The sequence below is a fragment of the Hyla sarda genome, chromosome 2 (genome assembly GCF_029499605.1).
Source record: "Hyla sarda isolate aHylSar1 chromosome 2, aHylSar1.hap1, whole genome shotgun sequence".
NCBI lineage: Eukaryota > Metazoa > Chordata > Amphibia > Anura > Hylidae > Hyla > Hyla sarda.
The window spans coordinates 349,513,906-349,658,084 of record NC_079190.1 but is presented as its reverse complement, the minus strand read 5'-3'; the positions used below and the strand labels follow the sequence as shown (position 1 = coordinate 349,658,084).

Here is a 144,179-nt window from a genome sequence, read left to right as displayed (position 1 = left end):
TTTTTCATAACATTTTGGAATTTTTCACCAAGAAATGATGCAAGTATCGACAAAAATTTACCAGTAACAAAGTAGAATAAGTCACGAAAAAGCATTCTCGGAATCTAATTAATATGTTAAAGCATCCCAGATTAATTAATGCTTAACCCCTTAAGGACGGACCCATTTTTTACCAGGCTCTTTGTTTTTTAAATTTGAGATGTATCACTTTAAATGGTAATAACTTTAGAATGCTTTTTCTGAGCGGAGCTATTCTGAGATCGTTTTTTCGTGACATATTGTACTTTATATAAGTGGTGCATTTTTGTTGACACATGCAGCATTTTTTGTGAAAAACTGGAAAATTTCTTGCATTTTTTTTTAACGGTGTACACTGTGCGGTAAATGTGATGTTATGTGTCAGTACGATTATGGCAATACCCATTTTATATAGCTTTCTATGTTCTTTTTCCTTTTCTGGGCAAAATTCTTTTTCTGACTTTCATTTTCCAACAGCCATAACTTTTTTATTTTTCATCCAACGCCATTGAGTAAGGGCTTATTTTTTGCAGGATGAGCTGTACTTTTTATTGGTATAATTTTTGTGATACATGCTACCTTTTGGTCTTATTTATTCCTCTATTTGTACCAAAATTGGTGAATTTTTGTCTTTTTTTTTTTTTTTGGCGTTCACCATGCAGGATAACTTACATTATAGTTTTAGTGTCAAACAAACCAATTTTATTGAGTTAGGCAATAAGGTAGCAATACCAAAGTAAAGCAAAAGTATCGGGACACAGCCCGAATCAACAATAAGGCAAAATCAAATAAATAAAAGGTAAAAAGGAAAATAAACAAATCCATGGGTCAGACATGTATGGACGTAAACGGGCAGCAAGTTAACAAAACAGTAGGTGTGTTGTCAGTGATTACGTTAGGGATAAGGTATGGCGAATCTCCGGACAATAGGATGATGACATCCAACTTACATTATAGTTTTATAGTACATAGTCATTACGGATGTGGCAATACCTATTGTGTATATGATTCGTGTTATTGATATTTTTTGGTGATAATACAGGGCTTTTATTGGGAAAGGGGCCTTTTTTTTTTTTCCACACTTCATACTTTTATTGAAGAAATTAATATTTTTTTTTCTACACTTTTTACAGGTTATACTATGCTGCAATACATTTGTACTGCAGCACAGTATGACCCAATCAGCTGCACACTGTACAGCCTGTGCGATCAAGCCTATGGCTGGATCTCACAGGCTTCTGTAGCAGGCAGACAGGAGGTCATGATCTGACCTCCTGCTGCCTTAGCAACCAACGGCAACCCGTGATCTCATCGCGGCACCCCCATTGGTGACCAGGGGGAGTGTGCTCCCTGTCAACATCATAGATGCGTGATCAGGATTGATCACAGCATCTATGGGGTTAAGGGTACGTTCACACGAGCGGATCCCCAGCACGTATTACTGAAGGACTGCTGTATGCTGCCTTTACAGGTGCCTGCTCAGAGCGGCAATACGCGGCTACGAGCAAACACACTGCGATGTGCGAGTCGCCACACGCATGCGCAGTATGTGTGCAAGTACACCATGCATGCGTGGCAACTCGCACATCACAGAAGTTTGTCTGCTTGTAGTGGCGTGTTGCCTCTCAGAGCAGGCACATCTAAAGGCACCCTGTAGGGGTCCTTCAGTGGCAGATCTGCAGCATAAAATATGCTGTGGATCCGCTCATCTGAACATACCCTTATGCTGCCAGGACTGGCACGATCACGGCCCCGGCAGCTGCGGCTGAACTCCGGCTGTGATTGACAGCCAGGTCCCGCCACCGATTTCGTGCGCTGCCCGCGGCAATGCCAGAGGTCGCTAGGTCGTATGCATACGTCCCAGCGCGCAAACATGTCGGATGCTGGGACTTATACATACGTCCTATAGCGGGAAGGGGTTAAAGTGACAGAGGTCAGATTTGCAAAAAAATGGCTGTGTCCTTAAGGTCAAAATGGGCTCCGTCCTTAAGGGGTTAAAGGGATTTTTCCTTCCATGAACACAAGTTATTCTAAAGGGGTAACTATCAGATCCCAAAGGGTACGATTGCTGGGACCATCTGCAATTTTAAAAACAGTGAACCCAGTCTCCCTTGAGAACAGAGAGATCGTCACACGTTTCTACCGCTGCATCACTTATTCTCTATGGTATGGGACCTGTCGAATATAACTGAGAACAGCATTTGGCTCTAGAGTGGCTTTGCAAAGGTTGAAAAGGGTTCCCTGTTTGTAAGATTGTAGGGAGTTCCAGCAGTCAGACCATCTGTGATCACATAGTTATCCCATATTCTGAGGATAAAACAAGACATTGAGATTTTTTCCTGGACCATTGCTAATGTTTATATCTATGTTTATATCTTAGTTAGGTCCAATAATCCCATGGACTATGAAAGAAGTGGCAGTGCTCATGTGTGACTGCAGCTTCATTCGGTCATACTCTCTTCCCCCAATCCCCCACAGCCCTCAGTCTGATATTATCTGGTCCCAATTGTCACCTCTTCTTCCTGCTTTAGAGACAAACTGTCTCAACAGGAACTGTCAATTACTGACTGAGGCGATATTCTATAGGAACAAAAAAAACTGTAGCGCTCCTCATAGGTCAGTACACATATACAAAGGAAGGTATAACAGTATGTGCAACCCTTTGCATCGAACTTTTTTGTTGTTGTGCAGAAGCCACAACAACTACAATAGCCTTGCTATATATATTTATTTATATTGATCCTCGTGTGGTGCTGCTTCCAGAAGGAATGGCTCGATCCTTCAAGGTATAGAACATGTAGTCTGATCAAAAGAAAAAAATCTGGATTGTCAGCGAAAACCACTATGAAGTCAATGTTAATTCATTTTTAGCTTTCCTTTTTTTAATTGCTATTATCATAACACGTTTCTAGGCTAAACGTAACCTTTTTCCTCAGATGAAATATAGGTTATCATTTCTGAAAAATACAGAATAAATACAAATCATAGTGCTCATACAGCACCTCCAAAGAAAATGTATAAAAAAGGAAAAGCCTCTTGTACATTATATATCAAATTCATGTAACACATACAATACATTAGAGCAAAAAAACATTAAAATATCGGTAAATACATTTCCATATAAAATGCTTCTAGTAAACTAAGTATTGCATGTTCGGCATCTGCCATAAAAACGCTTAACAACCAAACCAATACAAATATAGCTGACATGTTTGCCAGCCATTATTACACAATTATTTACATGGCAGACACCATACGTGCAATATTTAGTTTACTGGAAGCAGTTTATATTAAAATGTATTTTAAAAATATTTTTATGTTTTTTAATGCCCATTTCCTGTATTATATGTGTTACATAAACTTGATATTTATTTTCCTTTTTTTTTTTAAATGTATTTTCTTTGGGGGTGCTGTATGAGTACCATGATTTGCATTTATTTTGAAAGCCAGTGGAGTGCTAATGGTCTTTTTTGAATCTCCATACACCAGAAGTGGTACCTTTCTCTAAGAGGAAAACTTATCCTGTATTTTTTCTTTTTTAAGAAATTATAAGCTTAATTTTTTTTTCTGAAGAAAAGGCTATTTTTGGCCTAGAAATGCGTTATGGTGAGACTTCAAAGTGGTTTGTGCCAACAATCCAGATTTCTTTTTATTCACTGAGAAAGTAGTAGTAAGATAGTGAAGGAGGCACTCATCCATCAAAGTGCAAAATTTGTTTATTCTTCGCATAGTTTTAAAATCGCAGCTTGGCCGGACACAGTCTGCTAGGTATCACCTAGCAGAGCCTAGGTAATACCTAATAATGATTACCTAGGCTTTGCTGGTGGAGTCTGTGTCCGACCAAGCTGCGATTTTTAAACTACATGAAGAATAAACAAATTTTGCACTTTGATGGGTGAGTGTCTCCTTCACTATCTTACTACTATCTTTGCCGAACTGTACTTATGGGGATGAGAACTGCCTGTTGTGCATCTAAATGTCTTTTGCCATACCTGGAAAGCCGTGAAGGGGTGCTACCGAGATGTAGGTTGTGCCGACTCTTTTACCTGCCTGCATGTTCTAGTTACTGCAGAAAAGACTTGTCTTAAAAGCAGGAAGATGCAGTGATAACTTGGGACCAAGAGCTGCGGGGGATCAAGGTGGGTGAGCATCCCCAGTAATTATGTCACATAAAAGTAAGCTAAAATGTATCTTTTATTTAGTTACCTATAAAGAGGAAGAAAAATCCCCTCCTAAACAGAGATGCCAATGAAAACTACAAAGCAAACCATTATGCGGAAGAATGCTTCCTATGAAATAATATAGCACTGATCAAGCAGATAACAGAGTACTTATAAACAGTAACATGAGTATCTAACCTGATAGCTAACTAGCCCTGGGCCCAGTGGCTCAGGAGGGGGCTGAGAAAAGGACAACTGGAGGAAGGCCATCTCCTGGGGAGACATCTATACCAGGAGCCTAGTGAGAGGATAAGTCGTATCTACTTCTTATCCCTCTCCTGATGTACTTAATAGAGGAAAACACATTGTGGGAGAAATAGGGATATCTGCACATCTGAACCATATGTATCTGACATTTAAATAGCTTTCTCTGTTTGCTCTGGCTTGTTGGCAGTTTGTTGTCATACAGTATATGATTTTCTGAGTTTATTATCTGTGATACCCCAGAGCTAGCCTGCCAGTATCTATAGATACTAATCACTAATACAGTAGCTATCTACTATTTCTATGCTATAGAGGGCATTAGTTGTCTGGTATCTTTATTATTCATTATTTATGATACTGCATGTGCTGTTGTGTAAGAACCTACAGGGCTTCTGGATATATGCTTTGTCTTAAAGGGGTACTCCGGAACTTAGACATTTCATCCCATATCCAAAGGATAGGGGATAAGATGCTGATCGCGGAGGTCCCATCACTGGGGACCCCCGTGATCTTGAATGCCGCACCCCGTTAAAATCAGTCCCCGGAGCGTGTTCGCTCCGGGTCTGATTACTGTCAATCACGGGGCCGTCACGCCTCTCATAGACTTTCATTGAGGGGCGGGGCAGGATGTCACACGGGAGCGGAGTCGTGACGTCACGCTCTTTCGCTCGCGTGGTCGGGATCCGAAACCTCCAGCGTTGCCGGAAGCTGTTGAGATGGGTGCTGCAGCCAAGATCCCAGGGGACCTCAGCAGCGAGACCCCCGCGATCTGACATCTTATCCCCTATCCTTTGGATTTTTCCACCTTGGCTTAGCACCTAGACTAGTACGGAGTGTAGGACAATATATTTTCCCACTACCCCCTCCCTTCAGTTGTCCCTACCTAAGCCACTGGGCAGAGGGCTAGTTAATTTAGGTTAGATAGTTAGTTCATTAGGTTAGATACTCATGCTACTGTTTATTAACCCCTTAACGACGCAGGACGTATATTGACGTCCTGCGCCGGCTCCCGCGATATGAAGCGGGATCAACGGCCGGGACCCGCGGCTAATACCACACATCGCCGATTGCGGCGATGTGCGGTATTAACCCTTTAGAAGCGGCGGTCAAAGCTGACCGCTGCTTCTAAAGTGAAAGTGACCCGGCTGTTCAGTCGGGCTGTTCGGGACTGCCGCGGTGAAATTGCGGCGTCCCGAACAGCTGACAGGACACCGGGAGGGCCCTTACCTGCCTCCTCGGTGTCCGATCGGCGAATGACTGCTCCGTGCCTGAGATCCAGGCAGGAGCAGTCAAGCGCCGATAACACTGATCACAGGCGTGTTAATACACGCCTGTGATCTGTGTAAAGATCAGTGTGTGCAGTGTTATAGGTCCCTATGGGACCTATAACACTGCAAAAAAATTTAAAAAAAAAAGTGTTAATAAAGGTCATTTAACCCCTTCCCTAATAAAAGTTTGAATCACCCCCCTTTTCCCATAAAAAAAATAAAACAGTGTAAAAAAAAAAAAAAAAATAAACATATGTGGTATCGTCGCGTGCGTAAATGTCCGAACTATAAAAATATATCATTAATTAAACCGTACGGTCAATGGCGTACGCGCAAAAAAATTCCAACGTCAAAAAAAGTGCATTTTTGGTCACTTTTTATACCATTAAAAAAGGAATAAAAAGTGATCAAAATGTCCGATCAAAACAAAAATCATACCGATAAAAACTTCAGATCACGGCGCAAAAATGAGTCCTCATACCGCCATCTACGTGGGAAAAAAAAAAAGTTATAGGGGTCAGAAGATGACATTTTTAAACGTATAAATTTTCCTGCATGTAGTTATGATTTTTTCCAGAAGTGCGACAAAATCAAACCTATATAAGTAGGGTATCATTTTAACCGTATGGACCTACAGAATAATGCTAAGGTGTAATTTTTACCGAAATATGCACTGCGTAGAAACGGAAGCCCCCAAAAGTTACAAAATGGCGTTTTTTCTTCGATTTTGTCGCACAATGATTTTTTTTTCCATTTCGCCGTGCATTGTTGGGTAAAATGACTAATGTCACTGCAAAGTAGAATTGGCGACGCAAAAAATAAGCCATAATATGGATTTTTAGGTGGAAAATTGAAAGGGTTATGATTTTTAAAAGGTAAGGAGGAAAAAACGAAAGTGCAAAAACGGAAAAACCCTGAGTCCTTAAGGGGTTAAAAAGTACCTGTCACCAAATAAACTGTTCTAAACTAACTCAGGCTATGTTCCCTAACTACTCCTAACACCCCTCCAAACCTTTAAAAAATGTCAGAGCTTTAAAAAGCTCTGTATCTTACCTTTCTTCTTGCTCACATAGTGCAATCTCCCAGCAGGAGAAAGTGGGTGTTTCCCAGCAGGCATGAAATCACTGAAGCCTGCTGGGGGACCACTTCCACCCTCACATCATTGCAGCATTGTGATGAATAGAAGACTTCAGGCTTTGTGCATGTTTCAGTCTGTGTTACTATCAGTCAGACTCCCCTGCAGCTTTCAGTCTGTGCAGCTTTCTGTGAGAATCTGTGGAGCTTTCACTTTCTGTGCAGCTGTCAATCAAGCTCAGTACAGAGAAACAATTCCTTAGTTTGGACTCCTGCCAGGCCGGGAGAACACTGAACTCACTGTATTAGTTGTAGCAGGGAACAGAACAGTGCTACCCAGTGGCCGTTTTTTTATATCACATTTTAAACATATTTATGTTGATAATTTTAAAAGCAAGTGAATGAGAAAGTGTCTGCTAACTACACAAGTAACACTATATTAAAAGTTTTATTTTGTGACCGGTACTCTTTAAGTTTATACGTACTGTATTATCTGCTTGATCAGCCATATACAGTCATGGCCATATATGTTGGCACCCATGAAATTTTTCAAGAAAATTAAGTATTTCTCAAAGAAAAGGATTGCAGTAACACATGTTTTGCTATACACGTGTTTATTCCCTTTGTGTGTATTGGAACTAAACCAAAAAAGAGAGGGAAAAAATGAAAATTGGACATAATGTCACACCAAACTCCAAAAATGGTCTGGACAAAATTATTGGCACCCTTTACTATATATTTGGTTGCACACCCTTTGGAAAAAATAACTAAAATCAGTCGCTTCCTATAACATCAATAAGCTTCTTACACCTCTCAGCCGGAATGCTGGACCACTCTTCCTTAGCAAACTGCTCCAGGTCTCTCTTATTGGAAGGCGCCTTTTCCCAACAGCAATTTTAAGATCTCTCCACAGGTTTTCAATGGGATTTAGATCTGGACTCATTGCTGGCTACTTCAGAACTCTCCAGCGTTTTGTTGCCATCCATTTCTGAGTGCTTTTTGACATATTTTTGGGGTCATTTGTCCTGCTGGAAGACCCAAGATATCGGACGCAAACCCAGCTTTCTGACACTGGGCTGTACAGTGCGACCCAAAATCCGTTGGTAATCCTCAGATTTCATGATGCCTTGCACATATTGAAGGCACCCAGTGCCGGATTCAGCAAAACAACCCCAAAACATAATTGAACCTCCACCATATTTCACTGTAGGTACTGTGTTCTTTTCTGTGTAGGCCTCATTTTGTTTTTGGTAAACAGTAGAATGATATGCTTTACCAAAAAGCTCTATCTTGGTCTCATTTGTCCACAAGATGTTTTCCCAGAAGGATTTTGGCTTACTTAAGTTCAGTTTGGCAAAATGTAGTCTTGCTTTTTTATGTCTCTGTGTCAGCAGTAGGGTCCTCCTGGGTCTTCTGCCATAGCGTTTCATTTCATTTAAATGTCGACGGATAGTTCGCGCTGACACTGATGCTCCCTGAGCCTGCAGGACACTTTGAATATCTTTGAAATTGTTTGGGGCTGCTTATCCACAATCCGGACTATCCTGCGTTGACACCTTTCATCAATTTTATTCTCTTCTGTCCATGCCCAGGGAGATTATCTACAGTGCCATGGGTTGCAAACTTCTTGATAATGTTGCTCACTGTGGACAAAGACAAATCTAGATCTCTGAAGATGGACTTGTAACCTTGAGATTGCTGATATTTTTCCACAATTGGTTCTCAAGTCCTCAGACAGTTCTCTTCCCTTTCTGTTCTCCATGCTTAGTGTGGCACACAGACACACAGTGCAAAGACTAAGTGAACTTCTCTCCTTTTTATCTGTTTCAGGTGTGAGTTTTATATTGCCCACACCTGTTACTTTCCCCAGGTGAGTTTAATGGAGCATCGCATGCTTGAAACAATCTTATTTTTCCACAATTTTGAAAGGGTGGCAATAATTCTATCCACACCATTTTGGAGTTTGGTGTGACATTTTCTTAATTTTCTAGAAAAATTTCCGGGGTGTCAACATTTACGGCCATGACTGTATTATCTTTCTAGAAGTGTTCTTCCTTTGTTTTGTAATTTTTGTTGGCATCTCTGTTTGGGAAGTGATTTTTCTTCCTTTTTATGGCAAACTAAGTAAAAGTTTAATTTCAAGTTAATTTCAATATACAATGCATTCAGAAAGTGTAAAGACCCTTTCACTTCTTTCACATTTTGTTATAGGATAATGAACCATTGCAAAATGGCTTCTTGAACATGACAATGAGTTGACTGTACTCCACTGGCCTCCACAGTCACCAGATCTCTATCCAATAGAGCACCTTTGGGATGGGGAGGAACTGGAGATTTGCATCATGACTGTACACAGCTGACAAATATGCAGTAACAAGGCTGAAACCTAACAAAATGTAAAAATAAAAAGTCAATGGGGGAGATTTATCAAAGGATTTAGACTGGTTTTTCTTGTCTAAATTTATCGCACAGAAAGTCGCAGTCTAAATATGTGCGACTCTTGCTCTAGAGGATTTTTAGAACATGATGCATTCTAGTCTATTTTAGACTGAAATGCATTGAAAAATGCATTGGTGCTGAATTTATCAAAAGCGACTTTTCAGCGACAAGTCGCATAGGCTGAAAGTACGCCGAAATGTCAGACCATGTTGGAGCATGTTTAAATATAGACTAAACCATAGATCATGCAGTCTGTGCACAGAATTTATCAAGAGCTGTGCGCCATTTGATAAATGAGGTGCACAATAGACCAGACTAACCCTCTGTAGTTTGGTCTATATTGATGCGGGACATAGATAACTTTGATAAATATCCCCCAAAGGGTCTGAATATTTTATGTCTCTGAACAACCCCTCTAAGGCAGTTTTCTGGCTCATGCAAATCGAACTAGGCTAGGTTCTCAGTGTAGAATTCCCGAGCAAAATTCAGCTTTGAAATTCCACTCAGAAATTCGGGTGCAGCTGTCATTGCTGTCTATGGGATTCCACTGCACAGTGCACAAAATGGAATATCCACCACAGAAATTCATCCACCAAAAGAATGATTTTGGTCATTCTTTCAGCAGAATACACCATGGAATATATTGCCATCTATGAGGACTGCAATGTCCGTACGGTTCTAGGTTCGACAGATTCAGTCAGCGCTGCCGCCCTGATTCCATAATATGAACCCAGCCTTAAGGTCTAGTTATACCCAGCAAATTCATTTCAGAGACTTTTGTGGCTGAAAAACTGTTTCATGCACATGCATAGGATTTTACAAACCCCAAAAACTTCAGAAATTTTCCTGGGAGAAATGTCCCATTCATTATCCATCATTCATGTGTATGGAAGGGATTTCTGACAGAAATGTCTGCAATGAATCTAGGTGAACATACCCTAAGGTCTTTTTTTATACGGCCAGTGTGTCCGTCAGTATGTTTATCATTATTTGTAAACCGAAAACTATAAGACTATGGGGGAGATTTATCAAAACCTGTGCAGAGGAAAATTTTCCCAGTTGCCCATAGCAACCAATCAGATCGCTTCTTTCATTTCTAACAAGGCCTCTGCAAAATAAAAGAGGCAATCTGATTGGCTTCTATGATCAACTGGGAACATTTTCCTCTGCACAGATGCAAAGTAGGAGGAGTAAAAATGGGGGGTATTTTGAGAGCGCTACTGTCAGATGGCGATAGTCAAAGTCAAGAAACGGTATGAGCCAGCACTTATGCAGGACTAACTTTTATTGAAAAAAGAAGTAAAAACAGGACAACGCGTTTCAGCGCTCGCTGGCGCCTTCCTCAGGTCCACAATCATAAATTTGTGTAGTCCTAGCCGGAGTTCCTGCGACGAGCCCGCCCGCAGGAACTCCGGCTAGGACTACACAAATTTATGATTGTGGACCTGAGAAAGGCGCCAGCGAGCACTGAAACGCGTTGTCCTGTTTTTACTTCTTGACTTCTTTTTTCAATAAAAGTTAGTCCTGCATAAGTGCTGGCTCATACCGTTTCTTGACTTTGACTATCACTATCTGACAGTAGCGCTCTCAAAATACCCCCCATTTTTACTCCTCCTACTTTGCATTCTTGTCCGTCCCCCTCGGGAAGACGGAATAATAAGGGGTGAGAGCAGCAGACTGTCGCCATTCCTTCTCACCACCATTGTGTACAATCGATTCAAGGTCAGTACGCCACCTTGGGTGTTGGTGGCGGGTATTTTTATTTTCACTTTTCCAAAAAATACCACACAGGGAGCGCTCCATTGTTTTTTCTCCTGCTTTCCACCTCTGCACAGATAAATCTCCCCATATGGTTATACCTCAAAATTTCTGTGCAAAATTCCAAAGGGATTCTGGTCCAGCAGATTCTTATTGTATTCGATGGGATTCTGCTGCGCTGTGCACAAAGAAACATCTGGTGTGGAAATTCAGATTCCTTTTTTGGACTCAGCACAGAACGCATAGCCGTCCATGTTTCGACGGTGCACGCAATCTGTGGAATGCCTGCACAGAGCTTTTCTGTGCAGACATTCCGAGGTATGAACAAAGCCTAAGACTGAGTTCACATGGCAGAATTTCTGCACTGAATTCTGCATGTAAAAAGTCCCGGGTGGCTGAAGTCCCGGGGGTTGAAGTCAATTGGCTATAAATTCATGTAGAATTCTGTGCAGAAATTCTGCTGTGTAAACCCGGCACCTCTTCCTTATTATAGTTTTGGCTTACAAATACTGATGCAAAAAAGTGCCATGTGTGTTTCAATACACTTGGAGAAACAGGATACTTTGTCTGTCAGATAAACTTCACAAAAGAACAAATCCCCCCGCCCCTATATTTCCAAGTTTGTTCCACTGTGCCCAAGAGTATTTGAGCTACCATCATATAGTCTCATTAATTCTAATTCTAAGAGCTGCTCTGTACCACTGAGGATATAAATCATCTATACAAGGCATCTGTGTGTCACAGTTTATTCTCTCCTCTAGCATATGTGTTTTCAAGCACAAACATTACCTAAACACAGAGAACTTCAGTCTTATTAAAGTTTCACTTACATACAAATCAACTAGTATAAAAACTATAATCTGAAATGAAAAAGAAAATCCACAAGTGACAATAATATACTCAGCAGTAAACAGAAGACAAGGGAACAAAAAATGTCATACCAGTGAGTGTCTTGTCTGCTCAAACCACTTTCTGGAGAAGAATCTTGATAGTTTTAAGATTACAAGAGAATTTTCATACAATACAATTTTCCGAATATCAGAAGTGTCCAAATCCAGTGTGTAAGTAAGAGTGTGTATACTCACGTACTTTTCTATTTTACAATAGCAGCTTCCCACTTCTGCTTTGTACAGTCCACTCCTGTCTTCCTGTCGTCATGAAAAATCATTGAATTTGTTTTTTATTCAAATGTTTTTTGTTATCTATTAACTGTTTTAGTACTCATGCCATGTAACAAAGAAAGTTACAAAAAACTAATCCCCAGCTCCACTTGTTGGAATACCCTGGATCTATAAAACCATTCCTTTTATTTCATGTATTTAATTAATTTTGTTCTTTATTAATGTATTGACAAAAACGGTATATATATAGAGAACTGCAAAATACCAGAGCAGATTAGGGCCTCGATTATAAGGAGTGTTAGTTGTAAAGCCCTTCATCCATAGGTATCTTAAAAGAAAAGCAGAGGCGCTCCATGTGGAGTGTTGCTGGTAATCCAATGGAAAGGGGGGGGGGGGGGTAGGCAACCGCTTACCAATACAGGTTGTGTACCCACATGCACAACAATGGAGAGCGTTTATATGGGAAGAAGATATCCTGTCTGCAGCCTTCCTGATGTGAACGTATACCAAGGAGAAGAACTTCAGAGAGGTTCAGGAACACACCGGCGCTAACCAGAATGATGACAACGGGACCTGGGATCGTCTGAAAAGGAGTACTATCAGACAGGAGAGAGCCCAGGAGTACTATCAGACAGGAGAGAGCACAGAGGAGTGCTATCAGACAGGAGAGAGCACAGAGGAGTGCTATCAGACAGGAGAGAGCACAGAGGAGTGCTATCAGACAGGAGAGAGCACAGAGGAGTGCTATGAGACAGGAGAGAGCACAGAGGAGTACTATCAGACAGGAGAGAGCACAGAGGAGTGCTATCAGACAGGAGAGAGCACAGAGGAGTCCTATCAGACAAGAGAGAGCACAGAGGAGTACTACCAGACAGGGGAGAGCACAGAGGAGTGCTATCACACAGGAGAGAGCACAGAGGAGTCCTATCAGACAGGAGAGAGTACAGAGGAGTACTACCATACAGGAGAGAGCACAGAGGAGTACTACCATACAGGAGAGAGCACAGAGGAGTACTACCATACAGGAGAGAGCACAGAGGAGTACTATCTGACAGGGGAGAGCACAGAGGAGTGCTATTAACACAGGAGAGAGCACAGATGAGTCCTATCAGACAGGAGAGAGCACAGAGGTGTACTACCAGACAGGGGAGAGCACAGAGGAGTGCTATCAGACATGAAAGAGCACAGAGGAGTGCTATCAGACATGAAAGAGCACAGAGGAGTGCTATCAGACAGGAGAGAGCACAGAGGAGTGCTATCAGACTGGAGAGAGCACAGGGGAGTCCTGTCAGACATGAGAGGGCACAGAGGAGTACTACCAGACAGGAGAGCGCACAGAGAAGTCCTATCAGACAGGAGAGAGCACAGAGGAGTCCTATCAGACAAAAGAGAGCACAGAGGAGTACTACCAGACAAAAGAGAGCACAGAGGAGTACTACCACACAGGAGAGAGCTCAGAGGAGTACTGTCTGACAGGGGAGAACACAGAGGAGTTCTATCACACAGGAGAGAGCACAGAGGAGTCCTATCAGACAGGAGAGAGTACAGAGGAGTACTACCAGACAGGAGAGAGTACAGAGGAGTACTACCAGACAGGAGAGAGCACGGAGGTGTACTACCAGACAGGAGAGAGCACGGAGGAGTCCTATCAGATAGGAGAGAGTACAGAGGAGTACTACCAGACAGGAGAGAGCACAAAGAAGTACTACCAGACAGGAGAGAGCACGGAGGAGTCCTATAAGACAGGAGAGAGCACAGAGGTATACTACAGACAGGAGAGAGCACAGAGGAGTCCCATCAGACAGGAGAGAGCACAGAGGAGTCCTATCAGACAGGAGAGAGCACAGAGGAGTCCTATCAGACAGGAGAGAGCACAGAGGTATACTACAGACAGGAGAGAGCACAGAGGAGTCCCATCAGACAGGAGAGAGCACAGAGGACTCCTATCAGACAGGAGAGAGCACAGAAGAGTACTACCAGACCGGAGAGAGCACAGAGGAGTACTATCAGACAGGAGAGAGCACTGAGAAGTACTACCAGACAGGGGAGAACACAGAGGAGTACTATCAGACAGGAGAGAGCACAGAGGAGTGCTAGCCCACCCTCACTTACTGGACTTTGTCCATGCATGTGCTTCAGCTTGGACAAAGCCATGATTTTATAAACCATTATTTCTATAAAACGACGATTACATTTTCTTATAAAGTATATTAGAAAGATTAATGTTTTGCCAAGATGTACAACATATAAAAGGTGTTTGTATCTGACAGTGCCCATTTAACTATGCCTATGTAAAATAATAGTAGTACCTTTCAGTCCCTTCATGATAGCTGTATGCAGTTTATGCAGTCATTTAAATAGTGTCATACAGTGTGTAAATACAACAACCATACATTGCCTCTAGAAATACCACTGTACAGTTCTGTAATCATACAATAGTAAACATATAATAGCATCAGCCATAATTACTGCAAAATACAGCCTCCCATATCAGTATCCATACAATATCATCCATAGTGCACATATGTATCCTCTATACCAGCGGTACTCAACTGGCGGACCGCGGTCCAGATCCGGAACGCAGCCGCCAGTCATCCGGACCTCTGGCCGGTCCAGGGAACCGCTGTTCTGGCATTCATATGTATCGGTGTCTTTAAGACACCGATACAAATGACTAGCTGAGTGCTGCCGGAGCGAGGGAACACTGTGCTCCCTGCCCGGCCAGCGCTTCTACTATGATGCAGGCGGCGCGATTAGCGCTGCCTGCATCATCTGCTCTGGCCAGGCCTGACAAGAAGAGGCCAGAGCAGTGGACCTGAGAAGCATCAGGACCGGGCCGTCCGCGGGGCCAGCCATATGCGCCCAGCGCCATAAAAGTGAAGGTAAGGATGCAGGGGTCGGGTGGTGGTGGTGTTAGGGCAGAGGGTTGGGGGGGTGGTGGTGTTAGGGCAGAAGGGAATAAATGGGTCTGTGGGTTAAAAGTGAAAATATGATTGATGCAGGGGTTTTGGGGGGGTGTTGGAGTTAGGGTTAGAAGGTGATAAAGGGGTCTGGGGAAGGGGGGGCAGAAAAGGGAAAATAAGAATGATTCATGGGTCTTGGGGGGTGGGGAGAGTGTTAGGGCAGAAGGTGATAAAGGGGTATGGGGCATAAATGTTAAAATAGGAATTATGCAGGGGTCTTGGGGGGTGTTAGGGCAGAAGGGGATGAAGGGGGTTTGAGGGGGACATAAAAGTGAAAATAATGATGCATAGGGTCTTGGGTGGGGTGTTAGGGCAGAAGGGGATAAACGGGTCTGGGGGCAGAAAAGTGTAAAGAAAAATTATGCAGGGGTCTTGGGAGTGATGGGTATTAGGGCAGAAGTGAACAGAGGGGTCTGGTGGGCGGGCAGAAAAGTTTGGAGAATGATGCAGAGGTATTGGTGGGTGGGGAGTGTTAGGACAGAAGGGGACAGAGGGGTTGGGGGGATGGGTTGGAAGGATGATGCAGGGATCTTGGGGGGCAGAGGAGTCTAGAGAAGGACTTAGGGGTCAGAGGAGTCTGGATGAGGACTTAGGGGTCAGGGGGGCAGAGGTGTCTGGATGAGAACTTAGGGGTCAGGGGGGCAGAGGAGTCTGGAAGAGGACCTATGGGTCTGGGGGGACTTAAGGCCCATCCACATTGAGGACATTCCTCTGGCGGAAATCTGCTTGCACTAGAGTCCTAATGTTTTCAGTGGTTTTCTGCTGCTCTGTGCATACTGTGGAATCGCCACAGTGGAATTCCCCCAGCAGAATGGACGTAAACCCCAAGAACAAACATGTTCGTTCTTTGGGTGGACGTCCATTCTGCTGGGGGAATTTCACCAGATTGCATTGTCATCTAGAGATGGTGCCCATGTGTGAAGTCCTACCGCCAATGGCTTCAGCAGTGCCTGCAGCAAGCGGACATTCCGCCAACTAAATGTCCACAGTGTGGAGAAGCCCTTAGGGGTCTGCAGGAGGAGGGGAAAATAGGTCTGGGGGGAGTACAGGGTTGAGATTCTGACAAACAGAGGAAACAGTGTCTGGCAGTATTATTTTAGGGGTCATGGTGTCTGGCATAATTATAATGATTATTGTTGTTATACAGAGGATGAGGATCTACTAACAAAGTAACAAATTATGTGCAGGCGTCAGAGACTCTTCAGAGAAGATGGAGCTGAAAGAAGATAAAGACCAGAGGAAGAAGAAAAAAGGAAAGACAACAGAGAAGACTTCTCCTGTGAGTCATAATACAATTGGGTATTCTCCTGACTGTCCCATCAGAGCTGGAGTCACTGGTAATTTCTGCAGTGATGATGGGTGACACTGTACCCCAATCTGTGTTACAAAACTACAACTCCCATAATGCCTGAAACTTTGCAGGCATGATGGAAGTTGTAGCTTTGCATCAGCTGGAGAGCCACTTAAACCGAGGAGATTTTAGAGTATGCAGTATATTAATTTTAAGGATTTCTGCAACACCCACCGTAAAAGAAATGGGCTGCATAGTCTAATATGTGCGGGCCTATTTTTGCTCCCAGTCCAACCCTGGAAGTAAGTGTATTACAGGAATTTCCCAACCTTTATCTCTACAGTTGTTTCAAAACTACAGCTCCCATCATGCTCTTCTATCTGCATGGTAGTTTTGCAACAGCTGGAGAGTTCATATTGGGGGTGTGGGGGGGGGGCACCTTATTCATTGTTTTAAGGGACACAGAGGTAAAATTTGCTTCAGGGCAAGTAGCAATATAATATTTGGGGGCCCAGCATGTGGTAGTTTTATACTAAGGGGTACAGTGTGAGGCAGAATTATAATCAGGGGCACAATTTGTGGCAGTATTATACTCAGGGGCACAGTGTGTGGCAGTATTATACCAGGGGCACAGTGTGTGGCAGTATTATACCAGGGGCACAGCGTGTGGCAGTATGATACTCAGGGGTGTGGTATGTGGCAGTATTATACCCATGGGCACTGTGTGTGGCAGTATTATACTCAGGGGCACAGTGTGTGGCAGTATGATACTCAGGGGTGTGGTGTGTGGCAGTATTATACCCAGGGGCACTGTGTGTGGCAGTATTATACCAAGGGGCACAGTGTGTGGCAGTATTATACCCAGGGGCACAGTGTGTGGCAGTATTATACCCAGGGGCACAGTGTGTGGCAGTATTATACCAGGGGCACAGTGTGTGGCAGTATTATACCAGGGGCACAGTGTGTGGCAGTATTATACCCAGGGGCACGGTGTGTGGCAGTATTATACTCAGGGGCACGGTGTGTGGCAGTATTATACTCGGGCATGGTGTGTGGCAGTATTATACCCAGGGGCAGTGTGTGTGGCAGTATTATACTAAGGGGTGTGGTGTGTGGCAGTATTATACCCAGGGGCACAGTGTGGCAGTATTATACTTAGGGGTGTGGTGCGTGGCAGTATTATACCCAGGGGCACAGTGTGTGGCAGTATTATACTCAGGGGTGCGGTGTGTGGCAGTATTATACCCAGGGGCATGGTGTGTGGCAGTATTATACTCGGGCATGGTGTGTGGAAGTATTATACTCAGGGGCACGGTGTATGGAAGTATCATACTCAGGGACAGGTGTGTGGCAGTATTATATCAGGGGCATAGTGTTTGACAGCATTCTATTTATGTATACAGTATGTGGCAGTATTATATTCAGGCGCATAGTGTGCAACAGTATTATCCCAGGGGCACAGTGTGTGGCAGTTATATATTTAGTTGCACAGTGTGTGGCAGTATTATACCAGGGGCACAGTGTGTGGCAGTTATATATTTAGTTGCACAGTGTGTGGCAGTATTATACCAGGGGCACAGTGTGTGGCAGTTGGAGAACGGTTATGACTTATTAAGTACTAATTATGTTCTACAACAGGCAGCGCCTATTTCTGGCATGGCACTGTGGCAGCTAGGTGTGAACCAGGTCTTAGGGTTTAGCTCAGACCTTCACCGGATGGCAGACTAGGAAAAGCGGACCCTCACTAAAAATAGTTGAGTACCCCTGCTCTATACATACAGTATAACTGCTATAGTGCCTATTTGTAGGCATCTATTGAGCCCATAAGAAGCACTCTCTTTGCAAAGAGGACTATAAAACTATGTATGTGGGTGCATGCTAAAGATAATGTGGAGATAACCAACCGCAGAGCTTCCTATAAAACAGGACAATATTATCTGTACCATGAAGATAAGTAAGCACAGGAAACATGTTAGTTTTCAGCACAAGACAATATTTCTACCATTGTCTTTTTTTGATAAAGGGTAAATGGAAAAGGGAAAAACTTTGTAGCTTTGGATTAGGACTGTACCATTTATCACAAAATAATAATCGAATCGCCCGCAAAATTCGGCAATTATTATTTAGCATTTGAATTTAGGCGGCTGCTCTGCGTGCATGTGTAATATGGTGCTGTGGCGCGGGGGGAAACAAAAAAATAAAAAAAAACTGATGCTTCCCTAGTCCCGGTCCCCTGTAGGTCTGCCGTACATACCGTTCTCCTTTATGCAGTCCTAGTGTTTTCTCACGGCATTGCCATGTATCAGGCCAGTAATTGGTTAAGAAGGAGGGTCCTGTAAGTGCAACCAGCTGCTTATCTCTGAAGAAGGAAGCATAGAAGACACTGGGACCGCATGGAGAAAAATGGGATCTACAGTAGACTGGCGGGGGATCGGTGCTAGATATGAATCAGGTTTTTTTATGTTTCCCCTGCGCCCACCATCATATTAAAGGGGACAGACATAAAATGGGGGAACAGAAATGAAATATGTGAGCTTGATATGAAATGGGGTCATGTGAAATGGGGGGACTGACAAGAAATTGAGGACGTAAATGAAATGGGGGGAAGAGGGACATAAAATGGGGAAATGTTACCATTTGTTTATTGTATTGCAATCACATATTGAAATCGCAAAATTTACCTTCATAATCACAATCGCACATTTTTCAAAAATCATGCAGCCCTACTTTGGATGCAGCTTTTTCTTTTTAGTTGTGGAAGTAAATTAGGATAAGAGAGGTAAAGCAAACCTTTACAGCGCTCAAGTGACCAGCGACTCCACCTCACTAGGACGTGGAGTCACAGACAAATATGTAAATTGAGCCGTGGGGCCTCGCCCCTTCAGCGCAATTAACTGAATATAGAAGAGGATCTCCTGGTGGGGAAATATCTCAGGACCCACTCGACTTATTATAGTAAGTGGCCTGTTCACGTACACTATAACCCAGTGCATTTTCCTTTAAAAGTAAGCAGCAATGTGGCACCGTCTCAGACATCAGAAAGGTGCAAGAAGCATGGCTGGCTGAATGTGAGTAGCTTCAAAGGTTATAAAAAAAACATGACTAGCTGTTGTTTTTGGAAACAAGTAGAAGAGACCCTGCAGGAATACAAAAAGAGTTGGTGCTGAGTGGCCCTCACCGATGCATGGCATTACCCATTTCACAGACTAGGACTGAATAATAAAACCTATATTTAGATACAGAAAAAGTGTTTCGAAAGACGGAAACCTTTCTTCATCAGGCAGGATGGACCATTCATCTTTCAAAATACATTGCCCAATACCTAAATAAACAATTGGTCTGTGAAACAGTTAATACCACACTCTGTGAATGACATCAAGCATCCTGCAGTGCCTCTTTACTTGTTTCCACTCCATCTCTGGATATTGGTCGTGGATGCAGGCTGCTGCCCTTGACAAAGATATAACTATATGTGCTTTAGCGTTGTGCCCCAACTTTTTTTTTTCACTTTTTTCGTATCTTAGTACATTACAGCCTTAAAGGGGTAGTCCAGTGGTGAAAAAGGTATCCCCTATTCTAAGGATAGGGGATAAGTTTGAGATCACAGGGGGTCCGACCGCTGGGGCCCCCTGCAATCTCTCTGTATGGGGGCCAGGCTCTCTGGCCAGATAGCGGGTGTCGACCTCCGCACGAAGCGGCGGCTGACAGCCCCCTCAATACATTTCTATGGCAGAGCCGGAGATTGCCGAAGGCAGCGCTTCGGCTCTGCCATAGAGTTGTATTGAGGGGGCGTGTTGGCCGACGCTTCGTGCGGAGGTCGACACGCCCCCTTCCCGTGGGCTGTCGGGGTTCCGTACTGGAGATCGCAGGGGGCCCCAGCGGTCGGACCCCCCACGATCTGCAACTTATCCCTATCCTTAGGATAGGGGATAAGTTGTTCACCACTGGGTCACCACTGGACTACTCCTTTAAGTTCAATGTTTTGTTAATCTGAATTTTATGTGATGGATCAGAACACATTGTCTAAGTTGGTGAAGAGAAATGAGAAAAATATATAAATAAAACTATTGTTTTGGCATGTGCATATGTACTTACCCCCTTTGTTAGGAAGCTCATAAAAAGCTCTGGTGCAACCAATTACCTTCTGTAGTCACATAATTAGTGAAATGATGTCCACCTCTGTGCAATCGAAGTGTCACATGATCTGTCATTACATATACACATCTTTTTTGAAAGGCCCCAGAGGCTGCAACACCTAAGCAAGAGGCATCAGTAACCAAACACTTCCATGAAGACCAAGGAACGCTCCAAACAAGTAAGGGACAATGTTGTTGAGAAGTACAAGTCAGGGTTAGGTTATAAAAAAAAAAAATCCAACCCTGGAGGAGCTGCAGAGTTCCACAGCAGAGACTGGAGTATCTGTATATAGGACAACAATAAGCCGTACGCTCCATAGAGTTGGGCTTTATGGCAGACTGGCCAGAAGAAACCCATTTCTTTCAGCTAAAAACAAAAAGGCACGTTGTGAGTTTGCGAAAAGGCATGTGGGAGACTCACAAATGTATGGAGGAAGGTGCTCTGGTCTGACTAAAATTGAACTTTTCGGCCATCAAAGAAAACGCTATGTCTGGTGCAAACCCAACACATCACACCACTCAAAGAACACCATCCGGGACTGGGAAACTGGTCAGAGTTGAGGGAAAGATGGACGGTGCAAAATACAGGGATATTCTTGAGCAAAACCTTTAGCAATCTGTGCATGATTTGAGGCTAGGACAGAGGGTTGCCTTCCAGCAGGACAATGACCCCAAACACACTGCTAAAGCAACACTTGAGTGGTTTAAGGGGAAACATGTAAATGTGTTGGAATGGGCAAAGCCCAGATCTCAATCCAATCGAAAATCTGTGGTCAGACTTAAAGATTGCTGTTCACAAGCTCAAAACACCCAATGTGAAGGAGCTGAAGCAGTTTTGCAAGGAGGAATGGGCTAAAATCCCAGTGATTCCAGAAGACTGTGATATATTCTGCCCCACAGCAGGTATTAGATGAAAGATCTCTTCTCAGCAAAGTAATGTCAAATCATAAAGGGGAATATAAGGCCCAAGGGGCTTTAAGACGTAACCTTTATTGTTTCCTTAATAAAAATACACCATAATTGTGACCCATTAAAATATCATATTAAACGTTAGTACCAATTGTACTAAATGTAGTATGCCCAACCCGTTTCTACTGCGTACAGTAGTTTCCTCTGGGGGATCGCATTGGCACAATTAGTTATCAACTATATATTTAACCTCATAAGTAGGGATGTCCCGATACCGATTCTAGCCATTTGCATGGTATCGGGGACTCGTTTAATGTCCCCGATACCATGCCCGATACCTGGTGTTGCTCTGCTGCCCCGTTCTTCCATCCTCCCGTCCGCATCAGTGTTCCATGGAGGAGCATGCGACACACACGTCACTCCGTCTCCTCCCTTGCACCCAGCGTAACGCTATGCAGGAAGCAGAGTGACGTATATGTCACTTGCTCCTCCATAGGACGCCATGATGCGGACCGGAGGACGGGAGAACAGGGCAGCAGAGCAGCAGCACCAGCACCTGACAGAGGAGGTGAGCTGCCTGCAAGGAGGGGGCTGCTACTAATATCTAAGCGGGGGGGGGGGGGGGGGGGGGCCCTGCTGCTGTCTAAGGGGGGGGGCTGCTGCTGTCTAAAGGGGGGGTCCTGCTGCTGTCTAAAGGGGGGGGCACTGCTGCTGTCTAAACGGGGGGGGGGGGCCCTGCTGCTATCTAAACGGGGGGCCTGCTGCTGTCTAAACGGGGGGGGGGGCCCTGCTGCTGCCTAAACGGGGGGGGCCCTGCTGCTGTCTAAACGGGGGGGGGCCCTGCTGCTGTCTAAACGGGGGGGGGGGGCCTGCTGCTGTCTAAACGGAGGGGGGGGCCTGCTGCTATCTAAACGGGGGGGGGGGCCTGCTGCTGTCTAAACGGGGACCCACTGTCTAAAGGGGGGCTGTGGTCTACAGGGGGGCTGCTAGTTATGTCTACAAGGGGGCTGCAGTCTACAAGGGGGGCAGCTGTCTACAGGGGGGGCTGCTACTCATGACTGCCAGGGGGCTGCTGCTAATGTCTTCAAGGGGATACAACCTACCATTAAAGGCAATCTTACAGCAGAGTCACCTGCACCAACTTCAATTTATAGGTAGATAGAGCAGGTGTCCCGGTTTCTGCCGCTGCTCATCATGTGAACATCGGTCTCACCCCCAATGCAAATTCCCTGTTCTTTCCAATGGAGAAGAGAGAAATCTTGGCTCATACTACAGCAGCCACCTCCATTGCACACAACAAGGAACCCACATCATACGGTAAACTGCGCCAGAAACCACGTCATCATGCTGTCAGATTCCCTTTAAAATAAAAGTACTCGTACTTGGTATCGGCGAGAACTAGAATTAAAGTATCGGTACTCGTACACTGTCTTAAAAAAATGGTATCGGGACCTCCCTACTCATAAGGGCCAAGCATTTTTCGTTTTTTCCTCCTCATCTTTTAAAAATCATAACCCTTTCAATTTTGCACCTAAAAATCCATATGAGGGCTATTTTTTTGCGCCACCAATTCTACTTCATAATAATTTTACCTAAAAATCTACATCAAAACGGGGAAAAAAATCATTGTGTGACAAAATTTAAGAAAAAACTAAATTTTATAAATTTTGGGGGCTTCCATTTCTACGCAGTACATTTTTCGGTAAAAATGAAACTTTGTCTTAATTCTGTAGGTCCATACGATTAAAATGATACCCTACTTATAAAGGTTTAATTTTGTCGTACTTTTGGAAAAAATTACATGCACGAAAATTAATACATTTAAAATTGTCCTCTTCTGACCCCTATAACTTTTTTATTTTTCTGCGTACAGGTTAGTATGAGTGCTCATTTTTTGCGCTGTGATCTGAAGTTTTAATCAGTACCATATTTGTTTTGATCAGACTTTTTGATCGCTTTTATTCATTTTTTTATGGTATAAAAAGTGACCAAAAATACGCTATTTTGGACTTTTGAATTTTTTTGCGCGTATGCCATTGACCGTGCGGACATTTACGCATGCGGCGATACCACATGTTTATTTTTATTATGTTTATATATATATTTATATGGAATTTGGGAAAAGGGGGTGATTTTAACTTTTAATAATGAAGGGGTTAATGTGTGTGTTTTTAAACTTTTTTTTTTACACTTTTAGTTCCCTTAGGGGACTTTTAGGAGGAATCATTTGATTCCTCTTACAGATCAATGTGGTTATATAAAACCACATTGATCTGTGTGCGCTCGATTGATAAAGCCTGAGCGCAGGAGCTGGTATTACAGGAGAGGTAAGCCCTCAGGCTACCTCAGCAGTGGATTCTTACATGACAGTGGGCTCAGTCCCATCACCGGCCAGGGCGGGACATCGCTGCGGGCATGCTGGGAGTTGTAGTTTTGCAACATCTGGAGGTCCGCAGGTTGGAGACCACTGGCGTACAGTATAGAGTTCCAGCGCCGGTGTCGGCCCGCAAAAAGGAGGAGGAGGGCAGTGCTTGACATATGTGAGTAGTACCCCGCTGGGCTGATAATTAATTGGGGGGGGGGAGCAGAACAGCGCAGGCGGGTCACGTATGATTAGTTCCCCGATGTGGGGACAGCGTAGCACTGGGCTGATAATTCATTCCCAATGCGGTATGGGAAAAATTTATATCGTGCAGCCGAAAAATTTTGGTATTCGGTATGAACCGATATACCGCCCAGCCCTAATACAAGGTATGGGGGTACCTGTATAAAGATGGGTGTGTTGGATGATAACTATTAGAAAGAGGATGGTGAGTGTGGTAGTATACACACAATTCCTAAGGTTAGGAGGTAGGTATTTAAAAATGATAATCGGAGCTAGAATTTTAATGTTTGACACGATGCTCGAAACTGGCAAGCGGATGCTCCCCGGCTTTTTTAGAGCTACCACAAGCTCTCACTCCCACCCAGGAAAATTTATACGTTTAAAAAGGTAATCTTCTGACCCCTATAACTTTTTTATTTTTCCACGTACGGGGCGGTATGAGGACTCGGTATGATTTTTGTTTTGATCGGACTTTTTGATCACTTTTTAATGGTATAAAAAGTGACCAAAATACGCTTTTTTGGACTTTGGAATTTTTTTGCGCGTACGCCATTGACCGTACGGCTTAATTAATGATATACTTTTATAGTTCGGACATTTACGCACGCGGCGATACCAAATATTTTTTATACTGTTTTATTTTTTTTATGGGAAAAGAGGGGTGATTCAAACTTTAATTAGGGAAGGGGTTAAATGACCTTTATTAACACTTTAAAAAAAAAAAATTTTGCAGTGTTATAGGTCCCATAGGGACCTATAACACTGCACACACTGATCTTCTACACAGATCACAGGCGTGTATTAACACGCCTGTGATCAGTGTTATCGGCGCTTGACTGCTCCTGCCTGGATCTCAGGCACGGAGCAGTCATTCGCCGATCGGACACCGGGGAGGCAGGTAAGGGCCCTCCCGGTGTCCGGTCAGCTGTTCGGGACGCCGCGATTTCACCGTGGCGGTCCCGAACAGCCCGACTGAGCAGCCGCTTTGACCACCGCTTCTAAAGGGTTAATACCACACATCGCCGCGATCGGCGATGTGTGGTATTAGCCGCGGGTCCCGGCCGTTGATTAGTGCCGGGACCGACGCAATATGATGCGGGATCGCGGCGCGATCCCGCTTCATATCGCGGGAGCCGGCGCAAGACATAAATATACGTCCTGCGTCGTTAAGGGGTTAAGGATCCCGTGAACCCCCAGGACGTCCAATCATTTTGGGGATTAACTCAGTCACAAGCAATCTATCCAACTACATTGATATCACTCTACAAAAATACACAGTGAATCTTACATCCCATCTAAAAGATACACCCACCCTCATTGGACTATTGGAACCTTTATCATGGAAATCCAGCTACATGTGGGCCACATTGGACGTGTCTGCCCTGTACTCAAATTTCCCACCATCTTGAACTTGAGGTAATAACATCTGTACTGTCCACCGATCAGTCCATGCCACCCGAACAAAAAAACCTTTGGGTTTGAACAAAAGATATTCCTGCAAACCACTGGGACCGCGATGGGCACGTATTTTGTGCCATCATTTGCCAACCTCCACATGCGAGACTCTGAGGACAAGTTTATCTACTCCAACTACACCCTTGGAATGGACAGATCATATTTTACAAACGTTACATGGATGATCTGCTGTTCATCTGGGATGGGACCGAAGAATTCAACAAATTCACCACTTATCTAAACAATAACAAACGGAATCTAACACTAACAGGCAAATGCACAAAATAAAAAAATGTAATACCTTGATCTTATATTAACATCAGAAGACACTAAAATTATCAATAAAACTTATTTCAAAACAGTGGATTGCAACAGTCTCCTTGACTATAGAAGCTGTCACTTCCATAAATGGAAGAAAAGTGTACCCAATGGGCAGTTCTATAGAGTGAGCAGGAACTGTACCAAATAATCTGACTTTAAACTACAGAGCAAGACCATAGAAAAAAAGAAAAAAGGTACCCCAAAAACATAAATAAAAACGCTTATAAAAACCCATGGAATCCTGCGCAGAGGATCATCCTCCAAGTACCAGAAAAAAAGATCAAACAGCCTTCAAGTTTAACTTCATCACTGACTATACAGCAGGCTTCAAAACCATCGGGAATGTAATAAAGACACATTGGAAAATCCTCCAACATGATCCCATCATGAGAAAAATCATACCTGACAAACCCGGTTTCACATACAGAAGGGCCAGAACCATCAAAAATAATATTGCACCGAGTCGCTTGAAGAAAGTACACCAGGGGGGAATGCAGCAAAACACTTGGATCCACTAGGGGGTGCTTCAAGTGTCAAAATAAAGCTTGCAAGTTATGTGACAACATCAGAGACCAAGTGACTACATTTAACAGCAACCAGACAGGTGAAATATTTCAAATAATTAAAACTCGTATGGATTGTACGTGCCAATTACAATATGTCGGCCACACGTCCCAGCATCTTAGAACCAGATTCAATGGGCACAGACACAATGTCATCCACCAGTACCTAAAACACAGCGTGTCGAGACATGCAATGGAGGCCCACAACAGCAGCTTCAAAGAATTCATAGTGACAGCATTGGAGCAGATTTCAGAAGATACGGAAGACCGTTTTGGACAATTGTGTAAACGTGAATCCTACTGGATTTATAAGATTGATACACTCCACCCCTCAGGTCTCAATGAATGTCTAAATCATCCCCACCTATCCCTTCCCTACTATGTTACTCCATTTTCACCTCCCTAATTTCCATAACATTGTTGCTAGTTTCCAACAATACACTCACCCCCCCTTTTCTGTCCCCTGCCATTTCCCCTCTGTTATATACCTTCCCGTGGACCCCCAACTTTTTATCCCATGACAACAGTCCTCACATGTCCCAGTATCACCATTTAAACATCTAATCCACCTCAGCCACTTGAGGAGCTCCATAGCCTTTAAGAGTTGTCATATCTCCTATTCCACAAAGCGAAGTGCAGGCACTGACCCCATGCCTGCATAGCAAGATATCCTGAGTAGTGTTTACCCCCAGTATACTTTCACACAAATACTGATTTATTTCCATTATGCATACCCCTTTATAATGTACACTATAGCCGTAGGAGTTGTCATAGGCCCCGCTATGATAAGCGAAGTGCAGGCACTGACATCATGCCTGCACAGCAAGCACCTCCAGTAGTGATTACCCCCAACACAATATCACACAAATATTGATCTAATATCATACCTCATATCAAACACACTATTTATACTAAAATACATGTATCTCCAATAATTGCCAGTTTCGAGCATCATGTCAAACATTACAATGCTAGCTCCGATCATCATTTTTAAATACCTACCTCCTAACCCTAGGAATTGTGTGAATACTACCACACTCACCATCCTCTTTCTAATAGTTCTCATCCAACACACCCATCTTTATACAGGTACCCCCATACCTTGTATATGTGAGACAGCGGACAGCATATAGGATGTGTTATAGCCCCTGCTGTGCACCACCGAAGCATTAATACCGGCTCCATGCTGATAACATTCTTTCCCCACACTCACTATCTCCTTAACACTCATATTGATGTGGATATACACTTACCTTATTCAGCGCATGAGCCCATAGGAGTTGTCATAGCCCCTGCCGCGCACAATCCAAGTGATCTCTGCTTCCCGTTCATAATCTTCCTTCACCTATACCTATATCTTCTAAGCGCAACAATGCCGGTCTTGTACCCGCAGCATCCTTTCTCTGCAATATCTATTGATACACAGCCACCTCCCGGTCCTAACCACCAACTATTCTCTCACTGAACAGGAATGTGGCATGTCCAATATGATACGCACATTCTATTGCTGCTGCGCATGTCAGCTATACATTCACTTCTTATGTTGCAAACATGATTCTTTAATACAAGATATACTTCAGTAAACGCTGATTTTATATGCAGTTATATTTACTTTTTAATGCAGAACTGTTGCCGACAAGCATTGTCCAAACATATAGATATATGTTTAAGTCTCCTCCTTTTATGTGATGTTACTCTGACAGGTGCGATATGTACGTCCCCAATGTGCGCAGTTCACATGGGGCGGTCCTGTACCTGACCCGTTTGCATTTTTTTTTTTTTTTAAAATAGAACCTGTTTGTTCATGTAAAAATTAGAAAAAAGAGGCAATAGCCTCGAAACGCGTCTGAATTGGCTAATAAAGAACATATATTCTATACTGGATGCCTGTTTAATCCTGTGGCACGTGCCTGAATACCCGGATTTTTTCCTATCTTACACTCAAAACATTTAAAGGGGTATTCCAGGACAAAACTTTATTTTTATATCAACTGGCTCCAGAAAGTTAAACAGATTTGTAAATTGTGAATTCGGGTAGAAAAACAGACATGGTGCACATCTACAATCTTGTATAATGATCTGATTGCTTCTCAGCATAATATCAAAAACGAACAGGTCGTTAATATACATTTTTCATCAAAAAGTACAAGCCCACTCGCCACGTCAAGGCCACCTATCCAGAGTGGGTCCCTAACGTCCCTAGCATAAAATGGCGCAGCACTGGGCGGCGACCACCACCGCCGCGACACCAGTGCCCACGGGGGGAAACGACCCACTGGCAGAGCAGCCCCAATGCCACTCAAACCAGTCTATGGGTCGCACCCCCCCACAGACACGGCGCCACGGCAGCAACGGACGCAGCACAGCACCACACCAGTGTGAACAAGGTGTAATAGCTCACTTACCTTGCTCTCCCAGTCAGACTGGGAGGCTGCTAGGAAAGAAATGGCCCATGTGTAGCTAACTACTACTTATATAGGGTTGGGCTGAGGGGGTGGGGAAGAGTGCAGCACATGTTCAAACAAAAAAAAAGAGGGGATAGAAATCACAGTGTGAATTCGGGTAGAAAACAGACATGGTGCACATCTACAATCTTGTATAACGATCTGATTGCTTCTCAGCATAATATCAAAAACTAACAGGTTGTTAGTATACATTTTTGATCAAAAAGTACCAAGCCCACTCGCCACGTCAAGGCCACCTATTTAGAGTGGGTCCCTAACGTCCCTAGCATAAAAAGGCATAGCACTGGGCGGCGACCACCACCGCCGCGACACCAGTGCCCACCGGGGGGACTGGGAGAGCATGGTAAGTGAGCTATTACACCTTGTTCACACTGGTGTGGTGCCGTGTCTGCAGGGGGGGGGGGGTGCGGCCCATAGCCTGGTTTGAGTGGCATTGGGGCCGCTCCCCCCTGTGGGCATTGGTGTCGCGGCGGTGGTGGTCGCCGCCCGGTGCTGCGCCATTTTATGCTAGGGACGCTAGGGACCCACTCTGGATAGGTGACCTTGACGTGGCGAGTGGGCTTGTACTTTTTGATCAAAAATGTATACTAACAACCTGTTAGTTTTTGATATTATGCTGAGAAGCAATCGGATCATTATACAAGATTGTAGATGTGCACCATGTCTGTTTTTCTACCCGAATTCACAGATTTGTAAATTACTTCTATTAAAAAAATCTTAATCCTGCCAAGCTGCTGAGGTTGAGATGTTCTTTTCTGTCTGGCAACAGTGCTCTCTGCTGACATCTCTGCTTGTCTCAGGAACTACACAGAGTAGAAGAGGTTTGCTATGGGGATTTGCTTCTACTCTGGACAGTTCCCAAGACATGTGTCATCAGAGAGCACTTAAACAGAAAAGAACAACTCAACTTCAGAAGCTCATAAGTACTGAAAGGATTATGATTTTTTAATGGAAGTAATTATCAAATCTGTTTAACTTTCTGGAGCCAGTTGATATATATATATATATATATATATATCAATCAAAGTTTTTTCCTGGACAACCCCTTTAACTATGACTATATGGGACTATTATCAAACAATCCTTATAATGACAGAAGTTAAAATGGGAAGCAGAAGTGCATGTGTTGTGTGTGAATTCTGTACATTTATTTTTTTTATTCGAGAAACAGTGTAATATATTAAGAATCTGGTTGAGTTACCTCTATAGTGGCAAGGTGTATCAAAATAAATAAATGATGTTGGTTCAGGGGGTCCAATATACAGTGGTATATTGATTAGTTACAATATTAACCCCTTAAAAGGACCAGGCCCATTTTGGCCTTAAGGACCAGACCAATTTTATTTTTGCATTTTCGTTTTTCCTCCTCGCCTTCTAAAAATCATAACTCTCTTATATTTCCATCCACAGACCCATATGAGGGCTTTTTTTTTTGCGTCACCAATTGTTTTTTGTAATAACAATTTATTTAACCATAAAATGTACGGCGCAACCAAATATTTATGTGGGAAAATTGAAAAGAAAACCGCAATTTAGCAAATTTTGGAAGGTTTTGTTTTCACGCTGTACACTTTCCGCTACAAATGACATGTTTTCTTTATTCTGCGGGTCAATACGATTAAAATGATACCCATGATTATATTATTTTCTATAACTGTACCGCTTAAAAAAAAATCTCAAAACTATTTTTACAAAATGAGTATATTCGAAATTGCCATAATTTGACCTCCTATAACTTTCTCATTTTTCCGTATATAGGGAGATATGAGGGCTCATTTTTTGCGCCATGATCTGTAGTTTTTATCAGTACCACTGTTGCTTAGGTTTTACTTATACATTTTTTGGGAATAAAATGTGACAAAAAAGCAGCAATTTTTTTTACGTTTACACCGTTCACTGTACGGGATAATTAACAATATATTTTAATAGTTCAGACTTTTACGCACGCGGCGATACTAAATATGTGTATTAATTATTTTTATGCTTTTTGGGGGGTAAAATGGGAAAAACAGACGTTTTACTTTTTTATTGGGGGAGGGGATTTTTCATATTTTTTATTTTACTTTTTTTTTCCTTTTTAATTTATTTATTTATTTTTACACTTTTTATGTCCTCATAGGGGACTATTCATAGCAATCAGTTGATTGCTAATACTGTTTAGTGCTATGTATAGGACATAGCACTGATCAGTATTATCGGTCATCTTCTGCTCGATCTCAGACCAGAGCAGAAGACCCCTGGAGACTGCCGGAGCAAGGTGAGGGGACCTCCGGCCGCCATGCTGGATGATCGAATCACCGCGGCAGTGCTGCGGGCGATCCGATCATCCATTCAAAGTACCGCACTGCTGCAGATGCCATGATCTGTATTGATCACGGCATCTGAAGGGTTAATGGCGGACATCCGCACGATCGGGGTTGCTGATAGCAGCCGGGACCTGCCGGGCAGGACGCGAGCACCGCTCCGGTGCTCGCGATCATGGCGGCGCGTAAATGTATGTCATGGTGAGCTAAGTACCATGTCACTATGACGTACATTTACGTCCATTGTCGTTAAGGTGTTAATTGGTTTCAGGGGGACCGTTATATGTTGAGACCATAAGTCTGTGGAAACATGGAGCCCCAAAATGCCACCCAAAAATAGGAAAAAAAGTGAGGATTTAAGAAAAATAAGTAGATAACTAATATAGATAAAGCAAGTCCTTACATATAAAAGTAAGAGAGCTGCAGAAAGCTGTAAATCACTGTCTATGTAGAGGACTGGACCTTCTTCAGGGTCTTGTACAGTACACACAATTTCCCAAAAAAGTAAAATTGAACCGCCCTTACTTAGTATCTAAAAAGAGAAGCTAACTGTGGCACAGGTAAGGAGTAGTACCTCTCTGGTAGCACCTCCCTACAGTACAGTCAGTGTATGAACTTCAATTAGGGTGCATTCACACCACGTTTTGTACATACGGGTGCCGGATCCGGCGGGGGAAGGGGAAAACCGGGCGCCGGCCGGATCAGCCTGTGACTCCATTTACTTTAACGACCCAAACGGTGACTCCGGTCGGCTCAGTTTTGACCCGTATGCGGTTTTGGACCGGACCTAAAACCGTAGTAAACTACAGTTTTAGGTCCGGTCAGGAAACCGCATACGGGTCAAAACTGAGCCGACCGGAGTCACCGTTTGACTCCGGTCGGGTCGTTAAAGTAAATGAAGTCACGGGCTGATCCGGCCGGGGTATGGGAGCTCCCTGTTTGCCCCCGACAGATCCGGCACCCGTATGTACAAAACGTGGTGTGAATGCACCCTTATACAGGCGTTTGACCAGTCAAAAATTCACATTCTGATTGATCAGTTCTATAACCCCTTGACATGTTTCACTGATCTGGACTGTCTGTAGCATCATATGGTGAGTCCATTGTAGGACTAATATTTATTTATTTACCAAATCTGTATGTAAAGGCCATATATTGCATGTCCGTTTCAGCATTTAGAATAGAAACTCCTGTAGGTGTGTAGCTTGAATAAAGTGGTATTTATGCCGAGCCATAAAACATTGTGCTTTGGACACTTCTGGATCCATATTTACTACCTATTTTCAGTTCACATCCGCATTCTTATTTGCCATACGACTGACCCTAATGGCTTATAAATAGGACCAATGCAGAGTTGTCAGCTATATTTACTGGAGTACCAGCTAGGTTACAAAAAGATGTTGGTTTGGGGACCCAATATACATTTTTAGCAAATCTGCATGTTAAATATTTAGCATGTCTATTTTAGGGAAACCCATGTAGGTGAAATATGAATGTGAAAGGTCATTCATTATTATAACACCCCCCCCCCCCCCCCCCAGCACAGAGCGATCAATATGACTAAACTTTCATCAAAATGTCTGTTTCCATGAAATATGTGAGGTTTGAGAGCGCACACTTTAGGTTTCAATACCTGTTTATTTAAATAGCATTCGTTTATTACATCCACATTTTGGTCTCTATGGTTTTGTCAAGATAGGTGTATGCTAACAAAGAAATATACACTGCTCAAAAAAAATAAAGGGAACACTTAAATAAACACAATGTAACTCCAAGTCAATCACACTTCTGTGAAATCACAATGTCCACTCAGGGAGCAACACTGATTGACAATCAGGTGGAAATTATAGGTAATTAGCAAGACACCCCCAATAAAGGAGTGGTTCTGCAGGTGGTGACCACAGACCACTTCTCAGTTCCTATGCTTCCTGGCTGATGTTTTGGTCACTTTTGAATGCAGGCAGTGCTTTCACTCTAGTGGTAGCATAAGAGTCTACAACCCACACAAGTGGCTCAGGTAGTGCAGCTCATATAGGATGGCACATCAATGCGAGCTGTGGCAAGAAGGTTTGCTGTGTCTGTCAGAGTAGTGTCCAGAGCATGGAGGCGCTACCAGGAGACAGGCCAGTACATCAGGAGACATGGAGGAGGCCATAGGAGGGCAACAACCCAGCAGCAGGACCACTACCTTCGTCTTTGTGCAAGGAAGAGCACTGTCAGAGCCCTGCAAAATGACCTCCAGCAGGCCACAAATGTGCGTGTGTCCACTCAGTCAGAAACAGACTCCATGAGGGTGGTATGAGGGCCTGATGTCCACAGGTGGGGGTTGTGCTTACAGCCCAACACCGTGCAGGATGTTTGGCATTTGCCAGAGAACACCAAGATTGGCAAATTCGCCACTGGCACCCTGTGCTCTTCACAGATGAAAGCAGGTTCACACTGAGCACATATGACAGACGTGAGTCTGGAGATGCCGTGGAGAATGTTCTGCTGCCTGCAACATCCTCCACCATGATCGGTTTGGCAGTGGGTCAGTAATGGTGTGGGGTGGCATTTATTTGGGGGGCTGCACAGGTAGCCTGCCATTAGGTACCAAGATCCTCAGACCCTTTGTGAGACCATATGCTGGTGCGATTATAGCCCTGGGTTCCTCCTAATGCAAGACAATGCTAGACCTCATGTGGCTGGACTGTGTCAGCAGTTCCTGCAAGAGGAAGACATTGATGCTATGGACTGGCCTGCCCGTACCCCAGACCTGAATCCGATTGAGCACATCTGGGACATCATGTCTCACTCCATACACCAACGCCACGTTGCACCACAGACTGTCCAGGAGTTGGCGGATGCATTTGTCCAGGTCTGGGAGGACATCGCTCAGGAGAACATCTGCCACCTCATCAGGAGCATGCCCAGGCATTGTAGGGAGGTCATAAGGGCACGTGGAGGTCACACACACTACTGAGCCTCATTTTGACTTGTTTTAAAGACATTACATCAAAGTTGGATCAGCCTGTAGTGTGGTTTTCCACTGTGATTTTGAGTGTGACTCCATATCCAGACCTCCATGGGTTGATACATTTGATTTCCATTGATAGATTTTGTGTGATTTTGTTGTCAGCACATTCAACTATGTAAAGACGAAAGTATTTCATACGATTAGTTCATTCATTCAGATATAGGATGTGTTATCTTCGTGTTCCCTTTATTTTTTTTATTTTGAAGGGGGTCTGTTTGGTTAACTCTTTAGCCACAAAAAAAAAAAAAAAGTTATCCATGAGAGTGAAGTGTTGGGTTGCCTTTTTACAAGAAGAGAATGTCTTAAAGAAAATAAATTTAGGTAAGCAGTATTAAAACTATTTAGGAAACCCTGGTATCCAGATGGCTTAAAGGACATCTGCAGCGTTGGTACTTAGAAAAAAAAAAAAAGTTTACATCATCTGATAGCTCATTAAAAGACCTTTCCAAAGATACCTCATTTATCCAAAACGGTGTAGCCGTTCTCTGGTAATTGCCACGCAAAGCAGTAAGAAGCCATGTCATAAAGACTACATTTCCCATGACCCCCTGCGCCTGCTTACTGTGAGCTGCTGTTCTCCCCCCCCCTCCCCCCAAGGAAATTATAATAAAGTGACGCCCACAGCTCCTTCCCTTGTGGTTATCCCCTCCCATCCTCACCACATGTTCTCCCCTGTCCAATAGGAGAACCGGCTGCAGCTGCCTGGAAAACAGCTTACATAGCTATAATGTACAGTGTGGAGTTGCAGTGGTGCCTCCAGCTGTTGCAAAACTACAATTTCCAGCATGTCTGGACAGCCAACGGCTGTCAGGGCATGCTGGGAGTTGTAGTTTTGCAACAGCTGGAGGTGCTCTGGTTAGGAAACACTGGTATAGATTATGGTGCAACATTTAGGGACTGAGGACAGGGGGACAATGTGGACTTATGGACCTCTCAGCAGCAGTGACCCACAGGAATGCTATGCTTTCTCTCAGCAGCACACTGCTGTAAACTTTAAGGGACACAGTACAATAGCTAACATGAGAGGCAGGCACATAAAGGGTTACTGCCTTCATTGACAGCAGCACACTTTAGCACCCGGGCAGATGTCACCATGGAGACCGAGGGGGGAGCCGGCCATGCTGAAGCTGATTGCAGACACCGGCTCTGTTTCTGCTCACATCCAAACGGCTCAGCTCACAGCCCTGAAACTCCCCTACTGAGCGCTCAAGCCAATTAGAGCAGAGCACATAACCGCCTAATGAATATGTATGAGGTTGGAGGAGCTGCAGGGAGAGTGAAGGGTCCTGGGAGTTTGTGACGTAGGGAATAACAGGTAGACGCTACTCACATTAGAGCCCCAGGCAGCAACTTCCTGTGACAGCAAAGCATAACTTCTTATTTAATGACATTAGAGCACTACTTTATTAGCACTGCAGTTGTCCTTTAAGGGGAAAAAGGACCAAACCGAGTGATAGGATTTACAAAAAATTTAAATACCACCACTGTATATATAGAACAAATGACAGTAAGTCAGAATTGTGTAGAAATATGTATTTAAGAGTTCTCCATTGTACAGTCAAACAGTTAAGATCCTTCTCTGTACAAATGCAGCAGCCAAAAAAATAATTTAAGCACTTGCTTGTGCAGTCTTTGATAGAAGCTTCAGGTCTGCGATGCATTTGGCGATGCTCTCTTTTTGCTGTATAAAAAAAATAAAAAAATACATGACACTTGTCAGGTTTCACAAAGAGACTACATATACTTTATATAAGAGTCCTCACAAGTTTTCTCTGCTCTCATAAGAGCTTATGCTATACAAAAACACACACTACTGAGGGGCACACTGAGTTTGGATTTTGTGTGCACAAACCTCATTTAGATGTATGGACTACTACTTGAATATGCTGTAACAAATCTTAGAAAATAAATGATGTCCTCAGTTTGTGTGTAATATTGCAGCTCAGTTCTGTTGAAGTAAAAGGAGCAGAGTTGTAATAACACACCCAACCAGGAGGACTAGTGCTGCATTATTTTTAGAAAATATAATGTTTTTAAATCCTGGATAACACTAATCGCAGTTTTGCACAGGGCTACTTTAAACTCATGTAGAGACTAAAAAGCTTTATATCCTATGCCTACTGTGTGGCAGGGATTGGGGAATTGTTGAAAAAGTGACAGCAAGAAATCACCACAACCTGGTAAAGTTTTCCACGGGAGTACCCCTTTAAAGCCTCTTGAATTGATCAGAGGGTGATGTTGGAAAAGGTCATTAAGAAATAACCTATTAACTGATTTTCTTTAATTTCACATATAAAACCCTAAAACATTATATATAAAACATTCTCCCAAGTTGATTTGTTGATTGCCAGTCCGATGTTCACGGACGCCAAGATCATGGATATTTTTGGTCTATCTAGTTCTGGTGAAGATTTGCTAATGTACAAAAAAATGGCATATATGCACCCTGGATATCTGTTTTTTTAAAGAAGGTGATGCGTGGCTATGCATTTCAACAGATCAGACTACCTGGAGCGATTATCTTCTGAACAGGCTGATAGCTAACCCTATTACAGAGGGCAAGAGAGAACAAGCAAATGCTCATTCATCAGCTTATTAATTGTGTAACAGGTCAGAATAAAGCAATGTCTGCCTGTAATAGGAGCCGACTAATGATTAAAGCAAAAGGCCGCAGAAACAACAACGATTACTTGCACGGCCCTCCCTGCATGTTGGTTGAGCCTTGCATTAGGCACCAATTTTCAAAAGCGTAACTCCTTGACATGGCGTATTGATGCATGTAATAGGGCCCTTGGGCATAAATATTCCTTCCTTGGTATTCTTCAAATATTACTCTTTAATGTAAAAGTCATCCATAGAGTGTAAAGCACTGGATAATATAAGGTATAGTTTTCGCTTTGCATGGCAAATGTGTGAAAACCCCCTAAATGCAGCAAAAAGGGGTAAACAGAACCAGTTGTGATATTTATAAAAAAGTGTAAGACAGAAGTAAAAATTCAGTGGCTCATGGAATAAGTAGATTTTTTTAGACTTGCCATAAAATCTCTCGTAGCAGGACGATGGGTATATGCTGTTTGCCGCTAAGAGTCTGACACTAGGCAAAAAAAATAAAGAAAGTCGGCTCCCCCCAGAAGGATATACCCGCCTTCTGTCTATGAGCCCCAAAGCTGAAGGAGAACTGACCAGAAAGGAACCAAAGTCCAAGAGTATGCAGCCCCAGCCCAGCCACTCAGTTACACCTGTGCAGCGGACCCGCCGGCACAGCCCCGGCTTCCAGCAAGCATATCCAACCAGAAAAAAAAATATGTCGTCCAGCACTAGGTGATCCGGTTAGAACCTTGCTTTTATTGTAGATCCACAAATTCACAGGTACATGAAAACTTCTGACTCATGACAGCGGCGGAAACTGTCTGGCCATAAACCAACCAATGGGTGGGTGCTGTCTCCCCCAATAGAAGCTTCGAGAAAGAGGTTTAACGTTAAGTCTAAAACCTATATAATTTTTTACATACATATACACACTTTTCATTGGGGGAGGGGGGGGGGGGGCACAGGACATCCTAAAGCAGTCCCTGGGGAGGGAAAAATAAATAAAAATCACATTCCAGCCGGAAAAAAAAAAAAGCTCAGGCAGACGGCTGACCCTGCGGCCCAAGCCCACATCGAAGGACGCAAAAGTGTAAACACGGTAAAACTTGGCAAAAGGTATGCAGAGTCACAGTCTTGCTAACCTGCAGATCCTTGCAACGATGGCGACAAGAAAGGCCACCTTCCAGGAAAGGAATCGAACGGAAACATGCCCAAGAGGCTCAAAAAGGAGTGCCCTGCAGAGCATTCATGACGAGGTTGGAGGTCCCAAGGTGCAGTGGGGGAACGGAAAGGAGGGACCTCATGAGCCACACCCTGCAAAAAAAAAAAAAAAGTGCGCATATGGAGACAGAGAGAGACAGAATGAGCCACACACCAACTGAAATATGCCCGCCTGGTACGGTGGTATATGCTGGCGGACGTTGGCTTCCGGGCATGGAGCATGGTCCAGATCACTCAGGTAGAGAATCCCCGAGCTCTCAAAACCGCGGTTTCAAACGCAGCAGAAGTGAATTGGGGTGGCAGAGAGGACCATGAGAGGGAGGGTTGGGATGAACCGGAAGACAGAAGGGAACGTCCATGTACCACACGCGACAACCCTGGGAAGAAGTGGAAGTGGAGGGAAGAGGTAGGGGAGAGTGAAGTGGGTCCAAGGAACCACGAGTGGAGACGACTTTCCTGTTCCAGCGGGACTCGAAGAGTTCCCCAGCGGTGACAGATCTGAGCATAGAGCTCCGGGTGCAGGGAATAGTCGCCAGGGTCGGCAGTGGAGCAACTTAGAAAGTCCGCTTCCCAATAATCGATCCCGAGAATGTAAACTGCTGATATGGCTGGAACATGAAGTTCCGCCCAAGAGTGGCTCTTCGACACTTACCTCATGGCCCGCCGAGCTGAAAGTAGCGCCCTGGTGATTGATGCATGCCCCGGCTGTGCCGTTGTCCATCTGCACCCATACCGGAAGACCCAGCCGTCGAAGTAAGCGAATCCCCGCCGCTGTGTCGAAGCGGATCACGAGAAAGGTCAGAGATTGGGACAGAGACAGGTTCAATTTTTCGCGGTTGATGATCCAACCGAAACTGGAGAGTGTCTGCAGAGTAATGTTGAGAATGACCTGATTCTGCTCCAGGGAGTGTACCTTGATGAGTAGGTCTTCCAGATAGGAGAGGACCGAGACACCCAGAGAGTGGATGAGAACCAACACTGCCGCCAGCGTCTTTGTGAAGACTCTGGGCACCGTCGTCAGCCTGAAGGGCAGGGCGACAAACAAAAAGACCCACAGGAACCGCAACCTGAGAAAACGTTGGTTGGCCGGGAAGATAGGAATGTGCAAGTAGGTGTCCCATATATCCACGGAAGAGAGGAACTCCCCCAGATCCATGGAGGCGACAACTGACCGTAGGGATTCCATCCAGAAATGTCGCAGCAGCACATGATGGTTTAGAAGCTTCAAGTAGAGAATGGGACGGACAGTGTCACCCTTCTTTGGAACTACGAAAAACTTTCCCAAGGAGGGACTGGCACGATCACTTCCTGGGACAGGAGGGTGCGAAGGGCCACCTGAAAAGCTGCAGCAAAAGCGAGAGAGCGAATCCCCTTGACGTAATTGACCGGCCCAAACTGAAAGGGCATTGGGTACCCAAGTAGAGGCAAAGGCTGGCGCCAAAGATGAACCTGCCGCCTCAAAAGCGAATTTCACCAAGTTCTCAATGCACTTATCAGAGGGATCTTTAAAAGGAGGCTGCATCAGCCAGCGGCAAGGTAATGGATTTAGACAGCAGCATAACAGGAGCGTACACCGTAGGAGGTGAAGACCACTTAGTAACCAGGTCCTGAGGAAAGGGAAAGAGAGCCCAAAGCTTCTTAGTCACATGGAAGCGCTTGTCAGGGTGCTCCCAGGATCCTGTGTACAGTGGAGCCAACAGCAGCACAGAATGACCGAAGGGATGCAGAGCTGAGCATATCCAGCCAGGCCCACGCTGGTCAGAAGTAGGAGGGAGGGGCCGACTGACCCCCTGCAGCATGCGAACTGAGTGGTCAGAGCCCTGACCCCAGAGTGCATGCTATAGCCTCGTTGGTGGGGTAGGGAGGAGAAACAGCCTCTTGCAGCGCACGCTTCCATATGACAGGCTACAGACTGCTCCCGGAGCGCACACTGAGAAGAGAGAGGCCGAAGGCAGAAGAGGAGGAGGAGTCCGTGTGATCCCCAATGTGTGATACAGCGCCTAAGAAAAGGGGGCAGAGCTATAGTTAGGCCAAAGCTGCAGGCTCAATTAGACATTCATCCCTTGTCTGTGCAGTGCAAGAAGCGGGCCACGCAGCGCATCGCAAGAAGCAGTATGCGCAGCACAAGAAGCGAGCTGCGCATCGCTAGCGCAGACAGAAGCTCCGCCAGGAGAGAATCCACATCAGCTGGGACTTCCTCATGCCCTGCCACGACTAACCGCTTGTGGCCCGGAGGAAGAAGACTGCCGTGCAGTGCAGGAGAAGGTGAGGGACTGACCCCTGCAGCAGAAACCATTAACCCCTAATGGGCCAGGTAGAAGAGGCCCTTGTATTACGAAGTCCCCCTGTTCAGGGAAAGTGGGAACTCTGGGCCAGGAGAAGAGGTCCAGGAGGGGGGAGGGGGCAGGGGGGACAGGCATACTCCCCCACAGGGAGCATACTCACCAACGATGTCTTCAACCAGCTAGGGCCACCTGCCTTAAGCCAGCTAAGCTGGCAAACAGGGGCAAATGGGGGAGCCGGATCAAGGTGCACCACCAAGTGCTGGTTGCTGGCCAGGAGGGGTTAACGGCCAATCCAACAATGCACCGTGCCCAAAGCTCACAGGTGGGGGGTGGGAATCAGGCAGCACCATGCTCTAGTCGCCACACACTAGAGAAAACAATAAAAGGTAAGAAAAACTAAACTTAAGCTGAAACTAGGAAAAAAAATAAAGAAATAAGACCAGGTCTGGAGAGCTACAGACCTGTGTCTGCCTCCTGCTGACACTGAGCTAAAACTGAATTGCTCAGAGCCAGGAGGCAGGTATATCCTGCTGGGAGGAGCCGATTTTCTTTTATTTTTGTGCCTAGTGTCAGCCTCCTAGCGGCAAACAGCATATACCCATGGTCCTGTGTCCCCCAATGAAGCGCTCAAGAAAAATCCTCGACTAACTAAACCATAGATGTCATGTGACACTTCAGGCCATATCTGATTTACTTTCAGTAAATTCTGTATAGGAGCCCTAACACAAGTATGGGTATGAAGTAGAGATGAGCGAACTTACAGTAAATTCGATTCGTCACGAACTTCTCAGCTCGGCGATTGCTGACTTTTCCTGCATAAATTAGTTCAGATTTCCGGTGCTCTGATGGGCTGGAAAAGGTGGATACAGTCCTAAGAGAGAGAGTCTCCTAGGACTGTATCCACCTTTTCCAGCCCACGGGAGCACCTGAATGCTGAACAAATTTATGCAGGAAAAGTCATCAACTGCCGAGCCGAGAAGTTCGTGACGAATCGAATTTACTGTAAGTTCGCTCATCTCTAGTATGAAGCATCATCTGTTCTATTCAGCCCATAATACAGATATGAGAGATTTCTTTAGCAACTAAACTACTGGCAACATAACTGCAATAGAGAGAAGTATTACCGTACCTGTTGTGGCGTGATGCTTTGAACCACAGATTTTTCTACCCAATTGATCAAATGATCTTGTTCTTTTTGGCGCAGGAGATTCTGCAGAGCTAGTTGGTAGTCTAGACGTTTTTTCACCTCATTGTAGACTGTAAGCAACCTTTCCCTGTAGTTGATCTCCAGAAGCATGCTCACAACGTTCTGTTGGTAAAAAAAATAAAAATAAAAAAAAATAAAAAAAAGTCTCAGTCTGCTCTCAACAATATTAAGTTTCGTTCTCAAAAAAAAATAAAAAAAATAAATAAAGAATCTTAGGCTTCTTTCACACTGCCATTAGTACACAGCAGTGTGACGGCCGTCGGGAGAGCCAGGCAGAATAGCGGGAGAAAAATTACTGCTTGTGCCTTCTTTTTCTCCTGCTATTCATAACGATGCCCGGCAGCCCCATAATAGTACATGAGAACGGCCGGCCCGTTGCTCCCCATCATGAGAACAGCCGTTAAAGACAGAAAAAAAAAAGAGAGAGAGAGAATGTTCTCAACGGGGAGCAACGGCAGTGTGAAAGAGGCCTTAAATAACTCTTCAAAGATTTGTGGAAAAAACTCCACTTCTGCTGCATGTGTGAATACACCCTAAAATTACGAGAATCAAAATGATTTATCTAGGGTCATTTTCATAATTTACAATCTCCTTGCCAGCAAACATCAAGCCAATTTGTTTCAGCCAGAAATTCTGCTATACTCTAGGTGTGAAATGCTGTGTGACCTGTTATCTGAGCGAGTCTACACTACTTTTGGGATCTGTTGAATCTTGGACTACCCTTTTAGTACCCCACAAGTAACTGTCGGGGGAGTGGGGGGTAAACAGCATTGTATGTGTGGAACCCTGCACAGAAGATGAGCAGTACCAAGACTCCAGTGCAGATGTGAACACAGCCTTCCTAACAGAATTTGCTTTGAAACTAAATAGTTGCTAACTATGTTTACTGAAGTGCCAGTTATGTTATCAAAAGAAACTTTAAGGGTCCATTCACCCTATGGAATCTCCATCCAGAGAAATTCAGGGCAAATATTCCATATGAAGAAGCTGCCACATATTATTTGGCACTATGACCGCGGGGACATGTGCCGCCCCCTTGACGGCAAAGCAGCCCATTGGCATGTTCCTTTTGCCAGAAACTAGAATTTGCACCTGGAATGGGATGCCGCTGCACCAGAATTTCAGAGTGGAATTTCTTTGCTCGGAAGTTCCATAATGTGAATGGTCCCTATTACAATTGTATGTAGACAGCTTTTTAGGTCTCATTCACATCTTGGGAGCACTGGGACACTGGAAAAGAGTATTCCAAAAGTGTATATACAGTGGGGCAAAAAAGTATTTAGTCAGCCACCAATTGTGCAAGTTCTCCCACTTAAAAAGATGAGAGGCCTGTAATTTTCATCATCGGTATACCCCAATTATGAGAGACAGAATGGGGGGAAATAATACAGGAAATCACATTGTAGGATTTCTAATAAATCAATTGGTACATTCCTCGGTAAAATAGGTATTTGGTCACCAACAAACAAGCAAGATTTCTGGCTCTCACAGACCTGTAACTACTTCTTTAAATGGGTACTGTCAGATACAAAAACTTTTGATATGTTGAAAGCAATTGCAAAACCTATTAGTTGCTTTACATTAGAACATTTTCAGTATTTCATACAGAAAAAGCCAGTCAAACAACTGCCCCCCCCCACCTGCTTGAACACATACTAGTCCTGCTGTGTCCAAGCATCATCACCTATGTCATGGACACACTTTCTTGATTGAGTGCAGGGCTCACAGCTAGAGGAAAAATTCTCCCACTGTCAGCTTGTGTCCTGCTTCTTTCTGACAGTGAAAACATGCTGGGAGTTGTAGTTTTGCTAATGCTAGGGGAGATGTGAGCAGACAGCATACTGAGGGAGAGGGCGGAGACCTACACAGTGAGACCACGCCCCCTCCCTTTGAGAAGAATTCAGACTAGTTTGTTTATTTTATATGGTGCTAGACACAAAAATGACATGTACATTGTCAGAATTAGGTACAGAGTGATCAATTTTTTTTTTTTTTTAAGTTATTTTTTGTTGGATCTGACTTGTAGGCTTTAACCCCTTAAGGACGCAGGGTTTTTCCCATTTTTTGCATTTTCCTATTTTCCTCATGACCTTCTAAAAATCATAACGCTTTCGATTTTGCACATAAAATTCCATATGATGGCTTATGTTTTGCACCACCAATTCTACTTTGCAGTGACAGACATTTTACCAAAAAATCCACGGCGAAACGGAAAAAAAAAATTAATTGTACGACAAAATTTAAGAAAACATTTTTCATTTTGTAAGTTTTGGGGGCTTCCGTTTCTACGCAGTGCATTTTTCGGTAAAAATAACACCACCTCTTTATTCTGTAGGTCCATACGATTAAAATGATACCCTACCTATATAGGTTGGATATTGTTGTACTTCTGGAAAAAAATCATAACTACATGCAGGAAAATTAATATGTTAAAAAGTGTCATCTACTGACCCCTATAACCCCTAATAATATAGTTTTTATTGGTACCATTTTTGTATTGATCGGACTTTTTGATTGTGTTCCATTCATTTTTTCACGATATAAAAAGTGACCAAAAATACGCTATGTTGGACTTTGGAATTTTTTTGAGCGTACACCATTGACCGTGCGGTTTAATTAACCCCTTAAGGACACAGGGTTTTTCAGTTTTTGCATTTTCGTTTTTTCCTCCTTACCTTTTAAAAATCATAACCCTTTCAATTTTCCAGCTAAAAATCCATATTATGGCTTATTTTTTGAGTCACCAATTCTACTTTGCAGTGACATTAGTCATTTTACTCAAAAATCCACGGCGAAACGGAAAGAAAATCATTGTGCGTCAAAATCGAAGAAAAAACGCCATTTTGTAACTTTTGGGGGCTTCCGTTTCTACGCAGTGCATATTTCGGTAAAAATGACACCTTATTATTCTGTAGGTCCATACGGTTAAAACGGTACCCTACTTACACAGGTTTAATTTTGTCGTACTTCTGGAAAAAATGTATACGTTTAAAAATGTCATCTTCTGACCCCTATAACTTTTTTATTTTTCCACGTGCAGCGCGCTATGAGGGCTAATTTTTTGCGCCGTGATCTGAAGTTTTTATCGGTACCATGATCTGACTTTTTGATCACTTTTTATTCATTTTTTAAATGGTATAAAAAGTGACCAAAAATACGCTTTTTTGGACTTTGGAATTTTTTTTTACGTGTACGCCGTTGACCGTGCGGTTTAATTAACGATATATTTTTATAGTTCAGACATTTCCGCACGCGGCGATACCACATGTTTATTTTTATTTACACTTTTATTTTTTTTATGGGAAAAGGGGGGTGATTCAAACTTATTAGGGTAGGGGTTAAATGACCTTTGTTAACTTTTTTTTCCCACTTTTTTTGCAGTGCTGTAGCTCCCATAGGGGCTATAACACTGCGCACACTGATCTTTTACCCTGATCCCTGCAAAGCCATAGCTTTGCATGGATCAGCGAGATAGGGGCTCGATTGCTCAAGACTGTAGCTCAGGCTTGGAGCAATCAAACGCCGATCGGACGCGATGGAGCAAGGTAAGGGGGTCTCCACTCGCGTCCTAGCTGATCACGATTTTATCGCGATGTCCCGATCAGCCCGACTGAGCTGCTGGGAAGCGTTAACTTTCATTTTTAGAAGTGGCGAGCAACAATCCCAGAACTACACGAGGGGGACCTAGTGAACGACCTGCAGAGAGCTGGGACCAAAGTAATAAAGGCTACCATCAGTAACACACTAAGCCACCAGGGACTCAAGTCATGCAGTGTCAGACGTGTCCCCCTGCTTAAGCCTGAGAATGTCATATGGTCAGATGAAACCAAAGTAGAACGTTTTGGTAAAAACTCAACTCATCGTGTTTGGAGGAGAAAGAATGCTGAATTGCATCCAAAGAACACATACCTACTGTGAAGCAAGGGGGTGGAAACATCATGCTTTGGGGCTTTTTTTCACCAAAGGGACAAGGACAACTGATTCGTGTAAAGAAAAGAATGAATGGGGCCATGTATTGTGAGATTTTGAGTGAACACCTCCTTCCATCAGCAAGGGCATTGAAGATGAAACGTGGTTGGGTCTTTCAGCATGACAACGACCCCACCACCCTTCCTGGGCAACAAAGGAGTGGCTTCGTAAGAAGCATTTCAAGGTCCTGGAGTGGCCTAGCCAGTCTCCAGATCTCAACCCCATAGAAAACCTTTGGATGAAGTTGAAAGTCTGTGTTGCCCAGCGACAGCCCCAAAACATCACTGCTCTAGAGGAGATCTGCATGGAGAAATGGGCCAAAATACCAGCAACAGTGTGTGGAAGACTTAGAGAAACGTTTGACCTCTGTCATTGCCAAAAAAGAGTATATAACAAAGTATTGAGATTAACTCTTGTTATTGACCAAATACTTATTTTCCACCACAATTTGCAAATAAATTATTTCAAAATCAGACAAAGTGATTTTATGATTTTTTTCTCTCATTATGATGTCTCTCATAGTTGAGGTACAGACTTAGACTTTTAAAGGGGTAGTCCAGTGGTGAAAAACTTATCCCCTATCCTAAGGATAGGGGATAAGTTTGAGATCGCGGGGGGTCCGACCGCTGGGGCCCCCTGCGATCTCTCTGTACGGGGGCCAGGCTCTCCGGCCAGATAGCGGGTGTCGACCTCCGCACTAAGCGGCGGCCGACACGCCCCCTCAATACATCTCTATGGCAGAGCCAGAGATTGCCGAAGGCAGCGCTTTGGCTCTGCCATAGAGTTGTATTGAGGGGGGCGTGTCGGCCACCACTTCGTGCGGAGGTCGACACGCCCCCTTCCCGCGGGCTGTAGGGGCTCCGTATAGGAGATCGCAGGGGGCCCCAGCGGTCGGACCCCCCGCGATCTCAAACTTATCCCCTATCCTTAGGATAGGGGATAAGTTGTTCACCACTGGGTCACCGCTGGACTACTCCTTTAAGTGGGAGAACTTGCACAATTGGTGGCTGACCAGATACTTTTTTGCCCCACTGTATAGCATAAAAGCCTACTGACTCTAAATGTGTTCAGCCTGTTTACCTAAAAAATATATGTATTTTGTAGGACTCAAGTGTAGTAGATTAGGCTAGAGTCCCCAGCTAAAAATCCAATGAAGTAGTCAACAGTTGGTTCAGCAATGTAGTCTAGAACTAATGAGAATGAGGCCTCAGAGTTACATTATTTGTGGCATACAGTCAGTAACAAGTGTGAAAAGAGTTACATCATTTTAATATTTACCTATTAAACTTGAGTGGTATCTTACCCGTTTAGCATCGAAGAGATACTGTCTGCCATCTACTCTCCACTGCTCCTTCTTTTCCATCTCAATAGCACTTTCTAGTTCCTTGAGTGCAGATTCTTTCACAGCTGCAGCTTTACTAACTTTCTCCTAATAAATAAAAAAAAACGGGATATATTACATAAACAGCAAGTAGAATGCAGACTAAAGTTATGGACAAAGATCACATCATTTTAAACAACTTCACATGATAGCTTTTTTGTATATCAATGACCAAATACGACCTCTTACATCAGAAAAGCAGCTATAATGTCTTGACCACTATCTTCTTTGCAATCTGACCTGAGACCCAGGACACAATACAGGAAGTGGGGGGCAGAGCTTAGCATGTGCTAGGTGCCTGCAAGCTGAGCCCATCTGCCTGTTGAAGGGGAATCACAATCTACAATGTACTGTGTAAACCGTCCTCCAGGAACAGCGGCAGTGCATTTTCACCAGCCCTATGTACTACTAGCCCCATAAAATGGAGAGGATGAGATAGGGCTGGGCGGTATACCGGTTCATACCAAATTTTTTGTGCTGCACCATATGAATTTTTCCCTATACCGCAATACTGGTTTGGCCCCTCCCCCCGGGAATGAATGAGTTATCAGCCCAGCGCTGCGCCCTCCCCATTGGGGAACTAATCATATGTGACCAGCAAGCACTGTTCTGCCCCCCCAATTAATTATCAGCCCAGCGCTGCGCTGTCCACATCAGGGTAAATACTCACATATCACCCGCAAGTGATGCCCTCCTCTTCCTCCTGTTTGTTGCGGGCCGCATCTTACATGACAGTGGGCTCAGCCTATCACCGGCCGAGGAGGAACATCACTGCGGCCGGTGATAGGCTGATGACTGTCCGACGTTCTCGTCCCCAGGAAGAGCGCAAGGCCAACGTAGGAAGGTGCGTTATTTATTTTTTTTATCTTTTGCAGCCTGGGCATAGGGATACAGTGTACAGTATAGAGTGTCAGCGCCGGCAGCTCGCAACAAACAGGAGGATGAGGAGGGCATCGCTTGCGGGTGATATGTGAGTAGTTCCCCGATGGGACAGTGCAGCGCTGGGCTGATCATTTTTTTTTTTTTTGGGGGGGGGGGGGGGGAACATACCGTTATATACCGTGGAACCGCCATAAGTCACAAAAATACTGTGATACACATATTTGGTCATACCGCCCAGCCCTAGGATGAGAAACAGCTCTGTACCGTGGAGGGGCCTCTCAAGGGTTTAATAACAGCAGTAAAATCATCTTGGTCACCACTCTGAAGGGTTGATTAGAAAACTAGGCAGGTTTTTAAAATCGCTATGCTTTAACCCAGTGACTTCCGAACAGTGTGCCTCCAGATGTTGCAATTCCAGCATGTCTGGACAGCCGCCTTCTGCAAACAACGGAAGCCTGTGGGGTCCAGCCATAGGCTGGGTCTCACAGGGGAACTGTCAGTGTATACTTACAGCTATACTATGCTGCAGTAAAAACAACCACAAAGAAACCATATAAATTAGGTATCGGTATAATTGTACCAATCCATTTTTAGTGTACAGTGAATGTCACAAGAGGCAGGTAGAGAATTTCAAAACTTGAAAAATTCTAATTTTTTAACAAAAACCTCAGCAAGTATAAACAAAGTTTACCACTAATATAAAGTACATTATGTCATTAACTCCTTAAGGAAGCATCCCATTTGCACCTTAACCCCTTAAGGACCGGGGTTTTTTGCTTTTTTTGCATTTTCGTTTTTTGCTCCTTGCCTTTAAAAAATCATAACTCTAAATTTTGCACCTAAAAATCCATATGATGGCGTATTTTTTTGCGCCATCAATTCTACTATGTATTGATGTCAGTCATTTTGCCCAAAAATCTACGGTGAAACGGAAAAAAAAATCATTGTGCGACAAAATTGAAAAAAAAACACGCAGTTTTGTAACTTTTGGGGGCTTCCGTTTCTACGTAGTACATTTTTCAGTAAAAATGACACCTTATCTTTATTCTGTAGGTCCATACGATTAAAATGATACCCTACTTATATAGGTTTGATTTTGTCGGACTTCTGGAAAAAATCATAACTACATGCAGGAAAATTAATAGCAATTGTCATTTTCTGATCCTTATAACTTTTTTATTTTTCTGTGTATGGGGCGGTATGAGGGCGCCGTGATTTTTTGCGCCGTGATCTGAAGTTTTTAACGGTACCATTTTTGCATTGATAGGACTTTTTATTCATTTTTAAATTATATAAAAAGTGACCCAAAATGCACTATTTTGGACTTTGGAATTTTTTTGCGCACACGCCATTGACCGAGTGGTTTAATTAATGATATATTTTTATAATGCGGACATTTCCGCACGCGGTGATACCATATATGTTTATTTTTATTTACACTGTTTTTTTTTTATTGGAAAAGGGGGGTGATTCTAACTTAATAGGGGAGGAGTTAAATGATCTTTATTCACTTTTTTTTTTGCAGTGTTATAGCTCCCATAGGGACCTATAACACTGCACACACTGATCTTCATCATTGATCACTGGTTTCTCATAGGAAAGCAGTGATCGACGATTCTGCCGCATGACTGCTCATGCCTGGATCTCAGGCACTGAGCAGTCATTCGGCGATCGGACAGCGAGGAGGCAGGTAGGGACTCTCCCGCTGTCCTGTAAGCTGTTTGGGATGCCTGTTTGGGATACTGTGTAACCCCGCATTATATAAGGAGAGCAGGACCAAGGACGTACCGGTTTCTTAAGGGGTTAAGGACACAGCCATTTCTGCGTTTTCGTTTTTTCCTCCTTGCCTTCTAAAATCCATAACTTTTTATACTTCCATTGACAGACACATACGAGGGCGTTTTCACGCTGTACACTTTAAGGTAAAAATTTGATGTTTTCTTTATGGGTCAATGCGATTAAAATTATTTCCTTGGTTACACACATTTCTATTATTGTACTGCTTTTAAAAATCTCAAACTTTTTATTTTTTTTTACAAAATCACTGCATTTAAAATTGCCCTATTTTGACCACCTGTAACTTTCTTATTTTTCTGTATTCAGGGATGTTTGAGGGCTCATTTTTTGCGCCATGATCTGTAGTTTGTTTTAGTATCACGGTTGCGTATATGTGACTTATTGATCACTTTTTATAAATTTGTTTTGCAGGAATTTTAGACTTATTTATTTCTAAACACATTTACGTCATTCACAGTAGGTGGATCATTAACATTATATTTTTATAATTCGGACATTTATGCATGCAATGATGACAAATATGTTTATTATTATTTTTTTACACTTTTTTTTTTATTAAAATGTGGAAAATGAGGTAATTTAAAACTATTGGGGGAGGGGCTTTTTCAACTTTTTTTTTGACATTTTAACTTTTTCAGTCCCCATAGGGAATCATTAGATTGCTAATACTGTTCAGTGCTATTCATAGGGCATAGCACTGATCAGTATTAACGGCGATCTTCTGCTCTGGTATGCTGGAAGGCAGATCAGTGCAGAAGACCCACCAGGAGATGACAGAAGCAGGTAAGGGGACCTCTGCCCGCCATCTTGGCTGATTTGATCCCCGCAGCAGTGCCGCAGGCGATCAGATCAGCCATTTTAAGTGCAGCACTGCCGTGATCTGTATTGATCACGGCATATGAGGGGTTAATGCCGGACATCAGCAACAATGTACATATACATCACCGGTCCTCTAGAGGATTAATATATAATATTGTAGTATATGGTGCTGATTCCAATACTATTTAGTTTGTTGCTAGACACAGGAATTTAACCATTTGCTTGACCATCTGCTCTTTTTCCTGAGTAGCCAGGTGGGCGTAAATTTTATTTCATAAAGTGGCATGAATGCTAGGTTTGGGGGAGCCTGATTCACAGCACTTCAGCTTCATATTCACATCCCTTTATGAAGGTTAAATCCCTATATCATGAAAACGCAGGGTGAGAGGCAACAAAAAGTAGTGTTGGTCTTAAAATAAAACTATGGATTTTTTCTAACTGAACACAGATGTTCTTCACATTCATTAACCTGTTCAGAACGTAGGGCATATGCATACGCCCTGCATCCCGAGTCCTTAAGGACGTAGGGCGTATGGATAGGCCCGTGGGAATTCCGGTCCCCGCCGCTAGTCGGTTGGGGACCGGACCGGGATGCCTGCTGAAATCATTCAGCAGGCATGCCGGGGCACATCGCCGAGGGGGGTCCTGAGACGCCCCCATGTCGGCGATCGGAGAAAATCGCATGTCAATTCAGTCAATTCTGGGCTGATCGGGTCTCTGGTGACCCGATCACCCGGAAAATAGGGATGATCGTAGCTGTCAGTGACAGCCCTGATCATTCTGAGGGATAGGAGCGAGGTTGCAGCGCTGCAATCTCCTACTATCCCCTGCCATTAGTCAGAAATGAGTTCTAACCAATGGCAGTGCACGACAGGGGGTTGCCATGGAAACCCCCACTCTACCCACCCCCTGCAGAACGGGGGGAGAAGATGGCGGCCGGTACCTGGAAAGAAGATGCCGTGGGGACCGCCGATCATCGGTGGAGACAGTGGAGATCAGCGGCGCAGGTAGGGAAGCGACGGTGGGGGGGACGGGTTTAGGGGGAGAAAGGTGGCAGTAAAGCGATCTTTACTGCTGCCCTTCTAGTGGTTGCCAAACTGCAACTCCCAGCATGCCCAGACAGCCTGTCTGGGCATGCTGGGAGTTGTAGGTTTGCAACATCTGGAGTGTCACAGTTTGGAGACCACTATTACAGTGGTGCCCAAACGGTAGCCCTCCAGATGTTGCCAAACTACAACTCTCAGCATGCCTAGACTGCCCAGGCATGCTGGGAGTTGTAGTTCTGTAACATCTGTTCTTTCAGATTTAGCAATTTTAAATGAAAATTTAGAAAATTGCTGCTATACTTTGAAGCCCTCTAATTTTTTATCATAAAGTATAAATATGTCCATTTTATGATGCCAACATAAAGTAGACATATTGTATATGTGAATCAATATAAAATGCATTTGGAATACCAATTTTCTTACAAGCAGAGAGCTTCAAAGTTTGAAAAATGCAAAATTTTCATGAAATTTGGGGATTTTTTCACCAAGAAAGGATGCAAGTAACGACGAAAATTTACCACTAAAAGTAGAATATGTCGCGAAAAAAACTCTCAGAATCAGAATATTCAGTAAAAGCATCTCAGAGTTATTAATGCATAAAGTGACAGTGGTCATAATTGCGAAAAAGGGCTGCGTCCTTAAGGTGAAAATGAGCTGCGTCCTTAACCCCTTAAGGACAATGGACGTACTCATACGCCCCCGTTTCCGAGTCCTTAAGGACCGAGGACGTATGAGTACGTCCTGTCCATTCATGGCCCCCCGCAGCTAGCCGGAGGTGAGCCGGTGCCCGATACCTGCTGATATCGATCAGCAGGAATCGGAGCATATCGCCCAGGGGGGGGGGGGGTCATGATGACCCCCCCATGTCGGCGATGGCCGCAGATCGCTGAACAATTCAGCCCAGCGATCTGTGGCAGATTCCGGGTTAATCGGGTCTCCAGTGACCCGGAATTACTGGCTGATCGGGGCCGTCTCTGAAGGCCCCGAACAGCCATAGCCAGAAGGTGAGGTGGCACTGGTTTACCGGCCGACCAATCAGGGCACCTGCAGTGGGTGTCACTCCCGCAACCCGCTCCGCCCCTCTTCCGGAGGACGTGATCGGGCGTGGGAAGAGGACTCCGGCAGCTGGGGACCCCGATCCCCCGCATCCCTGTTGGGATCGGGGCCCCAGGAGCGGCGGTGAGGGACTGACCTGCAGCGGCGGCGTGGATCAGCAGTTGGAGATGAGTGACAGCCTCCTGCTGTTGCTTAGCAACAGCTCCCAGCATGCAAAAAGGGCATGCTGGGAGCTGTAGTTATGCAACAGCAGGAGGCAGACCACCACAACTCCCAGCATTCCCTTATGGGCATGCTGGGACTTATAGTTTTGCAACAGCTGGAGGCACATTTCTTCTATGGAAAAGTGTACCTTCAGCTGTTGTATAACTACAACTCCCAGCTTGCACAATCAGCTAAAGTGCATGCTGGGAGTTGTAGTGGTGCATCTGCTGGTTGCATAACTACAACTCCCAGCATGCCCGTTGGCTGTCGGTGACTGCTGAGAGTTGTAGTTTTGCAACAGCTGAAGGCACACTGGTTGTGAAACAGTGAGTTAAGTAGCAAACCAGTGTGTCTCCAGCTGTTGCATAACTAAAAGTCCCAGAATGCCTTTCCACTGTCCGTACATGCTGGGGGTTGTAGCTTTTGCAACAGCTGAAGGCACACTGGTTGCAAAACACTGAGTTTGTTACCAAACTGTGTTTCACAACCAGTGTGCCTCCAGCTGTTGCAAAACTACAACTCCCAGCATGCACTGATAGACCATACATGCTGGGAGTTATAGTTTTGCAACAGCTGGATTCCCCCCCCCCCCCCCCCCCCCAATGTGAATGTACAGGGTACACTCACATGGGCGGAGGTTTACAGTAAGTATCCGGCTGCAAGTTTGAGCTGCGGCAAATTTTCTGCCGCAGCTCAAACTGCCAGCGAGAAACTACTGTGAACCCCAGCCCATGCGACTGTACCCTAAAAACACTACACTACACTACCACACAGTAAAATAAAAAGTAAAAAAAACACTACATATACACATACCCCTACACAGCCCCCTCCCCTCCCCAATAAAAATGAAAAACGTCTGGTACGCCACTGTTTCCAAAACGGATCCTCCAGCTGTTGCAAAACAACTACTCCCAGTATTGCCAGATAGCCACTGACTGTCCAGGCATGCTGGGAGTTTTACAACAGCAGGAGGCACCCTGTTTGGGAATCACTGGCGTAGAATACCCCTATGTAAGTTCCTAATTTAGGCCTCAAATGCGCATGGCGCTCTTTCGGGGTTTTTGGAGCCCTGTCGTATTTCAGGCCAACAGCTTAGGGTCACATATGGGGTATCGCCGTACTCGGGAGAAATTGTGTTACAAATTTTGGGGGGTATTTTCTGCTATTACCCTTTTTAAAAATGTAACATTTTTGGGAAACCAAGCATTTTTTTTTACATATTCAAAAGTTGTGAAACACCTGTGGGGTATAAATGTTTCCATTACCCCTTGTTACGTTCCCCGAGGGGTCTAGTTTCCAAAATGGTATGCCATGTGGTTTTTTTTTTTGCTGTCCTGGCACCATAGGGGCTTCCTAAATGCGGCATGCCCCCAGAGCAAAATTTGCTTCCAAAAAGCCAAATGTGACTCCTCTTTTGAGACCTGTAGTGCGCCAGCAGAGCACTTTTCCCCCCCATATGGGGTGGTTTCTGAATCGGGAGAAATTGGGCTTCAAATTTTGGGGGGTATTTTCTGCTATTACCCTTTTTAAAAATGTAAAATTTGGGGAAACCAAGCATTTTAGGTAAAAAAAATAAATATATTTTTTTACATATGCAAAAGTCGTGAATCCCCTGTGGGGTATTAAGGTTCACTTTACCCCTTGTTATGTTCCGAGGGGGTCTAGTTTCCAAAATGGTATGCCACGTGTTTTTTTTTTTTTTGCTGTTCTGGCACCATAGGGGCTTCATAAAGGTGACATGCCCCCCAAAAACCATTTGCCGCTCCTTCCCTTCTGAGCCCTCTACTGCGCCCGCCGAACAATTTACATAGACATATGAGGTATGTGCTTACTCGAGAGAAATTGGGTTTCAAATACAAGTAAAAATTTTCTCCTTTTTACCCCTTGTAAAAATTCAAAAATTGGGTCTACAAGAACATGAGTGTAAAAAATGAAGATTGTGAATTTTCTCCTTCACTTTGCTGCTATTCCTGTGAAACACCTAAAGGGTTAAAACACTGACTCAATGTCATTTTGAATACTTTGGGGGGAGGGGGGGGGGTGCAGTTTTTATAATGGGGTCATTTGTGGGATATTTCTAAGCTGAAGACCCTTCAAATCCACTTCAAACCTGAACTGGTCACTGAAAAATAGTGAGTTTGAAAATTTTGTGAAAAATGTAAAAATTGCTGCTGAACTTTGAAGCCCTCTGGTGTCTTCCAAAAGTAAAAACTCATAAATTTTATGATGCAATCATAAAGTGGACATATTGTATATGTGAACCCAAAAAAACATTTATTTTGAATATCCATTTTCCTTACAAGCAGAGAGCTTCAAAGATAGAAAAATGCTAAATTTTCATTTTTCACCAAGAAAGGATGCAAGTTACCACAAAAATTTACCACTATGTTAAAGTAGAATGTGTCACGAAAAAACAATCTCGGAATCAGAATGATAAGTAAAAGCATCCCAGAGTTCTTAATGTTTAAAGTGACAGTGGTCAGAATTGCAAAAAGTGCTCTGGTCCTTAAGGGGTTAAGGAAAAAAATAAATAAAGGAAAAAATAAAAAGCAAAACAAAACACAAAAAAACAAACAAAAAAAAAACATCACTTACGTCATTAAGTTTGTCAGCAAATTCTCCCACTTTATGACCAAATTTCTTGATAGCGTAGACGCTGACAAGACCCATAGAAAGCATTGCAATAGATTCATTGTTTATGACGTATATTTCTTTAGACAAAAGGTAGACAAGAAGTCCAGTCCCAAACATATAAGGTCCTATACACAAAAAAACAAACATATAAATAGTCAGTTCTGCAAAACTACCAGAAACATCTTATTTCAAAAGCTGTGATCATTTGTAACTGAGTGCGCACCCTATGGAATTCTTTGAAGGCTGGCGATTGGGGGATTTGGCGTGGACTGCGTTGTTCACTGTGGAGCATTAGGCTATGTTCACATGGCAGAATGTCTGCACGGAATTCTGCAGAAATGTATTGCCCATTCACTTCAATAGAATTCCTGCAGCAGAAATTCTACTGTGTGAATGGGACAGCGGAATCCACTTGAAGCGTATTGGCTATAAATTCATGCGGAATTCCAGCGTGTGAACATAACCTCTCTATTGAGTGCCTCTGAGACCACTGCCACCTGGTGCTCCACCGTGCACTGTCCTGCAGTATAGGGACAGAGATATTATACTATGTAAGGCAAGATAAATCAGATATAAAACTCAAACGGTAAAATAAAAACAACAATATATTTTGGATTATTTGGTTAATATTCAAAAAAGGAGGGCATGGTATGCTTATATAAGGAAGGCACTTTAAAGTGCTGGTACCCTAGTCAATGTTATACCATAACACTGTGATAGCCATGAACACAACACCACCCCAGATCCCTAAAAGTGTTCTGATCAAGTAAGAACAGGATATGGAGACTTGTCATATGGAGACTTGTCATATGGAGACTTGTCATATGGAGACTTGTCATATGGAGACTTGTCATATGGAGACTTGTCATATGGAGACTTGTCCATCAGACAGAACAATGGGACACCATCTCTTTATGCTTTGTTTGTTCTCATAATAGGACTTAGTATGGCATTTTAAGAAGCACTCTGGGAATTATTTTTTATTCTTTTGCTTATACAGTGCAGCATATGCTATTATTAGAGACTAATAGTGTTTTGTGTATGGCTTGTGCTTACTTTATTTAGCTGATGTGACATGCATGGGTTTTCAGACAGACATACTGATATATTCTCTCCAGTAATTAGTGTAATCCTTTCCCATCCGGGACTAGTTATATATGTTTGTATACCATATACTGAATGAGAATTAATTGAAAATTCATTCAATACTGAGCCTAGTATTGACTCAGGCTCAATATGCTTATAGGGCAATGCCACCTGCAGTGTGGCTGCTGCCTCACTTTTTGTTTATTTCCAGCCAGTATATGTTGGTGCTAGGTTAAAACTTAATTCTGCTGCATCCTACATGTTTCGCCACTCTGCATGGCTTTATCAAGGATGTGGATGAGTCTGCTATACCTCATGTATATCCTGGTGCGTTAAGTACCAGCTCACCAGGACGTATATTCACGTCCGGCGTCATTAAGGGGTTAAATGGGCACTGTGATTCAAAAACTTTTTATATGTTGTACATCTTGGCAAAACATTTAATGGGCACTCTCATTAAACATAACTTTTTATATAATCTAGATTATGCATTAATAAAAATGTTTGTAATATATTTCATAAAAAAAAACAAATCTACCTTTCATACTTTTTTTTTTTTTACAGTTGTAATCCTGCCCACTATGTATCACCCTACATGGTCCAGGAAGCAGTTTCCCCCCTCACGTAGGGCACGTACGGACCACTGCTGGCTGGGCAGGTGACATTGCCCCTGCAGGGCCACGCCCATTTCCTCCCTCGCTGGACCACCAATGACTGTCCAGGCGGATGAGCCTGGAAAAAGGGACAAGGGGGGGGGGTTTAGGGATAAGGCTAGTCTGGGACAGATGCTGGAGGGTTTTAGGGACAGATTAGTTTATGATAGGTACTCTTTAGCCCTTTGATATACTTTATAAGAAAATTGTATTTCCTTTTTAAAGAAATCATGGCTTATAACATCATGGCATTGTCCAAGCTGAATCACAGGCATGGACAAAGTCTAGTAAGTGAGGGTGGGCTAGAACTCCTCTGTGCTCCCTCTCCTGTCCGACAGGACAGGAGAGAGAGCACAGAGGAGTGCTGTCAGACAGGAGAGAGAGCACAGAGGAGTGCTGTCAGACAGGAGAGAGAGCACAGAGGAGTGCTGTCAGACAGGAGAGAGAGCACAGAGGAGTGCTGTCAGACAGGAGAGAGAGCACAGAGGAGTGCTATCAGACAGGAGAGAGAGCACAGAGGAGTGCTATCAGACAGGAGAGAGAGCACAGAGGAGTGCTATCAGACAGGAGAGAGAGCACAGAGGAGTGCTGTCAGACAGGAGAGAGAGCACAGAGGAGTGCTGTCAGACAGGAGAGAGAGCACAGAGGAGTGCTATCAGACAGGAGAGAGAGCACAGAGGAGTGCTATCAGACAGGAGAGAGAGCACAGAGGAGTGCTATCAGACAGGAGAGAGAGCAGAGGAGTACTGTCAGACAGGTGAGAGAGCACAGAGGAGTACTGTCAGACAGGTGAGAGAGCACAGAGGAGTGCTGTTAGACAGGTGAGAGAGCACAGATAAGTGCTATCAGACAGGTGAGAGCACAGAGGAGTGCTAGCCCACCCTCACTTACTGGACTTTGTTCCTGAAGCACAGGCATGGACAAAGTCATGATTTTATAAGCCATGATTTCCATAAAAAGGAAATCTTTTTTTTTCTTATGAAGTATATTAGAAATGGTAATGTTTTGCCAAGATGTGCAACAATAAAAAGTCTTTGTATCGGACAGTGCCCATTTAAGTTTCCAGCACTCAACAGAGCTCTGCAAATGTTATGTTCTAATGTGTTTTCCAAAAAACTGTACTTACTACAAAATAAGCATGTGCATAAAGATGAGAACTAGTATAAAGATTTCCCCTCTATGTAGATTGCACTGCTAAGACATTAAAAGGTACTCCGCTATTTAACTTCCTTTTTTTAAAACATTATCCCCAGGCTGCAAACATATACAAAGAAAATAAACTTCCTGGTTACCAGTTAGCGAGTTGCACTAAGGCTCGGCTGATGGCTGGCTGCAGCAATGTCCTGCCTTGGCTGGAGATAGGCTGAGCTGCAATGTGACCTATTAAGTCCCAGCACCAGGAAGAAGGCCAGGTCAGCCAAGATAGGACATTGCTGCAGTTGGCAATTAGCCAAGCCGCAGTGTGACACATCGACCACTGGCAACCATAAAGTAAACCGCACCGGGGGATGGGAGCAGCAATACTGGGGCACCGAGGGTGCGGTGGAAAGTAAGTCTACGTTTTATATGCTGGCAGCCTGGGGATAATGGGGGAGATTTATCAAAAACTGTGCAGAGGAAGAATTGCCCAGTTGCCCATAGCAACCAATCGAATCGCTTCTTTCATTTTTCAGAGGTCTCTTTAAAAATGAAAGAAGCGATCTGATTGGTTGCTATGGGCAACTGGGCAACTTTTCCTCTGGACAGGTTTTGATAAATCTCCCCCAATGTTCATAAAAAGTTATATAGTGAAGAACCACTTTAAATAAGTTTTCCATAAAAGACTTGCATTATCTATCTGAAGGAGTTTATGAATGTCTGATTGGTGGTGGTCTGACTGTTGGGACCTCCAGTAAACACAAGAATATGGGTCCCACTGCTGCACCATTTAAATCTATATGCCTGATGAATATAGACAAGTACAGTCACTGATCCACTCAAACAGGAGACATGAGACTCCAGATTTCATGATTGCAATTGGACCCCACCAGACATTCCCTACCTGCAGATAGGCGATGTGTCCCTCACAGAAACCCCCCTTTGTATACTCACACACCTGTGACTCCTGTTTTGGGGTAAAGAAATTGAAAGAACTCTTCAGGAATCAATCCATGGCGAACTTTCCCCGGCTTCTCTGGAAGGGGAGCTACTGGGGCCAGGGCAGGTTGGCCAGTGTGGAAAGCCCGGCATGTGTTCAAGACACTGGTGGAAAAAAGAGAGAATAAGACTTGAGACAGATACTAGAGTACATAGATCATCTACAAGTCTTCATTATGTCTATCACAGAAACAGCTGAGTGGAGATAAAATGTTGCATTATAAAAAAAATTATAAACTAGATATTGTTGCTTTTGTCTTTTTGTAGTACCATGTATTGTGAAGCTTAAAGGGGTACTCCGCCCTAGACTTCAAACCCCTATCCAAAGGATAGGCGATAAGATGTCTGATCGTGTGGGTCCCGCCACTGGGGACCCCTGCGATCTCGGCTGCGGCAGCCCAGACAACCGGTGCACATGCTGGATGACTGGCAATGTCACACCTCGCTCGTGATGTCATGGCCACGCCCCCTCCTATAGACTTGCATTTGGCGCTCCAGTGCTGCACTCGATGCTCTAAACGAACGCCGGGTGCAGCAGGGAGATCGCGGGGGTCCTCAGCGGCAGGACCCCTGTGCTCAGACATCTTATCCAATGTATATTATCAGATGTATAGGACGTACCCCTTTAAAGGGGTTATCTAGTGCCACCATAAATTTTTAAATGGGGTATCCAGTCAATTTTTTTTTTTTTTTTTTTGCAAAAAAAAAAAAAATGCTTACACGTACCTCTCTCACCTGTCAGTGTTTTCCTTCTGTGGCTGCTGCTATTTTGCTTCTAGTGTCTGCAGATGTTACTGTCTGCAGCTGACGTAGCACACAGTGTTTCCAATCACTGGCCGCAGCAGTGTCCTGTCTCAGTCGACTACAAACAATACGATCAAAATGGTGGGACCCCGACTGAAGCTCTGAGCAGTAACTGAACAGATCCTAGAAAAAGCCCATATTCACCTACCCTGTATTTCAGTGTTTCCATACCAGGGTGCCTGCAGCCATGGCAAAACTACAACACGTAGGGCCCGTAAAAATAAAAATACACAACTAACTTACCTATTCCAGTTCCCCGCAAGCCCCTATTTGGTCCCCAAGGACCTGCCCACAGCGATGTTCTGAGTGGGCAAGTCCTGCACCAAGCAATACAGAAGATTGGGGCAATGGATGGTAATTTTTATGCTGGCGCAGGAATAATCCTTTAAAGAGCAGTTGTCAATATCCACAGTAAAAACCCATACGCCATGAAGTGTGGATATCATGAAAATGTCTCTACTCACTATGGGGGAGATTTATCAAAACCTGTGTAGAGGAAGAGGGGTGCAGTTGCCCATAGCAACTAATCGGATTGCTTTAATTTTTAAAGAGACTTAAAAAAATGAAAGAAGCAAAGATTGGTTGCTATGGGCAACTGCACCCCTCTTCCTCTACACAGTTGGATACTATCATTTCTGGATGACATTTTTCTTTCATGTATACACTAAGTATCCCAAGTACTACAGGATTACCTTATGCTATGTTCCCACTTGGTTTTTATAGCCGTTGTTTACCCTTTTGGTATATTTTTTTTTTTTAGGTCAAAATATTTTTCCAAAATACTATATGAAAAAAGAACCTTAACTGTATACTGCTGGAAGAATTTTTAAATTTTTTTATTAACAAAAGGCACCTTGTAAAGTGGAACTCCACCCACCTAATCATAAGCACCTGTATGTGCAGGAAAGTTATCAGCAAGGTGAGCTGTTATGCAAGAGGACAGCTCCCTTAGTTAACCCTTAAAGGAAATCTGTCATCAGCATCACCCGCACTAACCTGTCATACAGGCTTGGCCCAGCCGTTGTGCCGTTATCGCTGTTCTTTTTATGTAAATGAGGTCCTTGGGGCATGGGCGGAGCTAGGACCAGAGCCCCGGGCACCCCACGTGATCTTCTGCCGGGCGGGCATTCCGCCTGGCTCATCAATATGCATGGCCTCCCTCCCTGCTCTCGCGGCAGGTTTTCGCCACGGCGCATTCGCTGGTCCCAGAGAACACCCGGAAGCAGCGTCAGTTTCTGCTTCATGAGGTTGAAACTGACACCGCTTCCAGGTGTACTCTGAGAGCTGCACATGCGCCGAGCCGCAAGAGCAGGGAGGAAGGTCATGCATATTGATGAGCCAGGCGGAATGCCCGACCGGCAGAAGATCATGTGGGGTGCCCGAAGCTCTGGTCCTAGCTCCGCCCATGCCCCAAGGACATAATTTACATAAAAAGAAAAACAGCGATAACGGCACAACGGCTGGGCCATTCAGGACATTGTAAGTATCACCGGGTGATCCTGATGACGGATTTGTTTTAACATTCCAAAGAGAAAAAAAAACGCACCAAATAGAGGAATCCCGTCTTGCAGCCTGATTCGAAAGCAAAAACTGGGACTACACTGTTGATATGCTCCACGAGTGCAAAACCGCAACAGGGGCACAAAGTCACTTGTGTATATGCCAGTCATGTTATGTCTCTCTAGCCCAATAGGTTAGCATAAGTGGTGATTATCCTAGCACTGAAACTCGCAGTGAAGCCCTAGTCTTCTAGACAAGGATTCGGAGAGGAACAAGCCAGTCACTGACTGAATAGCACATTAGCACACAACAAATCCTGTTGCAAAAGATTATGTGACTGTCTGATCCAGCTGAATAAAGTTGGCGGAAATCTATGCATCTGTTGCAAAAACCACCCTGTCCACATATGAGATTTTTCAGTAGCAGAAATTTCTACAACAAACTTGTTGCAAGTTAAAGGGGTTCTCCACCATAAGGTGATTTTAGTACGTACCTGGCAGGCAGTAATGGACATGCTTAGGAAGGATCTGCGCTGGTCTTGGGGATAAAGAGATTACCATAACACAGACTTTACGTGAACTGGCTATTTTATTGTTGGATTTTGTTCCCTCAAAACTACAAATCTCATTTTTCTCCCTCCCACACATCAGCCACCACACCCACTGAAATACACCTGTGATTCATTGCAACAGACCAGTGTTTTCTGACCAGAGAGCCCCCAGCTGTTGCAAAACTACAATTCTTACAGAATGATCTTCCTCCCAACCAGCAGTTACTCCAACTGTCCGGGCATGCTGGGAGTCGTAGTTTTGCCATAGCTGGAAGCACACTGGTTGGGAAACACTGACATACAGGGAAGGTGAATATGGTATCTCCTAGGATCCGCTCAGAGCTTTAGCCGGGGTCCCACCACTTTTAACAGCAAGGTACAACTCCTAGAGCTTTCTCTACTGCCGAAAAGTGGAAATCCAATGACTGATCTTGTTCATGGGGTGCACAGACCATTGTTTGTACCCCTAGTACCATAGATGAAGCAGAGCCTCCTGGCTTCTAATCTTACAGTGTAAATGTCACAGTGCAAAAAATAAATAATGGATGGATGACTCCTCTGCTCTGAGTCTGGGAGCAGCCTGGCAGTCTGCAAAACACTGCACGGCAGTTTTTATTCATACATTTTTTTTATCTGTTCCTAGTAAAGCTGGATGCTAATCAACATAGCTGTCTAAGTGTGTGATTCAGCTTTCACAGACTCATGAATGTCTGATCAGCTTCTTTGTCATTCAGGAGTCAGAGAAAGCTTTGGCTGTTCAAGCATGCTGGGAGTTGTAGTGTTTGTAAAGCACTGTGTTAGAGCAGTGTTGCCTTTAGATGTTGCAAAACTACAATTCCCAGCATGCCCACTCAACCTTTGTCTGTAGTTTTGCAAGACCTGGAGGCACACAGCTGGAGAATACACAGCTCTAAAACAGAGTTTTACAAAGATTGTACTCCCAGCTGTTTGCAAAACTTCAACTCATCATAGGAGTTGTAGTTTAGGATCAACTGAAGGCTGCAGTGGTTCAATGGTGATCTCCTATACTGGATACCAACGCACTTTACGGCCAGTATCAAGTATGCTGCAAAATACAGAGTAGTCTGCATAAAGATAGATGACCCCTAGTGGTGACTATTTAAATTTTTTAAGTAAAATTTATTCTTTAAATAATTGTATATGTAAAAAAGTCATCTTAGTAGAACTACAACACACATATATATATATATATATATATATATATATATATATATATATATATATATATATAAAATTTTCTTCTTAATGACAGTGCCTCTTTCACAGAAGCCATGACACAAAAGGTACTTACTACAGAGAGAAGATTACAAACCATACTCACCCAACCGTGACAGGAGCAGAGTTTTTCAAGCTGGCAGCTGGTAAAGTGAAAGAAAAACAAATATTTAATATAAAGTTTCAATGTAATAAAGATAGGAAGCAGCAATGAATCAGGATTCTTCTAAATTGTTTACAAGCCAATACCCCAGGAACAGGATCACCAGACACTGATACACAGTATAGTACCTAGCATACAGATTGATGTAGGTATATACTAGATCACTATACACGGATATACAGTATAGTACCTAGCATACAGATTGATGCAGGTATATACTAGATTACTATACTGTATATCCGTGTATAGTGTAGTACTTAGTATATACCTGCATCAATCTGTATGCTAAGTACTATACTCTACTGTATATCCGTGTATAGTGATCTAGTATATACCTGCATCAATCTGTATGATAGGTACTATACTGTATATTCGTGTATAGTGATCTAGTATATACCTGCATCAATCTGTATGCTAAGTACTATACTGTATATCAGTGTATGGTGATCTAGTGTATATACCTGCATCAATCTGTATGCTAAGTACTATACTGTATAACCGTGTATAGTAATCTAGTATATACCTGCATCAATCTGTATGCTATATCACTATACACGGATATACAGTATAGTACTTAGCATACAGATTGATGCAGGTATATACTAGATCACTATACACAGATATACAGTATAGTACTTAGCATACAGATTGATGCAGGTATATACTAGATCACTATACACAGATATACAGTATAGTACTTAGCATACAGATTGATGCAGGTATATACTAGATCACTATACACAGATATACAGTATAGTACTTAGCATACAGATTGATGCAGGTATATACACTAGATCACCATACATTGATATACAGTATAGTACTTAGCATACAGATTGATGCAGGTATATACTAGATCACCATACACTGATATACAGTATAGTACTTAGCATACAGATTGAGGCAGGTATATACACTAGATCACCATACACTGATATACAGTATAGTACTTAGCATACAGATTGATGCAGGTATATACACTAGATCACCATACACTGATATACAGTATAGTATTTAGCATACAGATTGCTTCAGGTATATATGGTACTAGATCACCATACACTGATATACAGTATAGTATTTAGCATACAGATTGCTTCAGGTATATATGGTACTAGATCGCCATACATTGATATACAGTATAGTACTTAGCATACAGATTGCTTCAGGTATATATGGTACTAGATCACCATACACAGTATAGTACCTAACAAAATGATTGAAGCAGGTCCTATATACGATTGTAGATGTAGTATACAGACTGCTGCATACCCAATCCCAAAATATATAAATTATTCTATATCATCATACACCTCTGCAGTTAATAATACATCCCTATGTATAATGCACAGAATCATTAGATCTGCAGGGATCTCTGGATCACACAGAACCGTCACAAGGTCAGGTCAGGCCCATGAGCTCCAGCAGAGGTGACAGTGCTCACTATGTAGGTCACACACGGTGCCACCGCCAAACATCCGTCACCTGCACCCTCAGCAATCCCTGGAGACCATAGCAGCCCCCTGTAAGTGTCCCCTGTACCCCGGGCCCCTCATGCGGGTGTGGACAGGGCCCCCCAGGCCTCTCCTCCAGGGGGTCTCACCTGTCAGCAGGGAGGCTCTGGACAGCATGGTGCGGGCGCTGTGTGCAGATGATTGGGAGACAGAATAGACCCAGACGCTGCCAGTCAAACCGGTGCCCTCTGTGTCCCTGACAAGAAGAATCAAGATGGCGGAGGACACGCCCACCTCTGAACGTAACACGTCACTTCACGCCGCTCGGATGTCATTACAATTCCGCCATCTTAGATGAGGGAACGTCGCAAAACACCGGTCACCAGGAACAGATGCGGGATCACTTCACATTCTAAATATCTTGGAGACTTATCGCGCTGTCTCATAGTAAGATTCTCCTTGTTTTCCATAGCAACCGATCACAGTTCTGTTTCCATGTCTCATAATTTTCTAGTAAAATGAAAGCTGGGCTGTGATTGGTTGCTATTAGGCAGCGCGATAACTCCTTGTGTGATCCTGCGTCTCAGTCAAGGGCACACACTTGTGGGCGCGGCTTCAGTGACGGGAGGGCGGGGCCTGGAGGCGCGGTGCTTGGCGGGAAGGAGCGTAGTGACCGGTGTGAGAGCCGCACGTGCAGGAAGGATGAGCAAAGCGAGTCCATGGGGGAGTCCGATGAGGGCCCCGGCCTGTATGGAGACCCAGCTGGGGGCGGTGCGGTACCGAAGAGGTCAGCCATTGTAGCTGAGTGTTTGTCTACACAGGAGCATGTGACAGTGCTGGCTAGATCTGTATGAATGGAGACCTATTGTATGCATTGTCATCCGTGAGAGTAAAGGGGGGGCCATGATATCCTTATGGGTGCAGGGGGGGGCCATGATATCCTTATGGGTGCAGGGGGGGGCCATGATATCCTTATGGGTGCAGGGGGGGGCCATGATATCCTTATGGGTGCAGGGGGGGGCCATGATATCCTTATGGGTGCAGGGGGGGGCCCATGATATCCTTATGGGTGCAGGGGGGGGCCATGATATCCTTATGGGTGCAGGGGGGGGCCATGATATCCTTATGGGTGCAGGGGGGGGCCATGATATCCTTATGGGTGCAGGGGGGGCCATGATATCCTTATGGGTGCGGGGGGGGCCCATGATATCCTTATGGGTGCAGGGGGGGCCCATGATATCCTTATGGGTGCAGGGGGGGCCGTGATATCCTTATGGGTGCAGGGGGGGCCGTGATATCCTTATGGGTGCAGGGGGGGCCCATGATAACCTTATGGGTGCAGGGGGGGGCCCATGATATCCTTATGGGTGCTGGGGGGGCCCATGATATCCTTATGGGTGCAGGGGGGGCCCATGATATCCTTATGGGTGCAGGGGGGGCCCATGATATCCTTATGGGTGCAGGGGGGGCCCATGATAACCTTATGGGTGCAGGGGGGGCCCATGATATCCTTATGGGTGCAGGGGGGGCCCATGATATCCTTATGGGTGCAGGGGGGGGCCCATGATATCCTTATGGGTGCAGGGGGGGGCCCATGATATCCTTATGGGTGCAGGGGGGGCCCATGATATCCTTATGGGTGCAGGGGGGGCCCATGATATCCTTATGGGTGCAGGGGGCCGCACGTGTCTCCTTGGAGATCAGCGGTGCCACAAATGTCTGACAGCTACTAACCCCCATCTGTCCTAGATCAGTGGTCTCCACACACTGGCCCTCCAGATGTTTCAAAGCCACAACTCAGCCAAATGCTTTCCAGGCATGCTGGGAGATTTGCAAAAGCTGAAAGTCTTTAATTGGAAAACGCCCTATATTCTTGACACATGCATGCTCAGCTGCTCTAAGCGTGCATAATTATAGGACAAACAGTAGAATAGGAGCAGAGGGTGGATCAGTAGTTGGTAGACATTAGTTTAGTACAGTGCTCCCTTCATGGGGCTGTTGGCAGATCTGTGTGGATCACTTTTGATCCTCAAAGTGCAGGGGCTTCTGGGCCGATCCATGTAGTCTCAGGCTACAAAGTTGCCTGAAGATTTAAACAGAGATCCCACCGCCATAATCAGAGTTGCACTTAGTCCAGTGCTGAAAAACGTATCCCCTATCCTAAGGATAAGTTGCAGATCGCGGGGGTCTGACCTTTGGGGCCCTTGCAATCTCCTTTATGGGGCCCCGGCAGCCCGCGGGAAGGGGGCGTGTTGACCACCGCACGAAGCTGCAGCTGACACATCCCCCTATACAGTGCTGCGGCCCTGCCATAGAGCTGTATTGAGGGGCGTGTCAGCTGCCGCTTCGTGCGGTGGTCCACTTATCCATAGGATAGGGGATAGGTTTTTCAGCACTAGATATCTCCTTTAAGGGTGTATTCACAAGTAAGCAAATGAAGAAAAGGTAGTCCAGCAGTCCCTTAAAAACGTAGATCCTTTATTGAACTTTTTCTTAAAAATGCAGAGCACACACCATGCACCTTCACCTAGTCAGCAAACTTCTCCTATGGACGCGTTTCGAACACATGCGCGTTCTTGATCACCAACTTTATTTCTTATTCATTTGTATTCACAAGTACAGTATCCTGCGTATATTTGATGTGCCGTATTTGAAGCAGCAGATTTCAATGTAATCTTTTTTCTTATAGTAATTTTTATTCTAAAATAAGGAAACCTTTACACAATAAAAAAATGTATATGCAATCCCATTTTTAAAATTTTTTTTTTTAATTTTAACCCCTTAAGGACCAGGCCATTTTACACCTTAGGACTCGAGTGTTTTTTGCACATCTGACCACTGTCACTTTAAACATTTATAACTCTGGAATGCTTTTACTTATCATTCTGATTCCGAGATTGTTTTTTCGTGACATATTCTACTTTAACTTAGTGGTAAAATTTTATGGTAACTTGCATCCTTTCTTGGTGAAAAATCCCAAAATTTGATGAAAAATTTGAAAATTTTGCATTTTTCTAACTTTGAAGCTCTCTGCTTGTAAGGAAAATGGATATTCAAAATAAAAAAATTTATTCTCATATACCATATGTCTACTTTATGTTTGCATCATAAAATTTGAGTTTTTACTTTTGGAAGACACCAGAGGGCTTCAAAGTTCAGCAATTTTCCAATTTTTCACAAAATTTTCAAACTCACTATTTTTCAGGGACCAGGTAATTGCCGATAACGTCCAAAATCGATAATATTGGCCAAACCGATAATCGGTTGATCCCTATTTTTTTACATTAACGTCATTTACCGTACAGGATACATAACATTCTATTTGAATAGTTCGTACAATTACGCACACAGCGTTACCAAATATTTTTTATTATGTTTACGCTTTTATATAGGAAAAGGGGGTGATTTGAACTTTTAATATGAAAGGGGTTAATGTGTGTCCTTTAAACTTTCATTAACCCCTTGAAGCAAAGCGCAGTTTATAAATGGCGCTGCGGCACGGGAGGATTATGAAGCGAGCTCAGGAGCTGAGCTCGCATCATACCCGCATGGTCCCGGCTGCTATCAGCAGCCAGGACCCGTGGCTAATGCCGGACATCGCCGTTCAAAGTTGATCGCCGTATGTAAAGTGAAAGCTTCCCGGCAGCTCAGTTGGACTGATCGGGACCATTGCGGTAAAATCGCGATGTCCCGATCAGCTAGGACGCATCAGGAGGGTGCCTTACCAGCCTCCTGCACGTCCGATTGGCGATTGATTGCTCCAAGTCTAAAATCCAGGCTTGAGCGATCAATTGCCGATAACACTGATCAATGCATTGCATTGCAAAGGCATTGATCAGTGTATTGAATCAATGTACTGCATGTTATAGTCCCCTATGGGGGCTATAACATTGCAAAAAAAAAAAAGTTATGATTTAACCCCTTCCCTAATTCAAGTTTGAATCACCCCCCTTTGCCAAAGGCAGCGTTTCGGCTCTCCCATAGCAGTAAATGGAGGGCGCGTGTCAGCCGCCGCCTCGTGCGGTGGTCGACACGCGCTCTCTATGCAGAAAGCCGCTGCACCGTACGGGAGATTGTGGGGGGCCCCAGCGGTCGGATAGGGGGTAAAATTTTCAATCCCGTAGTTCTCCTTTAATTAAACCACACAGTCAATGGCGTACGTGCAAAAAAATTCCAAAGTCCAAAATAGTGTCTTTTTGGTCACTTTTTATACCTTAACCTCTTCAGGACATAGGGCGTATGGATACGCCCTGCATCCCGAGTCCTTAAGGACCGAGGGCGTATCCATACGCCCGTGGGAATTCCGGCCCCCACCGCTAGCCGGTTGGGGACCGGAGCCGGATGCCTGCTGAAATCGTTCAGCAGGCATCCCGGCATATCGCCCAGGGAGGTCATTATGCCCCCCCATGTCGGCGATCACCGCAGATCGCTGGACAATTCAGTCCAGCGATCTGCGGCGATTCCGGGTCAATCGGGTCTCCAGTGACCCGATGACCCGGAATTACTGGCTGTTCGGGGCCGTCTCTGACGGCCCCGAACAGCCAGAGCCTGCAGGGGTGAGGTGGCACTGGTGCCACCTCACGATCGCCCTGATTCGTCGGCCGGATTACCGGCCGACCAATCAGGGCGCCTGCTGCGGGTGTCACTCCCGCACCCGCTCCGCCCCTCTTCTGGAGGACGTGAGCGGGTGCGGGACGTGCACCCCGGGTGCTGGGGACCCCGATCCCCGGCGCCCCTGTTGGGATCGGGGCCCCAGGAGCAGCTGCGGCGGCGGAGACGACGAGGGACTGACCTGCAGCGTCTGGATCGTTGGAGGTGAGTGACAGCCTCCTGCTGTTGCTTAGCAACAGCTCCCAGCATGCAAAAAGGGCATGCTGGGAGCTGTAGTTATGCAACAGCAGGAGGCAGACCGCCACAACTCCCAGCATTCCCTTATGGGCATGCTGGGACTTATGGTTTTGCAACAGCTGGAGGCACATTCTTTCTATGGAAAAGTGTACCTTCAGCTGTTGTATAACTACAACTCCCAGCTTGCACAAACAGCTAAAGTGCATGCTGGGAGTTGTAGTGGTGCATCTGCTGGTTGCATAACTACAACTCCCAGCATGCCCGTTGGCTGTCGGTGACTGCTGAGAGTTGTAGTTTTGCAACAGCTGAAGGCACACTGGTTGTGAAACACTGAGTTAGGTCACAAACTCAGTGATACATAACCAGTGTGCCTACAGTTGTTGCAAAACTGCAACTCTCAGCAGTCACAGACAGCCAACGGGCATGCTGGGAGTTGTAGTTATGCAACAGCTGGATGTCCCCCCCCCAATGTGAACGTACAGGGTACACTCACATGGGCGGAGGATTACAGTAAGTATCTGGCTGCAAATTTGAGCTGCCGCAAACTTTCTGCTGCAGCTCAAATTGCCAGCGAGAAACTACTGTGAATCCCCGCCCGTGCGACTGTACCCTAAAAACACTACACTACACTAACACAAAATAAAATAAAAAGTAAAAAACACTACATATACACATACCCCTACACAGCCCCCCTCCCCTCCCCAATAAAAATGAAAAACGTCTGGTACGCCACTGTTTCCAGAACGGAGCCTCCAGCTGTTGCAAAACAACTCCCAGTATTGTCGGACAGCCGTTGACTGTCCAGGCATGCTGGGAGTTTTGCAACAGCTGGAGGCACCCTGTTTGGGAATCACTGGCGTAGAATACCACTATGTCCACCCCTATGCAAGTCCCTAATTTAGGCCTCAAATGCACATGGCGCTCTCACTTTGGAGCCCTGTCGTATTTCAAGGCAACAGTTTAGGGTCACATATGGGGTATCGCCGTACTCAGGAGAAATTGTGTTACAAATTTTGGGGGGTATTTTCTGCTATTACCCTTTTTAAAAATGTAAAATTTTTGGGAAAACAAGCATTTTAGGTAAAAAAATATATATTTTTTTACATATGCAAAAGTCGTGAAACACCTGTGGGATATAAAGGTTCACTTAACCCCTTGTTACGTTCCCCGAGGGCTCTAGTTTCCAAAATGGTATGCCATGGGGGTTTTTTTTTTGCTGTCCTGGCACCATAGGGGCTTCCTAAATGCGGCATGCCCCCAGAGAAAAATTTGCGTTCAAAAAGCCAAATGTGACTCCTTCTCTTCCGAGACCTGTAGTGCGCCAGCAGAGCACTTTTCACCCCCATATGGGGTGTTTTCTGAATCGGGAGAAATTGGGCTTCAAATTTTTAGGGGTATTTTCTGCTATTACCCTTTTTAAAAATAAAAAATTTTTGGGAAAACAAGCATTTTAGGTAAAAATTTGTTTTGTTTTTTTACATTTGCAAAAGTCGTGAAACACCTGTGGGGTATATAGGCTCACTTTATCCCATGTTACATTCCCCGAGGGGTCTAGTTTCCAAAATGGTATGCCATGTGTTTTTTTTTTTTGCTGTTCTGGCACCATAAGGGCTTCCTAAAGGTAACATGCCCCCCAAAAACCATTTCAGAAAAACGTACTCTCCAAAATCCCCTTGTCGCTCCTTCCCTTCTGAGCCCTCTACTGCGCCCGCCGAACACTTTACATATGAGGTATGTGCTTACTCAAGAGAAATTGGGCTACAAATACAAGTAAAAATGTTGTCGTTTTACCCCTTGTAAAAATTCAAAAATTGAGTCTACAAAAACATGCGAGTGTAAAAAATGAAGATTGTGAAATTTCTCCTTCACTTTGCTGCTATTCCTGTGAAACACCTAAAGGGTTAAAACGCTGACTGAATGTCATTTTGAATACTTTGGGGGGTGTAGTTTTTATAATGGGGTCATTTATGGGGTATTTCTAATATGAAGACCCTTCAAATCCACTTCAAACCTGAACTGGTCCCTGAAAAATACTGAGTTTGAAAATTTTGTGAAAAATCGGAAAATTGATGCTGAACTTTGAAGCCCTCTGGTGTCTTCCAAAAGTAAAAACACGTCAATTTTATGATGCAAACATAAAATAGACATATTGTATATGTGAATAAACAAAATGTATTCGTAATATCCATTTTCCTTACAAGCAGAGAGCTTCAAAGTTAGAAAAATGCAAAATTTTCAAATTTTTCATCAAATTTACGGATTTTTCACCAAGAAAGGATGCAAGTATCGACAAAAATTTACCACTATGTTAAAGTAGAATATGTCACGAAAAAACTATCTCAGAATCAGAATGATAACTAAAAGCATTCCAGAGTTATTAATGTTTAAAGTGACAGTGGTCAGATGTGCAAAAAACTCTCCGGTCCTTAAGGCCAAAATGGGCTCCGTCCTGAAGGGGTTAAAAAAATGAATAAAAAGCAATCAAAACAAACATGATACCGATAAAAACTTCAGATCACGGCGCAAAATATGAGCCCTGATACCGCCCCGTAAGTGCAAAAATAAAAAAGTTATAGTGTTCAGAAGAGCTCATTTTTAAACATATAAATTTTCCTGCATGTATTTATTTTTTCCAAAAGTACAACATCAAATCTAAAAAGGTAGGGTATCATTTTAATCGTATGGACCTACAGAATAAGTTACAAAATGCCGTTTTTCTTCCATTTTGTCGCACATTGGTTTTTTTATATTTTTCCATTTTGCCATAGATTTTTGGGTAAAATGACTGTCATTACAAAGTAGAATTGGTGGCGCAAATTATAAGCCATCATATGGATTTTGTAGGTGCAAAATTCAAAGGGTTATGATTTTTAAAAGATGAAGAGGAAAAACTAAAGTGGAAAAGCGCTATGTCCTTAACCCCTTAAGGACCAGGCCATTTTACACCTTAAGGACCAGAGCGTTTTTTGCAAATCTGACCACTGTCACTTTAAACATTAATAACTCTGGAATGCTTTTAGTTATCATTCTGATTCCGAGATTGTTTTTTCGTGACATATTCTACTTTAACTTAGTGGTAAAATTTTGTGGTAACTTGCATCCTTTCTTGGTGAAAAATCCCCAAATTTGATGAAAAAAATGCACATTTTGCATTTTTCTAACTTTGAAGCTCTCTGCTTGTAAGGAAAATGGATATTCCACATAAACATTTTTTTTTTATTCACATATACAATATGTCTACTTTATGTTTGCATCATAAAATTTGAGTTTTTACTTTTGGAAGTCACCAGAGGGCTTCAAAGTTCAGCAGCAATTTTTACATTTTTCACAAAATTTTCAAACTCACTATTTTTCAGGGACCAGTTCAGTTTGAAAGTGGATTTGAAGGGTCTTCATATTAGAAAGACCCCATTATAAAAACTGAACCCCCCAAAGTATTGAGTAAGTGTATTAACCCTTTAGGTGTTTCACAGGAATAGCAGCAAAGTGAAGGAGAAAATTCACAATCTTCATTTTTTACACTCGCATGTTCTTGTAGACCCAATTTTAGAATTTTTGCAAGGGGTAAAAAGGAGAAAATTTTTACTTGTATTTGAAACCCAATTTCTCTCGAGTAAGGACATACCTCATATGTCTATGTTAATTGTTCGGCGGGCGCAGTAGAGGGCCCACAAGGGAAGGAGCGACAAATGGTTTTTGGGGGCATGTCACCTTTAGGAAGCCCCTATGGAGCCAGGACAGCAAAAAAAAAAACACATGGCATACCATTTTGGAAACTAGACCCCTCGGGGAACGTAACAAGGGGTAATGTGAACCTTTAAAGGAGTAGTCCAGTGGTGACTTGGTGGTTTACAACTTATCCCCTATCTTAAGGATAGGGGATAAGTTGCAGATCGCGGGGGGTCCGACCCCTGGGGCCCCCCCGCGATCTCCTGTACGGAGCCCCGACAGCCCGAGGGAAGGGGGCGTGTCGACCTCCGCACGAAGCGGTGGCCGACACGCCCCCTCCATACAACTCTATGGCAGAGCCGAAGCGCTGCCTTCGGCAATCTCCGGCTCTGCCATTGAGATGTATTGAGGGGGCGTGTCGGCCGCCGCCTCGTGCGGGGGTCGACACCCGCTATCTCGGCGGAGAGCCGGGGCCCCGTACAGAGAGATCACGGGGGGCCCCAGCGGTCGGACCCCCCGCGATCTCAAAATTATCCCCTATCCTTAGGATAGGGGATACATTTTTCACCACTGGACTACCCCTTTAATACCCTACAGGTGTTTCACGACTTTTGCATATGTAAAAAAAAAAAATTTTTTTTTTTACCTAAAATGCTTGGTTTCCCAAAATTTTAACATTTTTAAAAAGGGTAATAGCAGAAAATACCGCCCAAAATTTGAAGCCCAATTTCTCCCGATTCAGAAAACACCCCATATGGGGGTGAGAAGTGCTCTGCTAGCGCACTACAGGTCTCAGAAGAGAAGGAGTCACATTTGGCTTTTTGAAATCAAATTTTGCTCTGGGGGCATGCCGCATTTAGGAAGCCCCTTATGGTGCCAGAACAGCAAAAAAAAAAAAACCACATGGCATACCATTTTGGAAACTAGACCCCTCGGGGAACGTAACAAGGGGTAATGTGAACCTTAATACCCCACAGGTGTTTCACGACTTTTGCATATGTAAAAAAAAATTTTTTTTTTTACCTAAAATGCTTGTTTTCCCAAAAATTTTACATTTTTAAAAAGGGTAATAGCAGAAAATACCCCCCAAAATTTGTAACACAATTTCTCCCGAGTACGGCGATACCCCATATGTGGCCCTAAACTGTTGCCTTGAAATACGACAGGGCTCCAAAGTGAGAGCGCCATGTGCATTTGAGGCCTAAATTAGGGTGGACATAGGGGTATTCTACGCCAGTGATTCCCAAACAGGGTGCCTCCAGCTGTTGTAAAACTTCCAGCATGCCTAGACAGTCAGTGGCTATCTGGCAATACTGGGAGTAGTTGTTTTGCAACAGCTGGAGGCTCCATTTTGGAAACAGTGGCGTACCAGACGTTTTTCTTTTTTATTGGGGAGGGGGGCTGTGTAGGGGAATGTGTATATGTAGTGTTTTTTACTTTTTATTTTATTGTGTGTTAGTTTAGTGTAGTGTTTTTAGGGTACAGTCGCACGGGCGGGGGTTCACAGTAGTTTCTCGCTGGCAGTTTGAGCTGCGGCAGAAAATTTGCCGCAGCTCAAACTTGCAGCCGGATACTTACTGTAAACCTCCGCCCATGTGAGTGTACCCTGTACATTCACATTGGGGGGGGGGGGGGGGGGGAGGGAACATCCAGCTGTTGCAAAACTACAACTCGCAGCATGTACGATCTATCAGTGCATGCTGGAAGTTGTAGTGTTGCAACAGCTGGAGGTAACAAACTCAGTGTTTTGCGACCAGTGTGCCTTCAGCTGTTGCAAAAGCTACAACCCCCAGCATGTACGGACAACGGAAGGGCATGCTGCGTCTTATAGTTATGCAACAGCTGGAGGCATACTACTTTGGCTGTGGATGCTGGGGATTGTAGTTATGCAACAGCTGGAGACACACTGGTTTGCTACTTAACTCAGTGTGCCTTCAGCTGTTGCAAAACTACAACTCCCAGCATGACCATTGGCTGTCGGTGACTGCTGAGAGTTGTAGTTATGCAACCAGCAGATGCACCACTACAACTCTCAGCATGCACTTTAGCTGATTGTGCAAGCTGGGAGTTGTAGTTATACAACAGCTGAAGGTACACTTTTCCATAGAAAAAATGTGCCTCCAGTTGTTGCAAAACTAGAAGTCCCAGCATGCCCATAAGGGAATGCTGGGAGTTGTGGTGGTCTGCCTCCTGCTGTTGCATAAATACAGCTCCCAGCATGCTGATAGCTGTTGCTAAGCAACAGCAGGAGGCTGTCACTCACCACCTGCTGCTGCTCCACGCCGCCATGCAGGTCAGTCCCTCGCCGACGCTGCTCCTGGGGCCCCGATCCCAACATTGACGCCGGGGATCGGGGTCCCCAGCTCCCGGGGTAGTCTTCCTGCTCACGTCCTCCGGAAGAGGAGCGGGTTGCGGGAGTGACACCCGCAGCAGGCGCCCTGATTGGTCGGCCGGTAAACCGGCTGACGAATCAGGGCGATCGTGAGGTGGCACCAGTGCCACCTCACCCCTGCTGGCTATGGCCGTTTGGGGCCGTGTCTGACTGCCCTGATCAGCCAGTAATTCCGGGTCACTGGAGACCCGATTGACCCGGAATCGCCGCAGATCGCTTGACTGAATTGTATAATGACCCCCCTGGGCGATATGCCATGATGCCTGCTGAACAATTTCAGCAGGCATCGGGCACCGGCTCCCCTCCGGCTAGCGGCGGGGGGCCGGGAGTGGACAGGATGTACTCCTATGTCCTCGGTCCTTAAGGACTCAGAAACGGGGCGTAGGAGTACGTCCATTGTCCTTAAGGGGTTAAACGTTTTTTTTTATACCTTTAGTCCCTTAGGGGACTTTTACAAGGAATCATTAGATTCATCATGCAGATCAAGGCAGTTCTATTGAACTCCATTGATCTGTGTGGTCTGCAATCCATTGATAGAGCCTTGTCCAGCCAGACTCTATCAATGACAGAGCCATGGACACCAGGGAAACAGAGGTAAGCCCTCTGGCTACCTCTTTAGTGGATCGTCCCCCACCCCACTAGCCCATCAGGGAGCATTCACATGTCCCTTTAGATGCCGCTGTTAGCTTTGACAGCAGCGATCTAAAAGGTTAATAGCCAGCCGCATGCCGGCTATTAGCGGTGGCCCCCAGCTACTCAAAACAGCTGGAGGCTGCAGAGTATGGAGCAGGGACCCCTCTGAGTGCCACCCAGCTTGTAAGGGGCTTTCAGGTCCAGCACTGCTTGCCCAAAGCAGGGCTAAGGGCCTGAAAAATTCGCCTGCTCGGAACTGCATGTCCCGTGTGTCGGGCGATAGGCATTCCACATCCCTGTGACTGTGCAGGGCAGTGTTTCCCAACCAGAGTGCCACCAGCTGTTTAAAAACTACAGCTCCCAGCATGCCCGGACAGCCTCATGCTGGGAGTTGTAGTTTTGCAATAGCTAATGGCACCCTGGTTGGGAACCAGTGGTTTAGGGACATCTTTGGAACTTGTAACACATTTACCTCTGTTCTCATAAATGGTGGTGGTCCAGCAGTCAGATTCTATTCATGTCATAGATCAGGGATCAGGAGAAAAGCTAAGTGTGCAGCCTGCAGGTATCTTATGTGTTGCCCAGCTTTCAAAGTGAGATGAGAGTGCCCTAATATCCCATGTAGATGACTCCCTATATTTCCTAACATTGTGTTTTTACTTTATAGATGGCGCCATGCTTCTCTCAGCCTCTAGCCTGAATTCGCGGACATGGGGAGGTTCCATTTGGGTTTTCAAAGATCCCACAGAAGCCCCAAATGAAAGCCAGTGTACAGCTGGGGTACAGACAGAGACCGGCGTAGCGGATGTAGCCTGGGTGCTGGAGAGCGGGATCCTTGTCGCTTCAGATTCCGGTAATGGTATTTCCAAGTGCTAGGTGTTGGGGTTTTTCGTTTTAACAAAAGTGACCATGTAACAAATGGAAAGATTTATCAAAGCCCGTGTAGAGGAAAAGTGACCAGTTGCAGATAGCAGCCAATCAGATCGCTTCTTTTATTTTTTCACACTTTTTAAAAATGAACGCAATCTGTTCGGTTGCTACAGGCAACTGCACCACTTTTCATCTGCACAGGTTTTGATAAATCTCCTCAATAGTTTGAAAGGTTGAAACTAGAGATGAGAAAAGTTAGTGACAAACTTCTCGGCTCGGCGGTTGCTGACTTCAGCCTGTATAAATTAGTTCAGCTTTCAGGTGCTCCGGTGGGCTGGAAAAGGTGGATACAGTCATAGAAAAGAGTCTCCAGCCCACCGGAGCACCTGAAAGCTGAACTAATTTATACAGGTTAAAGTCAGCAACTACCGAGCCACGAGGTTCGTGACGAATCGAATCACTAACTTCGCTCATCTCTAGTTGAAACCATCGGGTTTAAAGGGTACTCCAGCGCTGTCACGCCTCTCCCATAGGCTTGCTTTGAGGGGCAGAGCGTGACGTCACGTGGAGGCGTGACATCACACTTCGCCGGCCCTGTGTTCGCCAGTAATCAGACCCGAAGCGAACATGCTCCAGGGACTGATTTTAACTGGGCTGCTGCGTGCAAGATCACAGGGGGTTCCCAGCGGCGGGACCCCCACAATCAGGCATCTTATCCCCTATCCTTTGGATAGGGGATAAGATGTCTAAGTGCCGGAGTACCCCTTAAACCCTACTGTGTTGATCCAGAGGAAGGCAAAAAAAAAAAAAACATGAGGCTGATGCCAATTGCCCAATGACAGTTAAAGAAAAAAAAATTCCTTTGTCACTCTAATATGGCAATCAGACTAAATCACTGAATCAACGTTTAACCCCTTAAGGACCCAGCCATTTTACACCTCAGGTCCCGGCCTTTTTTTGCACATCTGACCACTGTCACTTTAAACATTAATAACTCTGGAATGCTTTTAGTTATCATTCTGATTCCGAGATTGTTTTTTCGTGACATATTCTACTTTAACATAGTGGTAAAATTTTGTGGTAACTTGCATCCTTTCTTGGTGAAAAATCCCCAAATTTTATGAAAAATTTGAAAATTTTGCATTTTTCTAACTTTGAAGCTCTCTGCTTGTAAGGAAAATGGATATTCCAAATAATTTTTTATTTTATTCACATATGCAATATGTCTACTTTATATTTGCATTATAAAATTAATGAGTTTTTGCTTTTGGAAGACACCAGAGGGCTTCAAAGTTCAGCAGCAATTTTCCAATTTTTCACAAAATTTCCAAACTCACAATTTTTCATGGACCAGTTCAGGTTTGAAGTGGATTTGAAGGGTCTTCATTTTGGAAATACCCCACAAATGACCCCATTATAAAAACTTCACCCCCCAAAGTATTCAAAATGACATTCAGTCCGCGTTTTAACCCTTTAGGTGTTTCACAGGAATAACAGCAAAGTGAAGGAGAAAATTCACAATCTCCATTTTTTACACTCACATGTTCTTGTAGACCCAATTTTTGAATTTTTACAAGGGGAAAAAGGAGAAAATGTATACTTATATTTGTAGCCCAATTTCTCTCGAGTAAGCACATACCTCATATGTCTATGTAAAGTGTTCGGCGGGCGCAGTAGAGGGCTCAGAAGCGAAGGAGCGACAAGGGGATTTTGGAGAGTACATTTTTTTTAAATGGTTTTTGGGGGGCATGTTGCATTTAGGAAGCCCCTATGGTGCCAGAACAGCAAAAATCCCCCACATGGCATACCATTTTGGAAACTAGACCCCTTGAGGTACGTAACAAGGAATAAAGTGAGCCTTAATACCCCACAGGTGTTTCACGACTTTTGCATATGTAAAAAAATAAAAATAAAATTTCACTAAAATGTGTGTTTCCCCCCAAATTTCACATTTTTGCAAGGGTTAATAGCAGAAAATACCCCCCAAACATTGTAACCCCATCTCTTCTGAGTATGGAGGTACCCCATAAGTTGACCTGAGGTGTACTATGGGTGAACTACAATGCTCAGAAGAGAAGGAGTCATATTTGGCTTTTTGAGAGCAAATTTTGCTCGGGGGCATGTCGCATTTAGGAAGCCCCTATGGTGCCAGGACAGCAAAAAAAAAACCACATGGCATACCATTTTGGAAACTAGACCCCTCGGGGAACGTAACAAGAAATAAAATGAGCCTTAATACCCCACAGGGGTTTCACGACTTTTGCATACGTAAAAAAAAAAAAAAAAATCACTAAAAGGTGTGTTTCCCCCCCAAATTTCACATTTTTGCAAGGGTTAATAGCAGAAAATACCCCACAAAATTTGTAACCACATCTCTTCTGAGTATGGAGGTACCCCAAAAGTTGACCTGAAGTGCACTACGGGCGAACTACAATGCTCAGAAGAGAAGTCATATTTGGCTTTTTGAGAGCAAATTTTGCTCGGGGGGCATGTCGCATTTAGGAAGCCCATATGGTGCCAGGACAGCAAAATAACCCCAACATGGCATACCATTTTGGAAACTAGACCCCTTGAGGAACGTAACAAGGGGTACAGTGAGCATTTACCCCCCACTGGTGTTTGTCAGATCTTTGGAACAGTGGGCTGTACAACATTTTTAATTTGCACAGCCCACTCTTCCAAAGATCTGTTACACCAGTGGGGTGTAAATTCTCACTGCACCCCTCATTACATTCCGTGAGGGGTGTAGTTTCCGAAATGGGGTCACATGTGGTTTTTTTTTTTTTGCGTTTGTCAAAACCGCTGTAACAATCAGCCACCCCTGTGCAAATCACCTCAAATGTACATGGCGCACTCTCCCTTCTGGGCCTTGTTGTGCGCCCCCAGAGCACTTTGCGCCCACATATGGGGTATCTCCGTAGTCGGGAGAAATTGCGTTACAAATTTTTAATTTTTTTTCCCCCTTTACCTCTTGTCAAAATGAAAAGTATAGGGCAACACCAGCATGTTAGTGTAAAAAGTTAATTTTTTTTACACTAACATGCTGGTGTAGACCCCAACTTCACCTTTTCATAAGGGGTGAAAGGAGAAAAAGACCCCCAAGATTTATTAGTCAATTTCTCCCGAGTACGGCGATACCCCATGTGTGTCCCAAAACTGTTGCCTTGAAATACGACAGGGCTCCAAAGTGAGAGCGCCATGTGCATTGAGGCCTGAATTAGGGATTTGCATAGGGGTGGACATAGGGGTATTCTATGCCAGTGATTCCCAAACAGGGTGCCTCCAGCTGTTGCAAAACTCCCAGCATGCCTGGACAGTCAACGGCTGTCCGGCAATACTGGGAGTTGTTGTTTTGCAACAGCTGGAGGCTCCATTTTGGAAAGAGTGGCGTACCAGGCGTTTTTCATTTTTATTGGGGAGGGAGGGGGGCTGTGTAGGGGTATGTGTATATGTAGTGTTTTTTGCTTTTTATTTTATTTTGTGGTAGTGTAGTGTAGTGTTTTTAGGGTACAGTCACACGGGCGGGGGGTTACAGCGAGTTTGAGCTGCTGCGCAAAATTTGCTGCATTGCAAACTTGCAGCCTGATACTCACTGTAAGCCGCCTGCCCATGTGAGTGTACCCTGTACATTCACAGGGGGGACCTTCAGCTGTTGCAAAACTACTACTCCCAGCATGCCTGAAAATGTTTGGGAGTTGTGGTTTTGCAACAGCTGGAGGCACACGGGTTGGGAAACACTGAGTTAGGAAACAATGTTTCCCAACCAGTGTGCCTCCAGCTGTTGCAAAACCACAACTCCCAAACATTCTCAGGCATGCTGGGAGTAGTAGTTCGGCAACATCTTTAGAGCCAGATGTTGCCGAACTACAACTCCCAGCATGCTTGGAGTTGTAGTTTTGCAACATCTGGAGGACTAGTTTGCAGACCACGAATACAGTGGTTCCCAATCTGTGCCCTTCCAGATGTTGCAAAACTACAACCCCCAGTATGCCAAAACTGTCCAGGCATGCTGGGAGTTGTAGTTCTGCAACATCTGAAGGGCCAGATGTTACAGCACTACAACTCCCAGCATGCCTGGACAGTAAGGGCATGCTGAGGATGTGTAGTTTTGCAACATCTGGAAGGGCACAGTGGTCCAAAAACTGTGGACCTCCAGATGTTGCAAAACTGCAACTCCCAGCATGCCCAGACGCCAAGGGCTGTCTGGGCATGCTGGGAGTTGTAGTTTACAGGGTCCTATTACAGCAATGCATGTCGCTTTACGGCGACGTGCATTGCTGTAAAGGGCCCGACCGCGGCTGAAGAGGAACTCACCTGTCGCCGCCGCCGCCGTCTTCATCGTCTGGATCCGGGTCTTCAGGGACGAGGTAAGTACCGGGGCCGGTCCCCAGCACTCCCCCGTCCCCCGCCGCGTCCTCCGGTCTTCCTCCCGTCCTGTCCCGACTTTCAGGGGCCGGGCAGGGCGGGAGGAAGTAACCGCCCCCCCTCCTGCGATTGGTCGGTTAACTAACCGACAGATCGCAGGGTATAGGAGGAGGTGGCAGGCTTGCCACCTCGCTCCTATACGTTAGCATGGTCCTGGTTGTCTGTGACAGCCGGGATCATGCGAAATTACCGGGCGGTCGGGTCCCAGAGACCCGATCAGCCCGGTATCGCCGCAGATCGCAAGGGCGATTTCCCTTGCGATTTGCGGCGATCGCCGACATGGGGGGCCTACATGGCCCCCCTCGGCGTTTGCCCTGGATGCCTGCTGAAGGATTTCAGCAGGCATCCAGTTCCGATCTCTGCCCGGCGCGCGGCAGGGACCGGAAAACGCCAGGACGTACGGGGACGTCCTGGGTCCTTAAGGCCCAGGGTGCGGGGACGTCCCCGTACGTCCTGGGTCCTTAAGAGGTTAAAGGGGTATTCCAGGCCAAAACTTTTTAATTATATATCAACTGGCTCTGGAAAGTTAAACAGATTTGTAAATTACTTCTATTAAAAAAATCTTAATCCTTCCAATAGTTATTAGGTTCTGAAGTTGAGTTGCTGTTTTCTGTCTAACTGCTCTCTGATGACTCACGTCCCGGGAGCTGTGCAGTTCCTATGGGGATATTCTCCCATCATGCACAGCTCCCAGGACGTGACATCATCATTGAGCAGTTAGACAGAAAACTTCAGAAGCTAATAACTATTGGAAGGATTAAGATTTTTTAATAGAAGTAATTTACAAATCTGTTTGAATTTCCGGAGCCAGTTGATATATATATAAAAAAAGGTTTCGCCTGGAATACCCCTTTAATGCCCATAGAAGGACTTTTATGTTATATCTAGAGATGAGCGAACTTACAGTAAATTCGATTTGTCACGAACTTCTCGGCTCGGCAGTTGATGACTTTTCCTGCATAAATTAGTTCAGCTTTCAGGTGCTCCCGTGAGCTGGAAAAGGTGGATACAGTCCTAGGAGACTCTTTCCTAGGACTGTATCCACATTTTTCAGCCCACCGGAGCACCGGAAAGCTGAACTAATTTATGCAGGATAAGTCATCAACTGCCGAGCTGAGAAGTTTGCGACGAATCGAATTTACTGTAAGTTCGCTCATCTCTAGTTATATCTATAGGAGTTAGGGAAACAGTTCCACCATTTAGATACGTATACCTAATCCATATGGTCTACATAAAATAGACGTATCCTATAAAATATGACATAAATGGCCGAAAGGTTTGATCTATATGTGTAGAATTATGCTCTGTGTAGAATAATAAAGCATGACCCCCACCTGACCCTGAACCCCATCATTCAGACAATTATATTCTTTGGATTGTGGTCTTGAAATCAGTGTCCTATAATATTACTCCTATATTGAAAGATTAGGGCTTGTTCACACAGCCATTGTGCTCCACTGGCCAGTCTGCCGGAAGGACAGGAACGGAGTAGAGAGAAAAATTGTGCATGTTCTATATATTTTTTTTTGCCAATGGATCCTGGCGAAGTCAAACGGGTTGGAGCACAGTGGCCGGGTGAACTCAACTCCTATCATTCCAACAGATTGGCTGACTGCACAACGCAGTGTGAACGAGCTTGTCCGATTATGGTCTACGTAGGATGGAGAAACAACCTATCAAACCATGATCTCTTTCATTTAGATGTTAGTCCTATGTATATGGTTGTCTGTGTGGCATATGGAAACATGCTTGCACACCTGTACCCCTTTGTTTTTGGTGTACCCATAGGATTATGGTCTATGCGAGTTAGGAAAACGACCTCTTGTTTGATCCTGATGATTCAAACATTTCATATCTGTAGGAATCGGGTCAATGCGGGTTAGAAAGCTACCTGTCTTGTTCAACCCAACACCATAAAAATAATAGTGTATCGATAGGATTATGGTTTGTGTGAGTTAGGGAATCGGCCTTTTTTGTTCTCCCTCCATCCAGACAGGCGACAAACTTTTGCCATAACTTGTCTGTTTCCAGGTGCGGTGGAGCTGTGGGAGTTGCTGGACAATGAATCTCTCCTTGCCAATAAATTCACCAAATATGAACATGATGACGTTGTCACAACACTTGGCGTCTTTACTGGAGGGACACTCGCGGTGAGTGGAAGCAAGGATTTCAGGTATAATGGGACTTGTTTATTCAACATTGTTATAATAATTTAGTGCAAATATCTTAAAGGGGTACTCTGCTGCTCAGCGTTTGGAACAAACTGTCACGCCCCCTCCCATAGACTTGCATTGAGGGGACGGGGCGTGACATCATGAGGAGGCGGAGCTATAATATCACAAGCTCCCGGATCCAGCGTTCGGAACAGTTGGTTCCAAACGCTGAGCAGCAGAGTACCCCTTTAAAGGGAATGTGTTGTCAGAAAGTGACCTATTGTTCAAATCACGTTTCTATGTCAAACATATTTTCCTGAGAATTTTTGATCATGTTTTTTTCTCATTTTCTTTTTTACTATCTATATAAGGATACGTTCACATGAACATAATCTGCAGCACATTTTGCTATCGTTGACTTTAATGGGTCAGCGGAAAATCCACAGATTTGACAATTTTCTGCAGACCCATTGATGTCCATAGTAGCAAAAATCACTTGAAGATTATGCCTATTTAAACGTAAAATAATCCTAATATATTTTTTTTATTCTGACCACTTCACCTTGGCCGAGGCTTCCTGTTCTGTCTGTGATAAGGAGGAGGCTGCTAGAAAATGATCTGTACAGCAGTGATTTCAATGGGAAGTCCCACAAGGATTTTAGTTCTGCTTTAAGAATTGCTGTGTCAATTCTATAAGATTTCTTATGCCCTTGCACTTTAAAATTCTGCTCCAAATCTGCCTTGACAAGGTAATAATTAGAGATGAGCGAACTTACAGTAAATTCGATTCGTCACGAACTTCTCGGCTCGGCAGTTGATGACTTATCCTGCGTAAATTAGTTCAGCCTTCAGGTGCTCCGGTGGGCTGGAAAAGGTGGATACATTCCTAGGAAAGAGTCTCCTAGCACTGTATCCACTATTTCCAGCCCACCGGAGCACCTGAAAGTTGAACTAATTTATGCAGGAAAAGTCATCAACTGCCGAGCCGAGAAGTTCGTGACGAATCGAATTTACTGTAAGTTCGCTCATCTCTAGTAATAATGATAAATTGATGAGGATTTTTCCTCATCAGTTCCTTACAATATTTTACTCCTGCACAAACCCTGAAGTGTAATATGCTCGAAATTCAGGCTGGATTCTGCCTGAAATTTCTTAGATTTATCAAAACCTGTGCAAGGGGATAAGTGGTGCAGTTGCCCATAGCAACCGATCAGATTGTCCGCGGCATATCAGAGTTCCTAAGAAAGAATGAAACATGTTTATTCTTTCATTGTTATCTGCAAGCAAAGTCCCATTTATCAATCGGAGTTGGAATTCTGACACTTAATTTCAGAAGCAAATGTCGCGAGAAATAAGCACTGATTGGAATAGAGCATATGAGAACTGAGAAAATTCAGCGGAGTGTAAACATGCCTTAATGGGGTACTCCACCGGAAAACATTGTTTTTTTTTATATATCAACTGGTGCCAGAAAGTTAAACAGATTTGTAAATTACTTCTATTTAAAATCTTAATCCTTCCAGTACTTATCAGCTGCTGTATGTTCCACACCTCATTCATTTTAGGAACTGTCCAGAATAGAAGCAAATCCCAATAGCCAACCTATACTGCTCTGGACAGTTCCTGACATGGACAGAGGTGTCAGCACAGAGCACTGTGGTCAGACAGAAAGGAAATTAAAAAAGAAAATAACTTCCTCTGTAGTATATAGCAGCTAAGTACTGGAAGGATAAAGATTTTTTAAATAGAAGTAATTTACAAATCTGTTTAACTTTCTGGCACCAGTTGATTTGCTTGCTGTAATCTTAAAATGAAAAAAAAAAATAGAATCAGAAAAAAGTACCTGGTTGTAATCAGAAAAAATCTGGGCAACAAATTCACTTTTTAATTTCATTTCAGTGTGCATATCTGGGATCTCCCGCAGAAAACACTACTGAAGTCTTATAAAGGTAATGCAGACAAATGCTAATCATTTTAGTTCATAGTATGGCTTTAAATGGGTGATCTGCCTTTTACTAAGAGTTCATAAAAGTACCCAAACACTATAAAACAGTAAGTAAACTTACAGAATTCAGAAGAATAAAAAATAAATAAATTTCAGTACATAAACCTGAAAAAGTTAGACAAACCAGGTAGTCCATGTTCCTATTAGAAAATTATACGTATTAGATACTATGCATCATAAATTCTTAATAAATAGAATGTTGAATCAGAAATAATCAGTAGTAGACCATGGACTACAGTACTTGTTGCAGATAAAATATAAGCAAAGTTGTAGCAGTAAGGGTATGCTCACACTGAGGAATTCTGCGCCAGTATTCGGCTCCAATTTCACCTCAAATGAAAGTCCCATATACTTTAATGGTCTTTCCACTGCTCTGGTTACACTGAGGAATTTCTGCGGACTAAATCCTGATGCATGATTGTATTACACCTGAAGATTGAACATGTTCATTCTTCTAGACCAGTGGTCTCAAACTGGCCTTCCAGATGTTGCAAAACTTCAACTCCCAGCATGCCCAGACAGCCAATGGCTGTCCGGGCATGCTGGGAGTTGAAGTTTTGCAACATCTGGAGGACCACAATTTGAGTCCAAGGATAGGGGATAAGTTTCCGATTGCGGGGGTCCGAACGCAGGGGGCCCCCGCGATATGTTGACCACCGCACAAAGTGGCGGCTAACACAATACATCGCTATGGCAGAGCCAGAGATTGCCAAAGCCTGCGCTCCAGCTCTGCCATAGAGTTGTATTGAGGGGGCGTGTCAGCTTCTGCTTCGTGAGGTGGTCAACATGCCCCCTTCACGCGGGCTGCCAGGGCCCCGTACAGGAGACCGCGGGGGGGGCCCAGCGTTCGGACCCCCCGCGATCTGAAACTTATCCCCTATCCTTAGGATAGGGAATACGTTTTTCACCACTGGATATCTCCTTTAAATTGGCCTTTATTGAATCTGAAGAATTAAAGATGTCCAGCGGTAATAAACGTATGCCTATTCGCAGGATAGGGGGTAAGTGTCTGATCGTGGGGGTCCACTCCGTCCCCCACCCCCCCGGCGATCTCCCATGTGGGGCCCCAGCTCAGCTCCTGTGTGTGACATTATGTACACAGGTCAGCTGATCCAAACACGCTCCCTCCATTCATCTCTATGGGAGAGGTGGAGAGACAGTGTTTATGTGAGGAGATTGGATCGACTGTCCGGCTAGGGAATGGAGTGAGATGCCATTCACTTTCTTGGCTTATAAATAGTGATCACAGAGTGTCTCAGGCGTGCCCTGGTGTGAGCAAAACTTTTCACATGATAGAAACCCCTTAAGATATGGAGGCTGATCTGTGATTAGTTGCTATGGGCAGATGGGACAGATTTATAAATCTGTTTCTGTATCTGTACACATGGCAGCATAGGGACTCTGTTTGCCTGTATATAATGGAGTTTTATGGCCTCCATGCACTGCCATACAGGCTCCTTGCACAGGAAGTAGTTACTTAAATGGGCGCTGTCATTAACTTTTTTTTTATATGTTGTAGTACTGATGTACTACAACATATTATCTAATATACTTTAATCTTAATCATTTTTTTTGTAATTAAAACACTTTATTTTGATTTTGAAATTTGGCCACTAGGTGTCTCCCTCCTAGTGGCCGGCTGCAGCCTGCTGGGACGTCACAAACGAATTCAGTCAGGCTGCACTCGCTCCCTGCCAGGCTCCCTGGCCTCGCACACTGGCTCCCGGTGTGAGGTGGAATTTCATGCGCCGCTGCTGCTGCTAAGCAGTACTGCGCTAGGACTGCCCTGAACTTTAGTATTTTTCGGTCGAGCGGAGGGTGGGGAGCGGGATGTGCGGCAGCTGTGGCCATCGCCGTAACACAGATACTGTTTTCACCACAGGGTGCCTCCAGTTGGTGGGAGCTACCCTTTAATGTGAGATGAGGCCACTGAATGAGAAGAACGTGGTGTATTGATATTCCATTCTGGTTACTAATAAACATTGTGCTCTCAGTATTGCATTATGTTTCACTTGTATATGGCCACTTATCTTCATGTTTTATATTTTAGCACATTCTGGCCAAGTGAATTGTGTGTCCACGTGCCCTGGCAAAGAGACAATATTTCTCTCCTGTGGTGAGGTAAGGATCCAAGTGTATAGCTTCTGTTTATTAGAGTAATAGACTTATATAGTCATGTAAAATACTCAAAAAACGTCATTTATATTGCTGGATGCTTGCAATAATTGAAAGGAATTTTAGGTGTAGTTTGCACATTTATTGCGGTTTTGTTTTTTTATGCTCCACTTTATAGAATCTTCTCATGGGTCAGAAACTGGCTTGGGTTTCCCTAATACACATTTGAGAGCAATAAATGTAATATTTGTTCTGATCCATATACTGTACTGTGTAGAATAGTCTCCACCTTGCTAAACTCAGATTCTCCCGGTTTAGACTGTCACCTCCACAACCTTCCCTGAACTAAAGTTACCAGTAAATAGCCTAAAATACACCAATTCCAAATCTGTGCTTTGTCTACTCACTTGCAATCCCTTACTGTCCTTTCCATTATATGTTTGAGCTTAGTAGTCCTCTCTATATAACAGTTTACAGAGTGAAATGCAGGTGAGCAGAAAGCTAGTGTCAGAATCGGCATCTTTTGGAGAACATTCACAGTGTTTGCTGCGGATTTGATGCAGTGTAAATTTAATGTAACTAAATGGTTGAACACAGCATCCAATCTGCAGAAAACAGGGACATGTGAAATGCCCTTACACTCCCTTTAAAGGGGTGACATGAATGGCGAGGGCGTGGCATGTTGTCACGGCTGCCCGCACCGAGCGTTCTGACCCTAACTTTCAGAACGCCGGCTGCTGCACAGAGTGGAGTAAAGAAAAAAGAGAGACCGCACGGATGGCGCCTCATGTATTACCCCCAGCAAGAGAGAGAACAAGCTAGATGTTGGGGCTGCCGACGCCTCTAGTAGATGGCTGCTCACCTCGAGAGATGAATAAATACGCCATTGACCCTAGTGTATAGGGTACCATAAGAGATCCGCTGCTGAAGCCGGGAGGTCACAGGAAACCGCAGAGTTCCAATCCTGGAGGAGTTTCAGGGAGAACGGAGGAAGAAGACCTATCGCCCTGGCACTGTGGATGCTTGTCCCATAAATTTGATGGAGACAGGAATGAGCAAACATAGATCCCTCAGCAGGGACCACTTTATTGGAGAAAATAATAAAATTGCGGGGTACAGATTACACGTTTTGAGGGAAACGCCCTCTTCATCAGATCTATACAGCTAAGGTAAAATGCAGTTTAAATAATGAGAAATTGGCACCAAATGCTTCAAATGGGCGGAGCCAAAGGTGCAAAACAATGTAAATGGGAAGTACAGCAAGAATAAAAAAAACTTTCATTACCGATACAACATAAAATCATTAAAGTAACACACATCCATTAGGTAATACATATATATCAGTGAGAATACACAATGGTATGTAAATTCATAAGTATTGACAGGTATAATGTCAGGCCTTGGTTTCAGCACCGCTGCATGTATGGGAGGGCTTCCCGTGTTTAGGTGCACATCAGGAGGGGGCGTGCGGCGCCCATGTGACCAGAGTAACCAATCGTGGACCTGCTGAGCTCCGTGTCACTGACAGAAGCCAGGAAGCAGAGCTTACTAATGTAAACAAGCGGGGAGCGTGTTAGAGACGCGTTCCCTAGGAGACCGGTCACGTGACCAGTCATAAGCCTAGATGTACGCTTTCGGTCTGGCATTTACTGAGAGGAAAGTACAAAGGCTTAATTAGGGAAGTAATACTTATATGCACACACATAGCAATGGAGTAGATAAACCCATAAACCCACACAAGCCCATAAATAGTGTGGATGCCGGTGGTAACTAGCCGGTAAGTGTGCCAATACTGTATATATGAACATCATAGAAAGAGACGGCGGATAAATAATAAAAAATACTATGACATAAAAATAAACCCCGGGGGGTGTAGTAAAAACACTGGGGGAAAGGTATGTGAATAAAAACATGTACACATGTATAAAAATATTAATGGATCATCGGATATTAAGATGCGTATAAAAGAATACATGTATAAAATAACACAAAAAGATACCCTTGTGGTAGGCATATAGAGGTATAAATGAAGCAGACGGTTAAAATACTCCGATAAGAACAGGATAAAACCTTAATCCATTACTTTGTGGAAGGCAATAGGATTACAAAGAGCATTCAATGAGTTTGTTCAAACCAGCTGATATCAATGTGCGTAGTTTATATATCCAGTAATTTTGCGCTTTCTGAGAGTGTTGAACCTTTTGGGCGTCATTTTTGGGTACACTTTCAATGGGGGTAATGGTAACACAACTGAAGTTCTGATTATGACGTTCAGTAAGGTCTGGAAACGCTATGTAACATGAAACCATTAATGGTATTGCTCCTATGTTTATTGATGCCTTCACGTAGACACCTAATGATTCTCCCAATAGATTGTAGCCCACAGGGGCATTCTAAGAGGTAAATCGGGCTGCTGCACAGAGATTGCGAGGGGTCCCAAAGGCCTGACCCTCGTGATCGGACATCTTATCCCTATCTTTTGGACAGAGGATAAGATGTCTAGGGGCGGAGTACCCCTTTAACAAGGCTCCCCAGTCCAATTGCCTGTATGCATCTACTTATTGAATCCAGGGTCCCTAAGATTCTATTATAGGTTGTCTTAGTAAGGGTTTTATCCACTAAGGAAAATGTACCCAGTCTGCTTATATTTGTAATAGTCTAACATTTAATTCTGGTTTTCTTTTTTATTTCAAGGATAATAGAGTGCTACTGTGGGACACAAGGAACCCTAAGCCTGCTAAGTGCATTAGTAAGTTGATATTTTATGCATGTATAGTGGTCTCTTAAGTTACACTATAAAGTTACAATCTGTACAGGCTAGTGGTGCCCTAATAGACTGTATAATCTAGGAACATGAACATGCCTACAGAGGTCTGTCCTGGGAGAGGAGCACCATGACTAGACCTAACCCATACATATTACTGTTACATCTGGTGTATTTAGGAGCAAATACCACAACTGTATAAATAATTCCTTTTTATGAAAAATGTAAGAAGCGAGCTGATTGCTATGGGCAACGATGTTTCTCCACAGATTTTGATAAATCTCCCCCACCCCCCGTGTGTGTGTGTGTGTGTGTGTATATATATAATTATATATTAATATAACGCACAAATGATCACAATTCATAGTGATGGAAATATGTGTGTGTGTGTGTGTGTGTGTGTTATATATATATATATATAAATATAATTATAATTTTAGAAATGTTTGCAAATTTATTTAAAATGTAAAAAAAAATTTTTGCATGAACATAAGTATTCAGATACTTTGCTGTGATACTTTAATGTTAGCTCTGGGGCCTTCCATTTCTCTTGATCATCTTTGAGATGTTTTTACACATTGAGTGGAGTCACCTGAGGTACATTTAGTAGACATGTAAGGTCTCCCTGCTGACAATGCAGATCAGAACAAAACCTAAGCCATGAGTGGGAAAGAACTGCCTGTAGTGCTCAGACAGGATTGTGAGTATGACGTGCACTCGTGAGCCTGGCCTGCATCATACCTGCAGTTATCGGCTGCTGTCTTTAGCTGACACTTGCTAGTAATAACTGGCATTGGAGATTACTGCCTTCACTCACTGTCTTCAGCAAGAACAGCAGCTCTCTGTGGTTACCTCTTTCCAGCTTTCTGCTTGAGCAAGAGGTCATCACACAAAGAGCTGCCATTCCCTCTGAAGACAGTGAGTAAAGATGGATTTCTCATGACAGTGCACGTATTGTGAAAAGGGAAGGAGGCACCATTTATGGAGGTAATTAGACATTAAAAGGAGAAAGAAAGGTTAATATAGTGTATATATAACAAAGTAGTGCAACAACACAAACTAATAACATTAAAGTTTAAATGACAGTTACACTTAAAATAATTAAAACTGCAATTGCCCTTTAACTTTCCATGTAACAATGTTTGTTTATTTTGTGTATTCTTTGTGGGGAGGATTTTGCCATTCTTTACATAGTAAATGTCATTTCTCTTAGTAGTAAATGTAAATAATTGTGTTTTAAAATAAACCTGTGATTGTTTATAAACAAAAGGGACTGTTTCTCTTCTGCAGATGTCTGTGCTCCAAATGTCTCCCCTACATATGTGACCTGGCACCCTAACAAAGATGACGTTTTTGCTTGTGGTACGTGGCAGCAGCTTTTTATTTTTCCTTTCACTAGTCTGCAATCAGAAATTTTATTGACACTTTTTGTTTTTTGTTTTAAAGAATTGATCTATCCACTAAGTCCTAACACTGTTGTTGTTGTTAATAGGTGATGAAATAGGAAATGTATACTTTGTAAATTTAAACAATCTAGAATCTACTCGGGCAGTAGCAGCACATTCCAGATCTGTAACAGGGCTGGCATACTCCAGCCACAGGTAAGAAACGCTTTTATTTTCCTCTACCTGGGTGTTTTTATTTATCTATCTATCTATCTATATATATGAAACTCAATGTGTGTATGTATGTTCCAGCATCACGTCCAAACGGCTAAACATATTAACATGAAACTTGGCACACATGTTAGTTATATGTCAACAACAAACATAGGATAGGTGATTTAACCCTTACTCACCCCCATTTGCCGGGGTCTGGGTTTTTGTTCAAAGTACCATACAAGTCTATGGGAAATACATGTTACTGCATAACTTTCAAACGGCTGGAGATATTTTGATAATACTTGGTCACCTGTTACTTATAATTAGTTTGCCAAGGCGGCTTCAACCTGAACTTGTTTCCCTTTGTTAGTCAACCAATTTACATTTTATTGTACACTAGCTGAGTACCCGGCGTTGCCCGGTTTTTCCTTCCTAATCCATGTTGGGAAGGAAAATAAACAAAGGAGGAAGCTTTTGACTTCATATCCCGTCCTCATATCTTGTTGTCGTATGCCAACCCCATATCCCGTCCTCCTATGCCGACCAGTAATATGTGTACCAGGTATTGAAATATCTCCAGCCGTACGGAAGTTATGTGGGAATATACATCTCCCATTGATTTGCATGGGACTTTAAACAAAAACCCTGACCCTCACAAATGGGGGTAGTTAAGGGTTAAATTAACTATCCTATATTTTAAGTGGACATGTTGCTAGTCTCTCTAGGCTAAGTCTTTCCTCTCTATCAGATGCTGGAAATATTGTATTTCATACAGTCAGTGAATTGTTGTTAGGGTCTTATTACTATTAGGGTCTTATTATTATCAGGGCTGATAATCGCCCTGTGTAATAGGCCCAGTGATCAGTCCATGAATGAGCCAATGCTGATAGCATGGCATCAACTTGTTCTTCAGCCGCACATCTCCTATGTACAGTGAAGGAAAAAAATATTTGATGCTGATTTTTTACATTTGCCCAGAGACAAAGAAATGAAGTCTAATTTTAATTGACTTAAGCCACTAAAGAAGGAGAGAGCACACCATATATCTTAAGCATGCAAATATACGATACCACTGGTGCACACACTAGATAAAGTATCAAACAATACAATGGAAAAGGGTAGCGTGCACTCACCGCGGGTAAACAGCTGCAGGCCCGAGGTCCGGTATCACCACGGCATAGACGAGGACGGTAAGGGGCGCTCAGAGGCTACGCCGGCAGTTTGGGACGTAGGAACGTCCTTCTTCCGGCCTCTATGGAGGCCGGAAGAAGGACATTCCTACGTCCGAAACTGCCGACGTAGCCTCTGAGCGCCCCTTACCGTCCTCGTCTATGCCGTGGTGATCCCGGACCTCGGGCCTGCAGCTGTTTACCCGCGGTGAGTGCACGCTACCCTTTTCCATTGTATTTTCTAATTTTAATTGGTTTATTTGAACAGTAAGACACAGACTAACAATGAGAAAATCCTAGAAAATGCATTTCAAGTTATGAATTGATTTGCATTTTACTCAATCCCTTTCAGTAAGCAAGATATCTGATTCCCAGGTGTCTTTAAAACAGATAAGAAGAGATTAGACTCTCTCTTCTCATCTTTTACCAAGACCAAAGAGCTGTCTAGGGATATCGGGGACAAGATTGTAGACCTACGAGACCATCGCCAAGCAGTTTGGTGAGAAGTTTTCCACTATAAAAGTGCAATTTATTTACAAATGAAAGAAGCACAAATAACAGTCAATCTCCTGTAGTGTTACCAATTGTTTTCTTGGTCACTATGGCTCCAGCTGCCTTGAGATCATTAACAAGATCCTTCCTTGTAGTTCTGGGCTGATTCCTCATTTATCATTTCATAATCATTGAAACTCAATGAAGTGAGTGAGATCTTGCATGGAGCCCATGAGGAGGGAGATTGTCAGTCTGGGGCTCCATACAAAATCTCACTTCATGGTGTTTCAATGATCATGAGAACGGTGAAGAATCAGCCTAGAACTACAATGATCTCAAGGCAGCTGGGACCATAAGTAAACAAGGCAACAATTGGTAACACTACTGGAGATTGACAGTTATTTAAACTATTAATTGTAACCCCATGTAAACTTAGTCTTGACAGAAACTACACCGTATCACAGTCTCACAGGCCGCTTGATAAATCTGGCCGATCTACCAACTATTAGTTTGCCTTAAGTGCTCAAGAATCCGCAGAAAAAATGAACTTGTTCATTGTTTCTGTGGACACCAAAATCCGGATGTCCGCGGCAGATGTTTTCACAGCAGAAATTCCGCGATTTGCCGATGCAGCCGTATCCTATTGAAATCAATGGGACTCTGCTGAAGTGAGATTTCCTAGCAGAATTTTTCAGCAGAATTCCATTCAGAAATTCCACCGTGTGAACATAATCTCATGTGGTGCACCGCATGTAAGCCAGTTTTCTTGTGAAAACTGTTCAAGAATTCTGGTGCATTGTCAATAGTAAATCTGGGCCATGCTGTTCTATAAATTGTTCACTTACATTCAATTAGATAACACTAAAGGGGTTATCCGGCCAAAGAGCCGCGTCCTGCGGCGAAACATGTCGAGGGGGCATAGGATAGGTTTTTAATATACAGTGCAGACTCCCCCAACAACCGTGTGTACACTGCAGGTACACACAGGTAGATAATAGGTGATGCCTGGTTGGCACAGACAACTACTATCAATACGGGAGGAGAGATACACTGCAATTTTTAACCCCCCTTTTTTTTGTTTGTGTTCTGAATTAATAAAGATTACACCTTTTAACAAGTATATGGGAAATATAGGGAATTAGTGGATCACCTCGGTGATCTTCTGGTGAATTGGTTAAAACAACACTCCATATATTGGTCCGCAGTTGGATCATCGATCGCCAAAGAGCAGCACCCACATTCTATGCAGGGCTGCGTCTCCAGTTTTGGAAAGCTCTTTGTTTCCGGTGTGAGGTGCAGACTTGCGTCCTGTGCAAGATTGCGTCCGCTCCTCCCCTCTGCTCTTCAAAGCTAAAGCTGGGGGGAGGGCAGAGTGAAAGCAGAGCAGGGTGAGAGAGGACGTACACTCCGCCCTCATCTCCCCTCCCTCAGCTCCGCCTGCTTGGATAAGGGATAAGATGTCTTTGGCCGGATAACCCCTTTAACATCTAGTAATAGTCTGTTTCCCTGTCAAGCATGAAAACCTTTCAGTAGTATAACGTCTGCATGTTTAAAGTAATGTAACGTTTTCAGAGTTAACCTGATGTGTTATTTTTAGTTCTCCATTCTTGGCATCAATCAGTGAAGATTGTTCTGTTGTGGTCCTGGACTCTGAGTCTAATGAAATGTAAGTACAATCTTTTCTCATTTATAATCATTTATTTATTTTTACAAAAAAAAAGTTATGTAAACTAAAATAAAATTTTATGGTCTAGTGCTTGGATAAAGGACTTTACAGTGTAATATTTTTACTAGGTGTACTGTTTATATTTATACTACATTTCGTATGTAGAAAATATAAACTTCAGTGTAACTTCCCATCACCTAATCCAGGCTAGTTTGAACGACCTGGTAGACCACACGTTTGGTTGTTTACAGGCCTTTTCATGGATTAAGTTATTGGTATTACTTTACTTATGTTATGTTTGTTCTTCTTTCCAGTTTCAAAGATCAGTCCCACAAAGACTTTGTAACAGGAGTGGCTTGGTCTCCTACTGATATCTCAAGCTTTACTACTGTCGGGTGGGACCACAAAGTTCTTCATCACAGCCTTCCTAAGGAGGACAAGCCAGAACCTCCTGCTGCAACAAAAGATTAGATTTATCAAATGCCCTTTATTGTACATTATTGGAATCCCTGTCTTGATAATTTAATAGGTTGTCAGTGCTTGAGGTTACAGACCAAAACTTTTTTGTACTGATACCTGGTCCTCATGGCAACACTTTTCTGATTGTGTTGTCAGGAGGTCATTCACTATCTATATTAGTGTTTTTATCATGTATTATCTCTTTGCACATTGATGCAAGCAAGGATTTGGTTATACCCAATGCCTCTGTAACAATGCTGAACCAAGAGAACACAAATCTACAAGTGTTTTTGTTCAGGAGGTTATCAGAATGTCTTCTGATCTATAATCTCAGGCACTGAGAAGAAATATTTTTGTGTACACTAAAGGGTACTTACATAGTTCTATTCAAGACCTTCACACAACCTACAACTATTATAACTGTGATGACAGCTAATGCACTATGGGCGTTCTGGAGTAGCAGAAGCCAAGTGTAGACTCCTGGCATTGCAGGTGCAGCATTCTTTTGTGCCACATTGGCAGATTGCGGTTCTCAAAACAAGATTCTAAGCACTTGTAAGTTACTAGTGGTCAGGGAACAGAAGATAAAGGGGTACTCCACCCCTAGACATCTTATCCCCTATTCAAAGGATGGGGGATAAGATATCTGATAGCGGGGTTTCCGCTGCTGGGGACCCCTGTAATCTCCCTGCTGCACCTGGTTTTCGTTTACAGCATCGGTTGCAGCGCCGGAGGCTCGTGACGTCACGGCTGCGCTCCCCTCAATGCAAGTCTAAGGGAGGGGGTGTGACGACAGTCACGCCCCCTCCCATAGACTTGCATTGAGTGGATGTGGCTGTGACATCACAAACGGGTGTGACTGGGACACCACGAGCCTCTGCCCCACATCGCCAGTCATCCGGGATGGGTACCCCCGTGAACACACATCCTATCCCCTATCCTTTGGATAGGGGATAAGATGTCTAGGGGCGGAGTCCCCCTTTAAGTACATTTTTCCGTTCATGTCCTAAAACCAACTTTTCTATTTCTTGTGTTAGAAACTCAATGTGTCTGTTTTAGTTGCTACTTTTCTGCTGGCGTTTTTTTTTTATATATATTATTGTAATGCTGAATTTAGAAGTCACAAAAATAAACCAATGTTAACAAGTTAGATGTATGTGGTATTTTTAATAAAGCAGTGGGAAGGAGGGGTTTTTACCTATTCTTAGCATTGTTTTTAGTTACTAGTTACCAGAAATCTACTTAGGTCCCACAACATTGTATACTGTGTATTTACTTACACCAAAAACTAAACCCGAAGAGGGAGCTCACTGATTATAATTTACCTTTTTTTATTTGTACACCCAGTTCCATGTCACAGCTTACATTGTAGGTGCTCTGAATTCATCCCAGTTTTGTTTGCGCATTCCTACATACACTATAAGCTATCAGTGTGGTCCAATTTTAATATCATTTTTAATTACAAGAAAAATCAATCTTCAATAGCATTGGTATTTAGCTAGCCAAAGCAACAAATAAGCAGATGCAACAACGAATGCTTTATTCTGCATAGACATGTATTTTGTCTTTGAAAATGTTGCGTATTAAATGTTTCTTACATATACTATTTTCTTTCATATGCTACACACAGATTGCTAGAATTTAAAGGGAACCAATCATCAGATTTTACCCTATGTAACGCTTGGCAAAGCGTTATATAGGGTAAAATCTTTATTTTCGCCATTCCCGGGGGATGCTCCTGCCCCCAGGGATGGTGAAGATATGAAGTTATGAACTAGTCACCGCCGCCGCCGTAAGTAGTCACCTGGGCGGGGAGCTCTTCTCACCTACTCCCGTTCTTCGGCCGGGAGCGACGCCCCCTCCGCTTGATTGATGGGCCACGTCATTGTTCCGCTCACTGAACAGACGGAGCAGAGTGATGACGCGGCCCGTCAATCAAGCGGAGGGGGCGTCGCTCCTGGCCGAAGAACGGAAGTAGGTGAGAAGAGCTCCCCTCCCAGGTGACTACTTGCAGCGGCGGTGACTAGTTTATAACTTCATATCTTCACCATCCCTGGGGGCAGGAGCGTCCCCCGGGAATGGTGAAAATAAAGATTTTACCCTATATAACGCTTTACCAAGCGTTATATAGGGTAAAATCTGATGATTAGTTGCCTTTAAAACAAATAATAATGTTGCAGTTTGTGTTAATTTTTACTAGTCAATGGCTGCTAGTTGCATAGCTGAATCCTTATTTAGCACTCTATGGGACACAGGCTTCTTAATGTATCAATGGGTTGATTCTGTATGTGCTATACTAGCTTGCCCTCCCCCTTTCATGATCTTGTTAAAGTTGAAAATCCTCCCAGTTCATTGCCCCTATCATGATAAACCACCACGGTTTTAGGTCCGGTTGAAAAAGCGCATACGGCGCAAAAATGAGCCGACCGGACCGAACGTTTCACTCCGGTCGGCTCGTTGAAATGAATGACATACGGGAGCGCATACGGTCACATACGGAAGCGTGAGCTTTTAGCTCCCCCCTGCCGTATGCGCTCCCGTATGGGACAAAACGTAGTGTGAACCCAGCCTCAGACTGGGAAGGTGTGTTACCCAGCAGGAGTGACGACATCTGAAGCCATACAGGGGAGAACTTCCTCCCTCACTGCTACACACAGCCCAGAGCAGTTCAGTGTCAGATGAGCTGTGATTGGATAAGGCTGCATTTCCTCAGCATTTCCTGCTTTTGGACTTCTGCCAGGCCAGCAGGAGTCCAAAGTCTGTGCAAAAGATGGGGGGGGGGGGGGATCTGCTCTGGACAAGTAGGGAGACACCTAGTGGCAGCATTTTTAAACAAATAAAACTTCATTTCTTTAAAAAAAAAGTACATTAGAAAGATTGTTTATTGAGCATAAGGAGTGCAATAGCCATCCATATGCGGCTTCCGAGGTATGACGCATGCTCAGTTGTAAAATCCCGATCAGCTAGGACGCAACAGGAGGGTCCCTTACCTGCCACCTGTGCGTCCGATCGGTGATTGATTGCTCCAAGCCTGAAATCCAGGCTTGAGCAATCAACTGCCCATAACACTGATCAATGCCACTGAATGCAATAGCAGTGATCAGTGTATTGAATAAATGTACTGCATGTTATAGTCCCCTATGGGAGCTATAACATTGCAAAAAAAAAAAAAGTTAATCATTTATCCTCTTCCCTGATAAGTTTGAATCATCCCCTTTTCCCAATAAAATAAGTGTTAATAAAAATAAACGTGGTATCGCCAGAACTATAAAAATATATAGTTATTAAACCGCACGGTCAAAGTCCAAAATAGCGTATTTTTGGTAACTTTTTATACCATTAAAAAATCAGGGATGTGGAAATCCTATCGCCCGACGCCCGGGACATGTAGTTCCTGGGTGCCGGGCAGGTGAATTGTTCATAGATTTAGCCCTGTATCGGGCATGCAGGGACAGACAGACTTCCCCCTTATTTGCTTTAATGCTGGTGTGGCGCGCAGGAGCCGATGCAAATCTGCACTTTACACTGGCGCTCAGGGTGTATGTAGTAGGCGGCGGCCCCCAGCTGACCGCAGAGCCCGAGGTCGCATGTTTGCATGACATAATTAAGCCACGCCCCCTCATCTACCCTTCCCGAAGGATGTAGGACGCAGCTCTACATTACACATGAAGACAAAGCAGGAGGAGAGAAAGGATGTACAGTGGTCCCTCAACATACGATGGTAATTCGTTCCAAACGAGTCATCGTTTGTCGAATCCATCATATGTTGAGGGATTCGTGCAATGTAAAGTATAGGAAGCTGTACTCACCTGTCCCCGCCGCTCCGGACCGCGCCCCGCTGCTCCCGATGGTGTCCCCGGGCCTCCGCTGGGCTCTCCTGGTCTTCTCCGGTTCTCTGCTGTCTTCTCCGGTCCTCCGCTGTCTTCCGCAAGGCCTTACTGGGCCTATGTAGCGACGTCATTACGTTGCTGCGTACACCGTTCCTATTGGATGACGGGACGGCGTGCGCAGCTTCGTATTGACGTCACCGGAGAGGGCCGAGAAGACACCGGAGGACCAGCGCTGGATCCGAAGGGCACCCCTTGAGCATCGTGGAGGGGTAAGTAATACTCACCGCACCACACGGGGAACATTAAGCTGCTATCCGGCAGCAGCTTAAGCATTTTGCACTGCCGGATAGCACTTAATGCGATGGCCTCGACATAAAAAAAGCATCGTATGTCGATGCTGACATCGACATGTGATGGCCTCTGAGAGGCCATCGTATGTCGATTTGAGCATATGTCTGGGCCATCGTATGTCGGGGGGGTCACTGTACACAGCTCGGTACACAGCTCCTCCCCCGCACACAGCTCTATCCCTCCTCCTGTTCTGTCTCCACAGGACCTCATCTACCACGGGGGGCTGCAAGTTTGCGAGGGGAGGACGTCTGGTGTGAGGTGAGCTTTTCAAACCCATGCAACCTCACACCGGCCGGCGGTCTTTATTGTGGGTGAAAAGAGAGTTCATGCGGCCTAGCTGATATTGTGCCAGGACTACAGCTCCGATGTCCACTCATGGCCGGCTCGGGCGAGGAGGCCGAGGATGCAGGTTGTATATGTATGGTGTGAGTGTATGTGTAATGTGTGTATGTATGTAATGTATGATGTGGGGGGGGCAGCGGCGGGTGTATGTATGATGTGTGCGTATGTATGGTGTGAGTGTATGTAATGTATGATGTGGCGGGGGTGTGTGTATGTATGATATGGGGGCAGTGGCCGGTGCATGTATGATATGTGTATGCATGAATGTTTTGTATAGGGGTGGACTGACACGTCGGGCATTAGGGCAGTGCCCAAGGGCCTGTGGGGTGGGGGCTGCTGCCAATTGTGCGATCTAATTTTATTTATTTTTAGTGGCTTCTGGCCACCCGCACTAATTTGCACCACCAGAATCCCGCCCCTTCATACTTGCCTGCTGACGAAGAGCCCCACGGATGCACGCAAACACGCCCGAACCAATACTATAACTTCCAGCATGTTGCACCATAACCTAAACTGTAGAACTATAAAGTGCAACATGCTGGGAGTTGTAGTTTTGGTTCTGGTCAGCTGCAGAGCAATAGACTGCATCAGGGCATGCTGAGTGTTGTAGTTACTAACTGCAATTCCCAGTGTTCCTTGACACAGCCTATGGCTCTGCAGCTGACACAAACCAAAACTACGACTCCCAGCATGTTACACAATAACCTTAACTGTCCTACTATACAGTGCAACATGCTGCAACACCCACACAACCATAGGCTGTATCAGGGCATGCTGGGAGTTATAGTTATCTAGTAACTAATGCAATACAATGACACATAAATTAGAGTAAATAAAATGCACCACATAAACTGGAGAAGCAGAACGCCCCCCCCCCCCCCCCCCCCCCATTAACACAGCGCTGTTCACTGTTATCCAATCAAATGTCTCCATATGGAAGTCCCTATGAAGACTGAAAAATAGTGATTCAAATATTTTTTTTTTCAAATCAAGAGTTTTATTGAAGTTTTTCATAAACTTTTACAGGCATGAAATGGAAAACAGTTCAAAAAAGAAGCAAGGGAGTGCCCTTTCACTCGGTAAATAAGAACAGTCTAAACAGAGTGTCTATTGGTTAGTAGGAGGAAGTCACACAAATATAACTTTCTAGTATTAAAGCAATCTCACTCCGTTCAGAGTGGCCTAAGGCCAAGCGGCTGGGAGGCGACTCCCGTATCATCATTGTCTATAAGAAAGGAATGGGAGAAGAAGAAGAAACAAAAGGATAAAAAAAAAGGGGGCTATGTCAGGGGGAGAGGGTGGGAGGGGGGGGGAGGAAAGAAGGAGTGTGGGGTAAGGATGGAGGATGGAGGGGGGGGGGATATGTTGGAAGGTGTAAGGACCAGAGAGAGAAAACTATGAACTAACCTCCGAGCCCGGAACAACCTGGAAACTCCGGAGCACCCGGGTCTGAGCTGTCTGTCAGTCATGGGATCAAGGCATCAGAATGTCCAGAGAGTGAGGAACGGTCAGCAAATGCAGTGGGACGTAATGGCATAGAGAGTAGTCAGTTACTGAGGTGTAGTGTTTCATAATCTGTGGAAGTGGCGAAGGCCACCCAGGGGGACCAGACTAAATGATATTTTGTCAGTTGCTTCCTGGATTCCGCTAACAGTTCCTCCATCCTGTGTAGTCTAGAAACCTCCTGTAACCATGATGAAATAGATGGAGGGACAGTCGACTTCCATAACCTTGGTATCACTGCCCTAGCAGCCAATAATAGGAACAGGATCAAACGGGTCGTGTGTCTGGGGACCGACGAGGGTATGATGGATAGAAGTAGAATATCGGGTGTACGCTGTAAGCGTACTTCTGTTATGCGTTTGATCACATCCAGCACCCTTGACCAAAAGGGGGCCAGAGAGGGACACGTGAGCCACGTATGTAGCATTGTACCTCTATCTGAGAGACATCTCCAGCACAAGTCCGGGACATTAGGGTACATGGATGCCAATAAAGTAGGAACTCTGCACCATCTTGTGAGCAATTTATAATTAATTTCCTGTGCTTTACAGGATATAGAGGTTTTATGACAATTATAGAGAGCTTTCCTCCAGTCTATGTCAGAGATCGAGGATCCCATGTCCCTCTCCCAGCCCATCCTGAAAGGCAAAGGCCCAGTGGAGTGTTTCGCTAAGAGCAATGGGTAGAGTATACTGATTGCGTTCTGGACAGGTGCGGATGATACACAGAGTCGTTCAAACTCACTAAGCTGTCTGTGAAGGTGCAACTTTGTTTTTGTAGAGTTGTAGAAATGGGTCAGCTGTGCATATTGGTACAAGTGAGTCGTTGAGGGGGGGTGACCTCCAAGTAGGTGCGGTAACAGCTTCAGTCACGTCTGCGTAAGGAGTGATGATAGGGTGGTATACGTCTGTTTGTGGAGTGTAAGGAATTGGCTCTGGTGCAATGTCGGAGGGAACAGTGGATTATTGAACAGTGGTAGGAGTGGACCATTCTGGTCAAGCAGTTCAAGTCGGGACATGAATCTAGACCTAGCTTTACAAATAGAGGATATTACCGGGGGTAGATTGTCCAGGGTCATACGGCTATTAGCTGCTCTCGGGCTCCATATTATTGCTCTTGGGTCACATCCCACTGACTGATGTTCAAGGCGTACCCATTGCTTGTCTTGCGTGTGATGGAAGCAATCTAGGACGCGTGTCCGCACCGAGGCCAGGTAGTAGGAGGTGTATTCTGGTAGGGCAAGGCCCCCATCGCATTTCTTTCTGACCAAGATTCGCCTGGCCAATCTGGGGTGTTTGTGTGCCCATAAGAATTTTGATTGGAGTGATACTAATTCTTTAAAAAAGGTGCGAGGGAGAAGGACTGGCAGGCAGGAGAAGAGGTAGAGCAGGCGGGGTAAAATATTCATTTTGAAGATATTGATTCTCCCCAACCAGGAAAAGTCTCTCTTGTCCCATCTAGTGAGGTCATTTCCCAGTTGGAGTAGTAGTGGGGGAAAATTGAGGCGGTAGGTATTCGTCATATCCGCAGGGACCCTGACCCCTAGATATTTAAGAGAGATAGGTTGCCACCTGAATGAGTATGCGGATTGGAGTTGCTGGACCAGTTGTTGGGGGAGAGTAATGTTCAGGGCTTCACATTTAGACATATTTAGTTTATAATTACTAAGGGCAGAGAAGTGTTTTATGGTGCGAAGCAGGGATGGCAATGATGTGAGGGGTGAGGATAGGTAGAGTAAGAGGTCATCCGCGAATGCAGCACATCTGCAATGGCACGAGGGGGTGGGCAGCCCCCTAATATCTGGGTTCGTCCTTATGGCTGTTAGCAGGTGTTCCATGCATAATACATACAACAAAGGGGATAAGGGGCAGCCCTGTCTCGTGCCATTGCAGATGGTGAATGCGGGGGATAGCTGGCCATTGAGCTTAATGTGTGCCTGTGGGTTTGTGTATAGTGCCATAATCCTCGATTTCATAAGGGGACCTATGCCTATTTGAGACAATGCCGCCGACATGAAATCCCAGTCCACCCTATCAAAGGCTTTCTCTGCGTCTAACGACAGCAGGAAAAGAGGTGTATTTTGCTTTCGGGCCTGGTGTATGACTGAGAACGTGCGGAGGGTGTTATCCCTCGCTTCTCTTCCTCGAACGAAGCCCACCTGATCTGGGTGGACAAGGGACCTCATGTGGGGTGCCAACCTATTCGATATCAATTTTGCGAATAACTTGGTGTCCGAGTTAAGGAGCGAGATAGGCCTATAGCTTGGGCAAAGCAGGCGGTCCTTGCCCTCTTTCGGTAGGACGGTGATAAAGGCTGTTAGGAATGATGTGGAGGGGGGGGATGAAGTAGAAATATCATTAAATGCTTCCAGCAGTGGAGGGGCAATCTCAGTTTGGAGGGTTTTATAAAATTTAAAGGTATACCCGTCAGGACCGGGATTTTTACCTGCGGGCATTGAGGCTATCGCCTCTGATAGTTCTAAGTGAGTGAAGGGCTCCTCCAGAGCTTGGATTGCATCAATGGGCAATTTGGGAAGGGCAGTATCGGCTATATATTGAGCCAATGTGGGAAGGTCTGAGTCAGGTGGTCGGGCGGTGGCCGGCTTGGGGAGGTTGTATAGTGACACGTAGTATGACCTAAATGATTCTAGCATTTCAGATGTCAGGTGGGAAACTTCACCCGAGGGGGATTTGATAGCCGGGACAAAGAGAGAGGACTTTCTATTTTTCAGAGCTTTAGCGAGGAGTTTCCCGGACTTATTTCCCCACTCATAAAAAAGCTTTCCGGTCACCTGTCTATAGTAACTGTGTGATGCGTTCATGTGGGCCAGGAGATCTGTGCGGACCTTAGTGAGTTCTCTAAAAACTAGATCCTGCTGCATCCGTTTATGGAGTGCTTCAAGGGTCTGAAGTCTAGTTTGCAGGGCAAGGAATTTCGCCGACGCCTCCCTCTTCAGCCTAGCCCCGTGTTTCATCAGGATGCCCCTGAGAACACACTTCAAGGCTTCCCACCTAGTTAGCGGGGATGATGGGTCTGAAGTATGATCTGATATGAAATGTGTAGTGGAGGACTTCAATTCCTGGAGACATAGCTCATCTAGTAGAAGAGATTCGTTCAGGCGCCAATTGGAATGTGGCTTTGCGAAAGAGGGAAGCGAGAGCGAGCATAATACAGGGGCATGGTCAGATATTGTTATGCTGCCAAGGTGGGTATGGGTTATGGAGTCTAAGAGGTGGTGTGGGCAGAACAGATAATCTAGCCTGCTATATGTCTGGCGGGCGTGGGAGTAAAAGGAGTAGTCTCTATCTTGGGGGTGAAGAGACCTCCAGATGTCAGCGAGTTGCATGGCGTGAAGCTTCCTCCGTAATGCCCGGAGCCTGCTGTGGGAGATTACTGATGTGCCTGTTGAAGTGTCCATTTGTGGGAAGAGTGGCAAGTTGAGGTCCCCACCCATCAGGATGGTACCGGTGGCAAAGGATGTCAGAGCATCCAACTTTTTAAGGAGTAAGGAAACCTGCTCTCTATTAGGTGCGTATATAGATGCAAACGTGAACTTCTTACCAAAGATGTCACAGTTTACAAATACATGGCGAGCGTGGGGGTCTACATCTGTGGAGGTTATCACTGCGGGGAGGGACTTGTGTATGGCAATCGAGGTTCCCTTAGAGTGGGACTCAGGATTGACGCTATGTATCCAGGTGGGGTAGTATTGGTTACGGAGAGTAGGAACATGTCCTTTGAAATGTGTTTCCTGAAGGAAGAGTACATGTACTTTTTGTCTATGGAAGGAGTAGAGGGTGTGAGCCCGTTTCTCCGGGATATTGAATCCCTTAACATTAAGGGACGCCAGTTTAAGGTCAGTCGTCATGTTTAGTCCAAGTCAATGATTGCCACTTACCCCAGGTGCTCCAGGGCTCCAGCTCGTCCGGTCCGAGGTGCGTTCGATGATCAGGGGTTGAGGTCCTGTACAGGTTGGTAAAAATAGGAAGGAGAAGAAACCAAATGTTAGAAAGGGTAAAAGATAGAAAAGACATAAAAAAAGGTGTCCATAAGGGAATGGAGACACGGGTCCTAAAAGGGGGGGCCATAAGGGCCGGTGGTACGACTAGAACCAGTCTAGTCACCAGTCTAGAGAGGGCAACGTGGAAGGTCGCCAGGGATATGCGCCGATGTGCTAATAGGAAATAGGTGGGTCAGTCAGGGCCCTGGCCGCTCCATCATATATCAGCGTTTAGTGCTGCGCATTCAATACTGTGTAGCAGTAAGAACGCGATTAAGGGGGGACGAGTAAGTGAAAAGAGATGATCCGTAGATCAGTCTCTATGTTAATCGAGATGCTATGGGAGGTAGTGATCTATAAACATATCAATCAGGAAAGGAGAAAACTTGAAGCCTAATTGGGAGGGGTAAGGGGAGAGGGGGGGGGATCAGAACAACATCAGTTAGCAGACAGCAAATCAGCATTAGTATGAATTTCTAAACGACACTTCCAAAAAAAATAAGAACAAGAATAAAAATGAACAACAAAGTATCCGTATGTATTGATAAGGAGAGAGCTAACTGTAGGGAAAAACAGCATATGCAAACAGCTGGGAGCTGTCTAGCTCAGCCTAAAAAAATAAAAAAAAAAATAACTATAACACTACGCCTTGACCTAGGGGGTAGCATATTCAACAAGCACCAACATGGTATGGCATGTAGAGACAAATCCAGAAGGTAGGGTCAGGTGCGATCAGGTCTTGTATCTCGGTGACACAGTCTGAGGCGTCAGGCGCTGCGCTCCCTGCGATGGCCGATCCGTGCGCAGTGGATGGTTCTTCATCAGTGGAGGAGCCGAAGTAATGTCAAATAGTCTGTGCCAGTCAGGCAGCGGTACATGTGGAAGCTTGAATGTAGACAGGAAGTTCTTTAGGTCCATAGGATTGCGGAGTACAGCAGAGGTCGTGCCATGTTTGGCGATCAGAGAGAACGGGAAGCCCCATCTGTATACTATCTGCGCATTCTGCAATATCTGGAGGAGAGGTTTCAACGCAGCTCTGAGTTGTAGGGTGCGCAGTGATAAGTCGGGAAATAGGCTGATTGGGGCACCATTATAGGTCAGGTTCTTCAGTAGTCTGGCCTTCCTCATAATGTCCTCCTTCAAGGTGTAGTGATGGACCCTACAGATGATATCTCTCGGTTTAGTCGGGTCAGGGTTTTTAGCTCTGAGAGCTCTGTGTGCCCTATCTAGCTCAAGAGGGGTGTCAGGTGGTCTTTGCAATATCTCATTAAAGACTTTCTGGAGGGTAGTCGTGATGTTCTGAGGAGCCACTGTCTCGGGTAGGCCTTTGACCCTGATATTATTGCGGCGATTTCTATTGTCCAGGTCGTCTATATGACTGATTTCAGCCGCCTGATGTAGTAATAGGTTTTTAGTGGCCTCTTGCAAAGATTTAAGTTGTGTGGAGGTAGTGGAGCGGAATTCCTCTAAGGAGCGCACTTTGTCCTTTAATTGGTCAATTTCCTTTTTGACAGGTTTGAGGTCCTGTCTCCAGGCTAGGCGCAGGTCAGTTGCCATCTCCTGGATGTCAGTAGTAGTAGGTAGCAGCGCAAGCAAGGCCTGCAATTCAGGGTGGTTTTTCAAGGTATTTGTTGCCATTTCTGGCGATGGTAGTGTTTGGTCCGGTGTTGGGAGCCGGATGCAGGGGTGGTCAACAGGGGAGCGAGTTCGTCTGGGATAGTGGCGTTTATCAGACAGGTTGTCATCAGAAGAGGAATGATCAGCTTTCGTAGCGGAATTCACAGTTGCTTTTATAGGCGTTTTAAAGAGTTTTTTCTTAGCTGGAGGACTCGCTCCCCAGTATTCTGGAGTGTCACTGTCGTAAGCTGATTCAGGAGTGTCCCCACCCGAGTGAGATATGTCTGAGTCCATGGCCTCTGCCCAATTAACTGCGTCAACAGCTGGAGGGCCAGGAATGGGTTTCTGAAAGGGAGTAACTTTGTGGTTAACAGGTGCTACTTCACGTGCAGGTTTTGAAATTGCTGTGGTGCAACTATCTGGGGCAGTTTTCTTGGGCTTAGCAGGTGAAGCCAGGGGAGGGTCAGCAGTCAGGGATGGCCATTGCAGCTCCATTAGATCGTCAGGGGCAGGAGGAGTGAGTGTGAGAGAGAGATGGTGGCTTCTTTCTGACCCCTTATTAGCAGCTGGTGGGGTTATAGTTTGAGCAGCATTTCACTTCATTTTCACAAGAGGTAAAAGGGAAAAAAGACCCTCTAAATTTGTAATGCAATTTCTCCTGAGTACGGAGATACCCCATATGTGGGCGCAAAGGGCTCTGGGGGCGCACAAAAAGGTCCAGAAGGGAGAGCGCACCATGTACATTTGAGGTGATTTGCACAGGGGTGGCTGATTGTTACAGCAGCTCTGACAAACGCAAAACAATAAATATCCATATGTGACCCCATTTTGGAAACTACACCCCTCACGGAATGTAATAAGGGGTACAGTGAGCATTTACACCCCACTGGTGTCTGACAGATTTTTGGAACAGTGGTCTGTGAAAATGAAAATGAAAATTTTTCATTTGCACAGTCCACTGTTTCAAATAACTGTCAAACGCCAGTGGGGTGTAAATGCTCACTGCACCCCTTATTAAATTCCATGAGGGGTGTAGTTTCCAAAATGGGGTCACATGTGGGGGGGGTCCACTGTTCTGGCACCATAGGGGCTTCCTAAATGGGACATGACCCCCAAAAACCCTTTCAGAAAAACTCACTCTCCAAAATCCCATTGTCGCTCCTTCCCTTCTGAGCCCTCTACTGCGCCCGCCGAACACTTGACATCCACATATGAGGTATTTCCTTACTCGAGAGAAATTGGGTTACAAACTTTAGGGTGATTTCTCTCCTTTTACCCCTTGTAAAAATGCAAAAATTGGGTCTACAAGAACATGCGAGTGTAAAAAAATGAAGATTTAGCATTTTCTCCTTCACTTTGCTGCTATTCTTGTGAAACACCTAAAGGGTTAAAACACTTACTGAATGTCATTTTGAATACTTTGGGGGGTGAAGTATTTATAATGGGGTCATTTATGGGGTATTTCTAATATGAAGACCCTTAAAATCCACTTCCAACCTGAACTGGGCCCTGAAAAAGTACGATTTTGAAAATCTTGAGAAAAATTGGAAAATTGCTGCTGAACATTGAAGCCCTCTGGTGTCTTCCAAAAGTAAAAACACGTCAATTTTATGATGCAAACATAAAGTAGACATATTGTATATGTGAATCAATATATAATTTATTTGGAATGTCCATTTTCCTTACAAGCAGAGAGTTTCAAAGTTAGAAAAATGCAATATTTTCAAAATTTTCATGACATTTTTAGATTTTTTACAAAGAAAGGATGCAAATATCAGTGAAATTTTACCAATAACATAAAGTAGAATATGTCACGAAAAAACTATGTCGGAATAAGAATGATAACTAAAAGCATTCCAGAGTTATTAATGTTTAAAGTGACAGTGGTCAGATTTTCAAAAAAAATGCCCATGTCCTGAAGGTGAAAATGGGCTGGGTCATGAAGGGGTTAAAGGGATACTCTGGTGAAAAACTTTTTTTTTTAAATCAACTGGTGCCAGAAAGTTAAACAGATTTGTAAATTTTAAATGAGACGTTAAAATGGGACCCTACTTGGCACCTAGGCACTTTGGACGTCAGTTCATTGTATACTGTCATCAATCATCAGCAAGGCATTGAAGCCATTTCTTCTATGTTACACAAATATGCAGAACTATTACCAGAACAAATTACCTTTATCACAGATAGTATATTATTTATTCTTACACACAATTATTTTTTATTCGGTTCCGATTATTTTTTACAGACTAACGGTACAGCTATGGGCACCAGATTCGCCCCCAGCTATGCCAATCTTTTTATGGCCAATTGGGAATGTACCACCATCAATCCCCAGCTGGGGGAGAATCTGGTGTCCTGGTATCGTTATATCGACGACATTTTTTTCATTTTGCGTGGCTCTAGAATTGATTTGGACTTATTTATATCATCTCTCAATTCCAATAACCTTAACTTACAATTCACCCCCAACATCAGCTCTACTTCTGTTGAATTTTTAGATTTGCTCATCACCACCAATGACACTAGTTTAATTTGCAGCACCTACCACAAACCAGTAGCTAAGAATGGATTCATATTACATACTAGTTGTCATCTACCTCAGTGGTTAATTAATGTGCCAACAAGCCAGTTTCGTAGATTAAAACGTAATTGTACACACAACGACCAATTCGAGGCTGAAGCTATCACTCTGACCAATCAATTTTTAGAAAAAAATTATCCCTTGATGAATATCCAGCAATCATTAGAGAAAGTGCGTAAGATAGATAGATCTACATTTTTTATACCCAAAAACCCAACTTTAAGACCGATAGGTGAGTCAGAACAGTCTAAATTGATTATACCCTTTAATACTCAATATAAAAGAATTGAGAATATTATTACTAAATATTGGCCAATATTACAACCAATCATCTACACAAAAGCAGCCAATTTGAGTATTAAGGTTGCCTCTACTGTCCAGGCAGATAATTTGCATACAAAAATGTCTTCCACATTGATAGACCTTAAAGGTTTTTTTAGATGTGGGCAATGCCCTAGTTGTAAAGCAACTAAATTTGATAAACGCACCTTATCAGTTAAATCCTTTACAAATGATTTTGTTTTTAAAATTAATGAATTTTTGAATTGCGCCAGTAAGGGGGTTATCTATATAATTGAATGTCCGTGCCAGAAACAATACGTGGGACGCACGTCACGGGCATTAAAAACCCGAATATTGGAACATTGTTACAATATTAAGAAACAAAATGAAAAACACCCCCTTTCTGCGCATTTCAAACAATACCATCAAGGTAACCCAAATAATCTTAAATATATGGCCATACAACAAATCCAACATGATTGGAGGGGTGGAAATTTCATTAATAAAATGTCGAGAGCCGAGTCGAGGAAAATCTTCGAATTCGGCACTTTGGCGCCTAGAGGTTTGAACAGTGATCTAGAAATTTTTGGATTTCTGGACTGAACGTGGGGTTGGTCCCTTCGGATGGTCTGTCGGCGTTTGACTGTTTCCCAGTACTCCGACAGACCCTTCGTTGGGCCCTTCCCAACTCTTCTATAGATAAAAGTTATTAGCCCTGAATCTGATTGTTCAAAATGGTACACATTTCTGAGTCCCATTATATTGTCATATATGTCCACTATTATTATGAGATGCCCAGGTAGTCTCTGTATTTATTTATTTTTATTCATTTTACTTTATTGTTATTCGTCTTTATTACTTTTATTTTTATTTCTATTTTTATTATTTCTATTTTTATTTATTTTCATTTATTTTTCACTCATTATTCACATATATTTTTTATTTTTATTTTTATTCTTTTTCTTATTCTTATATTTTTATTTATTTATTATTATTTTCAAATATTTCTAGAATGTGATCAAGATTTAGATTTATCCCCATATGTCTCTAGTTATTATTACAACTGTATACAGTTTGTAATGTTATATACTTTTTGCAAAATTTTTATTAAAATTTTTATTTAAGTGTTGATATGTTCATAGACAAGTATAAATGGAGTTTATTCATCTCTTTATTTCTCTAAAATGCCATTCATTTCTCTAGAATGCCATTCATTTAATTTTTTTTGCCCAGGATGTGAGGTCATAGTTTAGGTCATTATGAAGGGGCGTGTATTAAGGTATATAAACCACCATTATGTTATAGTTCACACGTTCCGCTGCTGAAGAAAAAACCGAGGATGGTTTTGAAACGCGTCCAGCGATTCTAAATATGCGATATTGAGCCTGCTAATATAGAACATCTGCCTAACAGCACTAGCGATCATCCGACAGATCCAAGACATTTGTTACAGTGTGCTATCTCCCGAGCGCGCGACCTGTGCACGAGGAACGCCGCCGGGTCACCCACTCTGTATACCGCACCCAGCTGCTACTTTAATTACAAGTTTAAAGCTAACCGGGCTATCTACAACAAGGATTCGATGTTTGCTGACCGCCTTTTTTCCCAGTTGGTTCGATCAAAGGACTCCGCTTGACAGCGCTGCAGTCCCCCCAAACGGTGCCCACCACCAAGTGCTGCGTCCTTAGGAGTCGGCCGAGACTCCAGCAGCACAATCCCTGACTGAGGCCAGTCACCGGACGAAATACACCATACAGCCGGTCCACAGGACTACACCGAAGGGAGATCCATGGTATCCCGGGAGCGGTGAGCATTTTTTGGATTATATTGCCAACTGGTTGATGTGATAATTTGCGGTATATACAGAGACACTTAAAGATCGATCTCAAGCGACTATCCACAAAGCGCTATATTGTATCATTATATCGGTGGAATTTAGTTGCCACTGGCTGGACAGATACAATACTAATTGACTTATTGTTATCTGCAGCTGCTACATTGTATCTGCGAACAGGAATGAATATTTGTACTGTGCTGCTCTACAGGATTAGCCGATCGCTATATTGATCACACAGGCTCAAATCGCAGAATAATTTTTACAGTTATTTTTAGTTTGTATTGAATTTTAGTTTTTAGTTGCTATTTTTTATATTGGGATTAATATATATATTTTACTGTATATTAAATTAATTAGGGGAGTACAAGGGCCCTGTGCATTCCCTATTTAATTCATTTTATATTCTATATTAATAAATACAAATTATTCTAAACCAGATATCTTTGACCTTTGAGCCCCATTTACTTTTAATAGATTTGTAAATTACTTCTATTAAAAAATCTTAATCCTTCCTGTACTTATTAGCTGCTGAATACTACAGCGGAAATTCTTTTCTTTTTGGAACACAGAGCTCTCTGCTGACATCATGACCACAGTGCTCTCTGCTGACATCTCTGTCCATTTTAGGAACTGTCCAGGGTAAAAGGAAATCCCCATAGCAAACATATGCTGTTCTGGACAGTTCCTAAAATGGACAGAGATGTCAGCAGAGAGCACTGTGCTCATGATGTCAGCAGACAGCGCTGTGTTTCAAACGGAAAAGAATTTCCACTGTAGTATTCAGCAGCTAATAAGTACAGGAAGGATTAAGATTTTTTAATAGAAGTAATTTACAAATCTAATATATAAGGGAAAAAAGGGGAGGTACCAAATGCCTCTAGACTAATACCATAGAATGGTACATGATGATGGAATTACAGAAAAAATAAATCGGACTGTGCTTCACTTTAAATTATGTACAAATTTAATATAAATATAAAATATTACAAATAAGACATGAAATAAATAATGCAAATCTAATACATAAGTGCCTCCTACCACAGGGCCCTTGTGGGGAGGTATGATATTTGAATACAAAGCATATATTAAAAGATATTAAAATATAGCATGTGGATTATATTCTACCGCTATCCCAATATATTGCAAACCGACATAGTGTACTTTTGTGCGGTACACTCCGTTCTCATGTGATCTAGAACAGTTCACAAAGTGATATAGTTACCAACTCCTGATGGTACTCACCGGAGTACCCCTTTAACCCCATTTTCACCTTATTCCCCTGAAAAAAAAAATGTTTTATCAACTGGTGCCAGAAAGTTAAACAGATTTGTAAATTACTTCTATTTAAAAATCTTAATCCTTCCAGTACTTATCAACTGCTGTATACTACAGAGGAAGTTCTTTTCTTTTTAAATTTCCTTTTTTGTCTGACCACAGTGCTTTCTGCTGACACCTCTGTCCATTTTAGGAACTATCCAGAGCAGGATAGGTTTGCTATGGGGATTTTCTCCTACTCTGGACAGTTCCTAAAATGGACAGAGGTGTCAGCAGAGAGCACTGTGGACAGACAGAAAAGAAATTCAAAAAGTAAAGAACTTCCTCTGGAATATATACAGCAGCTGATAAGTACTGGAAGGCATAAGATTATTAAATAGAAGTCATTTACAAATCTGTTTAACTTTCTGGCTTTCTATTTTTCTTCCAGGGGAGTACCCCTTTAACCCCTTAAGGACCAAGCCCATTTTGACCTTAAGGACCAGGCCAATTTTATTTTTGCATTTTCGTTTTTTTCCTCCTCGTCTTCTAAAAATCGTAACTTTTATATTTTCATCCACAGACCACTGTGATTGTTACGCAGAGCGCTCCGGGTCCCCGCTCCTCCCCGGAGCGCTCGCAGCGTTCTCTCATTCGCAGCGCCCCGGTCAGACCTGCTGACCGGGTGCGCTGCGATATTACTCCCAGCCGGGATGCGATTCGCGATGCGGGACGCGCCCGCTCGCGATGCGCATCTCGGCTCCCGTACCTGACCCGTTCCCCGTCTGTGTTGTCCCGGCGCGCGCGCGCCCTAAGGAGTCTCTGCCATTTAAAGGGCCGCTGCGCCACTGATTGGCGCAGCAGGCCTAATCAGTATTCTCACCTGTGCACTCCCTATTTATACCTCACTTCCCCTGCACTCCCTCGCCAGATCTTGTTGCCATTGTGCCAGTGAAAGCGTTTCCTTGTGTGTTCCTAGCCTGTGTTCCTAGCCTGTGTTCCAGACCTCCTGCCGTTGCCCCTGACTACGATCCTTGCTGCCTGCCCTGACCTTCTGCTACGTCCGACCTTGCTCTTGTCTACTCCCTTGTACCGCGCCTATCTTCAGCAGTCAGAGAGGTTGAGCCGTTGCTGGTGGATAAGACCTGGTTGCTACCGCCGCTGCAAGACCATCCCGCTTTGCGGCGGGCTCTGGTGAATACCAGTAGCAACTTAGAACCGGTCCACCAGCACGGTCCACGCCAATCCCTCTCTGGCACAGAGGATCCACCTCCAGCCAGCCGAATCGTGACAGTAGATCCGGCCATGGATCCCGCTGAAGTCCCACTGCCAGTTGTCGCCGACCTCACCACGGTGGTCGCCCAGCAGTCGCAACAGATAGCGCAACAAGGCCACCAGCTGTCTCAACTGACCGTGATGCTACAGCAGCTACTACCACAACTCCAGCAACAATCTCCTCCGCAGCGAGTGGCCGCTTCCGGCCTACGATTATCCTTGCCGGATAAATTTGATGGGGACTCTAAGTTTTGCCGTGGCTTTCTTTCGCAATGTTCCCTGCACTTGGAGATGATGTCGGACCAGTTTCCTACTGAAAGGTCTAAGGTGGCCTTCGTAGTCAGCCTTCTGTCTGGGAAAGCTCTGTCATGGGCCACACCGCTCTGGGACCGCAATGACCCCGTCACTGCCTCTGTACACTCCTTCTTCACGGAGATTCGAAGTGTCTTTGAGGAACCTGCCCGAGCCTCTTCTGCTGAGACTGCCCTGCTGAACCTGGTCCAGGGTAATTCTTCTGTTGGCGAGTATGCCATCCAATTCCGTACTCTTGCCTCCGAATTATCCTGGAATAATGAGGCCCTCTGCGCGACCTTTAAAAAAGGCCTATCCAGCAACATTAAAGATGTGCTGGCCGAGAAATTCCTGCTAACCTGCATGAACTTATTCATCTGGCCACCCGCATTGACATGCGTTTTTCCGAAAGGCGTCAGGAGTAGTGTTGCTCGCGAATATTCGCAATTCGAATATTATTCGCGAATATCGCATATTCGCGAATTTTGCGAATTTCGCGAATATAGCGCTATATATTCGTAATTACGAATATTGGTTTTTTTTTTTTCTTCACAGTACACATCACAGTGATCACCCCTCTCTGCTTCCAGCTCGTGTGGTGTAAAGAAGACTCCAATACTACTGTGTGAGACTGGCGTGCGAAAATTCGCATATGCGAATATTAGCATATGCTAATTTTCGCATATGCGAATTTTCACATATGTTAATTTTCGCATACGCGTATTTTCGCATGCGCGAAAATAAAACGAGAATATGCGAATATTCGCGAATATATGACGGATATTCGTCCGTATATTCGCGAATATTCGCAAATTCAAATATGGCCTATGCCGCTCAACACTAGTCAGGAGCTCCGCCAGGATATGGACTTTGTTCGCACGAGGCGTTTTCTCTCCCCGGCTCCTCTCTCCTCTGGTCCTCTGCAATCCGTTCCTGTGCCTCCCGCCGTGGAGGCTATGCAAGTTGACCGGTCTCGCTTGACACCTCAAGAGAGGACACGACGCCGCATGGAGAATCTGTGCCTGTACTGTGCCGGTACCGAACACTTCTTGAAGGATTGTCCTATCCGTCCTCCCCGCCTGGAAAGTCGTACGCTGACTCCACACAAAGGTGACACAGTTCTTGATGTCAACTCTGCTTCTCCACGCCTTACTGTGCCTGTGCGGATATCTTCTTCTACCTTCTCCTTCTCTACTATGGCCTTCTTGGATTCCGGATCTGCAGGAAATTTTATTTTGGCCTCTCTCATCAACAGGTTCAACATCCCGGTGACCAGTCTCGCCAGACCCCTCTACATCAATTCTGTTAACAATGAAAGACTGGACTGTACCGTGCGTTACCGCACGGAACCTCTTCTAATGTGCATCGGACCTCATCACGAAAAAATAGAATTTTTGGTCCTCTCCAACTGCACTTCCGAAATTCTTCTTGGATTACCGTGGCTTCAACGCCATTCCCCAACCCTTGATTGGTCCACAGGAGAAATCAAGAATTGGGGTACTTCTTGTCTCAAGGACTGTCTTAAACCGGTTCCCAGTACTCCCTGCCGTGACCCTGTGGTTCCCCCTGTAACCGGTCTTCCTAAGGCTTATATGGACTATGCTGACGTGTTCTGCAAAAAGCAAGCTGAGACTTTACCTCCTCACAGGCCTTATGACTGTCCTATTGACCTCCTCCCGGGTACTACTCTACCCCGGGGCAGAATCTATCCTCTGTCTGCTCCAGAGACTCTTGCCATGTCAGAGTACATCCAGGAAAATTTAAAAAAGGGGTTTATCCGCAAGTCCTCCTCTCCTGCCGGAGCTGGATTTTTTTTTGTGTCCAAAAAAGATGGCTCCCTACGTCCTTGCATTGATTACCGCGGACTTAATAAAATCACGGTAAAAAAACGCTACCCCTTACCTCTTATCTCGGAACTCTTTGATCGCCTACAAGGTGCCCACATCTTTACCAAACTGGACTTAAGGGGTGCTTATAATCTCATCCGCATCAGGGAGGGGGACGAATGGAAGACTGCATTTAACACCAGAGATGGACACTTTGAGTATCTGGTCATGCCCTTTGGCCTGTGCAACGCCCCTGCCGTCTTCCAAGACTTTGTTAATGAAATTTTTCGTGATCTCTTATATTCCTGTGTTGTGGTTTATCTGGACGATATTCTGATTTTTTCTGCCAACTTAGAAGAACACCGCCAGCATGTCCGCATGGTTCTTCAGAGACTTCGAGACAATCAACTTTATGCCAAAATGGAGAAATGTCTCTTTGAATGTCAATCTCTTCCTTTCCTAGGATACTTGGTTTCTGGCCAGGGACTACAAATGGACCCAGATAAGCTAGCTGCTGTATTAGATTGGCCACGCCCCTCCGGACTCCGTGCTATCCAACGTTTTTTGGGGTTCGCCAATTATTACAGACAATTTATTCCACACTTTTCCACTATTGTGGCTCCTATCGTGGCTTTAACCAAGAAAAATGCCAATCCCAAGTCCTGGTCTCCCCAAGCGGAAGACGCATTTAAACATCTCAAGTCTGCCTTTTCTTCTGCTCCCGTGCTCTCCAGACCTGACCCATCTAAACCCTTTCTATTGGAGGTAGATGCCTCCTCAGTGGGAGCTGGAGCTGTCCTTCTACAAAAAAATTCTTCCGGGCATGCTGTTACTTGTGGTTTTTTTTCTAGGACCTTCTCTCCGGCGGAGAGAAACTACTCCATCGGGGATCGAGAACTACTGGCCATTAAATTGGCGCTTGAGGAATGGAGGCATCTGCTGGAGGGATCAAAATTTCTAGTTATCATATACACTGATCACAAGAATCTCTCCTATCTCCAGTCTGCCCAACGGCTGAACCCTCGCCAGGCCAGGTGGTCGTTGTTCTTTGCCCGTTTTAACTTTGAAATTCATTTTCGCCCTGCCGACAAGAACATTAGGGCCGATGCCCTCTCTCGTTCCTCGGATGCCTCTGAAGTAGAGCTCTCTCTGCAACACATCATTCCTCCTGACTGTCTGATCTCCACTTCTCCAGCCTCCATCAGGCAAACTCCTCCAGGGAAGACCTTCGTTTCTCCACGCCAGCGTCTCGGGATTCTCAAATGGGGACACTCCTCCCACCTCGCAGGCCATGCGGGCATCAAAAAATCCTTGCAACTCATCTCTCGTTTTTATTGGTGGCCGACTCTGGAGACGGATGTTGTTGATTTTGTGCGGGCCTGTACTGTCTGTGCCCGGGATAAGACTCCTCGCCAGAAGCCTGCTGGTCTCCTTCATCCTCTGCCTGTCCCCGAACAGCCTTGGTCACTGATTGGTATGGACTTTATCACAGACTTACCCCCATCCCGTGGCAACACAGTTGTTTGGGTGGTCGTTGATCGATTTTCCAAGATGGCACATTTTATTCCTCTTCCTGGTCTTCCTTCAGCGCCTCAGTTGGCAAAACAATTTTTTGTACACATTTTTCGTCTTCACTGTTTGCCCACGCAGATCGTCTCGGATAGAGGCGTCTAATTCGTGTCTAAATTCTGGAGGGCCCTCTGTAAACAGCTCAAGATTAAACTAAACTTCTCTTCTTCTTATCATCCCCAATCCAATGGGCAAGTAGAAAGAATTAATCAGGTCCTGGGTGACTATTTACGGCATTTTGTTTCCTCCCGCCAGGATGACTGGGCAGATCTTCTACCATGGGCCGAATTCTCATACAACTTCAGAATCTCCGAGTCTTCTGCTAAGTCCCCATTTTTCGTGGTGTACGGCCGTCACCCTCTTCCCCCCCTCCCTACCCCCTTGCCCTCTGGTTTGCCCGCTGTGGATGAAGTGACTCGTGATCTTTCCACCATATGGAAAGAGACCCAAAATTCTCTTTTACAGGCTTCATCCCGGATGAAAAGATTTGCCGATAAGAAAAGAAGAACTCCCCCCATTTTTGCTCCCGGAGACAAGGTATGGCTCTCCGCTAAATATGTCCGCTTTCGTGTCCCCAGTTACAAACTGGGACCACGCTATCTTGGTCCTTTCAAAGTCTTGTGCCAGATTAACCCTGTCTCTTACAAACTCCTTCTTCCTCCTTCTCTTCGTATTCCCAATGCCTTCCATGTCTCTCTCCTTAAACCACTCATCATTAACCGCTTCTCTCCCAAACTTGTTTCTCTCACTCCTGTTTCCGGTTCTTCTGACGTCTTCTCCGTGAAGGAGATTCTGGCCTCCAAGACGGTCAGAGGAAAAAAAAATTTTTGGGTGGATTGGGAGGGCTGTGGCCCAGAAGAGAGATCCTGGGAACCTGAGGACAACATCCTGGACAAAAGTCTTATCCTCAGGTTCTCAGGCTCCAAAAAGAGGGGGAGACCCAAGGGGGGGGTACTGTTACGCCGAGCGCTCCGGGTCCCCGCTCCTCCCCGGAGCGCTCGCAGCGTTCTCTCATTCGCAGCACCCCGGTCAGACCTGCTGACCGGGTGCACTGCGATATTACTCCCAGCCGGGATGCGACTCGCGATGCGCATCTCGGCTCCCGTACCTGACCCGTTCCCCGTCTGTGTTGTCCCGGCGCGCGCGGCCCCGCTCCTTTGGGCGCGTGCGCCGGGTCTCTGCCATTTAAAGGGCCGCTGCGCCACTGATTGGCGCAGCAGGCCTAATCAGTATTCTCACCTGTGCACTCCCTATTTATACCTCACTTCCCCTGCACTCCCTCGCCGGATCTTGTTGCCATTGTGCCAGTGAAAGCGTTTCCTTGTGTGTTCCTAGCCTGTGTTCCAGACCTCCTGCCGTTGCCCCTGACTACGATCCTTGCTGCCTGCCCTGACCTTCTGCTACGTCCGACCTTGCTCTTGTCTACTCCCTTGTACCGCGCCTATCTTCAGCAGTCAGAGAGGTTGAGCCGTTGCTGGTGGATAAGACCTGGTTGCTACCGCCGCTGCAAGACCATCCCGCTTTGCGGCGGGCTCTGGTGAATACCAGTAGCAACTTAGAACCGGTCCACCAGCACGGTCCACGCCAATCCCTCTCTGGCACAGAGGATCCACCTCCAGCCAGCCGAATCGTGACAGTGATGGCTTGTTTTTTGCGTGACCAGTTGTCCTGTGTGATGACATCACTCATTTTACCATAAAATGTATGGCGCAACCAATAAAATACTATTTTATTAAAAGAAAAAACTGCAATTTTGCACATTTTGGAAGGTTTTGTTTTCACGACGTACAATTTACGGTAAAAATGACGTATTCTGTGGGTCAACACTATTAAAATGATACCCATGATTACATACTTTTCTATTATTGTTGCGCTTAAAAATAAAATCTCAAACTTTTTAACCAAATTAGTATGTTTAAAATCCTTCTATTTTGACAACCTATAACTTTTTCATTTTTCCTTATAAGCGGAGGTATGAGGGCTCATTTTTTGAGCCATGATCTGTACTTTTTATTGACACCACATTTGTGTATATAAAACTTTATTAATTTTTTTATATATATATTTTTTTTTATAAAATGTGAAATTTTGCGCTTTTTTCAGGTTCACGCCGTTCACCGTACGGGATCAATTGGGGGGGGGGAGGAGATTTTTCCCTTTTCTATTAACTTCTGCTCTGGTCTGCTCGATCTCAGACCAGAGCAGAAGATCCGTGGAAGGCGGCGGAGGGAGGGGACCTCTGTGCGCCGTTCTGGATGACTGGATCGCTGCGGCAGCACTGTGGGCGATCCGATCATCCATATTTCTGACCGCACTGCTGCAGATGCCGTCATCTGTATTGATCACGGCATCTCAGGGGTTAATGGCAGACATCCGCGCGATCGCTGGGCTAAGTACCGCAGCACCAGGAAGTAAATTTACGTCCTAGATCGTTAAGGGGTTAAGGACTCAAAGCAATCTTCATTTTTGCACTTTTGTTTTTCCCTCCTCTTCTAAAAAATCAACGTGTTCAATTTTGTACCTACAGTCCCATATCAGGGCTTGTTTTTTGCATCACCAATTGTACTTTGTACTGACATCACTTATTTTATAACATAATCTGCGGCGAAACAAAAAAATTATTGTGGTGTGAAAAAAGCCATTTTGCAACGCTAACTTCCGTTTCTACGCAGTGTACACTCCATTGAAAATTACACCTGATCTTTATTCTGTAGGTCCATACGATTACAGGGATAACCAATTCATGTAGATTTTTTATTTTACTACTTTAAAATAAATTGACTACATGCACCAAAATGAGTACGTTTAAAATTGTCATCTTCTGACCCCTATTACTTTTTTTTTTTTTTCCGAATGCGGGGCAATATGAGGGCTCCTTTTTTTGCGCCGTGGTCTGTAGTTTTTATCGGTACCATTGCTTTGATGGGACTTTTGATCTCTTTTTATTATTTTTATGGTGTATGAAGAGACCAAAAATTCACAATTTTCAACATAGGTATTTTTTTTTTTTTTTTACGCGTACGCCATCAACCGTGCGGTTTAGCTAACCTTTATATTTCAATTGTTCTGACATTCACTCACGTGGTGGTACCACATGTGATTTTTTTTTTAAATTATTACATTATTTTATTTAAAAAAATAGGAAAAGGGGGGTGATTCAAATTTTTATTGGAGGGGGGCATATTAACATTTCTTCTGATCGGACGAGGAGGAGGCAGGTGAGGACCCTCCCGTCGTCCAGTAAGCTAATCGAGACATCGCGATTCTGTCGATCTGCTCCGCTGAGTTGCCGGGATAGTTTTACTTTCAGTTTAGATGCTGCGAGCAACTTTGATCGTGGTGTCTAAAGGGTTAATGCTGGGCATCGGCCCGATTGGCGGTGCCCAGCAATAGCCATCGGTCCTGGCTGCTCGTAGTAACCGAGACTAACGGAGATTAACCCGTTCTCTGCTTGGGAGAACAGTTTAGACTCCGTTAGCAGGACTCAGGACATACAGGTATACCCTGAGTCCTTAAGTGGGTAATGTCAAAACCATAAGCTCTTTAGCTTACAGCACTTCAGCCCTACTTTAGCTGATACATTGAATCCCTTGCAAATTGTGGACAACTAGCTGAATCTGCTCTTTTGACAGTGGACCCTGGCACACGCCACATCCTCTTTCCAATTAGCAAGGTGGAATGAGACGTCAGGCCACCTCCGATTCTCTTGAGCCCCAAGTACTGACAGCATCTCTCCATAGTATTACCACCTCCTGCCACTAAGATAATACTGTCCTCTGAAAGGCTTGAGGGTAACATGTCACACTCCTGGCACCTGCTGCTGGTTTTGTAGATCAGCTAACCCAACTCCTGGTACAGCTCCCAGCTCAGCACAGCTCTTTGCTAAGTAACGCTATTGCCTTGGCACCTCTTGACAAACACAGCTACTTTATCTCTTACACACTTCCTCATTCCCATAACTTTAAGCAGAAATTTATACAGCTTTGTATATTACTTTTATTTAAAAATCTTAAGTCTTCCAGTACTTACCAGCTGCTGTATGCTCCAGCGGAAGTTGTGTATTTCTCTTCAGTCTGACCAAAGAGCTCTCTGCTGACATCTCTGTCTGTGTCAGGAACTTACAAACAAGGAGAGCGCTCCTAGTGTGATAACGTAATGTGAAGAGGAGATGAACAAACAAGTGGAATTGCTCACCAAGTGTAGTTGTACTACGACCAAGTACAACTATGGTAAAGGCGTGGAATAACCCTTCAACGGGCGAAGAACGGCAGCCGCTCCTGGTAACACAGGTGAAGCACTCAGACGGATCCCTCCAAGGAACAGCCCAGGATAAAGGCAGCGCACAAGACTTCAAAGGTAAAATGGTTTATTTACCCGGCATGCTGGATAAATAAACCATTTTACCTTTGAAGTCTTGTGCGCTGCCTTTATCCTGGGCTGTTCCTTGGAGGGATCCGTCTGAGTGCTTCACCCGGGTCAGGAACTGTTCAGGTTTGCTGTAGGGATTTGCTCCTACTCTGGACATTTCCTGGCACAGGTGGCAGCAGAAAGCACTATTGTCAGACTCTGGTACATGCCTCTGGTACATGACACGCAGGCCCGTCGCTACAGGACAGGCAAACCAAGCTATTGCTTGGGACCCCGAGCAGAGCCGGTGCTTGCAAGTCCTGTAGCGATGGGGCAATCCCTCCATCACTATTAAGGACATCCCTGAGTCCTGAAAGATGTTTTTGGGACATAGGAATGCCCCCGTTAACTCTGCAGCCCCGCATTATGTTTAAAAATGCAGGGGCCGCCGTGAGAGAGCACACGCCCTGAAGTCCTGTGCGTGTGCCCATAGCAAAAGAGGCGCAGAAGACCGGAGCATCGAGGAGGAGGAAGACATGCGCTGGCCAGCTTGATAAGTGACCAGCGGGACGTCCTCTTCGGTGTTCCGACCACCGCTTCTCCGGTCCCGGGAACTAATGCTATGGCCAGACCAGAGGAGAGGTAGTCGGAGCACTGAAGTGGGGCAGTACACAGGCCTCCAGCTATACACTGTATATGGCTGGAGGCTGTATGTCTGTGGGGAACACTGCCTACCTAAAGTGGGGGGAACTCTGCTGCACCTAATGTGGGGGCCTCGTATCGACGTTCGCTCATGTCGCGCTCCCAGAATTCAAGTGCCGGCGTTACTACGTCTTGACACCGGCCTTAGAGCGTGACATGTGTGAACATCAAGGGGGGGCCTCCATGTCCATTTCGCTTGGGGCCCCCAAATTCCTTCAAACGGCCCTGATAACACGCAACACTATAGCTCAGCTTATCATCCAGTGATTGGCTGATCAGCAATATACCAGATTAGGCCCAGGCCCTGGTCTTCATCCTGGTGCCTGGGCCCAATCTTTCATATTGCTGCCTAGCCAATCATGGACTAGGCAGGACATCACTGCTGCCATTGATAAGCTGAGCTGCAGTGTTGCATGTCAAGCCCTAAAAGCAGAAAGGGGATCACAGCAGAGAGCGGAGGATGGTGATTCAGGGGGAGCAGCAGAAGGTAAGTCTTGGTTTATTTATTTATTTTTTAAAGCTGGCATTTTGGTCTTATTGATGAAAAAAAAATGTTTCGGCATAATCCCTTTAAACAGATTTAAGTTTATTATTTCTTAAAGGAAATCAACTTATGTCAGAAAGTTAAACAGATTTGTAAAGGGCTTTTATTTAAAAATATGAATCCTTCCAGTACTAAGTTCTTTTCTTTTTTTATTTCTTTTCTTTCTGACTGCAGTGCTCTCTGCTGACACCTCTTTCCATGTTAGGAACTTGTCCAGAGCAGGATAGATTTGCTATGGGGATTTGCTTCTACTCTGGACAGTTCCTGACATGGACAGAGGAGTCAGCAGAGAGCACTGTGGACAGACAGAAAAGAAATTCAAAAAGAAAAGAACTTCCTGTCCAGCATACAGCTGATAAGTATTGGAAAGATTAAGATTTTTACATAGAAGTAATTCACAAATCTGTTTAACTTTCTCTCATCCGTTGATAAAAACATTTTGATAGCTTAAAGGGGTACTCCGCTTTTTTTAAAAGTTTTTAGGGTAGGGTCACACGTAATGGATCTGCAGCATATTCTATTATATTTTGTATTTATCTATTGTATTTGGGGTGACCTGTCATGGTATTAGTCTCTAACTGAGCTGACCTCGGTCTCACAAGTATTATCAACTCTACTATGCTGATCGGGAAATAGTGATCATGTGGTTGCCAGGTCCAGTATAGACAGCGACATGATCAGTGCCTTTATTCACCACATAGTGCTCATTACTTTTTTTTTTATGTTTTACCACCAAACTACTTATACATTTGCTAATGAAGGGGAAATGATGGCCTCCATAGAAGTGCCTGTGTGCTGCATGTGAGAGCTACCATTAAGGGTGCGTTTCCACAGGGCGTATATGCAGCGTATTTGACGCTGTGCAAAATTTACGGCAGCAGCGGGAAATACACTGCATATTCCTTGCTCACTATACACACAGGGCTTTCCAGCGGCAGCCCTATGTGTGCAGTGAGTTTTGGAGGCGGAGCCGCGCGTCACAGACACGGCCCCGCCTCCAAAACTCACTACACACATAGGGCTGCTGCCGGAAAGCCCTGTGTGTATAGTGAGCAAGGAATACGCAGCGTATTTCCCGCTGCTGGCATAAATTTTGCGCAGCGTCAAATACGCTGCGTATACGCCCTGTGGGAACGCACCCTAAACATGAAATAGTTGTGGGAAGGCAGGTATTCAGTGTCCATCACAATACATGAATTGTATCAAGACTATAATTTGATTATTTAGACAAGTGGAAGCTGTAAGTGCTAGCCTAAGTGGGATACAAGTAGATAGTGGTTTAATATCACATGTTTAACTATGAAACTTGTTTTGTATGTCTCAAATACCCCAGACACCTAGTAAACAATTGCTGCAACAACAACAACAAAGACAATCAGTCCATTCCGCCCAGTGAACATTACCATCAGTGTAAATTGGTCTTCCCCCAGACCCGTTCACACTAAGGAATTTCAGTGGCGGACAATATATTCTTTGCAAACACTGCATAGCCATCAACAGTGACGGGGCAGTGCCACGCGGTCCTTCTGCCAAAGTATTTTTGACAGCTGCCAGACGGAATCTTCACTCTCGGAATTCTGCGAGCGGAGATTCCGCAGTGTGAACGTACCCTGACACTCCATTGGCTCTTTGAATGGATAGATCTTGGGACTAGGTGTCTGGGACACTTGAGAGATGTTAATCATTTCTGCTTTTCACTCTTTTCACTGTACCAAGCTGTCCTCAAGAAATTTTAAATGGCTAAAAAAATTTTTGTGAGATTTTTTTCTTTTTTTTTTATCTAGTATTAATTCTGGATATCTCTATTGTGGATTGTGACTGATGCTATTGTTTATTTATGAATGGTGTGGAAAATGTGTATGTGTAATTGTAGGCCACAAAAAAGCACTTTCCATTTAAAGGGATTGTCAGATGGAATAAAAATTAAAAAAGGTGTGCTCGGTAAAAAAAAATAAAAAAAAAATAAACAGCACTTACCTCACCAATCCCTAACTATTGCTGTTCTGATGGTGGCCATGCCCCTTGTCATGTATCAGCAAAAGGAGTTACCTACTTTGCAGTCTCTTGCTGAGATATGTAAAATGACTGGCTTTTTTAGACATTTAAGGGTAAAGAACTTAAAGGGGTACTCCACTCGAAAACATTTGTTTTTAAACTGGTGCCAGAAATGTAAAGATTTGTAAATTACTTTTATTTAAGAATCTTAATCCTTCCAGTACTTATTAGCTGCTGTATGCCACAGAGGAAGTTTTATAGTTCTTTTCAGTCTGACCACAGTGCTCTCTGCTGACACCTCTGTCCATTTTAGGAACTGTCCAGAGTAGGAGCAAATTCCCATAGCAAACCTATCCTGCTCTGGACAGTTCCTGGTATTGACAGAGGTGTCAGCAGAGAGCTGTGGTTAGACAGAAAGGAAATTCAAAAATAAATGAACTTTTTCTGTAATATAAAACAGCTGCTAAGTACTGGAAGGATTAACATTTTTTAATAGAAGTAATTTACAAATCTGTATAACCTTCTGGCATCAGTTGATTTAAAAGAAAATATTTTCTAGTGGAGTAACCCTTTAAAGGGGAGCTCGAGGTCTTATCAACTTATCCCCGCTCTGTAATGAAGAGAGAGGGGAGGAATATTGATGAACTTGGCGGCACTGTGGCCAGCGGCACTGACTTCAGAGTGCCAGTTAGTCCGGCCGGTGCCAGTTAGCACCTTATTTGCATATACCGAAAATAGAAGATTGCGGACGAACGGCGCGGCGGATCCGGGCACGGTCAGGATCAAACTGGTCAGCATCCCCCGCACTACCAACCAGTACCGCTGGTGAGTGCGGGGGGGATAAAGCTGACAGTTTTCCTTTAATTACACCTGAGGATTAACCTTTCAGCTAAATGCCTGTTTAAATCAATGGGATTTTTTTTTTTTTTACTGACTAAATCCGTTTCACACAGAAGGAACATTTCCGCCTTCTCCAAGCCTCTTCATTTCCACATGGAAATTCTGTGGAAGAGGGAAAATGGCAAAAATCAACATTTTCCTAGCCAAAATTATTTTTCTTAATTTACGCTCCAATTCTTCAGTGTGAACATTCCCGAGGCACTGCTGCAGCAGGACAACAGCTTTTGACTGCCAATTGGGTTTCTGCTTGAGTAAGGTGAGGAGAAAAAGTGTGGGACAGGCTAGTCAGGTGCTCGCTGTGGGGGACTCACATATTGGGGGGCAGACAGGGTGATCTGGCACAAAGGTTCAGAAGACACTGCCTTTGCGCAGTCTGTTCTGAATTTCATTCAGTCCGACGTCCCTAACCAATTGGCCAACTTCTTGCTAAATCCCAACTTGTGCTGCTGAATAGGATATAAGGGAAGTGTTATTCCTAATGTTAATTTGTTTTCTCTTAGTCCTAACAGCAGCACACAAATTTCTCTCCCTTACTTTATTTTTTGTTTACTTGCTAATAACGCATTGTCTTCTGGGGGTATTGCTTCTTATAGGGAGGAGGTGGGATTTTGAATAATTGTTTCATTACTTCTTGGACTGTATTCAATGTTCAGTCTGTCCTGACAATTTTACAGGGGCAGAAATACCCAATTTGTGCTGCTGTTATGACTAAGGGAAAATAAATAATTGTTCAATAATGCTCCTCTTCGTGTAATCCCAGATAGACTCAATGATGTTGAGATCAGGGCTCTTTGGGGGCCATCATGACTTTAAGGACTCCTTGTTCTTTATGCTAAAATATATGGGGTCATTTTCCTGCTGGAGAATAAAAACATTAAGCAAATCTGACACCTCCCCAATGCAGCATTTTTCCACACTTGCTTTAACCTTTTGCACTTTTCTGTATATTACTACAGGAAGGTTCCACTGGAAAAAAAACTATCCCACAAAAAATGTCTCACAGCCACAATGGTAAAAAATTGAAAAAAAAAGTTATGGCTCTCTGTTCATGGTGATGTAATATTGAAAAAAAAAATTGTGTTAAAATGTTTGGGTTCTCAGGGGTTTGAAGACTTCCTAATACATTCGGGCCTTACAAAGTTGTTTGTATACAGAGGCAGACTATGACAACTGACATTTCCCAGTATTGCAGGCAATAGTTTATTGCTGCTGTGCCAGATGGCAGACATTATTTTAATGCGGTGCCATCTGTATAGTAAAACTGGAAATTCTAAATCTGACAAAACAAAGCAATCAATTTGAGCAAATAGTACAGTTTTTTTTATTTACAACGTATAACTTGTAGCTAAGTTAGCAACTGTTACAACATACCGTATTTTTCGCCATATAAGACGCACTTTTTCTTCCCCAAAACTGGGGGGGGAAAGTTGGTGCATCTTATACGGCGAATGCACTCCTATCGCGGCGGTCCCTGCGGCCATCGACGGCCGGGACCCACGGCTAATACAGGACAGCACCGATCGCGGTGATGCCCTGTATTAACCCTTCAGACACGGCGATCAAAGCTGACCGCTGTGTCTGAAGCGAAAGTGACACTAACCCGGCTGCTCAGTCGGGCGTCGCGGCGGTTGGTGAAATCGCGGCGTCCCGAACAGCTTACAGGACACCGGGAGGGACCTTACTTGCCTCCTCGGTGTCTGCTCCGTGCCGGGATCCCCTGTATGGCTGGCGCTCTCCTTTGACGTCATCACGTCGTCCCGTCATCCAATAGGAGCAGCGTGCGTAGCGACATGATGACGGCGACGGAGAGCGTGGATCCCGGGGAAGAAGACGTCCGGAGCGTCGGGGACACCACAGGGACGCGGCAACAGTGATGGAGCGACATCCAGAGCAGCGGTGACGGGTCCGGAGCGGTGGGGACACGTGAGTATTACCTCCTATACCAGTGGTCTTCAACCTGCAGACCTCCAGATGTTGCAAAACTACAACTCCCAGCATGCCCGGACAGCCAACGGCTGTCCGGGCATGCTGGGAGTTGTAGTTTTGCAACATCTGGAGGTCCGCATGTTGAAGATCACTGTTGGGTTCAGAATCTTTTTTTTTCTAGATTTTGCACCTTTAAAATTGGGTGCATCTTATATGCCGGTGCGTCCTATAGGGCGAAAAATACGGTACTTTATAACTTTTTGTGCTTTTGAGCTGCTGCTCGTCTTTAGAATCACTAGAGAATAGGGCAGAGTTTAGTTGTGAAGCATTTTGTTTGTGCAGGGGAAAGACAGTGAAATCCTGACTACATGCCAAGTTTCATATGGCTGAATGAAGACACCAGATTATTATTAGTGCCTTGAGTATAAATGCAGGTGGGTTGCTATGAAACTCGGAGCCACATGACTCTTTTTCCATCAGCAAATTTTAATGTTTGTCGTAGATTCTCACTAGTGGTTTCTGTAGGGATAAAGAAATTCTCTAGAGAAGCTGTACAAGACAGAAATCAAAGTAGACAAGATAATGCTTTAACACATAATAGAGCAGTTTATCTAGCGTAGCTGTCTATAACTGCCATTACTAAGTTATAAATATATGGACTTCATATCTGTCACAGTAATGGAAGATCAGAATAGTTAATAACTGCTTTAAGTGGATTTGTCACATTGCAAAAGCTTTATGTGCAGGCAGTGTGTTATACAGCAGGAAAGGAATGTGGTAAAAGAATCAGTAGGAGGGTGGTTCAGTGGTTACTATTGTTGTCTTGCTATGCTGAGGTCCTAGGTTTGAATGTGACCAAGAACAACATCTACATGGCATTTATATGTTCTTCCTTTTTTTTGTCTGGGTTTCCCTGGGTACTCACTCTTGTTTCCTTCCAAAACATACTGATAAATTAATTTGGAGTGTAGATTGTGGCCTGCAAAAGGGACAGGGACTAACAGAGTTAAATGGGAACTGTCAGAACCAAATACTTTTTAAAGGGGTACTTCGGTGAAAACCTTTTTTCTTTTAAATCAACTGGTGGCAGAAAGTTAAACATATTTGTAAATTACTTCTATTAAAAAAATGTTAATCCTTCCAGTACTTATTAGCTGCTGAATGCTACAGAGGAAATTACTTTCTTTTTGGAACACTGATGACATCACGAGCACAGTGCTCTCTGCTGACATCTCTGTCCATTTTAGCATCTATGCAAAGCAGATATATGCTAAGGGAAGCATGGGGGTTCAGTGGTTAGCACTGCTGCCTTGCAGTGCTGGGGACTTGGGTTCAAATCCCACTAAGGACAACAATAAATAAAGCCTTATTATTATTATAACGTCAGCAGAGAGAACTGTGCTCGTGATGTCATCAGAGAGCATTCCAAAAAGAAAAGAATTTCCTCTGTAGTATTCAGCAGCTAATAAGTACAGGAAGGATTAAGATTTTTTAATAGAAGTCATTTACAAATATGTTTAACTTTCTGCCACTAGTTGATTTAAAAGAAAAGGTTTTCACCGGAGTACCCCTTTAAATATTGTTACTGATGGAAATTAAAGACCTTTTGTAATATGGTTGTTTACATTTTTTTTGTAATATGTAAGAAAATGGCTCCTGAAAATCCCATCACTAGGGGTCCCCAAACCTACTGGGACACTATCCAGTCCTGTAGCAGCATCAGCCTTGTCCGTGAGTCATGGACAAGAGAGAAATCATGGACAAGGCTCCATGAGCAGGCACACCAATCACCTCCCACCACCACAAGGGAGGGACGTGTCACCTTTATAGAAACATCAAAATTAGATGTACATGGTCAGGATTAGGTACTGAGTAAAATAGTATTATTTATTTTTGTGGGCTGAATATGTTGGTAAAATTGTAATCTAAGGGGTGCCCACCCTGATAAAATATCACTTTTATTTGAATCAACAATAAAATACACAAAACCCCCACAGACACTAAAGCCAATCAAAGGCTACGCTACTCCAAGAGCCAAAACAGCCAGATGACCAAGATATCACAGATCCAGAGTAATTATATAGACCACAATGTACTGCAACAGAACCAATAAACAATGTAATAATAAGGGTTCTCACCTTTGGCTAATAGTTGTCATCAGGTCTGGAAGGTCCTTGTGGTCAGGAGGCGATGTAGTAGTCCAGCAGGTTAAGTAAAGAGGTACCGAAGTAAAAGGGTAAAGGACAAAGTATGTAGAGTATCGTCCCTGGAAATCCCTGGGTGACAGTGGTCTGGGACTGGCCTGCTCGCACAAGAAACTAGCAGGGCACTCGCCCTAAAAAGGGTGACCCCTGCCCCGATCTACCCCCTTTGGAGTGACCCTAGAATGCTTTTCTATATAGATCCCTACGTGTATCAAGCTACATGGGCAGCTTTCCTCAGGGGATTAGTAGGTAGGGTAGATAGAGTTCATAAAGGGTTAATACAATCAACAGGTAAAGGTTTACCTCAAATTTTCAATCATGAGGGGCGTCTATTAATAAAAAAAATATTGTCCCCCTAATGTCACTTCCCAGGTATGGGGGAGAGACTGTGCTGGGTGCTTATTTGTTTTTCATTCTTTAAAGAAACATATGACAATCTTCCGACGTGTATTTCAACATGCAAGTCCTAGACCCAAGATCCAATAAAGCTTTTGGTTTGGGACATTAGACCCCCTGTTGAGCCAGTATTTTTAGCTTAAGGGTAGGGTCACACGCAACTTATCCACTGCGGGTTTTCACAGACGAGATTTAGCTTGAGGATTTTCCGCTGCACAATTCTGCAAGAGGAGCTTCCGCAGCAGAAAATCTGCAAGCCGAATATGTTGCTACCCAGTGGAGACAGAATTTCAGCTGCGGGAAACCTGAAGCGGATTTACAAGGCAGAATCTCTGCACTGAATTCTTCATGAAAATTCTGCATGAATTTAGAGCCAATGCACTTCAATGGGATTCTGCTGTCCCAATTACACATCAGAATTTCTGCTGCAGAAATCCCATTGAAGTGTATTGGCTATAAATTCATGCAGAATTCTGTGCAGAAATTCTGCCGTGTGAAACAGGCCTCAGGCTGTATTTACATGTACAGGATCTACAGCATATTTGAAGCTGCAGATTTCAATGTAAACTAATTGACTAAAGAAAATATAAAATTTGCTGCTCTAAATCTGCAGCATCAAATGTGTGCAGGATACTGTACCCTTGATACAAATGCAAAATGCATCCGTATTAAACTCATCTTACCAGGGTCATTAGTTCTTGCACTTTAGTCCTCCAAATGCAGGTGTTCAAGCAATGTCACAGAAGGAGGCTGACTTCCCAGAAACAGCACCCCTCTTGTCCTCAGTTTGGGTATGTTATTCCAGCTAAGTTCTATTGAAGTAAATCAAACAGAATTGTAATACCACACACAACCTGAGGACACTTGTGGTGCTGTTTTCTGAAAAATAAAAAAGCAGCTATGTTTTTCTAATCGTGGATCATCCCTTTAAACTATGCTGTTACATTTTGGCATTACTCTCTAAGATCACGGGAGGGGCAACTTTCCAGTCATGACTCCCTCAAAGTTTCCTTATCCACAGGGGTTTTCCTCGCCTGAGTGCCTAAGGGTGACTCTTACTGAGTCTGGAGCTCGCCATTTTCACTGTCAGGTTATTTTTAAATAAAATTGTAACTATTTTACACCTGATTACAATGTTTTGTGTTGTTATTTTGTGTTCTTTGGTTTCAGTAATTTCTCTTGGGAGTTGAGGGTCCATCTCATATTGTAAAGTCACAGAGCTGGACATCTGACTGGCCACACCTACCCTTCTCAGTAAGTGGATTTTTAGCCCAGAGGGTGCTCATCCAAGCACTAAAAGAACACTGAAAAGCAAGAAGGATTATAAAAATAAAAATAAATCACCAAGTTCATATGTATATTTCTGCAAAGTTTCCTGCAAGCTGCTACAGCCATTTAGCAGAAATGTTACAGGCTATGGATATAGTTATGTATTTAGGTTGATTTTATAAGGGGGGGGGGGGGGTATTTAGGGGACATTTTTGCCATATCCCACACAAAAAATTTAGTTATATGTTACTCTGTACCTAATCCTGATCATGTGCGTATTATTTTGTGTTTAACACCTATATTTCCCTCAAAAATACCTTCTGTTCCTCGCTTGGTTCATCATTCTTTGCTTTGGAGGGGGAGTGTACTCGCACTGCATGACTCAGCTTCCTCCCTAAGGGTACGTTCAGACGAGTGGATTTACAGCGTATTTTATGCTGCAGATCTGCCGCTGAAGGACCTCTGTATGGTGCCTTTACATGTGCCTGCTTGGAGGGGCAATACACCGCTAAGTGCAGACACACTGAAGCGACGTGCGAGTTGCCGTGCATGCGCGGTGTACTCGCACACATCGCGGCCGCTCCTCCTGCTCAATGAGCTAGGCTGAGAGCTGCCACGATGTGCGAGTATACTGCTTGTAGTGACGTATTGCCGCTCCGAGCAGGCACATATAAAGGCAGCATATAGAGGTCTTTCAGCGGCGGATCAGCAGCAAAATCCGCGCGGAAAATCCGCTCGTCTGAACGTACCCTAAGTCTGCTGTGTCCCTTCATCCAATCACTGCAGGCTGCTCTGTAAGCCCCTCCTCTCTGTTTTGATGCTGCAGGGGAGTACTAGTCCCGCCCTAACTTACTGGACTTTGTCCATGCCTGCGCTACAGCTGGGACAAAAATAATGCTGCAGCCAGACAGGATCATGTTCTGGATGGTATGAGGATTTCTATAAAAAGGAGATATATTTTTCTTATGAAGTATATCTAAAATGTTAATGTTTCGCCAATATTTAAATGTTTTGCCAATAGAAAAACTATGTAAACATGGTTATGGTTTTATTCGTATCCACAGAATAAAGATAACATATCAGTTACCACTTTGGTCTCTGCACCATACGTTTTCTGGAAGAGTGAAATATGTCATTGCAAAGTACAATTGGTCGTGCAATTGGTCGTGTAATCTAAAGTTATGGTTCTTAAATGGCAAGGAGGAAATAGGCCATGTCCTTAAAGTGGTTCTCCAGTAGAATTAGGTACATTCTTATTGTCCCCTGGTTGCATAAAAAAAACCAAAAAAAAACCCCCCAAAAAAACCTCTTTAACTCAACTTCTGCCGCTTTCTCATAGCTCTGGTATCGGGCCACTGCATCCATGACTGGTGTCTCTGCTTTCCCCTGAGCTGTAGAGACACTCGTCTACAGCTAGGGGAACTGACAGTGTGACTTGCCAATTACTGGCATTACAGTTACAGTTCCAATTCAATTCCCTATTACAAAGGACAGTTTCAGATAAGCAAAATACAGATGCATTTTTCCGTCTGTATTTCAACCACAAGTCCTGGCTGCAAGATCCCAATGATGCTTTCAGTTTGTGTCATTGATGCACAATTGGGCGAGATTTTGTAGCTTTAATACGAATGCAAAAATGGATCCCTATGCATCCATCTTACTAGGGTCATTAGTTCTCGCACTCAGGTCCCCCAAATGCAGGTGTTCAATCTGCTCTGTATACAACGACACAGAAAGGGCTGGCTTAGCCATTAATATTTTGCAGACAACGATCCACTTTAACTTTTTCTGGACAAGCCAAGATGGAAAAGGTAATGGGTGAAGACTTCCAGGGAACGGTGGGTTACAGCGGCGCTGACCAGGGATAGGTTCCACTGCTGGGACACCTGATGCATGATTTACTAAATGATTAAAGGGGCTCTGTACAACGCTTATTTTGTGGATGCTATGATGTAGTCATCTGCTCTAGCCAGGCCTGAGTAAAAGAGGCCAGAGCAAAGGAGCAGGGCTGGGACCCTGAATGGGGAGACTGTAGGGTAAGCAGTTATGTTCCCCCACCTGTGACTCTTCAGTAGTTGCAGAACAACTGCTCCCATCATGACCTTCTGCCTGCGCATGATGGGAGTTGTAGTTTACAACAGTTGGAGAGTCACAGGGAATATTTTCTGTACAGCCCATGGTGATATGGGGGGAGAAGGCACAGTCCATAAGGGGGCAAGGTCCTTTTAGGGGTTCAGTACTTGTGGGGGCACCGGTGACCCAGGCCTAGTTTGTAGTGTGGCCAGGTTTCCCGCTTACTTCAAGGACACCCTCTTCACTTGCTACCTTATATAGCCTACCTTTTTTGACAGGTGTCATTTTAACAATTAATAAATATTATACACGTCACATGTCAGTGGTTATAGGCTGTGTGCACACTGTATTTTGCTGTGTTTTTAACATGCAGTTTCTGTTTTGATTGTCAAACTTCTATATCTTATATACTTATTATTAGGGACGAGCAAATCAAATCCGAATTTTTTACGGATGACCCTTAATCACATGCAGCATGAAGCCTAACAGCAGCCAGCCATCCCCTGTGATGTCACAGCCCTATATAATTGGCAGCCATCTTGCGGCCAGTCACTTCAGCCTTTTATTGCAGAGAGAGAGAGATGGACAGGCAGCAGTGTGTGTTGCACAGAAAAGCATTTTTACAGCAGCGATTCACCTCCCAGTCACATCAGCATTCTATTGCAGAGAGGGACAGAGAGCAGTGTGTTGCACAGAAAAGTTTTTTTTACAGCAGCAATTCACCTCAAACCCAAATCCAGCCTAGAAGCACTGATAGGGAAGGGAGTGAGATTGAGAGAGAATGTGCAATTTTTGGGGTAGTACACAGCGACTGTGTGCTGCAGCACTGGTGTGTACAACAACTGAAAAGCTAACAGTAGCCAGCCAGTTAGGGTGAGCAGAGCACTAAAAGCATATTTTCCCATATTAAGTGTAACCTGTGCGTACATCTAAGTGGTGTACCATTTTGTTCCTGTTAAAGTCTTAAGGGCCTAGATACTGTGAAAGGCCAGCCAAAAGTACACACCTGCTGGTGTTATAGAGAAATACTGTTTTAAGCATAGTGGAGCGCATTGTCCTCCCCTCATAAGTGCATACCACATATGTACATATAAGTCATGTACTATTTTGTTCCTGTTAAAGTCTTAAGGGCCTAGATACTGTGAAAGGCCAGGAAAAAGTACACACCCACTGGTGCTGTAGACAAATACTGTTTTAAGGGTACTGAAGCGCATTGTCCTCCCCTCATAAGTGCATACCACATGCATACATCTAAGTGGTGTACTAATTTGTTCCTGTTAAAGTCTTAAGGGCCTAGATACTGTGAAAGGCCAGGCAAAAGTACACACCTGCTGGTGTTGTAGACAAATACTGTTTTAAACATAGTGGAGTGTATTGTACTCCCCTCATATACGCACTAAATATCGCAGGCAGAGAAGTGCCACTACATGCACAGAGGAGTGGCAGAGGTCTAAATTCATCAGGCACAGGCAGAGGTCGCAGTAGACTAGGGGCAAGTGAGAGCAGGAGTCGCAGCGAGAGGCCTGAGCTCCCGGTATCAGCTAGCGATCGTGACTCGACCAGCAACCCATCTGCCATCATTAATTGGTTAACTCGGTCATCCACTTCACCCAAGGGACATCTGACACCCCCAGTCAACAGTCAGTGGGTTGCATAGCAATTATTTGTTAAAATTATATTAAATATTATTTACAAATTTACAAGTCACGTGCAGATTACAGACATTGCTATTAGAGTCACTGCTGCAGAGCCTCTGGATGTGGCAGCAGGGTTGGAGACCATATGGCGTCACAATTAAAAGATTAATGAGATTTTTTAATTGTATTTAATTTTAATTTATTTAAATTTTTTTAAATCCTTTTTTGAGGACCCATTGGAGGGCAAGTCTGGTGCCAGCAGCCGCGGTTATTCCAGCTCCAAGTAGTGGAAGTGTTAAGATTTTTAAGTAGAAGAAAATTACAAATCTGGAAAGAAAAAATTGAAACCAATTGGTGGCAGAACATTAATCTCAGAGTTCCCCTCACTCAGATTGATGGAACGGACTGTTGCAGAAATCTCTACAACTTAAACTGCCCCCTTTTATATACACCCTTGATGACCTTGTCACATATAATACTACCTCTTTTTGATAGCACTTTTATCACAGATTTACTGGTTTTTGAAGTTTGTATTTTTTTCACTTGCATGTTCTGTAATCAGGGCTGTAGCTCCGATGAGGCAAGTGAGGCGATCGCCTTAGGTGCGCTGTTGCAAGGGGGCACAAGGGGGGTCCAGCACACATACTGTAACACTGAGGTACTGATTCCCAACCAGGGTGCCAAGACACTCTGGTGGGAAATATGGCGCTAAATTTTTAGATTTTTCTGCCCAGGCCTGCGCATCTATGAGTCACAGGCATGCAGGCCAGGCGGGAGGGAAGTCTGTGTGCAGTGCTGGGACGGGTGATGCTGCAGCTCAAATCCTCCCTATGCTGTGGAGCAGCTCTAGACTCTGGCTTCTCCCTGGTCCCTCAGCAGAATGATGTGGATGCAGGAAAGGAGCAGGGGTAGCGCTGACAGAGGCCTACTTAACTTCAAATAGTGCCCTGCCACCATTTTTTAACTCCTCTAGACCTCTCTTTCACCCCTCATAACCTCTCTGTAACCCCTGGACACTCCTCTGTTATCCCATACACCCCTCTATCACCCCTCTACACCCTTCTGTCACCCCTCTAAACCCCTATGCCACCCCTGTACACCCCATGGTTACCCCGTACACCCCTCTGTCACCCCCTACACCCCTCTGTCACCCCCTACACCCCTCTGTCACCCCTGTATGCCCTCTGTCACCCATGTACACCCCTCTACACCACTGTCTCCCATGTACACCTCTCTGTCACTGTGTGGGGGTAAGGCTGAAGGCATTGTGTGGGGTTGAGGCAGGAGGCATTGTGTGTGGGGAACGCTGGAGCAATATGGGTAAGGCAGGAGGCATCATGTGTGCTTGTGGGGGGGGGGGCTGGAGGCATTTGAGTGAGGCTGGAAACATTGGAGGAGATTAATCAAAACTGTGCAAAGGAAAAGTTGCCCATAGCAACCAATCAGATTTCTTATTTCATTTTGCAAAGGCCTTGTTAAAAATGAAAGAATCAAGCTGATTGGTTGCTATGGGCAACTGGGCAACTTTTTCTCTACACAGGTTTTGATAAATCCCCCCCCCCCCCCCCCCCCCCCCTTGTGTGTTGTGGGAAGGCTGGTGGCATTGTGTTTGGAGGAGGCTCGATTCATTTGTAGGGAAAAGGGGAGGATAATGCTGGAAACGTGCAGAGCCTAATACTAATATGTTTGTGTTGCAGGTTCTGCCCAAGAGTTTTGTCTGGAACAGATTATCATGATGTCCTGTGCCAGATGGGGAAGAAGTAAAGAAGAGAATGACTCTGATCAGTGAATATGTCATCTGTGAGTCGCTGCATAAAACCGTACTGTAATCTACATAAGAAACATATTTAAAAAATGATTCGATAAGGGTGTCCCGCTAATTTATTTTTTTCCCCAAATGGCGGGGGGGGGGGGGGTGGCACAATTTTCTGTTCTCGCCTCTGGAGCAAATAGAGCTAGCTACAGCTCTGTCTGTAATGCACATCATGTAACAATGTTTAGCACTTATCTGATTGCTGTTATAAGAGCCTTGTAGTTTGCAGACTTTGTTTAAAGATGTTTTATAATTTATGAAAAGTGACTTGTAAATTTCATAAATAATCATAATTTAACAATCTAATAGGCTATAGATAAACAAACACTTATTTACATAAATAAAAATCTACACAGCTGTCTGGATTGGAGTGTGAATGTGGTAGATTCGTAGGATAGCTTGGATATGAAGAGTGCTGTAGAAGTGACACTAATGTGAAGAAATTCTTACAAAAACATCATAGGTGTCTATAGCCATTAAATCATTTAATTAAAGTGCTGATTATTTGACTATAAGTAAGGTTTATGTTTATAATGTGAAAGTGTCCAAAACATTTTATCGTGTTTATTCAGGCTTCAGTTTTCGAGAACCTTTGTAGTTTGCAGACTTTGTTTAAAGACGTTTTATAATTTATGAATAGTGACTTGTACATTTTTAAATAATATTTAATATAATTCAAATAAATAATTGCTATACATAAAATCCAGGTAAGAAGTCCAGAATGGAAGGTAACTCTTGTCACTACATTCTCATGGCATGAAGGACATTTCCAAAAAAATCTGCATGTCATACTGAATAACAGTATTATTTCACTAACCCAGCACCTCCCTCCAGAAATACCCGTTTTTTAACCCCTTAAGGACCAAGCCCATTTTCACCTTAAGGACTAGAGCGTTTTTTGCAAATCTGACCACTATTATTTTAAGCATTAATAATTCTGGAATGCTTTTAGCGTACTTTTCATTCTGATTCTGAGATAGTTTTTTCGTAACATATTCTACTTTAACATAGTGGTACATTTTTGGCGTTACTTGCATCCTTTCTTGGTGAAAAATGGCAAAATTTTATTTAAAACATTTGCATTTTTTTCCTTTGAAACTCTCTGCTTATAAGGAAATTAGACATACCAAATAAATTATATATTGATTCACATATACAATATATCTACTTTATGATTGCATCATAATGGTTACATGTTTTTACTTTTGGAAGACATCCGAGGGCTTCAAAGTTCAGCAATAATTTTCCAATTTTCCACAAAATTTTCAAAATTGGAATTTTTCAGGGACCAGTTCAGTTTTGAAGTGGATTTGAGGGGTCTTCATGTTAGAAATACCCCATAAATGACCCCATTATAAAAAATTGTACCCCCAAAGTATTCAAAATGACATTCAGAAAGTGTGTTAACCCTTTAGGTGTTTCACAGGAATAGCAGCAAGGTGAAGGAGAAAATTCAAAATCTTCATTTTTTACACTCGCATGTTCTTGTAGACCCAGTTTTCGAAATTTTACAAGGGGCAAAAGGAGAAAAAGCCCCCCCAAAATTTGTAACCAGATTTCTCTTGAGTAAGGAAATACCTCATATGTGTATGTCAAGTGTTCTGTGGCAGCACTAGAGGGCTCAGAAGGGAAGGAGCGACACTGGGATTTTGGAGAGTGAGTTTTTTTTTTTTATGGTTTTTGGGGGGCATGTCGCATTTAGGAAACCCCTATGGTGCCAGAACAGCAAAATAAAAAAAAAAACATGGCATACTATTTTGGAAATTACACCCCTCAAGGAACGTAACAAGAGGTACAATGAGCCTGAACACCCCACAGGTGCTTGACAAATTTCCGCCAAAGTTGGACGTGAAAATGAAAAATTTGATTTTTTTTCACTAAAATGCTGGTGTTACCCCAAATTTTTCATTTTCACAAGGGGCAATTGGAGAAAAAGCCTCCCAAAATTTGTAGTATGGAATACCCCATATGTGGATGTAAAGTGCTCTGCAGGCGAACTAAAATGCTCAGAAGAGCAGGAGCGCCATTGAGCTTTTGGTGAGAGAATTTGGTTGGAATAGAAGTGGGAGGCCATGTGCGTTTACAAAGCTCCCCGTGGTGCCAGAACAGTGGACCCCCCCACATGTGACCCCATTTTGGAAACTTCACCCCTCACAGAATTTAATAAGGGGTGCAGTGAACATTTACACCCCACTGGCGTTTGACAGATCTTTTGAACAGTGGGCTGTGCAAATGAAAAATTAAATTTAACAGACCACTGTTCCAAAAATCTGTCAGACACCTGTGGGGTGTAAATGCTCACTGTACTCCTTATTACATTACATCCACACATGGGGGTATGTTCTTACTCAGAAGAAATGGAGCTACAAATTTTGGGGGGATTTTTTCCTATTATCCCTTGTGAAAATGAAAAATGTAGGGTAACACCAGCATTTTAGTGAAAAAAACTTGCAGCAGAAAACTCGCTGTAAACCCGCCCGTGTGAATGTACCCTGTACATTCACATGGGGGGGGGGGCAAACCTCCAGCTGTTGCAAAACTACAACTCCCAGCATGCACTGGCAGACCATACATGCTGGGAGTTGTAGTTATGCAACAGCTGGAGGCACATTGGTTGCGAAACACTGAGAGTTTGTTACTTAACTCAGTGTTTTGCAACCAGTATGCCTCCAGCTGTTGCAAAACTAGAACTCCCAGCATGTACAGTCTCTCAGTTCATGCTGGGAGTTGTATTTTTGCAACAGCTGGAGGCACTCTGGTTGCGAAACACTGAGTTAGGATACAAACTCTTTTTCACAACCAATGTGTCTCCAGCTGTTGCAAATCAGCATGCATTGACATTCGAAGGGCATGCTGAGAGTTGTAGCTTTGCAACTGCTGGAGGCACACTGCTACAACTCCCAGAATGCCCTTTGGTAGTGTGTGCATGTTGGGAGTTATAGTTATACAACAGCCGGATGCACACTTTTTAATAGAAAAAATGTGCCTCCAGCTCTTGTATAACTACGACCCCCAGCATGCACAGACTACCAAAGGGCATGCTGTAAGTTGTAGTTGGAACTCCAGCTGTTGCAAAACTACAACTCCCAGGATGCCCTTTGACTTTGCATGCTGAGAGTTGTTACTAAGCAACAGGCCTCACCTCCTGCTGTATCCTGCTGCCGGGAACGTCGCGGATCCTGCTGCTCCTGTCGCCGCCACAGCACCGGAGGGGACCCCCGCCAGACCAGGGAAAGATGCCAATCTGAGGAAGGGTGTATACCCGAAACGCGTCATTGGTTTTACAAATAAAAAACTTTAATTTTTAATACATCACTCTGCTTGATTCCATTTGGTGAACTTTGCGCCTAGAGGGGAATTTTCCTACTTTTCTTAGTCGGACCCGGGAAAGGTAAGAGACCCCCGCTGGCCCCGATCGCCGACATGATCGCTGCCCCAATCACCACCCAGCAGGACCGTGATTGGTCGGTCTTTCCGACCTCTCAATCAAGTGATCATGAGACGGCACCTGTGCCACCTCACTCCTGCTGGGTAAGGGTGAATGAGGCTGTCTCGGACAGCCCCATTCACCCTTTTTTTTTTCCAGGTCACCGGGTCACCAGAGATCCGACTGACCCGGAATCGCAGCAAATCGCCGGTCTGAATTGACTAGCGATTTGCGACAATTTCCAAAATGGGGGGTGTCAGGACCCCCCCCCCCCCCCCGGGGGTTTGCACTGGGTGACTGCTGATACATATCAGCAGTCACCCTGGTCCGGTCCCCGTCCAACACGGCGGTGACCGAAATTCCCACGGGCGTACAGGTACGTCCTTGGTCCTTAAGTACCAGGGAGCAAAGGCGTACCTGTACACCCTTGGTCCTTAAGGGGTTAATAGCGATTCGCCACAAACAAATTCGGATCGAACCGGCCGAATCAAATTTTTCTAAAATTCGCTCATCTCTACTTATTATAATAAAAATTCTTGTAATGCTCCTAAGTAAGTGATTTTAGTACTTACTTCCCAGAACTAGGTATTTCCTGTTTGATTTTGTTCTCTAAACTACACATCCCACAGTTCCATGCTTGAAAGTATGAGATCACTTTCCTTCCTCCCACACATCAGCCACCACACCCATTGAAACACAGTGTTTACTAACCAGGGGGCCGACTGCTGTTGCAAAATTGAAGCAGAACAGGCTCTCTCTGATCACCTGACTAGTGATGTCAGGTCTCAGCACACCCTCACATACAGGTACAGACACTATATTATGAACTACACTAACTTTACAGCCCCTGTAGCATAGTCAAAAAAAAATCCTGGATTACTCCTTTAATTCATGACAAATGCTCAGTTTAAATTTTCTTTGTCACAAAAGGCTTGAAGTTCAAGGCTTGTAGCATTGATTAGAAAACTATCAGTGCCCTGGGTAAGAAAAGACCACATAGCAGGTCAGCATTCAGCAATGATAACCATTCCCTCTCTCTCCTTATGTAGCATTTGTTAACTGTATAGGAAATCTGTCTTACCTTATTAAAATAAAGATGAGGGTCCCTTAAATATGAGGCCTATTACATTGGAATCAATAATGAAAATGCATTATGTAATCTTTACTTTTTCACCAAGTCTGACAGACAAACTTAAATCATTCTATGCACTCGGGCTATTGATTTTTTATAAAGATACAAGTTGTGCTTCTCCATTAGACAACACAGGCAACATGCCAACACGGTCTACTGTAACCTCTGTGTCAAGAGAAAGTGTGTCAAGATGGAAACAAATATTCAACCAAGAACCCAATTTTGAATTTGTGACAGGGCTGTAAATCCTCTGCATAAATGTAGACCTAAACTCAACCTCCTAAAAAAAAAAAAAACGCCTTTTTAAAAAGATTTAATTTCCTACTCCCCTCCACCCCCCTTATAGACCTATTATAGTCTATGGAAGCTGCCCCAGTTTGAGCGCCCCACCACCTTAACCACTATTATGAGCAACATTTTCATTGGGAAATCCCCTTGAAAAGACCACACATACTCTAAATCATCTGAATGCAGATGTAAAATGATAAATGTAGTCAAGCACTTCAGAAACCAATCTACCTACTTCTATATAAAAACTTCTATATGCATACATCTCTAAAAACATCAGGTCCATAAAATTAGTGTGAACAAGTTACAATAGCCTCAGGTAACAATATTTTTAACAAATAATGGTCTTTCCTGGGCCAACTGTACTCAACATATAATGCCAGAAACAGTCTGGATCAGTGGCTTGTGTAAATGGCTGGAAGGTCCAACCAATCAGAGTGGGCAATTCACTGTATTATTAAGGTGCATGCACTGATTTGATGTTTAGTAGTGTCTCCCTACAGTATAGTGCAGTACATTGCTCATTGCCTGTACTAGGACTAGCTGCTCTTTTGGACACCAGGAGTGGGTACATTCCATTTGTATTTCCACTGTGAATACTATACATGACCCTGAAGAAGCACCTGCCCTCTATGAATAAAAGTTATTTATAGCTTCTATTAGCTATTCATGACTTTTATATGTAAGGGTTGGGTTGATATTTTGGAGACTATTGAATCTATAATTAGTTTTCCTTAGAGTTATGGCCTTAACTTACAATGGTTTCAACTCATAATGTTCATCCTGGAACTAATTAAAATTGTATTTTGAGGGACCACTGTACAAAAGTTTCTGTCAAGGCTGGAGAAAGAATCTTGTGTTCGAACCACATTGGCTGTTTGTTCACAGTCATTTAATGGACTAGGC

At 44.1% G+C, this 144,179-nt stretch overlaps 2 protein-coding genes across 2 annotated transcripts; one reads left to right on the top strand and one right to left on the bottom strand.

Annotated features, from left to right (window-relative positions):
* Positions 1-35,647: 35,647 nt before the first annotated feature.
* On the bottom strand, positions 35,648-65,133 carry ATP5PB (ATP synthase peripheral stalk-membrane subunit b). Its single transcript, XM_056558261.1, has 7 exons — positions 64,951-65,133; positions 63,291-63,327; positions 59,054-59,199; positions 55,181-55,344; positions 46,704-46,829; positions 41,354-41,533; positions 35,648-35,810 (listed from the first exon to the last, which is right to left on the bottom strand). Exons 1-7 carry the CDS (start codon positions 64,976-64,978, stop codon positions 35,739-35,741), a joined length of 753 nt encoding a protein of 250 aa, XP_056414236.1. The 5' UTR covers positions 64,979-65,133; the 3' UTR covers positions 35,648-35,738.
* Positions 65,134-65,356: 223 nt separating this feature from the next.
* On the top strand, positions 65,357-96,368 carry WDR77 (WD repeat domain 77). Its single transcript, XM_056558260.1, has 10 exons — positions 65,357-65,588; positions 77,011-77,196; positions 83,670-83,811; positions 85,691-85,740; positions 87,847-87,917; positions 90,606-90,660; positions 91,966-92,037; positions 92,168-92,276; positions 95,535-95,603; positions 95,918-96,368. The coding sequence occupies exons 1-10, from the start codon at positions 65,504-65,506 to the stop codon at positions 96,072-96,074; spliced, it is 996 nt and encodes a 331-aa protein (XP_056414235.1). The 5' UTR covers positions 65,357-65,503; the 3' UTR covers positions 96,075-96,368.
* The last annotated feature ends 47,811 nt before the right edge of the window (positions 96,369-144,179 follow it).

Excerpts from the sequence above, each read along its gene's own strand:
- ATP5PB (XM_056558261.1), bottom strand. The coding sequence starts at position 64,978 with ATGCTGTCCAGAGCCTCCCTGCTGACAG. Across the intron at positions 59,200-63,290 it reads TCTGCTCCTGTCACGGTTGG|TGTCTTGAACACATGCCGGG; the intron begins GTGAGTATGGTT and ends TTTTTCCACCAG. Across the intron at positions 46,830-55,180 it reads TTGCTGACAAACTTAATGAC|GAGAAAGTTAGTAAAGCTGC; the intron begins GTAAGTGATGTT and ends TTTATTTATTAG.
- WDR77 (XM_056558260.1), top strand. The coding sequence starts at position 65,504 with ATGAGCAAAGCGAGTCCATGGGGGAGTCCGATGAGGGCCCCGGCCTGT. Across the intron at positions 92,277-95,534 it reads CTGGCATACTCCAGCCACAG|TTCTCCATTCTTGGCATCAA; the intron begins GTAAGAAACGCT and ends TGTTATTTTTAG. Across the intron at positions 95,604-95,917 it reads GACTCTGAGTCTAATGAAAT|TTTCAAAGATCAGTCCCACA; the intron begins GTAAGTACAATC and ends TCTTCTTTCCAG.